Source organism: Simochromis diagramma, unplaced genomic scaffold (assembly GCF_900408965.1).
Source record: "Simochromis diagramma unplaced genomic scaffold, fSimDia1.1 OVJJ01000433.1, whole genome shotgun sequence".
Taxonomy (NCBI): Eukaryota; Metazoa; Chordata; class Actinopteri; order Cichliformes; family Cichlidae; genus Simochromis; species Simochromis diagramma.
Genome location: NW_024387031.1, coordinates 3,725,964 through 3,868,788, shown reverse-complemented (window position 1 = coordinate 3,868,788; position 142,825 = coordinate 3,725,964). Strand labels below are relative to the sequence as shown.

Below are 142,825 nucleotides of genomic sequence, written 5' to 3'. Positions count from 1 at the left end.
TAAAAGCATGATTTTCAAAAGCGATGCTCAACTATCACGTATGGGTCTAACATCCATGTGTCAGCCTTCTTTTGGCCCTGCAGCATATCTCAATTTGGACCAAATAGCTGGAACGGCCATTTTCTCCATCTTTTGGTGTAAAAATTTGAGCACTTTAAGGCTCCCAGTCTGTCCATATTAAATTCTGATGTCATTCTGGCCACTTGTGGGAAATCTCTGCCTCCAGACAGGAAGCAACTGATCCAAACTGAAGAGTCGAATCCAAATATTTTCCTAAAGCAGCCACGCAGACTGTTTCCTCCAACTGTTTTCTGCCATATGGGACCGACAAACCAGTTCAATAAATGAGAGAAGTTGGTCACCTAAATATGGTAATATGTAATATGTTGCTGAAGGTTTTGCTGCATTTGTAGTTTTGTTCTATTAATGTAAAACAAGGGGGGGGGGGGGGGGGTACGTTTGGGGTTTTCAAAATTGTTGCATACCTATTTAACCCTGAGAGCTTTGTTTTATTTCATTAGAGCTTCTCTCCCTCTGGTTACACTGCTGTATCACTGAGGCTTCAGACAACGTTCATGGTTTTACACACACACACAGCCAATTCTTCTTGATCATGTTGTTCCTCCCCAAGTGATTTTGAAGTGCCCATATGTACTCTTACAGTATATGAAGTATGGGAATAAACCTCTCTGAGTTTCTATATATAATATGCGCACAACTTATTCCAATATAGATAGATAGATAGATAGATAGATAGATAGATAGATAGATAGATAGATAGATAGATAGATAGATAGATATGTATCTGGCTCCTGGCTTCTGGTTGGTGTACAAGAGTATCATTGAAAGTTCATTATATCAGTTGCATCAGTTAACTAAAATAATAAATTAAATGTGAAAAGCAAAGATGTTTTGGGTTGGTGAGGCAGTTAGCCTGCTAACCAGATAGCAGCACATTTGACCTCTACATCGGCGCGATCCAACATGAAACAGTGGAGAAGCAGAGCACTCCAGATGTTGTATTATTCAGTTCTACCATCTTGTAAGTCGTGTTAAATACAAGCAGTTAATCAATGGAATGGCAATTAGCAATTAGCAATCGTGCTACGAACTGGAGGTCTCTACTCCACAGAAATCTGACCCAAGTCATGCACAGATGATATGCTGTACATAACTCTAACTTAGTCTTACCTCGACTTAAGAAAAATCAATAAAATACTTCAATCCTATCCTCCTGTCCTCTCCAAAAATATAAAATTTTTCAAAATAAAACCTAAACCATGTCAGTACTTGAAACAATCATTAACACTAAGAGAAGATCAAATTTACCATTTTCTAAGTGAATAAAACTGCAGCAATAAGGCTCTTCAAAGTTTGCTGGCTGCCAAAAAAAAGTGGTTCTTACCTCGTTAACACATGAATCTGCAGATGTTGCTTTAAGTACATTTTGGATTCAGTGAGCATAGACTGCAGTTCAGCATGTGCAGAGAGTTTCAAGGGTAGTCTGTTCGAGAGATGGCGAAAGCATCTGCCGGGTAAAGTTGAGCATGAGGGTCTGTGGCACCGAAGTGAGTGCATACAGCTGCAGTGAGCCCCAAGGGGGGAAAAGATTCAGTGAAAACACAAGCTGCTTAAAGCTAAATGTTGTCACATAAAGCTCAGGTGGGTTAGCAACACTATTTAAGGCTTTCATTTATGTAGCTGACAGCTCGGTGATATAAAAGCAAAGCAGGTAGAAGAAGGAGGAAGCTTTTCCATGACTGACTTTGTGTGAGTATGCACACCTGGACACCTGGTGTACCTGGACACAAATCAGTGCATGAGACCGGACAGATGAGGAATCATGTTAAGAAATGCTGAAAAACTGGAAGTGGATCCGTGTCTATAAATACAAATCAGAAGATTCAGGTTTTCTGAGCTGTCACAGTAACATAATGGAGCATGTCGAGTGTGAGGTGATGGGGTGGAGAGTGTTGTCTTTGACACCAGAGAATTTTTCTGACAACACCTCAGATAAAGATGTTACTCATCAACAGTTTGTTTTTTGTAACATTTCTATATCAGATCAGTTGAAAGCATTTCCAGATCATAAAGATATTCACAGCACCGATTAGTCAGGATTGGCATCTCGAGAGACGTTAGCACTGACGTGTGAATCTTATGTCATTCCCTCAGCTGCCTCAACCCAGCTACCGTAAACACACAAGTAATTTGCCAGGACGAACGTACGAAAGGCTGGAAAAAGACTGGCCACAAAATCCAAAAGCCGAAGGATGATCTAAAGGTCTTTTTTCAGAATTAGAACCACTACAGCTGACAGCACCCACAGCCAGTGTGTATCTGCCATAAATAATCAGGTATTAAATGTGTGTGAGGTATTAAAGTATCAGCCTTTATAGTTTTTCTACAGAGAATAATACAGAAAAAAAGTCTCTATTTAATTCATAAAGAATACTGTCCCATTGTCCAGCAGCTCTTCCTCTATTGTTTGCATGCAGCACAGCATGTATCAGTACACACACACACACTAACAGCATAAAAATATCAGTCAGTGCATGAACGCTGGAACTTTTTACTCCCTAGAAATCGTCATTAGCTGAAAAAGTCTAACAACACTCTAAGCTCAGTGTACGTACAGCATGAAAGCGAAGATTTAAGAGCGAAAAAGTTCTGTTTCAAATAAACACGGACGAATGAAAATAGACAATTCAAGGAGGGGAAGTGAGCAGAGGATCAGAGAGAGAGAGAGAAGTGAACCTGGAAGATAAACCTCCATCAGCAGCAGCAGCTTAGAGTCTAATAAATGTTTGGTGTGGAGTAAATTGCCTGCTGGCCGCTGGTGTTTGACCACAGTCTGCTCTGTCACAGAGCTTTACAGCCTCTGAACTCGCATCTAAAAAAACCCATATGGGGCTCTTACATACTCTCTCCACTGCTGAGGCCTGGAGAGCAAATAAACATTTATCTGCTCTGTGGACACGGGAATATAGGGAGGAAAAAAGAGCATGTTAATTCGACAAGCTAGACATGGTAGCCAGGATTTCATCATCTCCTCGTCCTCTCGCTCCTTCTGTGTTTAACTTGAGTTTTATTGTGTGTAATGCTTACATTCTTCTCATTTCTCTGACTCCATCTGGTTTATCTGCAGCTTTAGTTCTCTATTTGCAACCAGCAAAAAGACCACAACGGAGTCCCGAAGCAAGCGCTAAGCCAGCTTTTATGTCGGGAATACAACATATTTCAGATGAAGCTGGATTGGTTCCTCCTCTGATGCCGCATGTGTTTATCACTGAAATCATCTGGTGGAGGATTTGGCAGCAGTAAAAAACCTGTGTGTATGTTTTTGGCTCCATATGGCACATAAAAGCCCAGGAGGGTCTCTGCGATTTTGGTAATAAACGACACATTTTTAGCTCAGGGTTGTGTTCAGTGCCGAAGCTGTTTTTAGCTTATTATTATTTATTTATTTATTTATTTTGTGCTTGAACAAAACAAGTTGCTCTTATAAACAGCAACTGTTACACCGAGTTGGTAAACGATGGCAGCACTAGCAAAAAAACATCTCTATGAACATAAAGACACAATACTGGCACTGACAGCATGTGTAAAACATTTTTTCAGGTCAGATGACTATTTAAAGCTTTTGTTGCGAAAGAAACTGAAACATAAGCACTAAAACAAACAGCAACAATAACAGAACACTGTTATGGAAATCAGTAATAAAGATAAAAATGACAGCATGCTTCTGATAAATTTTTCTGATAAATACGCTCGTGCAAATTATTTAAACGTTTTACTCTCAAACTCTGTTGTTAGAGTTGGAGAAATGAGGCTCCACCCCTTCCCTACAATCAACAAGATTTACAGCCAAAGACGGAGAAAACCTTCAGTGCAAGAAATATCGGGAAACCAGAAATATCTCCATAATTAACTACTCTAATTACTCTGATTCAGCTCTAAAAACGATGGTCAAAATCCTGAAATGGCGTAAACGGACATGTAAGGAAGACCAGAATGGATGGTTAAGAAGATGGATGGAAGGCATGGAAGGCACCGTGACTGCCTCCAGCTGAAGGTACACTTACGTGCTCATCTCTGAGCAGCTGTTCAGATAAACAGAGAAGCTAACAGCAGATCTGTGGAGCGTAGCAGCCGTTAGCATTAGCGCTGTTCCAGGAACTGAATCGTTTGCATCTGTCCCTGCAGTTGGACATTCTCCTCAGCTCCATGTGCGTCTGGCTGTTTGTTTGTTTGCTGTGCGCTGTCCCTCAGCCACCTGTCAAACACGCTGATTTTACCTGGCAGTGAGCGTAACCGCTGGCCGAGCCAACTGACTCCGAGCCTTGTCCTTTTTCTCGCTGCGGAAGGTCATTTACTTTTTTCACTAATAACAACTCAGTGAAGTTTTGTCGTAAAATAATAGAACTACTTGTTTCACTTGTATTTTATAGTTTGTAATGAATTCCAGAATAAAAATCCAATGTAGACCAGGAGCCGCGTCACCATCTGGGACTCTGGCCCAGTGCCTGATGGTGTTCAAACAGGTGAGTCTCTCCCAGCTGATCACATTGGGATGCTTGTAAAGAACCCCTGGAATCACATTTAATGCAATGTTTAAGTGTCATTTTTGAACATCCAGCATTTTTCTACCACCGTTTGACCAAAACCACAAACTTTTGCTCTTCTTCTTCTTCTTTCAACTTGTTACTGTAGCGGATTGTCTGCCTCCATCTCCCTATCCTTACATCCTCTCCGTCACACCAACCATGTGCGTGTCCTCCTTTACTTCACTTCCTTATTCTTGTTTTTAAACATAACCAGACAGTTTCTAACACTTGAAATTAACAGGCAAACACTGTGACTAACACAAACACCTTTCCAACTTCCAAATGCAGATAATTCAGCTCCTTTATTAAATGATTTCCAATACTGTGGTGACCGGAGGGTCAAAGCTTCACATCCAAAGGACACCTGGTGTAGACCTCTGATACATTAGCACCGTCCAACAGAAGGGAAGCGTGTTAGTCGCTGGGATGAGAACACGCTGGAGGACGTGGGGAGTACTTTTGCTGCTTTAGCTGAGTCTGCTGTTCTGTAGCTGCTGAACTGATCCCGAGTTTCGAGGTAATTTCATGTTAATCTTTCCAAAAAGATCTTCAGACCTCACGCAGCAACAGAATTTCTTCCATTTCACAGTAATTCTGTCATATTGAATTTTTTATGTAACCTCTCCAGTGTTGTTGAGTCCTACACCTTTTGGACCGTGCAGTTTTAGGATATCGTCTTGCTCTGTGCGTTTTTTATCGCTCAGGTCCTGGAGCCGGTTAGTTTCTCCACCAGCTGGATACAAATATACAAACTTAAAATTTGGAGTTGTAGGTTAATGATGATGAAAACTTTGAAGGATTTCTTTTAATCCAATGTGTGCAGTGATACTACAGTGAAATGTTGAATCTCATAAGTGTGATTGTATTTTGTTTTAGGGATTACTGAGGCCTGTAAAGTTAGAGGATTGTTGTTGAGAAGCCACATGCATAGTGAGAACGTTCAGACAGTGAGAAACTCTCCTAAAAATGCAGCAGACATGTAAACTGTGACCAATTAATGTTAAAAAATACATTTTTTATGGATACTGGAAAATCCAAGCCAAACCGTGTGTTCGTGTCCAGGCTGGTTCCCATGGTAACAGCTGTAAACAGCCCTGCCCTGTTCAGGCCTCAGCAGGGAGCTGACAGTAACATCTGAGAGGATTCTGTTATTAAAATGCCACCTTTTTTAAAGACTTTGCTGACGGAGTGTGTAGCTGCTGCGTGTAGCTGGTGGTTTATGGTGACAGCTTTGCTGCGTTGACAGAAATACTCCACCCTGTTGTGTCTCTCCAATATGTTATGATATTTTTGGATGCATCTTTATTTTCTGGGTGATTGATTATTGAGCTGTCATGTGTAACTGGGGTCGTTCCCTCTGAAATCCTTCAGTCATTCTGGGAGAATCTGTACATTTTTCACCCGTCTCCTCCAGGTTTGTTCACTGCTGCTCATTCGCAGGCTGCTGCTGCCCTCCAGTGTTTCCTGTAGCCACTGCATCACACTGACCAGCATCTTCCTCCTCTCGCAACGTAGACAGTGTTTTTTTCACTGAACACACACACTCATAGGCTCTTACTGATGATAGCAGCTTGTCATAGGTGAGATGTGTTTCAGAGGGACAGGAAATATAAAAATCTGGTATTTTAAGACTAAATTGATAGATGACTCATTTACTAATACTCTTTGTTTTTAGCGTGTTAGAGTGTCCTTGTAATTCTGCCATCATTGTCACTCGAAGAAAAGGCCGCTAACCTCACAAGAATGAAATCATGTTTTGATCTATTTACATTTGTTTGCAGAATTCCCGTTGGGTTCTATGATGCTTTAAAAATATATATGTTTTTTTTGTCTTTAATGAAGATAAACAGCTATTATTGTAAACTTGGATAATATACTGTCAAACATTTCAAATGTGGCTGCCATTGGACCACATTACATTTTAGCAGTGTTGTGAGGATGTAAAGCTAAACTGCTTTTTGGGTAGAGTTTTGCACATTTGCACATAAAGTGTATGTTTTTAAAAAAAGATTCCTGATTCAAGCAAAGCTTTACCAGCATCTGTTTGGTTCTTCCTTAGATACAAGATCAAAAATGAGGCTGAGAAATTCTTTGGTCTGTACATAAAAATGAATTAACCTTACTGAACTGTAAACAACCGTTCACCAAACTTAAGATATAAAGTAAAAGGACTCATTAGTCATCCTGCCCTGTCTGAATAAAGAAATGAGAATCTGTAAAACAAAGCACCATAAATACCCTTTCCTGCAGCTCAAGGTTGTAAACTTAAGGTGAATTACAGCAAGTGAAGAGAACAGCCCAACAAAGGCTTTTTATCTTTTCTTTTTTACTCCACTTTTAGTCCGCTTGGCAGGAGTTTTTGCCAAAATAATCAATAACTCATGCCCAAGCTGCACACAAGTAACCAAGTTTTTTGGAAGACGTGAGCGTGAAGACAAAACAGCAAAAGACAGCTCAAAGCAGCTGCCTACGGCAAGCCTGGAGGCCAAAAGCCCCCGGCAGTTTTAACAGCGTGGAAGAGTTAGATAATACAAAATAGTTTCACTGTGTTATGTAGTATGTTTACAAAAAACGTGTCAGAGCAGCAGATGTTAACGTGTAGCAGAAATATTCATACTCGTAATCATATGCACATTTATAGAAGTATGCTACGCTAACAGCGCCACAGAGCAAAGCACTGCTTGGTTTTAGCGGTTAGAGGGTTGGGTGTGGTTGCTGATGACAAGTTGGTGATAGTTGAAGAGATGAACTTTTTTTTTGCCTGTTTTTACTTGTTATTATCAGTTCTGAACCAATGAGTCATAATAATAATATGACTCATTGGTAATAATTAATAAATCTATCACAGCATAAGATCAGGCAGTCACACTCAGCTCAGCTCAAACCCTTCAGCACATCCAACAGGCTGTAGGGCGTGCTGTTAATTCTTCATCCCGCCCACAGTTACTAATGCCCTGCTCTAGCCCAGCCCATGCTGTATCATCATCATGTCAGCTCTGTTCCTCGCCGCTTCCAATGGTCTGTGTGTGAACATGGCCAGGCACCAAGTTTGCAGGTTCTCCTGCAGGTTCCACAGCTGTCCAAAGACATCCATGTTGGGTTAATTGGTGTTTCCAAAATGACTGTAGGTGTAAATGTCTGCCCTTGTCACTGTTTTAATAAATAATAATTAAATTGGCAGCCCACCCTCAATAAGTGGGCAGTCAGTCCAAAGTGTAGCACACCTTTGGCAGCTGGGATAGGCCCCAGCCACACCACGACCCTGAAATGATGGTAAAACAAATGAATTGAATGAAGTCACGATTACGTCACTACCCCGTCTTGTGCATTGTCTTTGCCTGTCTTTATATTTACTTCTTACATCCACACAGCCCCTGTTGGACATTTTGTCCGAATTATATTAATATAAAATTCAATTCAGTTTTATTTATACATAAGCACCAAATGACAACAACAGTCATCTCAAGGCGCTTTATGTTGTAAGATAGACCCCACTACAATACATGCAGAGAAAAACCCAACAATCATATGACACCCTATGAGCAAGCACTGTGGTGACATTGGGAAGGAAAAACTCCTTTTTAACAGAAAGAACCAGGCCTAGGGAGGGGCGGCCATTAGCCGCGACGGGCTGGGGTGAGAGAAGGAAGACGGGAGGTCTATTAGCACATAGTGAGTGAGAAAGGTGACTGAAGAATAAAAGAGATTGCATGTTTTTTTTTGTTATTGTATTAGAAATGGATCTGATACTCATCGTGTTCACATGAGCTAGCCTCTCTGGCAGCAATAATTTGAAGTTGGTGTGAAGGTTTTTTTGAACAACAGCTTTTCAAAATTGGCTCACATACTGACCCTGACCTGGACTGAGACATATCAAGAGCCAGCTCAGACACAAATGAATAAAAGGGCTGCTTTCATACAGATATTTCCTGTTATTGACGAGTATGGTCACAGACAAAGGTTGAAGTGTTCTAATGGTTTCATTGTGAGCAATTTCAATGGAGAAATGAACCATCAGAGGCATGAACAGTAGTTGTGTCTTTTCTTCTGTCGATACTGAAACGTGCTGTTTTCATGGAAACATGAGCGGGAGAAGCAAAATGAACATTCAGAGTTTAGATTTAAAGCTCAGATGCTTCGTATTAGCACTTCATTGAAACCCAAGCTAAAAACAAAACCCGTCACACCTGTGAAATGCTGTAGTCTCACATGCTTAATAACAGACTTTTACCTTCCTCTGTAGCTACTCCCACAGCGGATTATCTTTCTCCATCTCCTCCTATCCCACCATCCTCCACTGTCACTCCAACCCTGTGCATGTCTCACTTTACTACATCCATATACTTTCTCTGAGATCTTCCTCTTTTCCTCCTTAATCGTTTATCCAGTATATCCCCCCTCCCTCCTCTGCACAGATCCAAACCATCTCTGACTCTGAGCTGTCCCTCTGATGGACTCACTATGAACATCTGAGCATCTTCAGCTTTGTGTCACAGCCACTGTCTCCAAATCAAACACCATAGCATAGATTCATTACCTCAGTGACACAAATCAAGACTGTGAAAAGATTTCTACTACCTGATTTCATCTGGAACTGCATGAGACTGAATCATCTGAAAATCAGATCTCTGGCTGTTGAGTTTTCTTCTTGCAGTAAAACAAATGTAGCCTTTACCATAAAATCGTCACATCAAAGCGAGGTTAGCTTTTCATTTTTGCTTATCTGCTCCCTCTGACACAGGGTATACAGTATAAGTTGTTTAGTGTTGGAACTGAAGCATGTAGAAAGTGCTCGTTATCTTACCCTTGAAGTGACGGCTGCCGCAACTCCTTCCTCGCCCTGACCGCACTCTTTACATCTTCCATTTACATGTATTCATTTGGCTTTTGTTCACAGTAAATTACAAATGAGATCCAATCAAAGCGACAGTAGCTGACAGAGAAGCCTTTGAAAATAAATGCCTCTACACCCAGCCTCCAAGATCAACCTGATACAAGTACCTCAAGGTTGCAAGCAACACGGGAAATTCCTTTTTTTCCTTTGAAAACACGACTTACCGTTAAAGACACCGTCGCATTCATACATTCAGTACAGCACCTGTTCAGCCACTCGGTGCTGTATGATGATCAGACACCATGCTGACTTCATAAATAAGATTCTAAACACCTAAAGTACCCACAACTTTTGTACAGTCGTTCGTGTATGGGAGTAAATAGCATATAAGGGGAGAAACTACTTTGTAGGAGATTCTGCTGACTGTGGAGAATCGGATTGAAACTTCCTGCCTCGCACTGACCTCAGGTCATTGTTCTTCTGCAGACTGTAGTGAAAGCTCATAAATCTGAATGAGGTAATTCAGGTAGATGGGTGCTGCGCTAGTGGCCACTTTGTAGGCAAACATTAGTGCCTTGAACTTGATGTGGACAGCTGCAGGGAGCCGGCGAGAGCAATAACAAGTTGAGTGACGAGAGCTGTTGCTGGCTAGTATTAAATTCCAGTTCTTTTCGATTCTTTAGGGCCAAGAAAGACACGGCTCAAAAGTGGTCTTTTTACTTTAAAAAATGATCTTTATTTTACATATCCGGGATATGGAGACCTGAAGACAAAACACACAACCCCAGGTCTGAAGCACAAACGGAAGCCTAGGTGTTTATATACTTGCTCTCTACGTCACACCACACTTTAAGTTTCGATCAAACAGCCTAGTTGGTTTCACTTTCTAGCTGCAAAAGCACGCTCTGCACGTTTTTGACCTTCAGTTGACCGAGTGACAACTCCTATGAGCACAGTTGCAATGTGTGTATAAAAAATCATATATATATATATATATATATATATATATATATATATAATCTTCAATTTTATTCATTTGGGTAAGCAACACGTTTAACAACCTTTAACCCCCTTTAAGAAACTCTCTTCTTCTCTTATCTGATCATCTCAAGCACGTCCTGTACTCAACTTACTTCCTGTTTTTATTCACACATACATTTACAAGCTCTACCACATTTGCCCTATATGGTTGTCTCAATCTCCAGATGTTTATCTCTTGACCTATTCAGACCAGGCCTATTTTCACACCTTCTGCATTACTTCTTGCTAAGCAAAGACAAAGCAAACTGTTTTTCACCTTTACCCCAGAAACCAATCTACGTCATGTCTGTGTCTGTAAGTCTGCATTAACCCTTTAAAGCCGGTCAGAGCGGGCACGCTCCGTTTTGCATAACTATTTTTAAATCCCTGTAGAACCGGAACCACTTAAGCTAGCACAATAATTTTTTTTGCGTATGAAACCGGAGCAGTTGTACTTACATCTTATGCCATCAGCTTGTCCTAGGCCACAGTTTTCTTGGTTCATGGTTTCCTTCCACATATGGCTTTGCAAATATTGCATAAAAAGCGCTTGCAGGAACAAAAACATAATATTCCAGAAACATGCTTTGCCGAGCTGATCAGCTGTTCGTAACATCAGAGCGAATGATCGCATGTCCGCCATTACCTGCCCGAAACTGGAAGTGACGTCATTTTTGCGGAAAATGTAGTTTTTTACTTGTAGGTATTAAAAGCCTATGCTGGTGTTTTTATAAGTCATGTTTGACTTTATGTTTTTCTGAATAGTTGCTGGGATGCTTAGAACTCAAATTGCACTGCTTAAAATAGTTTATTTTGATGCACATGCTGTTTTCTTTGCAAATTTGCATCATAGGATTGTTTTTCGTTTTTCCTGCAGTATATAAAAATTGGTGTATCTCAAAACTATGAACTACTATGAAAACTATGAAGACACTCAAAATAAATTTCCTGTGGTGGGAAGCTATTTTTTGCAACTTTTTTGTATTTAAAGTTTTGTGGGATAAACCTCTTAAATTTCTCCAAGTAGAAATAGATGTAAAAAAAAAAAACAACCCAAAAACGATGGACTTAATGCATACATATTATTAAAATATGGGCTATAACAGTTGTATTGATGTATAGCAACTTGAAATGCTCCCAAAAATGGCACTGTAGCATGTAAAAATATAAAGTAAGCTCTGGCGGCCTTGGTTCTATGGTAGGTCTTAAAGGGTTAAAAAAAACTCTTGCAAGTGCAAAAGTTTCCACGCAAAATGTGTCTTAACTCTCACCTACAAATGAACCTTCATGTTATCTATATCTAGAAGCATTTTGTTTTTACATTGACCCTCCACGTATTCTACTAAAAAATCAAAGGGAAAACAAAACAAGCATTTTCAATCAATTAAGTTTAAGCATAGAAGCAATTACTTATGAGTAAGTTTTATCATAGCTAAATTATCAAGCTCCCTTGATAAAGCCCCTTATTTCAAATTAAACCCAAAATCACCCCTTCTTGGCACATCTCATGTGTCAAATGCGCTAAAGCCAGCTACTAAAACTGAAAATACTGAAAATACTTCACCACCCCTTATAAAAATGACAGGAAAAGCTTAGTCACATCATTTCTCTAAAACTCTCAGCAATTCTCCTCTAGGGTATATTTGCCCCGGGCCTCCAAACCTGTAGGAATAAGATCAGTCTAATCATCATGTTAAACCTTTTACACCACTGGCTCCATTCAAACAACAACTGTGTGTTAACACTAACTTCATTTTAAAACTCACATTTCCTGTGTTATAACATGTTCTTGATACATCATATTTTGATTTCATTTTGCTCCTCTTAAAGTAACGGTACATTCTAATTATACTTTACCAGACTTAACCTAAATATATGTCCTTTCCTTACTTTGCTCCTGTTTTAAAGGAAAAAAACCTTGGTCACTTCGTCAAGTGTTTGTTATTCTATAACTGCATTTTATATCTCCTATGTGACTCATAAATATTACTTTTGTTTTAGTTATTTTCCTCTATAAACTTTAATTGACTTCTACATTTACCTATTTTGTTAGTGGCATGAGTTATATCAAAAAAGTTTCTCCCCTTTAGCATTTGGCATTTTCCCAACAATATAATCTAGTACCATAATCTAAACCCAGTCAATAAAACAGAATTTTCTTAAAGCAAACCTCAGCAACCCAAAATCAGCAGCCAAAACATTAAGTCTGCAAAGCATCCCCTTTCTCTCCCCAACCTAGTCAATTGTTTGTCCCCCTTTATTCATGCTCAACCTCATTCACTCATTCACACACATTCACTCAAAATAAAAACACTTTTCTATCATTTTTGGTCTGGATTGACACGCTGCAATCCTTTTAGACAGGAACTCCCAGGTTCCCACAGGCGGCCTTCTCCTCAGCCAGTTCTAATCTGGAAAAGGTCACCTTATATTTGCTCTCCCGAAAAAAATTTTCAGGGCTGTTAATTCAATCTTGCAGGCCTGCTTACAAAAAATGAGAAAAAAGAGAGCTGATTATTAGCTCATCAAAACACGACACATAATCACCTGACAGGTTTTCTCTAAGTGCACTGTTACAAAAATAATGGGCCCAATTCTAGACATGTCCATGTTTACTAAAACTCCCTCTGTTAAAATAAGAAAACAACCCAAACCTAACTGACTCAATCCACCCATCACTCAAACAACAACCCCAAAGATCTTAAACACAAAATTCTTTCTTATTTATCTATCAATATGTTATGGAGGTTAGAGCTTCAGGGCCACAAAAGTTTTGCCCTACTCTTGGTTTAACTAATACTTACATAGTCTGAAATCAGACTTAAACTCACTCCCTCTGTTCATTTTCTGACATAATTTCACCTGCTGAATTCACAGAAAATCTTGTTGAAAGCCACACAATTTGCACACAATAATGTTCCCCTTTAAGCACTTTAACATACTTAGATTTAGCATAACATATAAACCTGTTATAACAATGTGTCATCACTAAATTATAACTTTCTTGTCCAACTCTGCACCTCTGAACAGACCTGACCACCTTATTTAATTATCCTGGTACTTTACCATTATATATTTCACCAACTAATTCTTCTCAGTCTCTGCTATGTTTCCTCCATTCAAAGCCTCAGTCACACAGCCACACAGGAAGCTTCTTTCTCACCACTCATTTCAGCTAATTTGCATACTGAGTCATAGCACAAGAAGTTACCGTGACAAGAGGAAGACATATTTAAATCTTACAACATTATTAAATTATTTTATTTTCTTCCTAGAGTAATCACTTGTTTTGCTCAATCGACACAAGAGCACTTCCAATTCACTATTTTAAAAATACTTTAAGCTTTTAATCACTTTTTCATTTTCACCAACGTCACTCTCTTGTCATGAAACTTTCCCGAGTTATTCCTCAACTTCAGGGTTTAAGTGTGTTCACACTATTTTAACACTAATAAACAGACTCACATGCTCAACATGCTGTCTAATCTTCATGAGCTCTCTTGTATTTGTAAGGTTAATGCATTTTCTGTTTGTGTGTGTACTTTACCAGTTTCTTTTTGCAGTGTTTCAGACTCCTTCACAATTTTCCCATGGCACTGTAAACAACCAGGCCTGAATGTTTCCAGTGATGTTAACCTATAACTTTCCTCTGACCGCCGCATGTGGAAAATTGATCCAGGTCTGCTTTGGACCTAAAAATGACAAACTTAGACACTTTCATTATTATCATCAGTGCTTAAATGACCCACTTCTCTCTCTTTCCGGCCAAAAATACCAATTTATTTCATGTATTCACCTTGATAAATGTAAGCGTGTTCTTCCTTGCGTTCATGTTATGTGATCATGTTAATGGAGTGTAAGCTGCTTCTTCATTGCATATGTATTTTATAATCAGGTTTAACTCATGCCTCTTTGCACTGAGCTGTGGATTCAAACTATCTCAATTCTGCTTCTCCCCAAAAATAATTTCACATTTCTACCATTCTATATGTGTGTTTTCTACCTTTTTAACCTCATTGTTGTGATGTGGTGAAAAATTCTAAACCTGAATAAGTTCAGCCTTCAATCCAATTTTCCCATATGCATTCACTAATGTCCAGGTTCACCTCTCACTGTTCTCACAGTTTCCTGTGGGGCCTTGGAGATCAACACAGGCCCAAATCAGATGTTTCTTCTCTCCATTTCTTCTCTCTTGATCTTTTCAGTCTTTTCTTTTAAGGATTACTCCAAGCATGGCAAATATGAAACTCAGTGTTCAGTGGTTTCACACAGTTATTTATCCCACTGTTCTTACCAGCCTGTAATTCACCGTGCATGTTGCATCAAGTGTTTTCTTACATGCTGCTGCTGGAGTCGTCAGTATTATAGTTCAGTTGCACTGTCTTTTGCCTGCTGTTAATTCTTCAAGTACACGGTGTTCTGTCTGTCTTCATCAGGAGATTGACTGTCCTTTAAACTTCTTCTCAGGATAAGGAGACAATGAGAGGTGAAGCTGTCAAATTTTAAGCCAAAGCCTGGCCTGTTTTCATCCCAATTCTGTTAATCTATCATTTTGCCACTGTACTCACATTTTCAGGTTGAGAAGAGTCCACCTGTATTAACACAGTAAAACATTCAATTAATATAATTTTATCACTTGTTCTTAATACATCCATTAGCTTCATCTGCCTAGATTTTAACTCGTCTCTCTCTCTCTGGACAGTTCACACACCAGCCAGTTTCCTTTTATTTGCATGCAAAGTTCCTATCTCACACACTGCTTCCTGTCACACACACACAGCAACACAGACTCATATTTTTCTGTTTCTCTCTTTCCTGTTTCTACAGGCTAATCGAACTCTTGTTTTTTTTTTCTTTTTGTATTTACAGTCTATAAACCCTCTGTAATTCTGCTGAGTCTTGATCTAAAAACAATGCACCCTTATTTCACGCACACACACACACTTTTAAATATACTAAGCTCTTTGGTTTTGCAAGCATTCACGTCACAATCTTCAACGTGCTCAGCAAAGCTCTTTCAGACATCAGGACAATTAACAATTTTCCACACATATCACCATTCTTTCAGCTCAGTTTTGTAGCATCATTCACGCAATACTTTCATCAGCATTTTACACACTTCCCTGAACTTCGTCGTCTCACACACACTTTTTTCTCAAAACAATGTTCACCTTTAATCATTCATTCCAAATGACAATTTTACACTTCACTTATACATTCACACATTTATATATAACAAAAGACTCCCAGTAACTGCCAAGATAAATTATTTCCATTACCATATTCACATCTTCACTTCATCTTCCTCTAGTACTAGTCATCCTACCATTTCGACTAATTTAAAAGCATCTAAGCCCAGGTTCACCCACCTTGCTGGTCAATTGTAGCCGTTATCTGTCCGGGACAGCGGCCCGATTACTAAGTCCTATCTTAATCTATAAGAGCTTCACGCAGCTCGACAAGAAGCTCCACCTCATGAACGCCCAGCGTCGTGCTGGTGCCTGAAGCTTTATGTAAAGCTTACATGTGAGCCACGTTTAAAATGGTCACGCCCGGGGGCCCCGCCCCTGTCGGTCAAATGGTGCAAGAAAAGTGGTGCTTGACCACTAGCTATTAACGAGCGTCCCCAGTGCTCGCAGTTGCCAGCTGAATTAACCCTCTCGCCCAAGGACAGTGTTCCGCGTCCGGAACAGAGTGGAGGCATAACCCTCAGAACATTTTGCACCCCTAGGAAGTCCAAATTCCCTTCCTAAGTACTTTAAATAATTCTGGAAGCATCACTGTGGACTATAACCACCAGTTTATTATCTGATGCCCGGGTCCCACCCTATAATCAATGTGGGAATAAAATTCCCTGACCAAATGTCCTAATCTAATTTCTTTTCTTGGCTGACGTAACACACACATAAAACACCAACTTCAAACATACGTCACAACAACTTTCAACTTCACCCTAAAATTAATCACAATAAATTTGATCAAATATCCCCAAACTTTAACTGTATTTATTTCTAATTACCCAAAATTATCATGGACATGTCACCTGAAATCTACTTAACAGATTTTATAATTTAGTTTACTTCACCCGTTGCCTACTGGTGGTGGTCAGAGGGCCCGGTGGCGCCCGTGTCCGGCAGCCTCGCCTCTGTCAGTGCGCCCCAGGGTGGCTGTGGCTACAATGTAGCTTGCCATCACCAGTGTGTGAATGTGTGTGGATGACTGAACGTGTAAAGCGCTTTGGGGCCCTTAGGGACTAGTAATGCGCTATACAAATACAGGCCATTTACCATTTTTACCATATCTGACCAGCAAGCAGTGATGCTGAAACACTAGTTCATGCATGTTTTGGTTCTGCTGGACTTTGCAATGCATTATTATCAGCTTGTCCTAAAAACTCCTTCTTCAACTCTTCACTGGGTTAAAATCTTAGAGACCTCACAGCATCATTTTGTTCTAACAGAGTATGTCACTCTCATAGTTTCCAAAAGTCAAACTAGATTGAGAGTCTTCAGCTTTCAGGCTCTTCTTCTGTAGAATCAGCTGCCAGTTTAGATTCAGGAGACTGCATTTTTTTCTACTTTTATGACTTTAAATGTTACTTTTTGATCAATCTTAATCAATCAATTAATCTTGCTGTGGGTCAAAGAGGCAGAGAAATAAATGAACATGATTGGCAGATATCGGTGAACGATTACGTCCATCAGCGTGGAAATGAATCTCCTTTGTCCCCATTTCCCTTCAGCGCAAACAACAGTTCGTTTCTGTAGCTTTAAATGATATTCCGGCTCTTTCATCATCCGAGATGACTGCAGCAAAATTAAACACCTGTTGTTTTAATGCTGTTTCTGCCGCTGCTTTTATTTATCATTTCTTTATATATTTTCACAGAGGACCGGCTGGCTGTGTTTCATTCTGCAGCAGGTGAATCTACTCGTCGTCCTTTTGGGATTCACTCTGCTTCCAAACATGCTCGTATTTCTGCCAGAAATGAGTTTATACTCTGCTCGTATTATTGGAGCTTACAAATAAAGTGTTGTTGTAATCGAGTTTTTATTGGATTTTTGGTTTCTCTCGCATTCAGTAACTCACAGGTGGTACGCTTTAATAGCAAAGTGCGCATTAGCAGCTTCCAGATCTATTTCCTACCACAGGGCCACTGATCCTAATCCTGGTGGTTTGGGGGGAAACTGTTTGCTTTGCTGTTTTTGTTCTTGTTGTTCAGTAAATCTAAACTGGACCAGTTTGTCTTTTAAATTAATATTTCCTTTAAATTTAGATCACTATAAAAGCCTGGAGCGCAATAAAAGTCTCTCCTGAGCCCAGTGAGATTTTGAAGTGGCTACAGAACAAAATGCAGTTCTGCAGACTTTTGCTGACTGTGCGTTACAGCGACATCCAAATACTAAAGAAACTAGTGAACAGAAGTTACTGAGACAAATCAGTGAACACTTTTCAAAGTTTCATGATCATTCACAGAAAAATAGACAAAATGAACCACATTAAAATATCTAACATTTTTAATCTGAAACTTCTCCTAAAAAAAGAACCATTAGACAAATTTGAATTAAAGAAGAAATTTAAGACCTTTAAGTTTGCATCAAATGTCAGGAGGACACAGAGAACAATTCAGTAAAGACTAAACCATGATCATTGATCAATGATAATCATGATCATTAGAATTTATTTTTGTGTGTGTGTTTATTGAACATGTAAAGAACAGATAGAAATAATTTACATATTAATGTACATATATGTGTACATCCAGCATTTCTTTCTCTTTTTTTGCTGCTTATTTCTTAGAAATGGTTTCAGCAATTTATTTACTCTTTGGAGGAAGGCAAGAAATCACACTGATGACGTACAGAGCAAAATCTCCAGTGTTAAATTAACACTAGAGAGTGTCTATATGGATCCACACCTCTGAGTGTTAAATGCAACACTGTTGGCATGACTTTTGACAATGTTATATATTTAAAAGTAACCTAGTCAGTTTTGAAGATTAACAATAGCTAACACTGAGCAGTGCTGATTTTCTAACACTGGAAAATAACTCAAAATGTTAGAAATATTCCAGTGATAGAAAATCAGCACTGCTCAGTGTTAGCCATTGTTAATCTTCAAAACTGACTAGGTTACTTTTAAACATATAACACTGTCAAAAGTGTTAATTTAACACTCAACGGTGTTGTATTTAACACTCAGAGGTGTGGATCCATATAGACACTCTCTAGTGTTAATTTAACACTGGAGATTTTGCTGTGTAGAAGTCTCAAAAGCTCACAAAAATTCATATAGCAAATATAATATTTTAGCCATTAACAGGTTGCAGAAAAATCAAAAAACTGCTTCTTTGTCTTTTGCTGTCACTGTCTACATACAAAATATTCACACTTACAAATATTCTCACTGAAGTTGCACTCTCAGTTGGTCATCGAGCATCTGCATCTGCAGAAGGAAATAAACATATTTTTAGGAATAAAACTTACCTTCTGTGAGCTGGATGAAATGTCTACATCAGCAGGCCTGGGCTCAGACGTTCACAGGGTCCTTCTCCGTGAAGTCTGCATGTTTCCCTGTGCTTGTGTGGAACTTCCAGTTTATCCTGGTTTAATGCTGTCTTATGTTTCCTAATTGGACAACTGAACGTGTCCAAACTATCAGGTTTGGCTCCATCAGTGTAGGATGGTGTGTTCGTCATTCAACGGAAAGGCCGGGAACAACATCAGCACTGATGGTAACACAGATGCTTACCTACTATGAAAAGCAACAGACGTTCATAATCACTGATGTGTTGGGATATTTGGGGGGTTTGTTCAGTGATTATGCAAAGTTACACTGTTGACTTTGCTGTAGAGAACTTTAATAATATGAACGTTCAGAGGCATCATAAATATTCAATGTTTGCAAAATGCAGCAGCTGGCACACAGAGCTGTAAATCAGCAATAAGCTAATGAAATTAGCAGTGTATTTGCAAAACTACTAAAGGAAGAATCTGAACTGAGACACAGGAAATACTTTGAATGCTAAGTTGAATTCCTCATGGAGGTTTATGATTAAATCACTGGCACGAACAAGAACAAGTCAAACAGCTCCAAGCAGACTTTAAATCAGGGTTCTGCTGCTTGCTGTTCAGTTTGGGATCATTATTTATCTCTCACTGCATCAATGCTGTTTATTCTGTCAACAGATTCATCCATTTTAGTTTATGTTTTAAACTTTTTATTCTTTTGTGTTCTTCTGCGTGACAATGTACAGGCCTGTAACTGGCTGACGGTGAACTTTCAGTGTGTGAGTGTTACTTGGTGAAGCAGGACTGTGCTGAAGCATTAGTCTGTTTTGGTTGTTTTTTCACTGACCCTGCTGATCTCAGAACAGGTGCTTCCACCTGCGCCACTTTCTCACTAATTGCATCAGCTGATTCCTCCAGCCTCACCTGCAGCTGCTTCACTTTTTAGCTGCCCCATAAATATAAACTTTACACGTGACCTCGAGGTTGCACATATAGATCAGGATGAGTGTGTTGTTATAACTTTAATGTGTTAATATGCCTTTGTTTTGTATGATTTGGCACCCTCTTGTGGCCACAGTTGGTACTTGGGAAGTTTGTTATGCCCAGCTAATTTCCTACAAGTGCGCAGTGGAGGTGAAACTTTTGCCCACACATGCCTGTAAGCTTCCATTACGTATTATAACCAGGGCCGTGCAGAGAGGTTTAAAGGGGCGGGTGCTCAAAGTTAAAAAGGGGCACATTGAACCAGGCTGAATAACAACAACACACATTCATCAAGAATCTAATATGGGCAACAAGGCAAAGCAAACATCGCCAATGTTTTACCTGATGGGTACATGGTAAATGGCCTGCATTTGTATAGCGCTTTTCTAGTCCTTAAGGACCCCCAAAGCACTTTACACTACATTCAGTCATTCACCCACAGGCGATAGCAAGCTACATTGTAGCCACAGCCACCCTGGGGCGCACTGACAGAGGCGAGGCTGCCGGACACTGGCGCCATCGGGCCCTCTGACCACCACCAGTAGGCAAACATGGGGTTAGTATCTTGCCCAAGGATATTTGGCATGCAGCCAGGAGGCAGCCTGGGATCGAACCACCGACCTTCTGATTAGTGGCTGACCTGCTCTGCCACAAGACCTGAGCTACAGCCACAGTACAATGTTGCTGTTGAGGGGTTTCTGCTGCTCCTGCTGCTGATAGTGCTGGAGGGCAGGGCTGTGTTGATCTGAGACTGTAGACATTAAAAAGTCCATAGGAGAGATGGTAGCTGATTAAACAAGTGTCATGAGATAATAACAAAATGCAAAGATTGGTGACAGCGCTTGGAACCATAAGGCAACAAAAAACTGTGAGAAATAATTTAGGCTCTGCCTGTGAATCACTTTTTGCTTCTCTTCTTCCTTCCATCCCATCATTTCATATATCACTCTCCACTTGCTGTCTATCTGAGAACAAGGCACAACTTGCTATTGCAATAAACTATAATCTAATTATCCACACCTAACAACTCTTGCACTTAATCTAAAATAAAATGATGACAGAAAAATGTTATAGCACTGCCTTTAGTAGCCTCACACAGCTCCTACTGTTTCCTCCTCATGTCCTTACCAGCCATGTCTGGACAATGTTATATCATGAGTAATAATTTAAAAAAATCTATATACATAAAACACACACATGCACGCACACACAGTGACATTTTAGACCTTCTTCAGAATACTGTATATACTATGGGCATCACTGTGCTGATCCAGAATCCTTACATTATTATTCATTACTAGAGCTACAATAATAAAGCAATGAGGAGGGGGAAGTAATAAATATGAAATAATGTATTTATGATGATTCCATTTGTTTCACTATCCACTCTGTGCAGGGGCAAAGCTTATTACATTTTTAAACTGTAGAGATACAATCATTTTACTGCTGTAAAATCCAAATTTTGTCTTATTTAAAATATAAATCTAATATAATCTGCTTCTTAATGTATGTTCTTTAAAATACAGCGTGTGTTTTTTATACATTATAATTATAATAATGCATAATTATGTGGACATGCATATTAGATCGTTTTTTAGTGAAATATAATCCCTCCAGAAAGGCAGGAAAAGCCCGGAAACTTACTTTAAAACTAAATATGTTCCCTAAAACGGTGGACAGAGCAACAGACCCATGACAGCCTTACACAGGTAGCCAGCAGCTATGACCAGCACTACTTGTGCAGTTAATAAAAGGACAAGTAATGTTTGTCGCGCTGTTGCACACACAGCACGCTCATTTGTTTCAGTTCGTCAGTTGCAACAAGACAGCTTACCAACGTGTACGTAATAAGCTAATACTCCTGGGTGCTACACACTACAGTGTACGCTGTACACCTACTTACTGGTTTTGTCGCATCAGTCTGTGTCTCTGAGTTAACTTGTGTTTCTCCTACAGCTCCGGACCGCAAAAAATGCGCGTGCTCTTTGTGAGCTCGTTCCCGTCTCGTAACCAGCGCGTTCTGCCGTCAAGGGCGATCATTGGTTAAATGTGATCATGTGACTGATGCAAGCCAGATCCTTTTATTTAGCAAAACTGTGATTAATAGTTAAATATTATTGTTGAGGGGCACAGACAAGACTCCGCACGCACACACACATAAAAAAAATAATAATTTTTTTTAAAAAGTTGCCTTATCAAAAGGGCACTTTGGGCACCCATCAGGAAAGGGGCGGGTGCTCAAGCCCCTCTAGCCCCCCTCTGCACGTGCCTGATTATAACCTTAACTATCTGATCTGTGATGCATGTGTAATGTGAGTATATTGAGTTACTATTTGGCGAGCTCAGCTCACTCCCTGTGAGCCTGAGATCTGTGGACTCGGTGTTCTCTGTCACTCATCTTTTTAAACTTCCATTACTTTTTCTGCATTTCTTGCTTTGTCAGGACTAATCACAGCATAGAGTTTGATGCTGTCTCTGTACCAACACAACAGCCTCCTTGACCTTTCTGACATCACTGGTCTGGCCTTGAATTTATTTTTAATGCATGAACACTGTTTTGATCAGAAAATCATTTCTGTTGCTTTCTGCAGGAGGAGCTGGCATGACTTTTTTTTTTTTTTACCATTACGCAGTGTAACTGTTTCTTTGAGGCTGCAGAGGGCGCTCTGCACAAAGAAAACATCTGAGCAATCAAAGTCCACACAGACTGTTTGCGTGGTGGCTTTAGTGTGCACCGTTAATCATCATCGTCTTAAATAAAGAATGAAGACTAAGATGACAAGAAAATCTGCTTAATGGAAGCAGATGTTTGAACAGCTGGATGAGTGTAAACAATTGTGCAAAGGAACAACCTGAAAATATACAAAGAACAGTGAAGCTCTTAAGTGCACATAGAGGTTGTGTTCATAAAGATCCACAAGTTTAAATATGATGCACATTTTATTGAAAAAGTTCATATTACAAAAGTAAAACTATATACACAGTGCTGGCTGTTAAATGGATAAAATCTGCTACATAGTGAGACAACTTTCAGAAGCGTTTTAAGCCAGAGGTTAAAGGACTGAAGCGGTTTGCTGGCTTACTTTGAGGAGGAAGTTCAGTCTGACATTCAGCGTGATGTTTAGTTCATTCTTGAGAAAAAACAAAAGGACAAAGCGACATTTCCTCCCAGTCACTGGTTCGCCTTCTGCCAGCCAAACTCTGATCAACAACAGGGTTTATTAGGTCCTGACAGAAGGAGGTCATCAGGTTACTGCCTGTGTCCGAGTTAAGAACAATGGAGACGCTGCAGTCTTCAGGTCCACTTTGGCTGTGTTTTCCCTGCACGTATTTTAAAACCTGACATCACAACGCACGGGTGAATTTTTGGAAAAATCAGATACTGTAGCACCAGTTTAACAAAATCTGAGCTGATCTTCAGTCTGTGCATCTGTCTAAACCCTGACCCCAAGCATAACGTCTATATTTTATCTTAAAAACTGCACATCAGCATGATGTTGTGTCCAATAGTGCAGCCTGTAGAGGAAGAATGTGAAGTGGAAACTGGTGACTGGTGAACTGGTGAAAACATAAAGTCCTGAATCCACGTTCATTATAGGGACGAAAGGACTGAGGCGAAGCTGCACCTATATATGATTTCAAATGTTGGAGGCTATGTCTTCCGGCTCCTCTTGTCTGTAGTTTGTGGTTGTGTTTAGCATCAGAGAGGTAGTTTATTTCCTGAGTTACATTTCATTTCCTAGTATTGTTTTCTTTTAACATCCTGGCAGCTCATTATAGTTGTACTGTACAGAACTGGGAACTAGAATCATGGAGGTTGTCCCACCATATGATGATTTCATTAAAACAAAAAATGTAATATTTATTTCATGTAATTTCTCTGGTCTCTGGCAATGCTTTAAACATGCTTATAGGATAAATGTATTTTACTCTGATTAACGTGTTATCTTTGTGGTGCTGTCTTCAGTCTGGTTTGTAAAATAAATAAGCTCATTTCCAGCCAGTGGGAGATGGTTAAGTGCACAAACTAGTCAAGCAGAGGAAAGGGAAGAGTGCTGCTGGCTGAGGGGAGTGTGAGGGCCGAGTGTATGTTAATTAAATCCATCACAGATCCACTGTGGTGTTATTTACTGTTGCACATGCCTGAATTATGTTTCTGTGACTGAATGCCTCTAAAATCCTCCATAAAAACAGACACCTGAAAAACACTGTCTGTTGCACAGTTGTCAGTCTGTTCCAGTCTTCAGTGAACACATGCTACGGTTATTGACAAAGTCCTGAGGGTGCAGAAAGCCCAGATCTCGCAGAGTTTTTGGCTGCGTTGCCAGCGGCTCCACCGTCCAGGCCCAGAGAGCGACGGTACGCCGCCGACAGCCGGTACAGGACGTCAGGCCGAGGGCCGGGGTGGGCATCGGCCTTCTGCGTCATCAGCATCTCGAACAGCGTGCTCACCTCAGATAGCAGAGCTCCGCCCAGTGGGCCGTCCTTCTCTGGGGTTTTACCTGAGGAGAACACAAAGAGTCAGAAACTCCAGATTTCTGTTCGTCTTGTTATAAATCCCGCTTCTGGTTCAAGTGAACATGATCTTCAATAATAATCAGCTATTATCTTTTTATTTTCAGGATAATATTTCAACTTGGGGGGAAAAAAAAGAGTAAAATAAATTTAAATGCAAACTTTACCAAACGTGGAGAAGGATGAAGATTCCAGGCCATCCCGAGGAAGGGTCTCACTTTCGGGGGATGGAGGGCTGTTGGGGACAAACACGTTGTCATGGTAATCGCTGGTGAGTGGGAGGGAGAGTCTGGCCATCCAGGAAGGGTCACTGACCTCTGAGAAAACATCATCTGCAGAAAGAGAAGCGATAGTTTTGTCCTCAAACCATCTCAGGTTATTTATAGTGTAATATTATAATACATCTCACAGGTGAGGGCAGACATGAAGGATGCACAAGAAGAAGGAAATGACACAGTGGCTTTATCTGGCGGCTATAAACAAGTTTTTTTTTCCTTCTTCCATCAGTTGCATCCTGCATGCTTGGACCGTATGCCGACGATCACGTCCACGCTGACATAAAACTCCTCCCGGCCCTGCCGGCTGCCTGGCGGGCGAGTCGATGTCAGAGGCGTAAATGTCGGGTGTGTCTCGGAGCTCTAACCTTGGTTTGTGTGTTTTCACTCAAACATTCAACATGATTACATGTCTGACTTCATTTATTCATCTACTGTAAATACACTGTCTGCTGGACAGAGTGTAAGGGGAAAACACAGAGATATACTCCTCATCCTGTTCCTCACCCTGACAACATCCTGTTGATGTTGTGCGCTTCCTGCTTGTGTTTTTATCAGATGTTGTTGTAAAAACCTGATTTCACACCAGCACTAATAAAGTCTTTGTTGACCCTAATTTAACATAAAACATAAAAGATCTTTACAACACAAACCTGGATAAGCTCAAGTACGAGCAGGATTGTGGAAAACTTTGGCAGAGTGACGGGATGAGCAGAAACACCGGTTTATTTTCTCATTACCAGCATTTGTCATTGCACATCTGGAGACCTGCTATAGGAAGCTGCTCATTTGTCATATTCCTGATGTTGGATAATGTGCCAGTCAATTCTATAAGAACATACATGTACTGTATCTGCAGCCGTCGTGGACTAAAAAGCAGAAACTGTGAGAATCAGCCTGCGGACGAGCTTGGTCTCTTTCATCTAACCGCAACCAGATGGAGGATTAAATGTACCACCACAAACACACACTAGTGCTTACATGCAGAATGGTAAAGACCGCCCCCAAATCACCCACCCACCGTCCACCCCCTTTCCTCTCTTTGTTTTAGGAGTATTTCACCACAGAGCACCCAAACTCAAAATCTTCAAAATTACTAAAAATAAAATAAACACTATCCAAGTGTTCTGCCTGTAATTTGAATCCATCTTTATACTTTATTTAATCTGAACAAGTCTTTCAGGGTTTCTCCTCCAATAGGAAGCCTTAAACACTGAGCTCTCCTCGAAAAACAGCGAGGCCTTCTAAGCCTGTATCTTCTTTACCTGTGAAACAGGAGTCAGCAGTGGAAGTAACAGGTCTCATAGAGACTCGTTTGTGTCCACATACACAAAGAAAAAAAATTGTTTTCTCTGTTTAACAGGGTAAAAAAGGCCGCAGGGGTTGATCGTTGAGACCAGAGACGTGCATGACTCCGATTTTCACACTTCTTTTGTATTTTTTAAAATATGTTATGAATTAAATATCCATTACTTGGATAGACGTGCTGCAGCTGAAACTAGTTTTATAACCAAAGTTATTCTCCCCTACTGGCGCTGAATGCATTGCAAACACACAATATACTTCCTACTGTAATATATTACAATCTGTGCTGGATGTCATGAAGAATGTGCCAGTTTGCATCAGTGGACACAAAAAACTGCAAATCAAAAACTGCTTTTTACAACTGTTTTGTTTTTTGCTGTGAGCTCCATAAACTCACAACAATGCTGGCCAAGATGCAAAAGCAGAGCGTTGTAAAATCCATGAACTCATAAATACCAAATACAAAGAAACCAAAGACTCAGGGGGGAAAAGCAGCTGTTCTAACAGAGACAGAAAACAGAGTCAATTCACAAGAGAGGTGGGTGAAACATGAGAGACTCAAGGTGGAGAAACCAATCACCGGAGCAGGAAGCCAAGCAGTGCCTGGCTCATTAGTCATTATATCATTTTTTTTATAATAACCAGAAGGTGCTTTTAACCCCTAAACAGGAGAGCCTAAAGGAACCAAAGGAAGCCAGTGTTTCCTTTGAATGTGTTTTAATATTAACAGGAGGAAGAAGAAAATCTACCTGATTGAAACTTCAATGAGCTGTGGGCCACTGTTGGTACTGTCATCTCATTGGAGGGACACTTCAGTGTTCAAGCAGTACAACAACAAACAATTTTCAGAAATCTTTGTGGGTGTTTTCTTGTTTGTTTGTTTGTTTGTTTGTTTAATTTCAAATATTGTATAACAAGACAAAACTACAAACGTGAATGCAGATTTTAACTGACTGAAGCCTTTCATTGAACTACCAAATGAACACATTGGTCCTCTCTTTCTGTCCAAACACGTGGCAGCACTTCTGCTATCATTCTGTTCATATTTAACAAAATAAAAGTGCAGACATAAATGTACACATTAGTTTTTAAATGTCTCACTGAACTAACACAGCCAATCCCTCAGCATGTTTGTACTCTCTGCTCATGTTGCCTTCATATTCAATCATTTTGGGCTTTTTAAAGAACTTATTTTAACATTGCACTCAAGAACAAACAAATCCTTCCCAACAAAAAAGTCACTTCAAGGGACAAATTGCATTATATTTCTTCATGGCAATATACGGGCCGCATCTAGGGATGACGTGGACCGCAATTGGCCCCCGGGCCACGAGTTTGAGACCCCTGCTATGGATAAACAAACATAAATTCTGTTCATCATTAAATTATTTTACACTAAAAATGACAATAAGAGCTTTCCTTTTCATATATATTTTCCTCTCAAAGTTATTGTCAGTCCTCAGAGTGGAAACTTTGATAAAGATTCTTTAGTTAAAGCACAGAAGCAGTATGCTCATCTACCATGAGTGCAACCAGTAACTACAAAATACAAGACAAACCAACATAAACGCACAGCTTCTCTCCCCTCAGCAGCCATAACATCATCCTCAGGTATGAACAAAGGGACGTGCATTTATGTGTGTGATTCATAAAGGTGCAGGTCAGGAAAAAGAGGAATGTGCTGCCCTGAAGCTTTCTTCAGAGCTGAGCTGTCTGCAGCACAGTGTGACTTACACTGATGATGGAGCCTGCGGGCTGAAAGGTGAGTCAAGCGCATACATAACTCAACAAACTCCCACTCGCTCTTTTGTTTCCCTCCCGCGCTCTCGTCCTATCATAAAGTGACGCTCGTTCTTCCATCATCAGGCGGTAACCCCCTCTGCTCACCTCCAAGCTGTGACCACCACAATGCCAGGAAGAAACTTTTTAACACACCTACAGTACACACTCAGACACTGGATGAAGCGAGTGTTGACTTTCATACCGCTGAGGAATTCCCAAGATGTTAGATAGACTTTGGACAATCGACATTTCTTATCCCTCAATCATTACTGCGTTTTCCAAACACGAAGTAATGAAACCAGCTGTTTGTTTACGGGGGAAACAACTGTCTCCTTACGGCAGAAGAATGTAAAAAAAGAGTGTATCAGAGATTCAATCTCAAAACACAGCAAGACGTCCTGAGTGGAGTGTGTGTGGGTGGATGTGGATGTAACTTGCCACTGTGTTATTTCCTGCTTTCATCCTGTTTTCTACAGTCGTCTTTGACTGTCCATTGTGAGTGATCAGTCTGTGTGTGTGCTGCAGGGTTAAAGTTTGGCTGCTTTTGTCCGACAAATCAAAGAGCTTCACCGGGAGGTTCCAGCTAAATTCACCAGTTTAGTTTCAGTAGATCTTTAAATAGACTAACCATCAGTCAAACAAACCTGAACATCAAATAACCTTCACACAGAGTCAGGACACACTGTTTTATTTTATGGACCTCTATGGTGGGAGGATGCAAACAATGCTTACAGCTACTCATGCTAAACTAAAGAAATCAGCTAAAAAAGAAAAAGAATGAGCTTTTGTGGTCAAAAAACCTGGAACCTGAGTTCATTACTAAAAATATCTACAAGTGCTGAAGAGTTAAACATCATTATTTTACTGCAGTTGAGTTGGTGAGGGTTAGCTGGTTGCTTTTGCTTGAACGTCTGTTCATTTCCGTGCTACGTGGAAATCTGATTAAGAGTTCTGATGATCCTTTAACGTGTGCTTTCCCATTCAGTGGTGATGACGATATCATTGATTTAAGATAGGATTTCACTTCCAATTTCCAAGAATTATTGCTAACCTCGGGTGTCTGTCAGATGTTGTGTGCTTACCAGGATTGTTGAGGAGGTTGCTGAGTCCTTCCTCCAGCTGTGGGTCTATCGGTGAGTCTCTTCCTGGTTCCCAGTCCACATCTCCAGCCTCGCTCTCGCCATGTCCACTGTCTTTGGTGCTCTGCCAGTCAGAACAGTCCTGACCTCCATACCTGCAGACAAACGTGAACTTGACTCACAAACTCTCCGTTCATGTATCTGTTTAACTTTGGGCAGTGTGTCTGTTTAAGCTGATAGTTTGATGTCACAGAGTTCTTGTTTCAATGGAACTATTAAAGATATATATTTTTTAATCTAAAATTGCAATGGGAGCATTCACGTTATACAAAGTTAAACAAGTAGCTGGGTATGCAGTCCAAACTCATTTAAGAACAGAATCTGCCCAATTTACCTTTTCTCTGGTTTGGTTGTTTATTTTTAAAAATAAAACAATTCTTAATGCTTAATAAGAGCCAGAACATGAAATATAAACATATAAAATCTTTGGTGGTGAGTCTATAAATTAGGGATGATTAGAAGTCCCCAGCTCACAGTAACAGTGAGGCTCATGCTGAGTTGGCAGGAGCATGGCCATGCAAGGCTTAAAAACAAACATCCAATTCAATCCTCAAACTCAGTGAGAGGCATCGCAAACATAATGTGGTTAAAACACTTTAAAGCCGGCAGCACTGTTTTATATCAGTTACAGTCTGACTGCTTATTAAAGTCACATCCAAGCAGCACTGCTCTGCTTTGAGTCCACATGATGTTTGGATGCAAACTATAATGTGATATTTAGGATTCTCATGTCAGTATCATTTCCTAAATGTTGCCAAAAGTTCAGAGGTCAGTGTAACGTGATATTTAGAATTCCCATATATCATTCCTTATATGGCCATAGCTCTATATAGCATTACTATCAGTCTGACCTTCAGATCAATCTATGTGATAGAGAGGTCAGAGGTCAAATGTGACATTATAATATAAATCTGTACTTTCTATTTGTTGACGTCATGAATCATGGTTAAGTTCTAAGACATTCTTTTCCCACCAATAAATCATGAAGTTGAGCTTGAGGTGGATGGATGTCAAATTTTAATGATTGTTTAGGTGACCTCACTCTACAGCCCTACAGAGTTTATCAGAATTCACTCAAAACTTTTTCAACTATCGTGTTTACGATACGCTAACGCTACCAAACACAGAACCTGCTTAGTGGAGACAAGTTTGAAAATGTTGCTAGGCGTTAGAATGAGTTTTTGATATCCAGTTAAAAATATATATTCCTTAAAACACGGTGAGTCACAGGAGACAGAACTCCAGAGTACAGCTGAGGTCTGATGTTTTTAAGGGTTTTAAAAAGGTGATAAAATTCCTGAGGTTTCAGGTGACAAGTCCTTTGGTAAGCACATCTCATCAGAGCAGCAGGCTCGGGCAGGAACCAGCGCACAGATAAAGGTGAGCTCACACACAGGAGTTATGCACACTCAGGTGTGTTTTGTGAGTGCGATGAAACAGTGCACCGTGTGTATCAAGGTGATGTCAGATCTTATCTGAGCGCAACAGTGATGCTGAAGTCCTGCTTCCTGTCAGAGCCTCTGAATCACTCTGCTGCAGTCTGCTCTGGCGCACACGCTGCGGGGTTATGAGACACTCTTCCTGCGACACTGACTTTGTGTCCTGTTTTTCTGTTGCTGTTATTTCAGTCACAGCAGGTCAGTCGGTCAGAAACACCAGGGAAGACATTTGTCAGCTGCAGCTTTCACGACTTTAAGCAAAAGCAAAAGTTCCAGCTGAACAGTGTGGCGTTACTGTCACTGCTATGAAGGCACAGATGCTGGAATAATGCACTAACCACATTGAGTCAGGAGCTGCCCAAATTCCCAAGTGCATTTTATTTATATGAGGCCAGGAGCGTCCCTCACGGCAGACATTGAAACACTAAACTGAGGTGAAAAATCTTCTTTAGTCTAAATCAGGTTGAAGAGATGTATTTTCACTTTTCCATTAAAGAGAGTATTTGAACATAGACGATGCTTAATACGCATTTCATGGTGTTGAAGTAATTTTGTTAGGCTACCTACAAAGATCTGAATTCATTTTAAACTTTTCAAGTTAGATTTAGCTCAGGTGTTTGGTGCACAAAGTAGCGCAGCCATAAAATACTCAGCATGGTGATCTCTAACCCTCACCACTGGGTTTCACTTAATAAAACCACAGAACAACAACACGTGTTTGTACGTGGATCAGATTGATCATTATAACATATGCAGGTTCTTAAATTTGGTGGGACCCCCCCTCATATTTCTGCAATCAGAAGAAGACTGCATCAGAGCGCGCAACAGCAATCACAGTCTGAAGCCAGCAGCCATCTGGCTCTTAAACAAGCCTCTGATTAAAGGAAAAACAAGTTCTGGATCTACATCGGGATCTTTCCTTCAGGATATCAGTCTGTTTTTTTTAAGTCAGTGTGCAAGTGCAGTTCCTATCAGGGCAGCAGGAAGTGACTCGTGGTGACCCGTGTTAGTGTCCGGCCACATTTTTAGCTAGAACAACAAATATTGAAGCCTTAAAGGATGAAATAAAGACACTTTGAAGAAGACAGTGTGCCTGGCATATCCACTGTGCAGTCACTTCTACTAGAAAACATTACTCATGTTTGAATTTAAATCATGAGCTGAATAGACTACAAAGAGTTAAAACTAAAAACATGCTGGCATCTGATCAGAGTTAAAACTCTTCGGGAGGTGTGTGTTGGTTGGGGGGGGGCACTGAGTCTTATTTGCTTCTTTTTGATGATGATGACCAAATAAACATGAATACCTCATTCAGTCTGAGCACTCTGTGTCACCTTAAAGAGTGGATTCTTCACTAATCTTGTTTCCAGCTGATTGACCCTTTTTTTTTTTAATCACACTTCAGCACTTCAGTTCGTTCCCATTTTTAAGGCTCCAGAAGTTTAAAAGCAGTTTAAATTCATATAGATACAGAATGTGAATGTATTTCTATTTGGAGCAAATTTTGAGTATAACGTGGTTTTGTGCCAGATAGAAGCAGGTTTGTGACCTTGCTTTGATTTGCTGCGTCTGTACTCCAGAGGAGGATGGAGAGGAGAAGTCAGACTGACCTGCCATTGCGGTGAGAGTATTTGTTTCCACGGAAGTTCGGTCTGGGCTGCAGCTGACCCTGATGGAGGAGAGAGAGGAGCTGGGAGATCTGCTGTAAGGAGGAAAAGATGGAGGGAGAGGAGATGAAAGATGAAGGTGAGAAACAAGAGGAGAAAAAAAGGGTTAAACGCACATTTTCAGACATCACTGAAACATTTCAGTTTATCCAGCTTCACCTGAGGTTCACCTGACAGTAAACCAGAGTTACTCCTTCACAGTGAGTACTTCTACCAGAAGTCAGGCACTGGCCGCATAATATTTCAATACACACATGCTGCACACATATTTGTGCAGGGTCAGACATTATTATTATATATATATATCTCAGAAAGCTGGTGGGTTATTCATCGGGCCTGTTTGGAAGAGCGGGGTGTAATTTGGTTTCTACAGGTAGATGAAACATGTTTGGAGGTGTAGAACCTCAAAACCTCTAAATCAGCGGTCCCCAACCCCCGGGCCACGGACCGGTACCGGTACCAGTCCGTGAGTCATTTGGTACCGGGCCGCGAGAGTTGAGGCTCAGGTGTGAAATGTATGGTTTTCAAGGGTTTTATCGGTTTTCAGTGTTATTTTGTTATCGTTTTTATCGTTAACTCAGTTTTCCTGGGCCTTTTCACGTGTGTTATGAATAAATCTTCTTTTTTTCGGTACCAGTACTAGTTTTATTTAGTTGTATTTATCCGCGACACCTTAAAGGCTGGTCCGTGGCGCAAAAAAGGTTGGGGACTACTGCTCTAAATCACCACCCAAGCAAAGCAGTTTCATGGGCAGAAGTCAGCAGGCCAGTGCGGTTATTTTTAATTTATTTTAATTTGCTAAAAAGCCATTTCATTGATTTTTTTTTTTTTTTGGTCACACATGATGATCCCTCCCACTCTGCGTTTTCTTTATTTTCTTCCTGGTTTTGTGTAGGAGGTAGACAGAGTGGAGCCACTGAGCTGATTGCTACATAAGCTGGTTTTCATGCATTAAATCTCTTTCGGTCTGCTTTGGCTCACTCTGATTGATTTTTATTTTTTTTCAAACATTCGAGCTCATCTGCAGTCACAGCCACACACAGCAAGTTTGTGGTTTATGGCACTCTTGAAGCTGTTTTTTTGTTGCACATTTACTGACCACAGAGTTAAAAATCAGTGCCTAACGAGTGATAACAGACCCTGTTCACTGCAGGCATTTTGAACTGATTAACACTCAGAGACCCATGACAGTGAACAAGCATCCACAGAGGATCTCCTGAGCTTTTTTCCTGCTGAAGGTCCACTGAATAATCTCACTCCTAAAGTGAAAACATTTTGTTTGCAAATCAAATCGATATGATTCACAAATTTTCTACAGACTGTGATGATTCATGTCCAGCTTTTATATCCAGCTGGACAAAAGTTTCAAAGGTGAGTTGGTAACAGCTCTGTAACTGAGGGGAAAGGAACTTGTGCATGTGGGATTATTTAATAAGTCGCTGTATCTCCATCACATGCAGAACATCACTTTAAGTAAAAGGTTTTTCTTTTGCTTTCAGAGTTGCAGCAGCTCATGTTTAAAGGATTAAACTGAAGCTCCAGTGTTTTTACTCTTCATAGTTTATAAGTAAATGTATGAACAGCTGAACTTTGAAAGAAGTCAATAATAAATCAATGTAACTGCCTTGTTAAGGTGAGTGGGTTTCTCTGCTGGTTGAACAAAAAGTGCACGTGATACGAGCGACATAAGGAAATTAATTCGTGCTCTTTGTGATTTTTGTTTTAGTGTTGCAGTGTGAGAACCGAGCGGCCGAGTCCGTCTCACTGCTCTGAGCTTTCTGCTGACAACTCTGTTATACAGCGGATACACACTGCACACCAGGGAGGAAGCGCACACACACATGTACAAGGTGAATAATGTGTGTGTGTGTGCATGCATGCTAATTTATGACTTTGTTTTAGCCGTGACATTTGTGTGTTTTTTCACGTGCACTCTGCTACAGTGACAGGAAATGGTCTCTACGTAAAAGCCTATTCTTCTCTGGCTGGTTTCCTTCCAGGACGAACTCCAAAGTATGCACAGTGATGATCGTTTGTGTGTGTGTGTGTGTGTGTGTGTGCGCGCGCAAATGCGTGTGTGTGTGTGTGCGCATGCGTGTGTGTGTGCGTCTGTGTCTGTCTGTCTGTGTCTTTGTGTGGTGAGGTAGAGGTGAACAGTAAATCCCCCTCCTCCAAGGCGTCGAGCAGGCCTCTTCCTCTGTGACCTCGAGGTGGGAGAGAAATATCTGAAGTCCAAGGAGTGCCAACTGGGCCGGCTGGGAGGGTTAAGGAAAGGAACTGGGCAGAACCCAAAAAGGCCTCTTCCCGTTTCTAATGGGATTCACGTGAGGATGTCGGGCCCAGCCAAGGTCTTTGTTCTCTGTCTGCAGGGCGTTGGCAGCGACTTTTTCCCTCAATAATGCAGATCTGTTTTAACAGTGCAGCATTTCCACAGCTGAAAGTTAAATTCACCATGACTGTGACGCTTGTAAAGCATTTCTAAAATATAAACTGACTTTTCTTTTTATCACCATTAATTGGTGGCATCCTCTCTACAAAATCAAATGAGGACAAATTAAATGAAGCTTTCAAAATGTGCTTGTAACTCCAAATACTGAAGAATTTATCCCCTTGTGGTCACGTGAAGTGTTAAAATGAAACTCCACATTTCCTGAGTAACATTTTAAGCACATATAACTGATGTTTATTTGTAATTCCAATTATCATTGCTTGTCTATGTTCACTGATAGGTTCAAGGAACTGCTGAAAGTAAGCTGTAAAAATCCACTCTATGCTATTCACTCAGCACCAAACAACAGACATAACAGGAAACAAAGCTAGTGGCGTATTTAGGAGCCAAGGAACCAGATATTTCCTTTGGGAGATGGTGAAGAAGGAATCCTGAAACTACCTGCCATACAAAGTCAGTCATCAGGAGAAAGAGTGAACAGTCGGAACTATTTTTCACTGGTGAATTAATGTTCAGTTGGTTTCTGGATCACAACCTAGAACATCACGGCATGAGATATAATGTTTTTTTTTTTTAAATAAGAAAAACTATTGCATGAAATAAATCCTGTTTGTTGAGTTATTTTAGGCCTGTGCAGACAGGCTCTCTGTAAGTTTTTTTTTTTTTAAGCCATTTGAAAGTGACAAAGCAGCATGTCAGAGTAGTGTTAGCTTACACCCTCACACACTCCTCTTCTGGCCCACGTCCTACAGAGCATGGAGCGGCCCTTCCTCCAATATGAATCTGATATGTGAGATTTAGTTTAAAAGTCTGTCGGGGTTTCTCGTGGGGGATTTTTGGCTGTGACACATGAGCACATGAATAAATGTGCTACTTTTTGGTTTCAGAGTGATCCATCAGCGGGTTATTCTCCCCTACACTCACACGTCTCGGCTGACTCCAGCCTTCAGGCAGTCTGAGTAAGTCATCATACAGAAGGCTGAAAAAGCACAAAGACTGCTGGGAAACTGTAAGGGAAGCTGCTCTGTGTATGTGTGCTGCTGTGGTGGTGGTGGTGGAGGAGGAGGTGTGGGGTGCTTTTAATCTCTACTCTCTAATGGACTTCACTTCAGATTAATCTCCAAGCCTCAAAGGAGAACACTTAATTACTCCAACGCTAACTGTAAGCACATGTTGAAATAAATGTGATCACACATTTTCGACCTAAGTAAATGGCATTTAGATGAGAGCCAGCAGCAGCACATTATCCTTAATGTTTAAGCTATAGAAGAGAATGTAAATAAGAGCACATTAAAAAATCATCATGCAGATTTTGTGAAATCATTAACACCAGATAAATGGATAAATATGTCAATTCAACCTGCAGGAAAGTTGTTGTGTTTTGGAACGAACGTGGCTTGTTGTAATGAGTTTCATTCTTGCAGCAAATTTAAATAGTTTTAATGTTTGAAATCAGTCATGTGTGACTTCATTTTACTTAGAGATCTCTCCACAAATGAGACCTTAACTCGTCTTTTTATGCAGGTTTAGTTGTATATACCGGTGAGTAAAGGCTTTTTAAACACAAAACAGTTTACTTGATTAAAGACACCCAAACTTTTTTTATTTTAAAAGACTTGAATTAATAAATACATTCAAGTGGCCAAAATTGTAGATTAATGCCACTGATCATTACCTTAGAGATAAGAAACAAACAACAATAAGATTAAGTCTTGTTAAATATTATGGAATAAGTAAAAGAAGAAAACTCACCTGCACCTCTGGAGAAGCTGAAGAAAGCTCAATGGAGTCTCCAAAAGCAGCCATGGAAAGACGGACCAGGTTTCGAAGGATCTGCCGGTGAGCTGCATCACGTGCTCCATGTCCATCCGAGGTCTTTGGCCTCCTGAGAGTTGCCACAGATGCTGATGAATATTGTGAAACCGTTTCCTCTCCTTCAGAGTTCTTCGGCCTCTTTAAGGTGCTGGAATGTGAGACTGAGGAAGAGGATGAAGTGTTTCTGGATTTGTGAAGAGTCCGGTATGATGTTGCTGGAGATGAAGGTAAGGTTCCATCAAGTTCAATGTTTCCAGGTTTCCTAAGTGTTCTGCAGTGATGGGTGTTGGGGTGAGTGACATCCTCTTCTAGATAGCCTTGGGAATGGAAGCTTGCATTCATAACTGATGGCATTAAGCTATAGTGACTCTCAATCTGCTGATCATCTGAGGCTGGAGGTGGAGTTAGTGGCCGGGCTTCACCATCGTCCTCAGGGAGGTCTTCCTTTCTTTCTCGGATTACGGGAATTAACTGAATGTCAGATTTTCTGATGTTCTTCTGTGGGCGCCGAGGATGGCGGGTGTAGGTCGATTCAGCCTGTCTGCAGTTGTAGGCCCGGTTGTCCCTTTTCTCAGGGCGGCAAAATGTTGTCACCAAAGCGATGGCCAATAGAAGAAGCAGGCATGTAGCACCGAGGCAGATTGCCATCATCATAGTGAAGCTGAGCTGTCCACGGTTTCCAGGTGATGAGTTCTTTAGATGGTCCTTGAGGTTTATGAAAGTCACCTCCAGAGTTGCCTTAGTAGCCAACCTCGGAGTGCCCATGTCAGAAACAGTGATGTCCACCTTAAAGGTTTTCCCAATGAGCTCGGTAGCATTAGTGGTATTAACAAACAGCTGGCCTGAGGTGTTATTCAGCCAAAAGAGCTCAGACGGGTTTCCATCAGTAATGAGGTACTGGAGTTTCCCATTGAGTCCCGTGTCCTGGTCTTCTGCTTTGATTGTTGATGCGAGAAATCCAAGCCCCTCTCTGACTGAGTGATCAGTTGCCACATTGGTGGCTTCCTCTTTGATGGCATTCCCCAACTCTGTCACAATCTCACCTCTGTATGCATCAACAGGTACACTGAGAGATGCTACACCTTTTCTTGGTTTTGGCTCCTTGATGACCGGGAAGTTGTCATTTACATCTTCTATGTCAATATGTACTCTAGCTGTGCTTGTGAGTGGTGGATGTCCATGATCAACGGCTTCCACAATGAAAGAGTAGTTCTTGAATGCCTCGTAGTCTAAAGGTTGCTGGACACTTATGACACCAGTTTTGGGGTGAATTGAGAAAGTCTGCGTTTTAGTTTCCTCAACAATGGAGTAGGAGACTTTTCCGCTGAGCTCCAGGTCCTCATCATGGGCTTCGACTTTGAGAATGTGGTAGCCTGTCATGTTGTTCTCCTTGAACGAAGCTCTGTAGATGGGGGTCGAAAATACTGGGGCATTGTCATTCTCATCCAGAACATAGACAGGTAGATGTTCGACATAAGAAAGTAAGGGGTTTCCGCTATCCTGGGCAAAGAGCGTGATATTATACTGCATAACCTTCTCACGATCCAGGGAGCCGCTGGTGACAATCATGTAGTCGTTGCCGTGCATCTTTTTAAGTCGGAAAGGGCCTGAGCCTTGTTGAATCTGTGCAGTCACATTTCCATTTCTTCCTGAATCTGCATCAGAGACCGTCACCACAGCAAGGAGAGTATCCTCTGGAGCTCCTTCCAGCACAGTTATAACCTGCGAGCTGGCTGGGGTCCAGGTCAGGCGTATCCTCGGTGCATTATCGTTAATATCTATGAGTTTGACGTGCAATCTGCAGTAAGAGGGGATCGCATTTGGCCCACGATCGCTGGCCTGTACAATTACTTCGTAAGAAGACTGGGCCTCGTAATCCAATGGTGCCCTGATACTCACTTCTCCCGTTTGTGGGTCCACATAGAAGAGCCTTTGAACTTCTGGATGTGTGTGCTTACTAAATGAGTACTCAACCTCCCCATTGGCTCCCTCGTCTGGATCAGTGGCCTTGAGCTTGATTACAGTAGTCCCGAGTGCTGTGTCCTCTGGTAATGACACAGTTGGATTGCTGTCCTCAAATGTGGGGCTGTTATCATTTGAGTCCTGAATACTAACACGGACTAATGTGCTCCCAGATCTGGGTGGATTCCCTTTATCCCACGCCACAAGGGTAAGATCAAAGGAAGCCTGAATTTCCCTGTCTAATTCTTTGACAACCACCAGCTCTGCCTGTTTCGTCCCACCAGGACCAACTGTCACATCGAGATCAAAGTGCTGGTTGACAGACAGTGAGTAGGTCTGGAGGCTGTTGGAACCTGCATCAGGATCCACCGCCCAGTCCAATGGGATTCGCTTCCCAAGGCTAGCAGATTCTGAGATCTCCACTTCTTGCAAAGTATTGGGGAAGCTGGGACTGTGGTCATTTAAGTCCATTACTTTCACGTGAACCCGCAGGCACTTCACAGCACCTCGTTTCCTGTAGAGGACACTAAACGCCACCTCACACAGGTCAGTCCCTCGGCACAACTCCTCCCTGTCCAATCGGCCCTGGGTGGAGACAACCCCATCTCGAGTGGTGACAGAAAAAGGAAGGGCTTTTCCCTGTTCCACCACCTGGAAATCCTCCAGAGATCCGCCTTCGTCCCTCTGCCGCAGGTCATCTGCCAGACAGCCGACCCGGGTTCCCGCCGGCTGCTCCTCCGAAACCTGGTACTGAATAGTTGTTGATGAGCAATGTGAGGAGAGCGTCTTGGAGCAAAGACTCGCAACGAGAAGCAGAGCGAGCAGCATGATGATATAAAGCAATAGTTAGCTGCTGTCTAAAAAAAGGGTTTTTTTTCTGTGAAAGACTAATTAAACAGACATCTCTAAGAATCCATGCGCTGACCTGTAAAGAAACAAATAAGAGATATTTTAAAGTCTAAAGACTGTTAAGTGAAATTATTTTGTGACTCTCTCTGCTGTCAGATAAAATGATAAAATTCACATTTCTCCCAAACTAACCACCACGACCAAGTCAACAAAGTTAAGAAAAAACTGATGGTTTTCAAACACAAATACCTAGAAAAAAAAATCTCCAACGTGGTCAGGATACAATTATAGAAGCCTACAATTAAGATATCATCCTCTCTTTTCTTCCCTCACGTCTGCCTGCTGTTGTTACTCACACATACAGCTGCTGGCGTCCAGCCTCTCACTTCATCCTCCTTGACTCTGTAAAGTTTGGTTCCAACTGAGAAAGCTTGGAAGTGGGTTTCCACATGTTAGAAGGGCACCAGCCAATCCAAGAGCAGGAGGAGGGTCATATGTAAATGAGTCCAGACTGAACACAAAAGAGACGCTCTCCCCTGTACCGAGCAAACTCAGCTCAACTCTGGAGTGCCTTTAGAGAAATATGACACTGCCTCTCTGTCCCCCCCCCCCCCCCCCCCCCATTGGTCTGCATTTCATCACAACCTGCAGTGTGGGACCTTAAATCACTTGGAAATTTTGTTGTATCCCAGTGGGAAGATAACTGGCTGCAGGATATATACCCGAGCTTCATCACAGTGATCTATATCTGACACAAGAATACAAACACAGATAAACCATAACACACAGGCTTATTGTTCATGCTATTAAAAGTGTATTATTACTGCGCAGTCTGCCTGAACACAGTGATGACTTTCCCCCTCTTTGAACAGTAGTCTTTGTTTTATGTACTTGGAAATATGCAACATTGTTTTATTCCCTCCTGGAAAAGCAATCCTTGAAGAGTTCGCCAGCTATGAAGTAAATGCTCAAAATCCAGAAGCCTGTCCTTAATGTGACAAACCCACATTCCAGCCTTCTCCCAAATATAATTACAGTGAGTTTCATCTTCAACCACACTGCCACATGAGGTCAAAACATTTCCAGAAAGCCATGGCAAACACATTTCGCTCATTCCTTTGCACTTAAAGGTTTGTTTATCAGTGAGAGGAGTTGAATGCTTTGAAAAAAAAGGCAGTTCATGTCAATTTAGAATTGAATTTTATTTAGTTCAGAATTTAAAGTAAAAAGAGTAGAATAGTCTTGTAGTTTAATGTTTTTCCAGCATGTCCTCAGAATATCCTGCAGACACACAGAATTATGCCAAGGAAGGTTCAAGCATATCGCTTTCCTTTGGCTCAGACAGAGGGGGACTATTCGAAGCCTAAAGCCATCAGTGCTGTCACCTGCCAGTGAAAGACTGAGAGGAAGATGGATGACTGATGAAATCAAAGAAATGCAAGACGACAGAGCTGAGAGTCCCATTCAGAAACATATATCAGAGATAATTTATGGAACTCATAGTCACACATAGGATCCACAGATTAGTTTGCCCGAAATGAAAGCAAAGCACAAAGCAACTGCCTTTTTTTAATAAAGTTGTAACTAAAGTGTAAAAGCAAAACATGTAATTTGCTGAACAGCCAACAACATGAGTGATTTTAAAAAGCTGATGTGAAATCTCCAAACAACCGTCCAGTTCACTGACATCATAAGGAGATCGTTTCATTTCAGATTCAGTTCTGTTTAATTTATATAGTACCAAATCACAACAAGAGTTATCTCAGGGTGTTTTATTTTGAAAGGTAAAGAAGCTACAATAATTACAAATCATTAGATGCACTTTGGAAAAAAATAGTTCTGTGGTTTAGAGTGTTTACTCAAAGGATCAGATTACTTTCTCCATCAGTTCTTATTGGGGTTAAGAACTCAGGTGAAACTGAATGAAGTGATAGCAGAAACTACGGGCTCACTTTGAAATGTAAGTATCCTATGGTCCTTGCTGCAAAATTAAATTAAAAGGCACAAAACTGACTTCAAAATGTGATTTAAAGAAATCATTAGCGATAGTGAAAGGGACACAAACATCAGGTTCCAGAATGGCAAGACAGTACTGGAGAACAAAATATCTGAATTATGCCTAAATATTAAAAAAACAGAATAAATCCTAAATAAAACATTTAAGTGTAATTTAACCCTCAGTGATGGAGGTCGTCTGAGCAGGAGTTCAGCCAGGCAGGGCAGAGGTCAGCTGGTCAGATGTGGTTATCTCCTAAACAAACAGCATCACCCGCCTGTCTGCTATGTGTGTGTGTGAGAGTGAGAGAGAGAGCAAGACCACATTCCCTCTTGAAGCTGCAGACGAGAATGTTTTCGCAGACACACACAGGCATATGTCTGCTTCCAATTAATCTACCACCTGTATGGAAGAATATTTATGTGTGTGTGTGTGTGAGGAGGGGGTTAAGTAGTTCTATACCATCAGTCTTCCTGTGTATACTCAGTTTTGTACTCGTAGTTGAAGTTGGTTCTTATTAGTGTTTTTCTTTTGGTGTTCCTACGTTCACTTTCATTCATTTTTGATGTTGAAGATGTAGATAAAAATGTTGCTCTTGGGTCGGGTTGAAAATAAAAAAACAAAACCCCAGACCCTCCACTCTAAAGTTTAATGATTGACATTATTTTTAGTCCCAAAGATGAAGCTTGGGGTCCTGAGGATGGCAAAATGAGTTAACAACAAACTAAACTTCAAGAAAGAGGTGCACATCAATGATAGTGTGAGGGTGCTCTCTGAGAAGAGAGACAAAATGAACACAAACAGATTAAAATACATGCAACAGACAGAACAGCTGCTGAGACAAGCAAGAGGGACTTAAAGGTCCATAAATGAGCAAAAAGAGAAGCAAAGCTAGAAGCAGATGCAGGACACACTAAAACAGATGCAAAAGAAAAAAAAAACAATTGTAATGATAAGACCAGAACTCATGTAAATCCAAACAGACAGAGGGAAACCAGACAAAAAGATACAAAATTAACAAAATTAGATGCAGAAACAGTGGAAACTGAGGAGAAACGACTGATAAGGCACACCATGAATAGCACTGCAAATAACATGTACGGTTAACATTTACACAAAAACGATCCAGAACTAAGATCAGATAGGCTGATGGAGGTCATTCTGTTTTCTTCACTGTTAATCCGGTGCACTGTTGGGTGGGGCTGCCGGAGCCTGGAAAGGTGTGGCAAACCTGGACAGGTCCTCCTGTCCATCACAGACTGAAACGGACTAAAATGAAATGCAAAATGCAAAATGCTCTTCAGTGGGGCAGACAGACACACAATGAACAAAATTTACAGTACAACCACAAAAAAACCAACTGAAACATTCTGTCTTCAGGTAAATTAATTTATTAAGTTTGTTCTTTGAGTAAATTGGAAGAAAATAAACAGAAAACAGAATTTTGTAAGAAGCAAAAATGATCACAAAGGCTCAAAAACAGCATTCAAGTCTCCAAGTGCAAACCAGCAAATAGATGCAAAATATCCACAGAGAGACTCCAACTGTGCAGAATCCACAAGCAGAACTGATTCTGCTGCAAAAGCTTTGTGGCTGGAAACTGGACAGAATTGGTCCCCAAACGATGTGTAAAGGTAAAAGGCAGAAGGTGAGAGGAAACTCAAGCTCATTGTTGGTTGTCATTAAGTGTTAGAAGCGTCACCTGACTCTGTGTGTGTGTGTGTGTGTGTGTATTTATTTGTGACCCCATTAACTCCCATTAGTGAGGTCCCCTGTAAATTCACCTTTTGTTTGGCTTAAAGCCTCACTGAAAGCAGCTCAAAAACCCCTCCATAAACAGTGTGTGTGTGTGTGTGTGTGTGTGTGTGTGTGTGTGTGTGTGTGTGTGTGTGTGTGTGTGTGTGTGTGTGTGTGTGTGTTTGAAAGCAGGATGTAACTGATCTGCTGACCTGCATGTTGCTAGATAAGGATCGGAGTGGAGGAAGACAAATACCAAACACTCTGGTGAGGACAAACTGTGTGTGTGTGTGTGTGTGTGTGTGTGTGTGTGTGTGTGTGTGTGTGTGTGTGTGTGTGTGTGTGTGTGTGTGTGTGTGTGTGTGTGTGTGTATTAAATAAACATTCTTACCAAATTTAATTTACAGCCAAACACAGAAACTATTGTCTGCAGCTGCTGCAACTTCAAGAACATTAAAGTGTTTTTTGTTCTGCTGTCGAATCAGATTCTCTGATTGTGCTAACGACAGCTGCGTGTTTGTCTGCATCACATCGATGTGAAGCATCTAAAATTATGAGACAGTTTCAACATGTAAGAGAAAAATCCTTCTCACTCCCAGTTTATCACATACTGGCTCTCGTTTAGTGAACTGGGTTCTCCTCCGCATCAGCAGGCAGGTGGGATGGCGCTGGCGTAGACCACAGGACAAGTTTGGTCTTTGGCTGTTGGTTTACTTTCGTGAAGAGGTTGTCCTCAGTGATCCTTCTGTGATATTTTTGTGTAGCTCAATCTCCGCCACTCTTTGCGCGCGAGGGGGTTGGTGCACTGAAACAAACCAAAGAAAAACTTTTAAAGTTTAAAAAGCCACCATGGTCACACCAAATTTGGGTTTTACTTTATATTTTTAACCTTTAAGTCTCAGGTGGAGTGGTTAAGCTGCTCCTATTGTCCTATCCTTTTGTTTGTGTCCTGTGGAGGACGAACTAATCATTTCAAGGCTGATGGGAGCCACAGTTCAGACTCTCTATGTGTTGCCTTTGTCTTTATTAGTCCCATAACTCTGTTCACCTTCATGTTCTTTTCTTGGAACCTGTCCTGGAAACCAGCCTGCTTGAATGTGGCCATGCCTCCGTAAGCGCCATCAGCCACTCTCTCCTGCCTTGGTCAGCTTCTCTGTTCTCTGCAGAGGAAACGGCTCAGCTGCTTCCCACTCTCCACCTGTGAACTTCTATTCACCTTGGGGGTTTTTTTGCCAGGCCAGTACTCCTCCTAGACTCCAATCCTCACTCCTGGCAAGTAAGACTTTTGCCTTTGATCACAAACAACATGCAATAAACCAACCAACCCCTTCGTGACCATTTGGAAGCTTTTACTCCAGCAGTGCTCCTGGTCCAGCAACTTTGGAGAACTGGTTTTATACAAAGACTTTTGAGTTTCAAACATTTCAAACTGCCGACAGTCTGTTATCTGAGTCTGTGTTTAGCCTAATTATGAAAATTGTAATACAAGCTGAAATATCCTCACCTAAAGATGATTAGTGTTATTGAACTGCTTTGGTCAGAGTTCCTTATTCTGTCTTTCCATTGAAACCATGTTCAGATGACACTTTAATCAGAGGCTTATCCTAAATCAATCTGCAGCCATTGTTCACCTGTTACACTCATGCCCGTGCCTCAGTAACAGAACATTGCTGACTAAGCAGTCCTGCAATTGTGGCAAACGTGGCATCAGACCAACACGACAGAGTCAGGAGTCAGACTGTTATTCTAATCACAGAGAGGGTTTCTCAGAGTCAGATCGTGGCTATACTTATAGCAGAAATCAGAGAAGAGAACTGAGGGATAGGAAAGGAACTTCATCCTAATAACACAGTCTGCTAAAGAAAGGAGCAAAGACTGACTGTTTGCTAGCTGAAGCCGCTTTAAGGTGAAGAGGATGTCTTTATTGAAAAAGCATCATCATGAGTTGATTTTGAAACAAAATCAAATCAAATCAAAGAAAAAAATCTTTTAAAAATATGGTTCATGTTCTAGAAACCAGTCTGAGCTTTGAGACACGGAGCTTTGTTATTCTACTGAAGACACTGCACTGAGGTCATAAAAGATGGGCGTGGTCAGCAGCAGCACTCGGGCAGGCTGTGGAGCAGCAGCCTGTACACTGACACAGGCATGATGGCTCCATGTTTTAAACTCCGAGCTGACCATCTGAGACTTATTAGACCAGAAAACGTTTTTGTGAGTCTGTGTGAGCTGTAGCCTCCATTTCCTGTTCTTAGCTGACAGCAGTGGCACCCGGTGTGGTCTTCTGCTACTGTTGTCATCAGCTTGAGGGTTCAGAGATGCTCTTCTACAGACCTCGGTTGTAACAAGTGCTATTTGAGTTTCTGTTGCCTTCCTATCAACTTGACGCAGTTGGACCTCTGCCATCTACAAAGCATTTGTACTCTGATATTTGTATTAACGAGAAGCCGAACAGGTGTACCTAATGAAGTGGCCATTAAATGCAAACCGTATGACCTCTGATGCCTGGTGTCCACATGCTGTGGTCGGTGTTTAAGTGAAGCCACGTTACCTTCTCTGGTTAAAATGCTGCTGCCAAAGTAAAACACTTCCTGTCTGAGATTAGCCCAGAAACAAGTGGTCTGCAGCTGCATCTCACACACACACTTTTTTTGAAGGTGGTGTGACACTCGACTGCACTCTAAAACATAGATCCTGCTGTGTGTGGCCAACGCGTCAGACTGCAGAGGAAGGCGAGAAGAAACCTCGCTGAGCTTTTTATTCTGTGCTGATCATCTTTCTGATCTGATCTGAACCCTGTGTCTCCTTCATCACTGCTGAAACCACAAAAGAAGAACTTCATGAACATTTTCCAGACCATGGAGGCTGATTTTCATCGGTAGCTCACCAGCTTCAAAGACCCAGATGCAGCAGGCAGGCAGGAAACACATGTGGAGACTTCTCTTTTAACCTGTTCTTGCACAGTCTCATGAATCTTTCATTCCATTGGGTTTTTTCTGGATGTAAACTCAGTGGTGCTGGTCCACTCTATGCTGGGCTGTTTGCTTCGTGTGTAATTCCTCACTTTCCTCCTTTTGTTTCCAGTATTCTTTGGCGTTTCCTGTTAACATTCACTGCTGCCGTGACTTCAACACTAAGTGGGTTTGTTTGGGTCAAAATAAAGAAAGTGGGTAATTTCTATTGTTCTGCGTTCTTGAATGTGAGTTACACATTTAGTTTCCTGCAGTGAGAAGCAGATTAAAAATGCCCAAAGCTGACTCTTGGTCTTGACAGTTAAATCAGCAAAATTCAGTCTCAGCAAAAATAACTATGAAGCATTTTTATCATCATCTGTTACTGCTGCAGGTCTACATGTGACTCTTTAATGTGAACGCTCAGCAAATGTTTGGATGTGATATGCTGCCATCTTGTGGGAAAACACAAAAGCACACATAAAAGCTGCAGTGCCCCGTGTTCAGAGATGATCACATGTCCAAAGCGAGTCCCAAAGAGCTTCTGAACCGGTCAACAACGGTTGACCTGGTGACCCGTAAATGTTTGGTGTGGCAGAGTTCACGAGGTTAGAGGAAGCCCAATGACAGTCAGCGCGTGCTGTTCATCTAATAGATCTTTGCCACTTTGAGGTGTGTCTCCTGCTGCAGTCTTAATTCTTCTCCACAATGATGCAAAGCAGAGGCCGAATGGCGGCCAGTGTCTCCTTCATCTGGGAGGAGCCAATTCACTGTAGAGGACCAACTCCTGTAGCAACCTTACCTCTACCTAACAGAAACATCCTCTGAACTTTGTTTTAGTCATTGTGAACTAGGGCTGTGCGATATGACCAAAATCTCATATCCCAATATAAAACATCTATCGTCCGATAATGATATAAAAATCACAAAAATTTAACATTATCTGTAAATTCTGTGAATCTCGGGCAGCTGAAGTGTTTCCAGCTGGGCGTCGGGTGTCTGGTGTCGAGTGTTTTACCGATGCATGAAACTACACATTTTTAGACATAAAGTTGTAACGGCCGCCGTTTTCTTTGCGAGTATTTATTACACGGCGTGGAAAAGCCTGTTCTAAAGTTTGAGTCTAAGGTTTATTTTTTAGCACCTGACGGCTCTTTTTTGCTTCTCATCGGTAAATACTCTGCATACTCTTTCACGTGATTCAGTTTATTTTGAAAAGTCTCAACAGGATCTTGAGCTTTATTGTGAAAGGTTTATGTGGAAAATAAACAAGCGGACACGTGATGGTGTTACCATCTTGTTGCTAACAACAATGCATAAAAACAAGTGCTTGTCCATCCATAGTCTGGTTATATTAAATATAAGAGAAAGAGAGAACTTTAAGAAATTAATATAGCCACTACAGTGACCATCAAAACGATGAAAAAAAAAAATATTGCTATAAACAGTTTATTTTGCAACACCACAAAACAAACGATAGCGTTAAATGAAACGTTAGTCGTTTTTATATCATCATCCGATATATATCGTTATATCGAACAGCCCTATCGTGAACCTTTTTTTCCTGAGGTAATTGATTTTACTGCACCAGAAAAGCATGAATAACTTATGTGATAAAGTTTATTCAAAACTGTGTTGAATCAGTCAAATGTATAACAGCAACATTTTTCTGTGATCATCACACAAGAAAAATCTGAACTCTGATTTACATGAATCAAAGAAAGAATGAATCAGGCACTTAGCAACAAAGAGTTTTTAAAAAAAAAACAAAAAACATAGTGATAACAACAATAATAATAAGGTCATTCACAATAACTGAACAGTCAAAACTGGCTCCCAGTTAAAATAAGACATGTGACATTATCCAAAAAAAAAAAAAAAAAAAAAAAAAAGCACAGAATGTTTAAAAATAAGAAATAAATTAGACAAATGTTAGCAGGTTTTTAGACAGTAGCACTAAAATTCAGTGAGCTGCAACATCATTTTGTTCCAAGTTTTGTCATGAGGACCGCTGACGGCTGAATTATGAAGAAATCATAAACAGACAGCCATCCCCTCCATCTTACAGTCTTTATTATTACAGGAGCAAGAGCTCCAGTGGTTATTCTTTATGTTAATGCTGACAGGTTTAGTTCCTCAGGAAACATGAAACCAGTCAGACCTTTGGGGACTGACTGAGGTGCAGGACTGTTTGAATAACTGAAGGTTGAGATTTGGACTCAAGTGGAGCTTAAAGCAAAACTAAAGAGATTGGTTTCTATTATTTCATTAAGAGTATTCATGTGATTTATTTCAGCATATTTATGCATCTCTGTCATCCATGTTTAAATCTATTTTCCTTCATGTGAGCAGATCATTTCATACCTGTGATAATAATAACGTCATATTTCGACATAAAGGCTTCGCTTTTTGCTAATTAGTTTTTCTGTTACTGCAGGAGATGAAAACTATAAAAAGTTGATGAACAACAGGAACTTCAGTAGCTTTTCCAGCAATTAAAAGTAGTTTTAATAAAATTTCAGCTCCTGTAAAATCGTTCTCAATGGTTAAAAAGCACGATAAGAGGTCCAGCAGATACAGTGACGCAGTTTGTGTTCATACAGAGTGAAAGAAGAGCAGCTTGGATGCATCTTAACGTGGAGAAAACCTGTAATTTCACTAAAGAGAATGTTTCAGTGCATCACTGCGCCTGGTTTCGTACATTGCTGCAGAAGCTCATGTTCTGTGTGTTTCATCCCATAAAACCTGTTTTTGTTGTCTTTTCTTCTGATTATTATCCCACATCTCCCCTCCCTCATTGGTGAAAACTTTTTTCATTTCCCAGTTTTAAAACCATGAGGCTCCGGCTGATGGCTCAGTCTGAGTGGATGGAGAGCGTGACTTTGAGGCAGCCCAGCTCTTTGCCCTGACTGCCGAGGACCCCCTGAACCCGGTAGTCCCCGTTAGTCAGCCAGTAGGGCAGATCGATGTTGGGCAGGTAGAAGATTGACTGTGGCAACATGTATGAACCCTGAGAACAGAGGGAGAGTCATGCTGTTTCATCATGTTTAAAGGTCACAGAGCTCAGGGCTCATGTTTCATCCCTAAATGGTTTTCTACATGTTTCAATCCCAGCTACTGAGAAGTGATCTGATTTGAAATCAAAGACTTACAGCTTTGAAGGGGCAGTGGCAGGGTAGGCCGTAGGTGTGCAGCGGTTCGGGACAGTCCTGGCCGGGCGGGATCAGCTGGCTCAGGATATCGCAGGCGTCCTTATAGTGACAACTGCCCACCTCATCCAGACAGGGCACCTTCACCCAGAAACCTGCCACCTCCTTCTCCAGAGTTACATTTAGCTAAAGATTGAGAGGAGACAGAGAAACAGCAGCACATGTGTTAAAAATGCTGCAGCGTCACCAGCGCCGTGCCGCAAACTTAACCCTGTTGAGAGGAAACTGTGATACCCGACATACTTCCATATGCCTTTATCATAGCTAACGTGCAAGTGCTGGGTATTTGGTTTTTAATTTAAATCTACAAATCTGCAGGAAGCTTCAGTTTATTGCCTCAGTGTGTGCAGAGTTTTGAAACTCCAGTTTCCTCAGCTCTCCACATAGCAGGTTCCTTCATCAGCGTGAACAAGACGCAACAACAGCCACATAAACATGTCAGAATTATTTTCAATTTTACAAAAGTATCATAAAAATAAGATAAAATAAAGAAAAACATCAGCAGGTTGAAGCAAACGTAAAAACTAAAAGCAGCCAAACATGATGCAGTGACCTTTGATTTGGTGAAGGTAGAATAGAACTCATCACCACAATCGCCTCAGGTTAATTACTCACTGCAGTAAATCCAAGAACTGTAAAAGAAATTTGAGGAGACCTTGAAGAGGATCATAATCAGAGTTTTGCAGTTCACGCTTATCACTGCACATGTGACAAAGAACAAGTTCTGCTGAGTGATAAAGTTTCTTTTCCCGTTGCAGACGCATGACTGCCGCTTTACAGCTGAAACCCCCCCCCAAAAAAAAAAAAAAAAAAAAAAAAAAAAAAAAACCTCCAAGTGCCTCTCACATCCTTAAACACACCATCACCATCACTACTACATCATGTTACACTACTCATTACATTACCTTCTAGCTGCTCTGTAATAAACTGTGACATAATCACCAAAAAGCAATAAAAACCTTTGGCCCCACACGACACAAATTCCCATCCTAATAAGGACACACACCATCTTAGTTTTCAAATATGAACACGGAGCAAAGATGAAAAACAGCAGGCTTCAAAGCAATCGTCATGGCGATTCTACTTTAGAAACAGACTGCTCACACTGTAACAGGATCACTGTTATCTGCTGAAGATCAGGTGTAGCTGTGGGCTGTCTTTGTGTTAGAACGGTGTGTGTCTGCATCAGCAGAATAATCCAGATAATTCACAGTTTGAATTTTACCGTCACGCTCGTCCTTTCATGTGATAAAAATAAAAGTAATGTCCACCATCGTCGTCCTCCCTGCACACAAACTGAAATCAGCTGATCGTAGCCACGTATGCATGAAGAAAACAACGTGGTTGGTGGTGTTTTGTCTCTCTCTTGGTTCGCAGTGCAGGTAAAGAACTTTGGTCACACAAGTAACCACATAATTGTAACTGTGTGATGTGATTACTGACTTTAGTCCAATAGCTCATTATATTACTGTGATCCTGAAGAATGTAATGTGTCACTGTGTATCAATCGTACACTGCAGTTTTTAATATTGCTGTTAAACATTAGAATATGGCTGTGTCTAGTTTGCAGAATGATTTAAATTTAAAAATCTTAAACCTGTAAAAATAAATGACAGCCCTAATCCGGGGGGTGTCCATGTGTAGGCCTCACAGGAGGCAACTGGTTGTCTATTTAGTTATTTATTTGGTTAATATGTGTACAAATAAACCGACTGAGGAATGAAAGAAAAGAAAACTGAATAAAATCCAATAAAACCTGACTGCTCTGTGCCATCAGGTGTTTCTTCTAAATGCTTTATATATCTTGGCAAACCGGACAGTATTTTTATTCCTCTGTATCAAACACAGATTGGAAACAGGAAGTGGTTTTCATGCGTGCTTCTAAGTAAAGTTGAAATATATAAAGTAATAATACCTTTCTAATATTTCTCTCTCCTCATTCTGATGACATTAGCTCATTCATCTCTCTTCTGGACCATTTCCAGTTCTTTATTTGGAGCATGTGACCATGCTTCACAGACAAGCTTCTGTTTTCAGTGTACCATGTAACCCAAACAACATTCTTAGTTTAATTTCATTTTCCAAGATTAAAGACTAATCAACTGCTTCAAGTCTACACCACAAGTTGCACACACATTCTGTAGATATAGATATATACATGAAAACTTGATGTTTTTTAATTTTGTTTAAAAGTTTTTCTTATTTCTCTTGTTATTTTTGAATGTTCAAAATAAATTCTATCTATCTATCTATCTCACAAGTAGGGATGGGTATCATTTAGGTTTTATCCGATACCAGTACCAAACCGGTACTTTTGAAACTGTGCCGGTGCTTAAACGGTGCTCGAACCGGTGCTTAAAGAATGAAGAACACAAACGTTGTCCAAAAACCTCTCATGTTTAGCTGTTTTTTTGTAAAAAGATAACAATGTTAGCCTTTTCTGCAGCTATAGGGGATTTATGGTATCACTCTTGGCTGGAAGCAGTGCTTAATCAATGGAAAAAACACCAACTTTGTCCAAAAACCTCTCATGTTTAGCAGTTTCCACTTTTTCTTTGGTCATTTTAGCCTTTTTGGCCAGGATGAAGGGAGTATCTGCCACCAAACAAGAAGACAGCCGCATGTAACTACGACAGTGTTTGCTAGTTCACCTTACGTGCATTAAGTTAATAACATGGTTAGCCTACTCAACGTAAATTACACACGAACAACATTAAGCTACTGACCCAGAGAAGAACGGCTGCTGCTGCCGTCATCATCCGTCATCATTTCTGCTACACTGGCAGGGCTAGGGGCCAGGACTCTAATCTTCCGGTTTTTGGGGGATGTTGCTAACTCCGGGTCCGATAACAGGCACCACACCCACAGTAGATGTGCTCGATGTGAGCTCTTGCAGCAAGCTATCAAATACGGTGCATTTCTCGACTTTAAAAAAAAACAAAAAACAAAAACGCTATGCGTCGCCAGGTGTTTCATCAGATTCGAGGTGTTACCTCCTTTGCACAGTATCACCTTAAAGCACTTGTTGCAGGCTGCTGAGTTTGCATCTTTTGCTATGAAGTACAGCCAGACTTTGACCGCTTCGCCTTGGGCGTTTTTAATCTGTAGCTCTGCTCTAAAAGAACGTACGTACCTGGGCCCGCCTACTATCCTCGGAAAGGTAAAATGACTGGCTGGAATCCGAAGTGTATGACATCTCAGGGAAAAAAAGCACCGAAATGTGCGCTGCTTTTCGGTCTGGTTACTACCATTTATGTCAGAACCGGTGCCCATCCCTACTCACAAGTGACTAAAACCAAGACCCTTTCACTCCACATAAACTTTAACTGTCAAAGTGAAAGTACACGTGGGCAATGAAACAATAAAATGAGGAGCTGTTTCCTCAGGGCCGAGGTCTAACTAAACTCAATAACTGTTCAAAAAAAATACTCAATAACTGTACTCGATTTAGGGATAGGCACACTTCATTGGGACTTTGTAGGATTCTGACAGACAGTTTGGAACATCTAAACCTGAAAGCTGCTTTTTAGCTCGCATGAAGCTCATGAGGATCAGCGGCAGATCCAGACAAGACGACTTTTTGCTTTGCCAAATAATAAGAATATTATACCAGACAGTTAAACCACTGTTGAGTAACCTTGTGCCTGTTACTTAAGTTAACCCTGTGGAGGATGACACTGCTATAAACTAGTCAGGTTTTTCCTAACATTTCAATACTTAACTAAAGGAATAAAGAGAAAGAATCTTGTCCGTTCCATCATCTCTAAGTTATTCAACCCACTCATTAATTAAAATCCATCAAGTTATTCATCTCAGTCAAGCATCAACAAAATATCCTCTATTTTGCCTACAAAATACAAAGAGTTATAAATAGAACTGGGCAATAGAACGATAACGATATGTATTGCGAAATAACTTTTTCTCGATAGAAAAATTAAACTATTGCGATAGACCTCACCGCTCTTGTCCTCTTAAAAAAAAAAAAGAAAAGGAAGAACAGCCAATCCAAATTAAGTAGCGCAGAGCCGAACCAATCACAGCCGCAGCGTCACGTCACGTGACTTGTTACGTACAGCCCAAGTGCCAAGCCGCACATGTGTATTTGTTTGGAAGCAGCCAGTCGCTGTGCCACCCGGTAATGGAGGAAATGAGTGTGCCGACTAGAGAAAAATCAACCGAGAGCGTGACCGAAGGTTACCAAAGAGAAAACAGATGATGGTTCCAATGCCGGAGAGATTGTCGAACGGAAGAGCCATAGAAGTTCCGTAGTGTGAAGGTATTTCGCCTATTTCAAGTCTGACAAAAAAACAGAGTAGTGCGCACTGTAAATTGTGCCGAAAGAAAGTCTGGAAATACAATAAACCGGTGCATGCTCAATCTCTGACTGGAAGCGCTAATTCGTCATTCGGCTTTTGTCAGACTAAAGTAACTGTTAAAACTGTTTGAAAAGCTAAACTATACAACAAGGAGAGATTGAGAATTTCCTTTTAGTTCTCAGTTTATTTGATATTGACAAAAGTTAGTCAATTTTGTCTGTTCTTCTGTAAAACAAACTAAGATTTATTTTTAGAATTAATATTTTGTTTCTAAGTGGAATTGACAATTTAGTAGTCTGTTTTGTTTGTTCTGTTTTGAAACTTAAACGCTTTAGCGGCTGCCTTTTGTGTAGTTTGCAATATTTGCCTTTATTTATCTGAAAAAGTCTCGTGTTCCTTAAGTACATCTACCCTGTTGAACTTATTATGGGAAATAAATATTTAAATCAAAACAAGCTGTTGATTATTTCACATTTTACTTGTGAGCAACGGCACATTTAAATCTTACAAATATAGTTATTTGGCTTATATCGTGATATATATCGTTATCGCCTGAAATGAAAAAAAACATATTGTGATATGAAAAAATCTTATATCGCCCAGCTCTAGTTATAAGCAATATTAGGCACAGTTTTCTGATGAGTAGGAGACTCACAGTGCACATTTTAACCTTGAGATACTCGTTTGTGTTTGACCACCTGCCCAGGGTGTAGCCCACCTCTTGCCTGATGACAGCTGACAAAGGCTCCATCTCAGCTCAACTGGTTGATCCGGTTAATTTGCCTGTGTGTGTTTGGAACTTGTGAGTATGTGAAGTGTTCTGAATGCAGCTCGCTCTAATGAAAAAATTAAACAAAAACCATTTCAAACTGGGAGACATTTAATCCCTTTGTTCACTGTGGCTGCGCTAAAAGGGAAGTGCTACATAGTGCTAAAACTAACAAAGTACCCTACTGCTTCCTTTAAAATCTGCTCCTTTTGATGTTAGTCATAAATGAAAAATTATTTGTGAAACTCGACTGAAAGCATCCTCATGTCACTGCCATCCATAGATAAGCGTACTCACAGACAGAGGAGCGCCGAGTTCAACGGCCGTGGACCCAGAAGCGGAGGCTGTCAGATCACCTGGGATGGAGATTGGATCTGGAGACATGGTGAGGGTCTTCAGCACAGCTGGAGCATCAGGCGGTCCGCAGTTCTTCCAGTCGAAACCCAAAACCTGCAAAATGCATAAAACTATGTTTAAACCTCAGATATTTCCCATCACGGTCAGAGCGTTCCCGCATTTCCGTACTCCAGGAAAATCAACTTGTTCAGACGTGAAAGCTGAGTGACGCAGTCCAAACACACAGCAATCAAGGAATCATTGGATTCACGACTTTCATGTTTGTTTCTTGGATACTGTAGTGTTTTTCCTTTTCGTTTTTTTTTTTATTTTTTTATCTCTAATGTTTCCATTGTGGATCCACTCTCTTCAGCTCAGTTTGTGTTTCCGGGTTTAGTTTAGAAGAGCTGTTACAGCTCGGTAGTCTCAACCCTGGACCTCGCCGAGCCCCCACACGCACGTGCAATTTTAAGGCTCTACGACGACTTCGGCAGGTTTCACGGATGAACCGTCCATATTGAGTACGTGAGGTCTCCTGAAACAGCACAGTGGGAGCTTCGGTGTGGATAAATAAAACCCGCACAGAGGCTTTGGTACCCGGCGGGATTTGGCTCACCCGTACGTTCCTGACCTTCTTCCACCCGAAGGAGCCGCAGCTCACCTGAGCTAAAGCGGCAGCTACGAGCACCGTTACCGCCACACGTTTGTCCATCCTCACGTTTGTGGCACAGTTCCACAGTGCCTTTAAACAGAGCGTCGACGGCTTATACCTTGCAGCACTTCCGTATTTACGATCGCGCTGACCGTAGTCACGTGACAAAACAGCACGTCTTCTTCTTTATATTGTTTATTGGCGGTTGCCAAACAGCAAAATGGTGCATTACCGCCACCAACTGGTGTGGAGTGTGGACAGAAATGGAAAAAAAAATACACAATTTAAATCCTTGCAAACAAATCAGTCTTCCTTAAAAATTAAATAAGGCCTGATAACTTTCACTTCTCGAGTTCTTACGAAATAAATCAAGCAAGTCCAGTTTCACTTTCATATCAGCAAGCTTTTCGATCAGTTGTCTTCTTTCAGCATCATATTTCTGACAGTGCACTGAAACATGCTTTATTATTTCTTCTTCTCTATTGCAGTCACACTTACTGTACGATGTTTTCCTATTAAAAACGACATGCTATTCAAACCAGCGTGCCCAAATCTGAGTCAGGATATAATCGTCTACTCTCTCCTGTTCCTTCCTGTGCTTCTCATTTCGCCTGTTTTCCTTTGGATTTTTCGCCTTTTCCTGTCTTCTTCCCATTGCTTTTGCCACCTTTCTTTCATTTTGTGCTGTATTTTGCTCTTAATCTCTGTCCTACTGCCCTTATCATTTCCCTTAATTCCATGATGCGGTGGTACCCATAAGACAGTGACCATAAACCCCACCATAGTAACTCTGTATAACTGTTTGGTGAATCTCCATCAGAACATCAGGTCTGCAATCTGAGTGACTGTCTAGCAAACTAGCCAATGATGAGCTAGGATCTAAGTGTATCACAGATCTCAGTGGTCTTGGATCTTCAATCCACTGGACAGCTAACAGTATTGAAACCATTCATCACATCCAACCTTTGTGGGGGGTTTAAACCAGGAATTAAACACTGCTGTGAAAATTCAATGGTGCTCAGATGTCAGAGTGAAATTTGGATAAAAAAAAATAAAAGTTGTGTTTGTTCTCTGTGCAGTGAAATACATCCAAATGAAAAAGTTGACTATTTTCTCAGTAAAGTAAGTATTTTTGACAAAGTCTGTTCAAAAGCAGCAGAAAAGATTTTTATTTTACATATAAAAACATCCGAACACAGAGAGACAATGCAGAAACAGGAGGGGAGAGCAGAGGTGGAGGGATGATCTGATATCCTCGTGTTGGTGTTGTTCCCAGACCATCATGAAAATGTTGTTCCAGGTTCAACATTGCAAGTGACCAATCACATTGTTGTGACGTTATTCTTTTGCGCGCCAAGCCATTCATGCATTTATGAAATTCCAATGTTGCAAGGACAATATCAATTCTGCTTACTGTTTATTAAAGGGTTAGGGTTAGGGTCAGGGTCCGTTGATCGGCGGACAGAGGCGGTTTCACGTAGCTTAAGTACAGTTTTTTGTTTTACGCCGGTTTTTCCCGAAGTTGCAAAAGTATGACGTCACAACATTCTGATTGGTCACTTGCAATGTTGATCCTGGAACAACATTTAGTATGATGATCTGGGAACAACACCAACACGAGGATATCAGATCGTGCGAGGTGGAGTCTCACACTCATGTACCTGACCTGGTCATGTGTGTCTCAGTTGATTGACTCTGAGCACAGTGTTTAAAGAACGTATTACCGTGGAAAATAAATAAATGATAATCAGCAGAATCTTTTTCAATGCAAAAACAAAAACACTACAATATTCTTTCTGTGGCAACAGCAAAATCATTTTTTCTACAGGATGGAACTAAATTACGTCCTGTATCTGCACCATAACGCCTGTAGATGTCGCTGTAGGACAGAATAGAAATTATCTAAAGATTTTTTTTCATTCAAACCTTTATTTAAACCTCAGTACAATACAAAATAGAATTAAACAGTACCGTATTAATGGTGTTGTACTTACAAAAAAATTGGATACCATAGACAACCAAATAAAAGAACAATTTTCAGAACCTACAATATAAATATGCTAGGAGGAAAGTAACCAATCAAGCCAAAGAATAAATTGATTGCAAGATCTTGATTTTTTTTTTTTTTTTTTTCCACAAACACCAATAGTTTTTATAGCTTCTGGGTTAGTGGAGTTCTTAATTGAATTAAGATACTGTACAAGTTCAAAGGAGAATACATAAAAAGAGGGATGTCTTCCTAAACATTTGGACTTGTGAATATGAAATTTAGCCATTAAAATTAACAAGTTAATCATATATCTGTTATCAAAGTTGAATTGTCTTTGGTTTTTGTGTAGACCAAATAAAACATATTTCCAAAACAGTGCAAATCCTTTAAATACATTTACTGAGATAAAAACATATAAACTCTGCCAAAAATCTTGCACAAGGTTACAAAACCAAAAAAGATGTATAGTAGATTGCTTGGAAGTTTTACAAAAGCTACAGCTTGTATCTGTTAGGATGCCTGGGTTGTTGACCCAGGGTTTTGAGTTTATATATTATTTATCATTCTATTCTTTGGTCTCTTTGTTATGTCTTATGGTTTGTCTCTGTGTAATCCTTAGTTGCTGTCTCCCCTGTCTGCTATTTCCCCGTGTCCAGTCAGTGTCTGTGTCTGTCCTGGTCCCACGTCTCTGTTCCCTCTGTTGCCGTGCCTGCGTGTGAGTCTGTGTCTTTAGTTCAGTCTGTGTTATGTTCAGTGTTGGGGAGTAACGGAATACATGTACCGCCGTTACGCATTTAAAATACAAAATTTGAGTAACTGTATTCCGTTACAGTTACCATTTAAAACGGTGGTATTTAGAATACAGTTACTTTGTTGAAATAAATGGATTACACGGCGGTACTTTCCTGTTTCATATTGTGGCGGGTCAGGACTGTTTGGGTTTGTTTGACAGCTATGTTCTGTTGTTACAGGCGGCAGCGTTACGGTTGCCATGGTTACATGGTGACGCTCTCGCTCTGCGTGTTTCCTGGGTGAGGGGGCGCTGTTGTGCCAAAGTAGTTACCCCCGTCAAAAATTGTTTCCCCATTCACGGGAGCGCGCAAAGTAGGAGGAGCCACTTGCCCAGCTCCGTTCTGTACGCTACTTGTCACTGATCTGCAGTCGACGCGATAAAGAGTAAAAGCTGTAAAACAGCAGACTCGATGAATTTAATATTAGTTTCGTGACATTGTAATGTGCCGTGTGGAAGACAGTTTACCTTATACTGTACACTGAAATAACCTGCTGGGAATACTTTGTCTAGAAAAAGACTTTGATACTATAATACTGTAAAACCAGATGCGATCATGGAAACACGTCGCTCTCCAGTGAATTTACACTCGGTTTACACTTTGTAGCGAAGCTATCACGAATGAGTTCATTTGCAAAATCAATCTCAGTATAACCAATAAGTACAGTAACTTTGGAGACCATGTCTTATTCACAGCAAAAGTTATGGAGGGATACAGATTTTATCAGGCTGTGTGGCATCAGCTGCCAAAATGTGTGCCCCCCCATCTGTAATCCATATTGCCTTTGCCATCACAAAGGGTATATTTGCCAAATAAGTCACAGTATAACCAATAAGTACAGTAACTTTGGAGAAGATGTCTTATTCACAGCAAAAGTTATGGAGGGATACAAAATTTATCAGGCTGTGTGGCATCGGCTGCCAAAATGTGTGTCCCCCCCATCAATAATGCACCTTGGCGTTGCCATCATGAAAGAGTTTATTTGCAAAATAAATAACAGTATAACTAATAACTACAGTAACTTTGGAGACCATTTGGTTTTTTTAGACTTCTTAATTTAACATCTACATCTATATATGTAGATATGTGTTCTCGACAATGTGTGCCATAAGAACACTAGCTGTGGACCTTTAGTGTCAACTATGTACAAGCGAAACAAATAAACACATCTTCTGGTGGTGGGCTTTTCACGCAGAGCTGGTGGAACCACCGCAAATACATCTCACACTGAATCTGTAAAAAAATAAATAATTACAAATCCCAATGTTAAAATTTCATTTATGGGAATTGATCATAACATTTAGCAGTCTTTCTTGATGTCATTACCCATTTGTTGTCAGTTTCATGCTCTTCTTCCCCACAGAAATGACAGATGTTTGTCAAGTCATCTGTTTTAAAAAGTGAAAAAATAGCACATAGAGTATACTACCTACTGCACTTATTACTTCATTCAAACAACTATATGGTTTGTTTCTACAGCCATCACGATGAAAATATTCATGATGTGAGAACATTGAATGGTGGAAAATGAGTTACCTGTCTCTAGGAGAAGAGTGGTGGCAATTTGCAGCCTGTGTGTGTTTATGGCCTTTTTTGTAGACGGAAAGTCTATTGACTCTTTTCGCAAGATCTTTTCAGCAAACTGAAAAAGAGATTCTAAGATGACTAAATAGGCTAATATCGTAAATGTTATTTTATAGTAATTTGTTTTCTGTGAATCAATTTCTTTCTTTTATTGTGTAATTATCTTATATTCCTTTTCCTGTCATTAACATTTATTACAACACAACATTTCCAATATTCTCGTATATATGTATGTATTACGGTTAAGACTCGTACTTTCAATGCAAAGACTCCACATGAGGTAGCGTCCACTTGTTTTGGGTGTTTGACTGTGTCACAAGTCCATCTTGAGATGTTGCATCCTTTTTTTCGCATGAATGCCCTGAAAGACAAGTACAATAAAAACAAATAACATGTTTTAAAATTTTGGTGACACAAGAAGGTGAACAGTATGGAGAGCTTAAGTGTCTGTTGAACATCAAGTTAAGAACTGACCACACTGTTTTGTTAAAATCATTACTTTTTAAAAGTCTACAATGCATTTCCATGGACAATTACTTGTGCTTTTTTTCCCGTTTCCGCCCATGATATAGAAATCAATCACTTACACAGTACACTTTGAAGAGATGTGGAGGAGGAGCAAAGATGAAATTCACACATGTATAACCTATGTGAAATTATTTTAGACATTTGTCTGATGTTTTAGTGCTAAACCTCCGCAACACTTTATGCAACTATTAAACATTATTCTCCCCGTGCTATATTTTCTAATGTAAAAACATCATCTCATACAGACATCAGGTCCTCAAATAAACATTGAAACATGGGGAGACTTCTCTTTAAAGGCAAAATTAACCCATAACACCACAATATCAGAAGGCCAACACAAAAATTCAAACCTGTTGCTGCTATTTTTTTAATTGTGAGTACCAATTTTTTTTAAAAAAAATTTTGATTGACATCATACTTATAATTTTCATAATAAACACAAAAATAACAACAGCAACAAAGAGTTTAATAAAGGGTCAAAATAAATTTCAACATTTATCCTTACCTTGTTGATTCCAAACAATTTTGGATACCTTGTTTAGTTTCTCCAAGTGGATCAAGATACAGTGACTTCTTTTCTTGTGGGTAAATGACCTACAGTAAAATTATGTGGAGAATTACATGTAATAATTCAAGACTTACGATTATCTGCATGCCATGCATTTGTCTTATAAAACTGATTTGACTGTAAATGCAATTATTTTTTTACCACTAATGTCCAGTGATGATGTTCATTTACAATTCCCAGAATGACTTCATGCTCCATGGGTTTGATCTTAAATTGAAACAAAACAATAAAAATATTCACTTCAGAAAGGAATGCAATAACATGTTGTTTAGAGTCCTTTTTTATTAAAGCAATTTATGATATATTATATATCATCCACTTATAAAGTACTCTGCGACAGCCATGATTCACCCCTCATTTCTTTAACCTGTGCAAGAAGCTGGACTATCTTATATTTTTTATAAGTGGTTTTGCACATTACTTCCTCCAAGACTAATAAAGGTCTTTCTAAGGATTTTTTTTGGACATGGAGTTCATTTTCAATCATTTTCAATGCGATCCTTTTACCATCTGCAGAATAATGTTTAATGCTTTCTTAAGCCTCTTTAACAGTGACGTATGAATCACTTGATAATAAAAAGGTACCTATTAAAGAGATGAAGCAGTGTTGATGATTTCAAAAGAGATATTAGCCCAAATGTTTGCAAATCTCAAATCAAGCATTGATTGGAGTGTGTACAAAAAGAGGAGGAAACCAGACAAGCAGAGAACAAAAGAGAACTGTCAAGTCTAATAAACTATCCACATCTATTAACCCCAGTCTCAATTTATTCTTTCTGCATAAGCTGTTATCCAATCTAAATCTGGATGTGGATATGATCAGAGGTACTTAAACAATACACACAAGATTCTTTCTAGAGATACCTACCTTGAGTCTTGGAGCTTTTCTCTTCCAAATGGCAGTCATTGAAAATGAATCAATGAATGCTGCTTTTGCTGAATTATGACGATTGCATTGTCTCACCATGATCGCAAGATATGCATTAATAGACTGCGAATACAAAATGTAAACATTTGTTAACTGTTGTCAAGGAATAAAACACTGATAGTTGCATTGTTGTCAGTAAAGATCACTGTACCTCACTTTCCAACTCCATGTCCGGACCAATTTGTTGGATATCCCAGTAGAATAATTTGTAAGCACCAATTCTGGAGAGTAGAATGTGAGGACTCTTTCCAGCCCAGGCATCCATTATATCTACAAAAAGTAATAAGAAAAAGAGATAAGTCAGCAGGACTAAATGTAAATCAAAATTTAAAATGCATAATTTCTTATGTAGTTGTCTGACAAAAGATGTGTTTCAGGGTAAATACTTTTAAGACGCTGATAAAATGGGCACATGGTTTAACATTGTATTTTGTTAAAAAAAAAAAAAGAGCACTTAAATTTGCTTTTATTTGGGGGTAAAGTTACACTTACAATGTTCTACAAAGAAATTTAAATAAATTCATATTAATAAAAGAAAAGAAATTTAAATACATAGCAATAGAAATGCTCTTGCCCCCTATCAAATCTTTTTTTCCTGCAGAAACACCTATTACAACAATTTTTTAAAATTATGTTTAGTTGAAGCTACATGACTATATTTTAAAATACTCAGGCTCAAGGCTTGCACCTGTGGCCTTTACTATTACATAACCGTTTCTGGAAAAATGTTATTTTCATCCTCCAAAACTAGTTTTATTATCTCTTGTTACGATTCGGTGTTGTCAGTGTTTTGTTTTAGGCGTGACTGTTATGTGTTTCCTGCTTTACTTTGAAAGTCTGTCTTATCTCAGTGTGTTCAGTTTACGCTTCCTTGTCTCGTCAGTTCTGATTTGCCCCAGCTTTGTTTCCCTCCTGTTGTCCATTCCCTGATTGCTCCCTCTATGTATTTAAGCCCTGTGTTTCAGTTTGTGATGGTTGTGATCTTCCCACTGGTTGTAAATAGTTTGGTGTTTTGATGTAAATAGCTGTCGATACTTTCGTTTTGGGATATTTTTGTGGAAAACCGTAGTAGTTGTTTTGTTTTTTTCCCCTTATTTTTATTTTTCCTATGTTGCACGCCGGTTGCCTAGGCTGGGGTGTAACATAATGGCGGCTTGTCCGGGATCCGCTGGAGGGTCCGAGGGACCGCTCCAGCCTTCCGTCTCCCCTGGAGGGTCCGAGGGGCCCGTCTGGCCTTCCGTCTGCTTCGCTGGAGGGTCCGAGGGACCGCTTCAGCCTTCCGTCTCCCCTGGAGGGTCCGAGGGGCCCGTCTGGCCTTCCGTCTGCTTCGCTGGAGGGTCCGAGGGACCGCTTCAGCCTTCGTCCGTCTTCACTGGAGGGTCCGAGGGAGGGACCGCTTCAGCCTTCCGTCCGTCTTCGCTGGAGGGTCCGAGGGACCGCTTCAGCCTTCCATCATCGCTGGAGGGTCCGAGGGGCCCGTCTGGCCTTCCGTCTGCTTCGCTGGAGGGTCCGAGGGACCGCTTCAGCCTTCCGTCCGTCTTCGCTGGAGGGTCCGAGGGACTGCTTCAGCATTCCATCATCGCTGTGGGGTCCGAGGGACCGCTTCAGCCTTCGTCCGTCTTCGCTGGAGGGTCCGAGGGAGGGACCGCTTCAGCCTTCCGTCCGTCTTCGCTGGAGGGTCCGAGGGACCGCTTCAGCATTCCATCATCGCTGTGGGGTCCGAGGGACCGCTCCAGCCTTCCGTTTCCACTGGAGGATCCAAGGGGCCCGTCCAGCCATCAGCGTCGCCTGCAGAACAGCAGCCGGTGCCGTATGCGCTGGGCATGAATCAAACATTTTCTTTGGGGTTACATGTTTTAAATGTTTGATTTTTGGGTGGGGGGAACTGTTACGATTCGGTGTTGTCAGTGTTTTGTTTTAGGCGTGACTGTTATGTGTTTCCTGCTTTACTTTGAAAGTCTGTCTTATCTCAGTGTGTTCAGGTTACGCTTCCTTGTCTCGTCAGTTCTGATTTGCCCCAGCTTTGTTTCCCTCCTGTTGTCCATTCCCTGATTGCTCCCTCTATGTATTTAAGCCCTGTGTTTCAGTTTGTGATGGTTGTGATCTTCCCCCCCGGTTGTAAATAGTTTGGTGTTTTGATGTAAATAGCTGTCGATACTTTCGTTTTGGGATATTTTTGTGGAAAACCGTAGTAGTTGTTTTGTTTTTTTCCCTTATTTTTATTTTTCCTATGTTGCACGCCGGTTGCCTAGGCCGGGGTGTAACACTCTAAAATAGAGTGTCAATTTTTGGGCTGTTAAAAGCAGCGTCTTAAAGAGTATTTGATCTTTCGAACTGTTGCTGGCAGGCAGTCATCATCACAACATTAATATACTTCTTGTAGTGGGCATTCTATGTCACTAGCATCATATATGACAGCAATCTTAGAAAAGAAGAAAATGAAGAACATACACTACTAGTCAAAATTTGGGACACACCTTCCCATTCAGTGTTTTTCTGTGTGTTCATGCTTTTCATGCAGTGACAATCATCTTAGGTGACTACCCCATGAAGCTCACTGACAGAATGCCTAGAGTGTGCAAAGCAGTGATCAAAGCAAAGGGTGGCTAATTTGAAGAATCTAACATATAAAAAATATTTTTGATTCTTTCATACTTTTTGGTTTACTACATCATTTGTGTTAGGGTTAGTGCTCCATATGTGTCCATTCATAGTTTTGATGCCTCGAGTTCTAATCAACAATGAATCTGCAAAATAGACAAGGAAATTAAGAAGCAACATTAAAATGAAGGTGTGTCCAAACTTTTCACTCTTAGTGTACATCAGATGTACAATATCAATCATGAACATTCTGGGTTACACAACAACAAAAGAAAGATTCACAGTTTTGAAGGACTCACTTTTTCATTTGTGTAATTTTACACATGTGGCTTACATCCTTTTACAAGTTTTCTATAATGTTTTGCCCCATGAATGTTTTGTTTTGTTTTGTTTTTAAAAGCATTAACATATTGTTAAATTTAAATATTCTGTTAGGAAATATACCTAACAAAATCTTTTTAAAGGTGTAAAATTTCCTATGCCATGATCTACAGAGTACTGAAACAAACACTGTCATAGGAACAAAAGTCCTTTTTTAAAAAAATATTATATTTATTTACATTTCTCTGCAACTGTTGGTTCTATGGTTTGTGATGTAGATTGCTGGGCTGTAATCTGTGGAGCTGAGGCTTGTGTGGTTGTAGCATTTGGAGCTGTGGTCTGTGAGGCTGGGTCTGCTGCTGTTGTGGTCTGTGAGGCTGGGTCTGCTGTTTTGGTTTGTAGAGCTGTAGCGTGTTCTGGTGCTGTAGCACTTGTGGCTGGTTCTGGTGGTTTGTTCTCTTTCTGTGCTGTTGCTCCTGACTCTGGTTCTGATACCGTTATTGGTATACCTTGTGGAACTGGAGATGGATGTTGTGTTTGAACTGGTAGTGATGCCATTGGTGCTGTAGCCTGTGTAGCTCTAGGAGGAGGTGCTGGTGCTACCGCCACTGGTGCTGCTGTAGCCTGTGACGCTAGAGCAGATGCTGGTGCTGCTGGACCTGGTTGTGCTGTTAGTAATGTGGCTGCTGTTTTCTTTAAACCCCGGTGTGGCACTCTTGGCATGCTGTCTTTGCTTAACTTTAGTTGGTCAATATTTACTTTTGGAATGATTGTCCCATTGGAATCCTGAAGATCTGCACTTTTACCTTGGATTGCTGTAATAATGTAAGGGCCTAAAAAGTTTGCTTCAAGTTTCCCCCCTTTCCTCTGCTGGCTTATGTTAGCTCTTAAAACTTTGTCACCAACTTTGAAGACGACATCTCTCTTCATCATTTTTATTTTGCCCTTTGTTTTTTCCTGAGCTTTGACCACGTTGTCCTTCACCAGTTCCAACAGTTTTTGATGCTTTTGAATGTCTTCCGACACCTCCTCCTGCCCCACAATGTCTTCCACACTCTCATCAACCTTTGAATCAAAAGACATGTCTATCATTACTATAATTTGTGTAAGATACACAGATAATACATAAAAGAACTGAGAAATACAGTGAAAATTTACATTAAGTGTCTTTGGTAAGGTTTTAAGACACAATGTATTTCTGGCAAAGCTTCAGTGTATCCTGGGATTGATTGGACATGAAGAAAACTGTTATTGAGGGGGTGGAACAATCCATAGAAATATTCAGTGGTGTAGTGCTTTTATGGCGGTGACATAGCATCCATTGAAACTGATCTGCCTGCGCCTCAAAAACTAAAAAAGTTTCGTTGTGTGGGATTTCCGTGTAGTTTGTCACAGACAGAAAGACATACCATGAACTCTTCTGGGATTTCGGAAGGATAGCGAGCCTCTCTGCCAAACATTAGGTAATAAGGCGAGTATTTGGTGGTCACGTGTGTTGTGTGTTTTTTTTTTTTTTTTTTTTTTTTTTTTTTTTTTTTTTTTTTTTTAGTTCTGAGTCCGAACATTACAGCATCCAGATACTCATCCCACATTTCTGGTTGGTCGCCAACGACTTTACACAGGGCTCTGACAATGAAAGCACATAGAAGACATTCATATGAAAGATCATTTACATTTTTTTTTAATAGTTTAATGTCATGCATTAATGTTTTGTTTGAAGGGAACCCCCATAAATGTATAACATGTACTCCAAGAATTTACCTCTGGATGGTGCCATTCATTTTCTCCACCAGCCCATTCGTTTGAGGGTGATAGGAGGAGCAGAGGCTTCTTTTAATTTTTAACAATCCGCAAACCCTTTTGTTGAGCTGCAAAAGAAAGTTATATACACTGGCTATAAGCACATTACAATAAGAATTTACATAAACAGCTGTCATACTAATATCTCAACAACAGATTTATAAAGACCAGAAAATTAACCATTTTCAAAAAATTATTCAAATATGAGTTCACATATTTTTGCCAAAGACTAAAGTACTTACAGAATTGACAAATTCTTTGCCTTGGTCAGTAAGAATCCTTTTCGGGGCTTCGAACTGGTGGACAAATTTTATGAGACAGTTTGTCACTTCCCCGGCTGATTTTGACTTTAAAGGGTATGCTTGTGGCCATTTTGTAAAATAATCAATAAAAACACATATGTATTGATGTCCATTGTTAGTTTCAGTAAGTTTTCCAATGAGGTCCATCCCAACCAGTTCAAATGGCTGAGAGACCTTAAAAAGAAAATCATAGTTAAGTTAATAATACTGAAATTACACAGAATGCTAGTCTACTGTTATAATTTTTTCAAGTATATAATCAGTAGGTTTCTAAGCAATGAAAACATTGTGTGATTATTTGCTATGGTCGATGACTAACCTTTATCGGAATGTATTCTGCTGGTTTTTTAATTGTTGCAGCACTTGCCTGGCAAAGTGCGCACTGGGAAACCTAATCAAAAATAAAAGCAATTCAATAACAAACACAAGAGTTGATGATCAAGGTTTACATAACTTATTTTGAGAGATACAGAAACATTGCTGTGTTCCTCTTAAAATAATTTAGCTGTAGTCGAATTACATAGAGTTTGTTTTGGAGTACCCACCCAATTATTGATGTCCACTGACATCCCTGGCCAGTAGAACCGCTTTGAAATGGCTTCTCTTGTTTTTGTTTGCCCGCAATGGGCCCCAGTACACTCAAAAAAATGAAACGTTGACTTTAATTAAAATTATTTTGTCAACAGGTTCCACGAAATTGAATTATGTTAGTTTAAAGCAAAAATCTTTAGTTCATCTAATTTAAAAAAACTACTTAAGATTAACAAGACATATTTAAGACTAACTAAATCAAGTTATGTTGTATGAACATAGATGATATATTTACAGGTTAGATAGTTTAGATTAGTTACTTCAACACATTTCTTATTTGTGGCAGTAAAATGTTAAATTTAAGTTAGATTAATTCAAATATTATATTTTCAGCCACCTTGTGCTTTATTAATTAGTTTTACATAAATCTATTTTGTCAACAGGTTCCACACAAATGAATTAAGTACATCCAACTTATTTTTTAAAATTTCTTTTATTGCCAACACATTCAGTGAGCATTTGTGTAAACCCAGTCCAAAGTAAAACACAACAGCTCATTAGGGTTAGTAATTAACAGTATGTAGACAGATGCAACATCAAGACTTTAAATTAAATGTCTGTATCTAACAGAAATAGAAGAAAAAAAAAAACAACCATTGAAGATCACATAACACATTGATAAGATGACACTTGAGTTATGCACATGTGATGCTAGTAAGGTCTGTGGAGTGTTTTTTCTTTTAGTGTCTAAAATGAATAGCAAAGTTGCTATTTGCAATGATTGCTTAGGGTCAGTCCAGTAACACAACGCCAATGAAGTGCTTTCCTTTAACAATGCAAAGTGAAGTGTCCACCTCAACAGCCACAATTAAAAAAAAATTAATGTAATGATAATAATAATAATAATAATAATAATCAGTCCACTGATATTAGTAATCAAAGAAAATTACATCACCATCCCAAATAAAACTTTAACAAAACATGCCAACATTATGGTCTAACAATAAAACAGCTTGTCAGCGTTCAGTTTTTTTGCAACAGCACAGCAGTAACCATTTAACACTTGCCACTGTCAACATTTATTTTACCAGTGTTTGGGCAAAAAACTTCAGTTGTAAACATTTTAACATGGAAACAATTGTTCGTCTTTAAAAGTCCGCAAAATATACATTCATCCTGCATTCCTAACTTACCCTTATTCTTAGTATGTATTGCAATTACCTTTACAATGCACACAATGTAACACAAACTGAATATGAACATATTTCCACCTCATAACAATATGCCTTGAACGCTAATATACACACCACCCTTCAACATTTCTGGTGCAGTATCATCTCTCAATTAAATCCTTTAAATTTCAATACTTTTGATGGTCTCTTACTAGCCCCCCCACAAGAGTAAAATCTCTCAAATTGTAGTAGTTTACAAACTTTTCAAAATGTTCTAAATTTCTCTTAAATGTAATTTTCCCTTTATCTGTCATTTACAAATTACCATTTTATTCCCATTCAGCCTCCGAAAAACTTCTGTCCATCTGACAGAACATTCATCATCCAAATTAAGGGTTGGCTTATTCATTCAGTTTATTCTTGAGCAACTGTACCTTGGTCAAGAGTCTGCTGACATACAGATGAAGGAAGAGCTTCTGAAGTACTTCAAAGAAAGCTTTCAGTCTCGAGGTTAACTGAGATTCAGTGCATATATCCCATCCATTAAGAGTGCACATGCAGAGGCCAGGTCTTCCAGGTCATGCAGGACACACTAGATGGTTATACCCACATCGGCTGGAGGAGTGCTGGCATCAGCTCTTCTGATGGTAAAGATAGCAAGGGTAATTTGTTCCAGCTCCCTCTGAACAGCTGTAGCTTAGACACAAAAACATAGAAAAATGGCATCCAGTTTTAAAAAAAGAAAGAAAAAGGGCCAAAGCTACCCTTTAATGAAGTAAACACAATATTAGGAACATGCACCCCAGTGCGCCACTATTTTAGACTACAGATTCAACGATGAATATAAATAGTTTGGGTATACAAGAAGATTTCCCAAAACATTTAAACAGGTTCCATGCAAATTACAACAACAACATTACAACATGCAACAACATTAGTTATTCAAAATTTGGTTTAATACAGATAAAAAACTAAACTAAAATTACCAACCAATTATTCTTTGAAGAGGATGCTTGGGTCTTCATTCAGGTAAAAAGGTAGTGCCCTGAGGACACACTCCCTCCCCTTTTCAATAGTTTCCTTCTGTAGAGAGTGGCAGAGATACAGGAAGAGAAAACAGAAATACTTTAGGATGACACAAACTCACATTATACGTAAAATGAATGACATATCCACTGCACATATAGACATGAACACAAGACCAACTAATCATCACATGGACATGAATAGTTAACCTGTTGGGCAGGGTTTCCACCACATTATATATGTCCATAATGGAGGTAAAGACAAACTAATACATCATCTTTTTTGCATTCAAAACATAACATAAAAACATTCACTTCTGGTTTAACCTAAATCGAGGGATCAGATTTTACATATATGTTTAGGTAATTTAAGTTTTCCAACGTTTTGAGTACCAAACTTTGTCTTGCTTAATATAAATGTAAGTGCACTGTGCAGCTACCATACACTAGCTGTTTAAACTTGAAAATGATCTTATTAGCCATAATATTTTGCTACCAACAGAATAACTCACCTGTGTGGCAGGGGCCAAAGTTTGTCTAATTTTCTTCCCTGCAACGCCTCCTTTTTTCTTGAAGACTTTTATGAGCTGGTCAGTGTATTGGTCAAGTTGTGCAAAAAGCCTTGGAACAAGTGGAGCAGTAGTAATCCTCACAAATTCTGCTTCCACCTGAAAACATGTCAACAAACACAACATACTGTACTGTAAATATACATACTATATGTACACATATACATACTTTATAACTAAAACTAATGTAGAAAGACCTCATTAAAGCTATAATTTTAACACAAACATTTACACAAAATGCTAAAGGAGCCATTACAGCTTTTATTGTTATTTATCAAGTTCCAAAAAATATTGATCACAGCTGATCTGAAAATAATTTCATGCCTCAGGCCCTTGAACTGCAACCTTTACAATGGTTCAGATCTGGAGAAGAAATAACAGGGGCATGGGATGGGTCACTGAAGAAAACTTAACTTATAAAACAGTTTTGTTTTTAAAAGTATAACAGTTCACATACCACATACAAGCTCAGCAGTACCACATACACCACATCAGTATAGGAGGGAGCAGGTAAAGGCAGGATCTGAAATTTATAAAGTAAAACAAGAAATTCATTATTAATTTCAAGAAGCAAATTATTGTTTGAATTACAACTTAATAAAATACTACTCAGAAGAAAAGCAAGAGATTGACACTGCCATGTGCTAACTTTCTATAGAAGCAATTATCACCAGGTCTGTCGACCTCCATTGTCTGTCCACTCATATGTCTTGAATAATTTTATTTAAAAATTTAAGTGTGTACTTTCACAAACTGTAATTTATAACTATGTTGATATGTATAACTCCGCTAGGAAACATGCTGTATTTACAGACCATTTTTACATAATACCGATTACTGATAGAGCAGAACAATGGTGTCACAGTGGCTTTCGCCCTTGACTTTTTGGATTTTAAATGTCACTTTATGCTATCCTTGCTATCCTATTCGATATTTCCGACTCTCGGATTACAGAAAAGGAATCCCAAGAAAGCAAATGGAAAAATAACCCCTTGAAAAAATAACCCCATGAATCCCTGTAGCTAATCCCTTAATAAAACAAAAAACAATAAAAATGTTTCTTACACAGTCTACAAAATAAGCATGTCCAGGACCCAGTAAAACTAATGTAGAACAAGCGCACGCAAACGATATAACATGTCTTGTAAGACAAACGCAAAATATAACTATGCTCAACATGTAGATACTACACAACATAGTCAAAGAAAAAAGGGGTCTTACCTCTCAAAGAAACAGCAACTTGGCGCCAAAACAGCGTTTTTCAATTAAATTTGAAGTCTTGCGCATGAGCAGGCCCAAGCCGTGAAACCTTCTTGTTCTTCGCGGTTTCATTACAACTGTTTTTGCATTACTGCCACCTTGTGGATATACAAGGTATATCGATCCTAATTGACTTAACTTAAATGTTATGCCATCAAGTAACACATTAGTATTATGTACGTTGAATAATAGACACAATTACGTAGACTTGATTAGAAAAACATATGTTAACTTAACAAAAACATATATTTTAAGTAAAATGAAAATAAATAATTAATATACACTGAACAATCCACCTCATTCATTTTTTTGAGTGTAGGACTGGCATGAAAATCTGAAAAAATTGTGTTTGCCTCATCAGCCCCACAGACTACCGTTGTCTTTATGGTTTTGTCTGTGCCTTTGTAGCGCCAGTAAAACAGCTGCTCCCCTAAACATAAACAAGAAAATAGAAAAGTTTATTATAGCTGTTTAAACCACGACAGGTCTATATGTGGTAAAAGTCATGACAATACATCTTGAATGTAATGAATCAATTATGTATGTGATATAATTTGGGGGTGACTATTGGACTGGTTCTCTATATTTATGACAGTATGACTACTTCAGAAACCAAAAAGATTATGCCACACACAAGACTGTATTACTGATACTAAAAAAAGTGATGGGTGTGTAAAGTCATTATGACTAATGGCCTTCAGATATCATGGATTTATTTTTAATACAAATATCAATTCAAAGTAGTTTAATTCCAAATTTCCTGCTGTCAGTAATTTTCCACATATGTAATTTAAAGACATAAAGACATAACAGTGGGTACACCTGCGTAAAAGGGTGTGGCACATACCACTCCAAAAGTAATTACGACGTAATATATTGTAGTTAAGCTATAAAAGGACAAAAACAGTTCTTAACGCTGTCTACTTAATAGCAAACCTTAAAACTTTTACTTTAATAAACGCACATGTGCCTATTAACGGGGGTTAACTAGGTCAAAGAAAGGTCAAGCTAATTAAATCGGTTAGTGCAAATTAAGACTACACATTATGCCATTTTATATGTGTTAATATATATGTATTGATGACATTTATAAACGCTACAAAGTTGCAGTTATTACCTTCAATGTCGTAAATAGCAGCTTTTCTTCGGAGAAGAAATTTATCTTTCTTCGTAAAAAGCGCTGGATACTCGCCTTTCAGTTTATATGCAACCAAAATCTTGTACTCGTCTGGTTCCATCCTCTTGTGGTGTTTGTTATTTTCGAAAAAAAAATTGTAAAAAAAATCTTCTAGTTAGCTCAGAGGCACTCTGGTTTTCGGTTCGTGCACACAATGTGAGCTAATTTGCATAACTGATTAGGAAAACCCACGTGACCGGAGATTTTGGAAAAATTTGACAATGTCGGAGTCGAGTAGGCCTACGAAAGGTTGGCCAAAACTAACTTGCCAAATTTTGAAAAGCCCTGTTACTTACAAAGACGATAAATATATATATTTAAATGTTGTTTTAAATTTTATTTATTTACAAAGAAAAACTCTGCCAATGTGCATCATCATAGATTGGGGGGGCACACATTTTGGCAGCTGATGCCATACAGCCTGATAAAATTTGTATCCCTCCATAACTTTTGCTGTGAATAAGACATGGTCTCCAAAGTTACTGTACTTATTGGTTATACTGTGACTTATTTGGCAAATATACCCTTTGTGATGGCAAAGGCAATATGGATTACAGATGGGGGGGGGGCACACATTTTGGCAGCCGATGCCACACAGCCTGATAAAATCTGTATCCCTCCATAACTTTTGCTGTGAATAAGACATGGTCTCCAAAGTTACTGTACTTATTGGTTATACTGAGATTGATTTTGCAAATGAACTCATTCGTGATAGCTTCGCTACAAAGTGTAAACAGAGTGTAAATTCACTGGAGAGCGACGTGTTTCCATGATCGCATCTGGTTTTACAGTATTATAGTATCAAAGTCTTTTTCTAGACAAAGTATTCCCAGCAGGTTATTTCAGTGTACAGTTTAAGGTAAACTGTCTTCCACACGGCACATTACAATGTCACGAAACTAATATTAAATTCATCGAGTCTGCTGTTTTACAGCTTTTACTCTTTATCGCGTCAACTGCAGATCAGTGACAAGTAGCGTACAGAACGGAGCTGGGCAAGTGGCTCCTCCTACTTTGCGCGCTCCTGTGAATGGGGAAACAATTTTTGACGGGGGTAACTACTTTGGCACAACAGCGCCTTTTTGTTGTTGTTGTGCTAAGCTGAATGCAAAATGTAGCTTCATGGGCAGTGTAGTCCGTGCTGCAGGGAGAATGGACTGCCATACCCGTTATGTGTCTGTGAGCGCGAGGTGGGAGAAAAAGGAGAGTCAAAAAGTACGAGTTGTCATCGAGCAAAAACGGGAGCTGGAAGCATGTAAATGTGATAATAACCACTGCAGCCAAGAAGAGTGCCTGGCGAGCCCAGTTGTAAGTAAGCTATTAAAACTCGACTGTATGCTTTGTTCGTGTTTTCCTCCGAAACAATAAATTCCGTTGGAGCAGCCGTTCAACGCCTCTCTCTGTCTCTCGCAAGCAGAGTTGACACAGACAACAAAGTAAAGCTATTTTTCGGCTACGAGCCCGACACGGAACCCGTATTAGTCAGAAGTCCCTTTATTACGTGAACCGTAGTAAAGGGACGTAGTTCACGTAGTTGTAAAAGCATGATAATATGTTAAATAATCCAAAGTATTCAGAATACATTACTCTCATTGAGTAACGGAATATGTTACAGAATACATGCCCCAAAATGTATTCTGTAATCTGTAATGGAATACATTTTAAAAGTAACCTTCCCAACACTGGATATTGACAGCGTCCTACTACAGTACAAGGGTGTGTCATTTGGATCTAGAGTGTGGAACAAGACTAACCGATATTTGTTATTATGTATTTAACGTGTTTGTTAATGTTGAAGCTAAATTCACTCGAAGTTGGTCTTTATTTTGAAATGAGGTTTCCACGTCTCTTGCTGTGATACTCAGACTTGGAGAAGGGCTCATGAGCTTGGACAAAGGAATGTGGAGTAGAGCCACTGCTTCTTCGTGTCAAAAGGGAAAAGTTAAAGTGTTTCAGGCATCTTTTTGTAGGTTTTCCAGGTGCATCCAACTGTGAGGAAATTCAGGGGAAGAACCAGAAATCTGTGAAGAGATTATTTCTTGGCAGACCAGGGAGCACCTTGGAACAGGAGGTGGAGGAACAATGCTTGGGAAAAGAACGTGTGGTACACTGTGCTTAATCTTCTGGCACTTTGGACAAGCAGATGAAAATGGGTGGATTGATTTATGTGTGGTGCTGGAAACATTTTACCAACTTATGAACTTATAAGTCTAAAACAAACAAGTTCATGCCGTGATTGCTGAAATTCCCTATCACCTGAGGCTCATGTGACTCAGTTATCTTGGGTCAGATGTTCTCAGATGTTCGTGTTTCTGCACAGAGCTGAAAGGAGTTAGACAACTTTTCCACCTTCATTCGGTTGGTTTCCTGTGCGTGCTCCGTGTGGTGCCCTGCTGTGAGCAGCAGCTGTCCTGCATTACCTGCTGCTGTCACTAATTAAATAAAAGGCTGGTAATTTAATGAAGTCAGACAGGAAGAGCATGTTTGTAGAAGAGCTCATCCTCACCATTTCCAAAGTTTCAGGTGAACTGAAGCTGATAAAAGTTAAACTAATGATATTGGTGACTTATTACTGACTTGATTTAGACTCACTATGAGTTTGCTTTGTGCTTAGGTCTGAAATTTGATTTTGATGGGAAACACTCATTGAACAGCTTGTGGCTGATGTTGATGCTCAGTCATGAAAAAAGATAATTTTAACAGCATGTTCTGGTGTCTGAGAGACAACCACCCACAAACCAGACCTGGGCCATGTGGAAATGAGCAGAAACACAAACGCCTCACATCCTGTTTCTGACAGAGCGGGATCAACAAGGGCAAAGAGACAGGGTCCAATAGAAGCCAAACAAGAGCCAGCAGCGTACAAGGGGACAAACAATAACCAGCAAGGGCTAACATGTGGTTCATGTTTGGCAACAAGGCTAAAGTCACTCAATACAGGCCAAATGTGCACCAACTCATTATGCATACGCGTGAGAGATTTAAAAAGGTTTTGAAAGTAGACATGGTTGCAACAGGCAGCTTGTTCCAAAGAACAAGACCACAGTAACTGAAAGCACCCTCAGCAGGCTGAGATCTGATTCTGAGAACTGTTAAAAAATCTGCATCTGATTACTTGAGAGGTCTGACTGGGTTAGAGAATCAGCAAGTCAGAGATGGCCCAACACCCGAGCCTCGAGGAACCCCTGACTTTTTTTTTTCTTTTTTTTTTTTTAACTACTAATCATAGTTTGGGTCTCTGACCTGAACCACTGAAATCATAAAGGCTTTGAATTAAATGTCATGATCAACAGTGTCAAAGCCAATATTGAGATCAAGCAGAACCAAGAGAATGCAAACAAGGACCAACAGCAAGCAGAGGGTGCACAACATAAAGCAATCATCTGAAATAGTGACATGGTATGACTAATGATCTGCCTAGTCTACCCAGCAATTGGTGATGCTGACTGTTCAACTCCAAACAATCATGGGAAAATAAGCATTTATTGTGTTTCATTTCTTACTTCAGTAAAGTTCTGTGTGTATGTTTCAAGTTGAAGTTAATAAATAAAAGGTTTTCAAGAGATGTGAAAACCAGCATCTCGTTAGGTGATGGAAGCGGTTTAATTCCTCTTGGCAGCAGCAAACGGAGGCAGCAGCTCCATCAGAAGTTGATTCTTTAGCAGCAGCTTCCTGTTCTCCCACAACTAATCACATAAAACAAAACCACATACAGGAGCAACATCTGCTGTAAACAGCCTCTGGATCCAACAGAGAACCATCCACACTCAATTCAGCCAAACAGCTGAACAGTTGGCTGCTCTGCATTCAGAATATTTAACTTGTTTCAGGTCCAATTAAACAGTCTCACAGGTGTATTTTGATACATGATGAAACATGATGCTTTTTTACCCTGTGAATTCCAAGTGCTCCTAACCACATCTGTACAGTTGTAGAATTTGTGGGGGGTTTTTGTTTTTTTTAATCTGTTCAATAGCCCTAACAGAGAGTTATGATTAGTAACCACAACTGAGTCGAGACACAAGCAATCTGAAAAGTGTCTCTAACAAACTGTGGAACAAACCACCAAGTAAAGAAATGTCAGTTCTTACTTTTCTGCAGACAAACACTGAGTTTGAGGCCTCCCAGCGTCTCCAACTCCTGGCCATGGTATAGAGACTTGGATGAGAGCTGCTCCTTCAAGGTGTGATTTTTTTTCATTAATTTTTCTCATGCTGGGAGTCACTGTCACAAGAAAACACTGGCTCTTCATACCCACTTCTGATTATCCCTACAGGATGGCAGGAAAGGCCTTTTTTGGGGGACACACGTTAGGCTTTGTTCAGAGAAGAAAGCATGGTCAGAGCCTCAGACCCGGTCAGGTGGGGGGTTAGACCGGCTTCAACAAACATTCTGGTCGCAGTGGAAACAGATGAACTTACAGCCAGCTCCAGGAGAGTTTTAGCTCCAAGAGACAAAGAAATACTAATACTATCTCTGGTACAACTAATAATCTTTCTAGGTAGTAACACTACCTCTGTGGCTTTGACAGAGATTCTCTGGAGTCTGGGTAGAGTAGGAAGATCTCCCCCAGATCACCTGAGATATCAGAATGCATCACAAAATGCATATTTATTTATTTATTTATTAACCTTTATTTAACCAGGAAGATCCCATTGAGATTAAAAACCTCTTTTTCAAGGGAGACCTGGCCAAGATAGGCAGCAGCAGATGTCTCACAGTTACAGAAATTACTCAAACACAGGCAGCAACAACACACATGCAACAATAAGTGAAAGAATACAAATAAAATAAAAAATAAAATTCAAATAAAAATAAAAAAGTCAGTTAAAATGACAATCAATCTAATTGAAACAGTTACATGTTATGGACTTGGCCTCAAGGATTCGTAGTTTAGATTTAAAAGCACTTAATAAGAGTTTAAGAGCACTTAAACTCAATATCCTCTCGTCTGAGCAAAACATCACCAATTGGCTGAATAATCACCAGGGTCATTTAAGTAAGCAAAAATAAGTAAGTAAATTTTTATTTGTATAGCACCTTTCAAGACAAAAATCACAAAGTGCTTCACAAAGAAGCTAAAAACATAAAAATAAACCAAAAGCAAGTTTAAAAAGATGAGTTTTTAGCTGTTTTTAAAAGAGACCCCAGAGTCGGCAGATCTCGAGCTCAAAGGGAGAGAGTTCCACAGTCTGGGGGCCACAGTTACTAAAGCTCTGTCGCCTTCCGTTTTCAGCTTCGTATGATGGACAACCAACAAGTCCTGATCACATGACCTCAGGGACCTGCTGGGGATGTATGGGTGTAAAAGATCACTCATTTATGTTGGTGTTTGTCCATGCAGAGCCCTGAATGTCAGTCATAATCTTAAAGTGGACTCTGAATTTAATAGGGAGCCAGTGCAGCTGGATCAGCAGGGGTGTGGCGTGGGAGTACTTAGAAGACTTTGGCAGGTTTATATTGTTGATTGTCATTTATGCTTAGAAATATTTACTCATATATGCTTAGAATTGTATAATCAATGTCATGTTGGTAGAGGGTTGATCCTTAGTAGTCTGCAAAGACTTTGTGCATTCCGGAGTGTTCTGGCATGCACACTCACAATCTTAGGGTCATGGGAAGAGGTCCTATCTTTTCTTGCTGATATATGGTATAGCAAACACATCTATATCTGTTTTACTCGAAGTGCCTTTTGTTTAGATGAAGTGCTGGACTTCCAGACCAGCAGGTTTAGGGAAGTCGTTTATGGGGTCACACTCTGACTTATGCTACAAACCCATCAACTTGGTCAGGAGCTTTGCAGCAGCATTCTGAACAACTTGCAGACGCTCCAAAGAGGCTTCACATAAACAAGTGAGCAAAGAACAACAATAATACAAACAAGATGAAACAAATGCATGTACGACAATTTCCAATTGTGAACAAAACACAATGGGACTGAGCTTAGCAATATTTCTCAAGTGATGAAAACAGGAGCAAAGCAGAGATTTAGCATGCACGTCCAAAGTCAGAGCTGAGTCAAAAGTTACACCAAGGTTCCTGATAGGTTTGGCAAATGTAGCATGTGGACCTAAGTTTTCCATAACCCTGGCTGTATCCCAATTCAGGGTCTGCAGCCTTAAAGTACGCAGCCTTAACGGTCCACAAGGGCCGCGTACTCAAAGACCGCTAAGGCCGGAAGTGCGAGGCTTGTGAAATGGGAAGGTCTAGCCGCTGCCAAGGTTGCCTAGCAACCATGATACTAACAGCTGGAAACGTTTCATACAGCATTGTTTGACAGAAATGAAGGAGAAAATCTTTTGTTCATTTGTTTGTTTGTTTCTACATGAGCTTTGATCATTCTCTGTAAGATTAAGGTCAGCTATTGAACGGCGTATATTTTAAAGTAAAGGCTTTAAAACCAAATTAGTACAAACGTCACTAATGTCACATAACTTTGCCGACATGTGGCCAACAGTAATGTTTTAATGTTCTTCGTTATTAAACATTTGCACATAAATAAGTGACATAATATTTAGTACTTACTTAAAGTTTACTCTTTGGGCGCCCCTCATCCGCCGTTTTTTTTCGGCAAAATTATCCACACCCAACGCCGCGCTATGCATTCTAGGATATGTTGGGCCACGAAGTCTACACCGCCACATCCTTAAAATTCAGGGAAATGAAGGACGCATCTGAGGGCCGCATTTCGAGCAGCCTTCGAATTGGGACAGCCTTCGTCGCGTCGCTGTGACGTAATCGGCCTTAAAATGCGGCCTTTAAGGCTGCAGACCCTGAATTGGGATACAGCCCCTAGGTACAAAATCTTTAGGAGTGCAAACAAGGACTTCAGTTTTTACCTCATTAAGTTGAAGAAAGTTATCAGCAATCCAACCTCTAAACATCCAAACATCCTCTAAAAATCCACCTATGCAAAACCTTGGAAACATCTTAGGGCTTAAAAAGGAGATATATAACTGAATATCATCTTAATAGCAGTGATAAGAAATGTCGTTAAAAGTGCTCAATAAGAGCTGAAGAAGGAGTATATAGAATAGAAACAATAAAGCCCCCAAAACAGAACCTTGTGGCACACCATGGGCAAAAAAAAAAAGTAGAAGAGGACCTATACTTAGAAGTAGCCACAGAAAAGAATTGTTCACGCAAGTTAGATGCGAACCAGTCCAAAGCAGGCCCTGATATACCCACCCAGTGTCTCAGCCTATCTAGCAGAATATGATGGTCAACAGTATCACAGTATCAAAGTCAGGTCCAACATCAGCAAAACAAAGCTTTCTCCTGGATGTTACTGGAGACTCATAAGAAGTGCAGTTTCAATAGAGTGAGCTCTACGAAAGCCAGATTGAGTCTCTGAGTCTCAGCTAATGAGACTCAGAGATTGGTCCTGCGGTGGTTTCACATTGATTACAAATTGCTCTGGTCTATGTTCATGTTATCATGACAGCTAAACCGGATTCCTGTGCCAGAGTTACAGGCCAGCAATAGTATGTGTTCATTCACCCTGTTGCTGTAGTGTTGTATATGGATGGGGGCATCCTGGTACATGGAGAAGTTGGATCTGTTCTTCAGCTTCTCTGAGGTTAACCGGCGATTCACCATGTGGTAATAAAGAGCATTCAACAGATCTCCAGGAGAGTGACAACAAACACACAATCGCTCATGGCTCCTCACATAAGGAGCATGAAGTTGCAGTGAGTGGGTCATTTTATTTTATATGCTGGAAAAGTGCAGAAAATAGATTTCTTCAAGTCACAGATTGTGGCATATAATTTCATTTTTGCTTGATGCAATGTGCCTACAATTAAAAGATTAAAACTAAAAAAATATTTTTGAAAAGAGACTTTCTCCATTTGATTATGATTCCTATGATTCCATAGAAATGCTTTATTTATGCACATCTGTACCTAATCAAATGACTTGTCTTTAAATGAAACTAAATAATTTAAGATTGTCGACTTTTTTGTAACATTATGTTTAATTTTAAAAAAGACTTGATTAATTTAACAGATGTACCATCGATGTGTGACACCATGAGCATCTGCGCCTGGGTTAGCCCCTCCTGGAGATTGTAAAAGTGGATGGTGCTTTCAAAGGTTAGGAAGCCCACATGAGTCCCCAGGCAACCTGCAGCAGAAAACATTCTGTCAACCTGGTTTCTGCCTGTGACACCTGTTAATAATCAGCTTGATTAACTGACAAACTCATGAAGCCGCAACATCAGGACTCACCAATCCCGGTTCTTAAGAAGTGATTCAGAGAAGTACTTCAGGTATCCCACTTCCACAGCATTGTGAGACACATCAAGCACAAACAGGTGGACCACCAGCTGAGGAGGTTGCAACTGAAAAAGATCAACAAAACCAAGAGGAGTTGTGATCATAGATCCCTGAAGGTTTAAAAAAAATAAATAAATCCAAATCTTTCTTTATATGAACTTTGCAAGTGTTACTTAAGGGATTACACATGAGCTCACCTATTACTGAAGAATTTAAAAAGGCATACAACATTAAGGCCGCAAAACATGATACAACAGTTAAGAGACTGCAGGGAAAATAAACAACAGTGACTGGACTTGTACCATCATTGGCCCGGTAACACAGGTTGCTCTTCCACCTGCACTGGTCCAGAAAAGTGATGAACGGATTGATGTAGGTGTGGCAGGAGCGACAGCACACGATCGTGTTTCATGTGATCACTGGTGACTGCTGCAGAGAGGCAAAAGGGGAAAAAAGCTCAGAGAAAGCTGGACTAACTTCCAAGAAAAAAAAGACGTGTTTATGAACTCAAACGTTTCATGTGTCATGCCTCCCTTTTTTGGCCACCACTTTCTTTACTTCCATATCAGGATCCATCCAGAGATGCTCAAACCATCCCCTTTCCTCCCACTGCCTCTAGGTGGTGCTTTTCAAAAAAGGTAACGTTAACTCTGTGTTTTGACTTTACAGTTTTTGCCCGTTGCTTGAACACATTTTGCAAAATGTCGCTCATTGTGCCAAAACTCTAAACACAAGTAAACACGACACAACACTGGGAAATATACCATACACATCTGTGCCAAAATGAAACTCCACTCCCAAAACCTAAACTCTGCTGTCAAAACCTAACATTCCTCTGTCAAAATGTAACTCTGTTGACAAAATGACACATACTTGCATCATATGCAAACACTTACAGATCAGGGGGAACACACTAGTCTTCTTTACATAAAACACTGCAGTCCTTGAATTCCATTGTGTATTCAGAAGGCATATTTACAGGAGACACATTGCCAAACAACCAAAAACGCAAATAGACCTACTCAATAGTGTACATTGCAGTACCATGAATTCAGATGAAGCAAAAAAAAAAAAAAAAAAAAAAAAAAAAAAAACACACAACACAATAATACTGCAATAGAAAAAACACTATACTGTAAACACAAAAAACCATGACAAGTGTGCATAAGTGGGCTCATGGATCCCGCCGTCTGTTGGGGTCTGGCCACAGGACCTCATCAACATCGCAAGCTATGTCCTCTCCCGCTAGGCACCGGGGAAAATACCCTCTTGCATGCCGAAACCATCCATGGATCGCTGTCACCTCAATGTCGCCGCAGGCCTGTTCCATTGCCTGCAGAAGAGGCATGCGGGCATGTGGTTGGCGGTCATATACTCGCCATCTCCAAGCCGAAAAAAAATTCCTCAATAGGGTTTAAAAATGATGAGTAAGGGGGCAAGTATACCACTTCAAATTGATTGTGGTCGGTGAACCAGGCCTGGACCAGAGCAGCCCGATGGAAACTGACATTATCCCATATCACCACAAACCTGGGCTGATCTGCTCTGTTCTGTACAACTATGTTATGGAGAGCATCTAGAAATGTGAGTATGTGTTGGCTATTGTATGGACCTAGTATTGCATGATGGTGCAGAAGTCCTCGAAGGCATATGGCGGCACATAATGTGATGTTTCCCCCGCGCTGCCCTGGGACGTGCACAATTGCCCTTTGGCCAATTACATTACGACCCCGTCGTCTTGTTTTGCTCAGGTCGAATCCAGCTTCATCAATGAAAATGTATTCATGAGGCTGTGCAGCTCCATCCATGGCCAAGATTCTCTGAAAAAAAAAAGGGGAACATATCACTGTACTACAGTGCTACACATACAGCACCCTCACCCCATCACACAGGTACCTGTGTAGCTCTCAGAATAGATCCATGTGGTACTGATATGGTACATATTCAGCTGCTACTGGACTTCACCAATACTCTATTGTAAATGTAAGGGACAGTTACACGTACCCGTACATATTCAGCTCGAAGTCCTTTGACCCCGTCACTGTTCCTCTCAAATGGGACTCTGTAGAGCTGCTTCATGGTGATGCTGTGTTTACCCAAGATGCGTCTGATGGTGGTGATGCTCACATGGTCTATGTTGCTGAACACTCGCCTGTCTGCAAGTATTTTCCGTCGTAGCTGGTGGAGACGGATGGCATTGTCTGCCCTCACTAGGTCCACAACGGCAAGTTCCTGCTGTTGTGTGAACAGGCGTTGCCGTCCACCCCCAGAAGGTCTCCGGGTCATTCTGGAGGAATACAACCACATATTGTCATCGGTTTGCTTATTTTTCATACAGTACTTTACTGTATGTACTGTGTCATCCACTGTACAACACTGTACTTCAATATAAGGAATCAGCCACTTTGGCTGCAAAAGGAGCATTAGCACCCCGTACACTTGATATGGTAATGTGATATACTGTAGAACAGTGCTATGGAACCATCTGAGTAGAGCAGAAGGTATGGAGGTGACGACAGACCTGTTTTCTAGTCAGAATGTTCGTATTACAGATGCCACTGTGAAGCGGCTTAGATGTGGGTGGACTCTCTGCCCAGCTTCCCTCATAGTCAGGCCATGGTTGATGACATGGTCCACCAAAGTTGCTCTTATTTCATCAGAAATATGGGTCCGTGCATGGCCTCTTCGGCCTCCTCCTCCTCCTCCTCCTCCTCCTCCTCCTCCTCCTCTACCTCTTCCTCTTCCTCTTCCTCTTGCTCTCCCTCCATCCATGCTTGCGAAGTTCTTGAAATGGCTACGCTGAGGGCTTTTTGTAGTTGGCTAATTGGTGTTCGGTTTTGCAAGTAAGTGCCTTCAGGTGTGTATTTGCGTGGTTGCAATTACCCCATGTGTTTTGTATTTTGGATACATGTGTTTTCCGAATGGCACCCTGACATTTCATTTTGTGAGCGAAGTGTCTTATGTATGAAATAGAGTGTAGCATGCAGGACCATGTGTGTTGCATAAAGGAGTAGGAGTGTTGCATAATTGGTACTGGGGTGCAAAGCAGCGCTTTTGTTTAAGGTATGGGTACATGTGTTTGAGGTATGGTAACAACAGCTTCACGTTGTGTTACTTTAGTCTGAGCATGGGTTTATAGTGTTCAAGCAACGGGCAAAAACTGTAACATTACCACAAAGTTTAGTTCCTCTGGATGTTTCCATGGAAAATTGTTTTATCAGGTACTCATCCAAGTGCTTTCTACAGTGTCACAGATGAGTGATGAATGTATCTCCCACTGAAAATCATTGTGTCCAGTTGAAATCAATCAACTTTTTTAAGGAGAGTGTTAGATGCTGTGCTCATGAGGACAATGGGTTTTAACTTGCAGCACAGCACAAAGATGCCATATTTGATCAGTGATCAAAACACTTAATTGAGCAGAATTAAGTGAAAATGGAATCAGCAATCCTCAGCTTGGAGGTTAGGAAAAGTGGAACCAGAAGATATTCAAATACATCTCTTCACAGCTGCTGATGAATTCTACAAAAAACAAAGTTTGTTAAAAGCACTTGCAGGTGAATCACCACTGATTTATCAGTGATATCCATTTACTCAAAAATTACTGATAAGTGGATGACTGGAATATATAGTTTATAATTTTAACAATGTTCTGTACAAAATGGGATTATATATATGCCAGATGTGGTATGATGCTTGTGTGATTTTTAACATGACCCTACAAAACTTTACAGTACTCATGCTACTTTACCAAACTTTTGATTACTAGGTGTGCATTTCCTGCTTTAAATGCATTCACTCTTTAGATTCAGAAATCTAAGTGATAAGAGGCCAGAAATGTTTGCACTCGCTTATGAACCCCAATCAATCAAAGTCTTGATGCATGCTCAATCATCTAGGTAAGGAAATCTTAAAAAGCTGATTCTGTTTATCTGGATGTATCTTTTTTTGTGGGAGAAACATTTCATCGCTCATCCAAAAAAGGTACATCCAGATGTACAGAATCAATGTTTTGGGGTTAAATAAACAGTGTCACTGCCCTCTGCTAAGGCTGGAGATAATATAATGAGAGAGAATGAATGAGATAACTGACAGCTATCATTTTAATCAGCCTGTCTCAGTTGTTTTAACTCTAAGTGTCATACAATAATGTGGTAACATCTGGACTGACGTATTTACTGTCAGCATTTTAATCGCTAGTTTAAAGGCTGTTAGTTGCAGCCTGTGGAATTATTTTATGTCTACAATATATTCTGCATCATTAACCCTTTAAGACCTACCATAGAACCAAGTCCGCCAGAGCTTATATTATATTTTTACATACTGTAGTGCCATTTTTGGGAGCATTTCAAGTTGATATACATCAATACAACCAATATAGCCCAAATTTTAATAATATGTATGCATTAAGTGTATAGTAATTACATAAATTGCAAAAAAGTGCAATAAAAGGCCAAAAAATTGAAAATCGATTTTTTTTTAAACATATATTTCTAATTAGAGAAATTTAAGAGGCGTATCCCTCGAAACTGTAAATACATAAAAGTTGCATAAAATAGTTTCCCACCACAGGAAATTTATTTTGAGTGTCTTCATATTTTTATTTTTTAAATACACCAATTTTTATATACTGCAGGAAAAACGAAAATAAATATTATAACGCGAATTTGCAAAAAAAAAACACCATATGCATCAAAATAAACTATTCCCAGCAGTGCAATTTGAGTCCTAAGCATCCCAGAAACGACACAGAAAGTCATAAAGTCAAACATAACTACATTTCGTACATTACGTCACTTCCTGTTTCGGGTAGGTCATGGCGGAAATGCGATAGTTCGCGCTGATGGACGTAGGAAGTGTTACAAACAGCTGATCGGATCGGCAAAGTGTGTTTCTGGAATATTATGTTTTTGTTGCTGCAAGTGCTTTTTATGCAATTTTTGCAAAGCCATATGTGGAAGGAAACTGTGGCCTAGGGCAAGCTGATGACATAAGATGTAAGTACAACTCCTCCAGTTTGATATGCAAAAAAAATTATTGTGCTAGCTTATGTGGTTGCAGTGCTATCTGGATTTTAAAATAGTTACACAAAACGGAGTGTGCCCGCTCCGACCGGCTTTAAAGGGTTAATGATATAATCTATAGTATTGATACTGCATTAAGATGTTTATTAAAACCTGCTGACTTTACATTAACCTTTTTATTACAGGTACAGCTAAGATCATTTTATACCCATTGCATTTTGTGCTCAGTAAAGAGTTAAAGCTCAGTCAATTAAAGGTCTCAAGCTTTGTTTGGCGCGAATGTCCAGGCAATCTATTGTGTAGGTGACTTGGAGCAACAGAAGGTTAAAACTGCATACACGCTTACAAAACACATATAGTACATATAATCTAGAAACAGGCTTGAGTGAAGGCCTGAATGTATTCAGCTTCTTGTTGCAACCTGTGGCATTTGAGTTTACTTAGTAACAGGTGACAGAAGATGGGTCAACAGGAGGACAAGTCCACGGGTATCTCCAGGGCCTGAAATCATCGCCATATTTGGGAAAAGATGTTAGAAAGAGGAACTTCTGTGTCTGACCTTAGCTCTAAAAATTGTCTCATTGTCTGTACAAGATGCAAATGATGTTCTTAGAAATACAAAAATATGTTATAGAACGCAAGAGGGGGTGTCAAACCCTGATGATATATAAACCATTCTCTGTGTATTTTTGGCAGAAGAAGTCCGCAGATGTGATGCTGTGTACTTCTTCCCACACGTGTGTTCTTAATAAACTCTTCATCTGATTGCACTCAACTGGGGCCTCCATTGGTTTGTTTTTGTGCCACTTGTCGAATTCGGGACAAGCCATTGCTCAAACACTGTGACAGGTGAGACCTGAGTTTGGTAACCGTGCCTGGTAGGTGGAGCTGGTTTTTGTGCCTTTTATAAGCTCAGGTATAGGCAAATAGGTATTCTTTGGAGCAAACCCGAAGCTGTGAGTGCTTGGTCCAAGCCGTGCAAGTTGGCACTTAACTTTTTTTAATGAAAGCTTGATGCGGGCCCCCTAGCCTTCTGTTAGAACGGTAGGTCATAGAAAATGTATCACTTGAGTTCTGGCTGTTTAGCAGAGATTTAAAGTTATTTGCACCCTTGTAGGTGGGAAATATTGCGTTACTCCGGCAGAGAAACGTGTAGTGGACTCCACCGCACCTGACCAATATTTATTAGGGTGTGACGCGAACTTGTGGACAGGTAACTAAACAATACCATTGAAGTCAGGTGGGAGGGATACTCCTGCTGCGTTTTACTGTCCAGTGTAAGTCATCTCCTGCTTTCATTTACAGAGTACCCAGCTGCCGCTTTGCCAAGTGGATTTTTGGCTGCGGGCCGAGGACCCGATACATCATTGTATTTTAATTTGTTTTAACCTGGTGTAATTTGACATATTGTGACGGCGGCCGATTTTGTTTGGTTTACTAGTTTTATTTTTCTGTATCAGTAGGCACTGCAGATATAGACTTTACAGTAGGGCTGGGTATCGTCACTGATTTCTAGAATCAATTCAATTCCGATTCACAAGGTCCCGAATCGATTCGATCCACGATTCGATTTAATTCGATTGGATTCGATTCAATTCGATTTGAATCTGGGAAATTTTGACAGTCAGAAATATTATAATTCAGATCATTACATTTACATATTTTTGTATCTATAAAAAGGAAGCTGACACATGCAAGACTTTATCAAAGGTGTGTGCATCACAGCAGATGCCTTTGTGTCAAAGTAGCTGAAGATAAAACACAGAAAAACATGAAGGTGATTTTCCTGGCCTGGGATTTTATAAAAATATTCTGCAGTACATCAAAAACAAAAGAAAACCATTAATCAATATATGAACTTACCTCTGAAGTTACAGCGGTTTTATTAGAGACACGGCGTTTTGCGTTTTGCATAATTTTAAAAAGTTTAAATTAGGTTTTCTTTTCGGAAGTATATAAAACAAAAAAAAAAAACGTCGGCCGACAGCGCTGTAAACAACGGTAGACTTGTGCATAACAAGCAAGCGAATAATGAAGAAAACAGATTTTTAGACGGGAAACTGTTCTTGAAGCACAGAGAGAGAGAGAGGGAGAGAGAGAGCTGCGCATAGTGGTGGAAGCAAAACAGTAAAAGTAAGAGTGAATACATGACGATGTTTATGTGAAGCGTAGTTTGGATCTTCTTTTGCTGCTGGTTCGGTCAATATTGTTTGGAGAGAGATAAAACTAACAGCTTTATGATCAGCGCAAAAAGGGCGTGAACACAAAGTGTGGACCTGCCGACAGATCAGAATCAGCGAGCTGTCGGCTTTCAGCCCCGACTGTGAGAAAGGCGACATCTAACTGATTCTGATCCGCGGGTTGCGCTGTGTGTTTAAGTCTTTGTGCAGAATCCGTGTTCCTGCTCTCATTTACTGTCTTAGCTGTTTGGTGGTTGTTGAAATTTTGTGCGATTTCACCTGAAATTCTGGCATTTCGGGCAAAATAAATTTATATTAAAAAATCTTCAGATTCAGGATTTTAATGAATTGATTTTACGTTATCCAAGCCAGAATCGATTTTAATCGATAAATCGATTATAAAAACCCACCCCTACTTTACAGGGAGTGCAGAATTATTAGGCAAGTTGTATTTATGAGGAATAATTTTATTATTGAACAACAACCATGTTCTCAGTGAACCCAAAAAACTCATTAATATCAAAGCTGAATGTTTTTGGAAGTAGTTTTTAGTTTGTTTTTTAATTTTAGCTATTTTAGGGGGATATCTGTGTGTGCAGGTGACTATTACTGTGCATAATTATTAGGCAACTTAACAAAAAACAAATATATACCCATTTCAATTATTTATTTTTACCAGTGAAACCAATATAACATCTCCAAATTCACAAATATACATTTCTGACATTCAAAAACAAAACAAGAACAAATCAGTGACCAATATAGCCACCTTTCTTTGCAAGGACACTCAAAAGCCTGCCATCCATGGATTCTGTCAGTGTTTTGATCTGTTCACCATCAACATTGCGTGCAGCAGCAACCACAGCCTCCCAGACACTGTTCAGAGAGGTGTACTGTTTTTCCTCCTTGTAAAGCTCACATTTGATGATGGACCACAGGTTCTCAATGGTGTTCAGATCAGGTGAACAAGGTGGCCATGTCATTAGTTTTTCTTCTTTTATACCCTTTCTTGCCAGCCACGCTGTGGAGTACTTGGATGCGTGTGATGGAGCATTGTCCTGCATGAAAATCATGTTTTTCTTGAAGGATGCAGACTTCTTCCTGTACCACTGCTTGAAGAAGGTGTCTTCCAGAAACTGGCAGTAGGACTGGGAGTTGAGCTTGACTCCATCCTCAACCCGAAAAGGCCCCACAAGCTCATCTTTGATGATACTAGCCCAAACCAGTACTCCACCTCCACCTTGCTGGCGTCTGAGTTGGACTGGAGCTCTCTGCCCTTTACCAATCCAGCCACGGGCCCATCCATCTGGCCCATCAAGACTCACTCTCATTTCATCAGTCCATAAAACCTTAGAAAAACCAGTCTTGAGATATTTCTTGGCCCAGTCTTGACGTTTCAGCTTGTGTGTCTTGTTCAGTGGTGGTCATCTTTCAGCCTTTCTTACCTTGGCCATGTCTCTGAGTATTGCACACCTTGTGCTTTTGGGCACTCCAGTGATGTTGCAGCTCTGAAATGTGGCCAAACTGGTGGCAAGTGGCATCTTGGCAGCTGCACGCTTGACTTTTCTCAGTTCATGGGCAGTTATTTTGCGCCTTGGTTTTTCCACACGCTTCTTGCGACCCTGTTGACTATTTTGAATGAAACGCTTGATTGTTCGATGATCACGCTTCAGAAGCTTTGCAATTTTGAGACTGCTGCATCCCTCTGCAAGATATCTCACTATTTTTGACTTTTCTGAGCCTGTCAAGTCCTTCTTTTGACCCATTTTGCCAAAGGAAAGGACGTTGCCTAATAATTATGCACACCTGATATAGGGTGTTGATGTCATTAGACCACACCCCTTCTCATTACAGAGATGCACATCACCTAATATGCTTAATTGGTAGTAGGCTTTCGAGCCTATACAGCTTGGAGTAAGACAACATGCATGAAGAGGATGATGTGGACAAAATACTCATTTGCCTAATAATTCTGCACTCCCTGTATATGTATATATAGTAGTGAGCTCAGACAAGGAGGAGACAGAGGTATCATTTGGTCTTGCTTCCCGCGAGCTAGTAAGGGAGCACAGCCGTTTATTATCGTCCCCGACAACCCCATTACCCAACACAAAGTCCCGCAAATGTCCAGGTGCCCTCTTTCGTCGCACAGGCCAATTTCGACCAGCAGGGGAAGAGTCACTCGGATCAGAACGGGTGCCACCAGCATCCCCTGCCCCGGCGCCTGCTGGAGCGGGCGGTCAATACGGTGAGAGTCTGTCCTGGTGCAACACCAGCATGCGCCCCAGGCCCGGCATGCGGATCCGGTACACCACTTCTGTTAGCCGCTCCATGACCTCCGCCAGCCCTTGCCAGACACTCCTCTCTTGCGAACCGGGCAGTACACCCAAACCTTGTCGCCAGGCACGAAAGCTCCCCCTCGGCACCTGGTGTCGCCGGCTCTTCTCTGTTGTACTCCAGCGCTGGCCTGGGCCTGGCGGGTGTAGTCATGAACCACCCGCAGCCACTCCCTCAGCCTCCTGCAGCAGTCCATGGCCACCAACACGTGCCGGTTGCCTGACTCGGTAACGGGGAAAGGCCCTAGGACCTCCACTCCCACTCTCTCCATCGGGCCCCCCACCAGATACTGCTGCAGGGGGGCAGTGGAGCATTAAGTGGGGCCCTTCCGTGCTGTGCAGGTGTCACAGCAGTGCACATGAAGTTCCACATCCCGTCGACAACCAGGCCAGTAGAACCGTCCCCTGAGACAGCGGAGAGTTTTGGCATTCCCATAGTGGCCGGCCCCCACCGAGCCATGGACAAGCCCGAGCACCTGCGACCGCAGCGACCGAGGCACCAACAGCTGCAGGAGATCCTTGCCCTGGCTGGGGGCCCACCATCTCCTGTATAGGAGGCCGTTATGAGTCTCCAGATTGTTGTACTGGGAGTAGTAGCCATTCACAAGGCCCAACACCCACGTCCAGTCTGGGCGTAGCGCCGCTTCCAGCCAGGCCCCCACCTGAACCAATGTCCCGTCAGCCTCCTGTTCCCAATTCAGCTGCTGCGTGGTCAATGGGAGCCATCCCCCTCCGCTGGCTGCAGCCTGAGCAGCAGCGACGCCCAGTGCCTCCTGGCCCCGCTACTCCTGTCGTTTCGAGAGGAGCAGCCGGTGTGGATGGGATGGATGGGATGAGCAGAGCCGGTGTTGATGGTGTACTGAACCAGCTGCGTCTGCCTGCAGTCTTCGTCACAAGCGGCAATGATGTCCACATTCTCGTCCAGGAAGCACTTCAACCGCTGGCGCTGGGCAACGGTGAGGCCTATGCTGCTGCGCTGCCACAGGTCATCAACAGCTTGGGTTGTCTCAGTCGAGGGAGGTTTGTTGGGCCTAGAGGCTGGGGCTGAGGCGAGTAGAGTTGGGGCGAGTAGAGATGGTCCAGAGCCACCGGAGTCCGAAGTCTGTTGAGCGGCAGCTGCCTGAAGCCCGGCTTATCTGTCTCTGGTCCCCTCCGTTCCCTGCCTTTGACCACACTGGAAGGCCAGAGTCTCTGTACCAAGAGTGATAGCCAGCTTCGCGGTGTCAACGCAGGCCCCCCAGCGGGTCAGCAGATCAAGGCCAATGCACTGGTCTTGGATGTCAGCAAGCCAGAAGTCGTGTACCAGCTTCAGATCCTTCACTCGGATCCGCAACGGTCTCTTCCCCCGCATGTCAGTTCTCTCCCCATCACCAGCTGGGTGTCGGTGGGCGACCAACCCATCACAAGCGGCCCGGACGTTCCAGGTCGTATCAGGGAAATGGTAGACCCCGTGTCCACCAGGGCCCGGCAGGGCTGGTCCTCAACACAGCAGCTCAGGTAGAGTCCCTTGAGGTGCCCGACTAGGCCCACCACCGTGCATCGTTCTTGGAGGGGGGCTGGAAGCTGGAGCGGTGGTTCCCTGGCTACACCGCTCCCCCTCTCGTTTCCCTAAGGCCACATAGTCTGGTCTTTGGGGCGGGCGCCAGGCAGTCGCACGCCACGTGGCCAAGCTTATCACACCGGGAGAAGTGGTCGGTCGGTTGACGGGGACGCCTCCAGGGCACCAAGGGCTGCAGCTGGCATATCTCCGTGAACTCCCCCTCCCTGTCGCAGTCTGCGGCTCTGATTTGGGGGTAGTTTGGTGGGGTTACCTGCTGGTTAGGTCGTGAGGCGAGCACCAGCTCGGCCCTTTCAGCCACAAGGAGCGCCTCACGGAGAGTTCATAGCATGGCCAGCCAGACGTGTTGGCGCAGTCGCTCTGGAAAGAGTCCTAGCAGAAAACCAAGCTCCTCACGGGCTCCTCACGGGCTGCTGCTGGGAACTCTGGGTAGCCACAACGAGCATATAGCAACACATCAGCTGCAAAGGTGCCCAGGCTTTCCCCTGCCCAACGGCTCCGGTTGGTCAGCTGCTCCCTGCTCTCATCAGTGGAGTGCCGCTGCCCAAATCGCCTCTCGAGTGCCATGGTGAGGGCCTGGAGCTCATGCTGCTCTGCCGGGGCTAGGTCAAGCAGTACCTGCAGTGCATCTCTTTCCAATGCTAGCGCTAGGTGCGTAGCAGCCTCTTCGTCGCTCCAGCCACTATGCCTGACTTGTGAGAGGTAGGGCTCTAGCGGGGTTAGCCTGTTGTATTTCGGTACCTTAGCTGGTGTTGTAGGCATCACTGCTCGCTGTCGGGGGCTCAGCATGTCGGTCGACAGAGGCAGCCCACGAAGCATTGTCCTAGCGTCTGTCACGAAGGGCCACTACCACGGTGCGCTCGTGCCATCGGGACCCATCGGAGGACTTACTTGGCCGGTTGCTTCCTCTCTCTTCAATCGTCAGCTCCCCAAGCAGCGAATGCTCTCCTCGACGGCTTGCTCCAGCCTCTGAGTGTCTCTCTCCATTCCGGCGAGGGTAAGCTATCCCACTTCTGACACCAATGTGGCGAGCTCAGACAAGGAGACAGAGGTATCGTTTGGCCTTGCTTCCCACGAGCTAGCGAGGGAGCACAGCCGTTTATTATCATTCAACAGCAAAAAACAACAACAGCAAAAAATGGCGCTCTCTCCACCCAGAAACACTCAGTCACAGAGAACACGTCACCTGTAACCATGGCAACGTAACGCTGCCGCCTGGAACAACCGAACATAGCTGTCAAACCCCAAACAGCCCTGACCCGCTACTATATATATATATATATATATATATATATATATACATATATACATATATAACGATACACAAAATTCACGGTTCGGTTCGATACTTTGGTGTCACGGTTCGATATTTTTTTGATACAAAAAAAAAATGTTCATGCCTTTTTAATTTGTCATTTATTAAATTTTCACGGCACATTCCGCACCACATCTCTGTGCGTTCATCATTTGTTTGAAGCCAGCTCACCTCCTGCAACTACTTTTCCGAGAATACATGCTTCTTTTGTGGTTCGGACTCCTGACATTTCTTTGGAGGTGGAGGAACATCACAGTAATTGCTTAAAGGAGCTTGCTTCTTCGACATCTTTAAGAGTTCTAAACAAATGTCTGTCTTCCTCCTGAAAATCTTATGTACGCAAACACGCGTTGCAACTTCTTATCTTGTGCGCGTTTCTTATTTTGACAGGAATGCGCACCTGCGGACCACTTATGTGCACCCCTGGTTATATAGCTTGTCATATTGCAGCCACAGAAATTCTTTTGTCCATGAAACCATAAAGCTGCACTTTCTTTTTGCCTTATAGTCTGATTTGTCATAACTTTTCCGTTTTGTGGTAAGCTTTTCTTTGGCTGTCACTTCTTCACCCTGACCTGTCTTATTTGGCTCAGCAGAACTAAAATATATATCCTGCTGCTTTTACACACGGATTCACATAACGCTCAGCAATTTTCTGCGCGATCAACCTCTCACATGTTTAAGCTTGCTGCGGGAGATTTCACTTGTCATGTTTGCATAGTAAGCTAACGATTGATAAGACGATGTCAGAGGAATTGGTGCGCAAATTATCATCACTCACCAATCAGTACTGTCGCTCTCTATACACAGTTCGCGCAATTGCAAAGTGAAAGCAAAAAACAAGCGCAAATTCAAACGCGATTTCAATATGTCACATATTGACAGTGGCTCACCGATGCCAATGACATAATTACCCAGCTACATTTCCGAAAGAATGCAAAAGCATTGACATATATTTTTCCTTCCTACGATAGGCCGACGGGCATGGCAGAGATAGATTTTGGTAGCCCGACTGGAAAAATCGCTAGCCCCGGGACGTCGGGCTAGCGATTTTGCGAGCCCTGTATCTGATTGAGGAATCACTCATCTTTGGAAAAGAGAGTTTATTACAGAGAAATGGCTCTTTCCAAAATAAAAGCTATACTGTACGCTTCTTCTGGGCTATATTCTCAGCAGCATATTAAACATATCAGGTCCCCATAAGGAGAATCATGTGCTAACGGCTGTCTAAATGACTCGGGTAAAGTTTATAGCATGCGTGCTTGTTGTTTTTGTCTGCTTCCACTTGTCTTTGCACTAGGATAATAATAATAATAATGGATTGGATTTATATAGCGCTTATATAGGATGATGTCGGCGTAAATGTGCAGTCATATTCGTTGTGTTCCCACTAGTGCTGTCAGCGTAAATCTTGTTGAAATGACGTTAACGCCACAACACGGCAAATCTCCGTTAACGAGCTACCGCGGATCGCCCCGTGCATGGGGCTGGACGGCCAACACGTTAACGAGCTAACTGCGCTAACACACTAGCTCTCACCCATGTAATTGAGCATTGCGTGGCACATCCAACATACTGTTTTACTTTAGTCCATGACGCGCTTACCTTCAGGGTCATACGTCACATGAAAACCAAAATAGTTCCAAACGCCAGATCTGAATGAGGGTGGGGGAGGTTTAATTTGCCATGTTGCAAGGAGAGCTTAACTTCTGTCTCGCTAGCTTGCCCTGCGCTCAGTGAATCTGCGTTCGACTACTCCGCCTAGGCTGCACTGTCGAGCGCAGATCCACTGAGCGCTCAACACAGATCCACTGAGCGCTCAACACAGACAGCATCGTCAGAGGGAAAGTTGATAAAATAAATTAAAAATTTTGTATTGTTCGATACATATGCGTACCGAACCGAAAGCACTGTATCAAACGGTTCAATATCGATACGAGTATCGTTGCACCCCTAATATATATATATATATATATATATATATATATATATATATATATATATATATATATATATATATATATATATATATATATATATATATAGGAACTTGTGAGTCAACACGTTCTCACTCCCAAAGCGTAACATTTTACGCTAGGTGACAAATCGTCAACATATTACGTTTTCGGCTACCCACCACGTTCCTAAATGACGATCTCGGGAAAAAAGAGGAAATATGAGAACCGTCTGGACTCCATCTACACATGTTCGCTCTTTTTCTTCAAATCGCTTAGAAACACGCTATTTAACATCATTATAGTCCTGGTTAAGATCAGGAATAAGGTTATGGTTAGGGCTAGGGATAAGGTTAGGTTTAGGGCTGGAATACAGGGCTGGAACGTCTATTACCGCGGGAGCGTCATTGCACTGGATTCCAGCCATAACCCGCCGCATACCATAAGAACGCCGAAGGTCTCCTTTCGCGTTCCTCAGGAACGCCGCGGGACGTGACAAAACGTCGACATGTTACGCCTCGGGAGTGAGAACGGGCTGTGTGAGTTGTGTACGTCTACTCAGGCATCCTTCATACTTACTCTGTAGGCAGTTCCTGTCAGAAGGAGGAGGCACAGCAGGAGCGTGGGGGAGGGGGAGACAATGCCTCAGTGCCTCTTTCCTTCTGAGATTATGAAAAAAAAAAACTAACAAATGGATAATTATTTATATAGTTATATGTAGGTAATGTCCTATGTCTTCAAGTTCTTGATAACCACTTTTTGCTCTCTCTGTTTGTTTCTTGTCTGTTGTTGTGTGTATTGTTTTGTCTCTTTCCAAGAGCTGCTGGTCCTCACCTCTGCAGTGCTGCCCTCTCGTTTTATCCCTGCATGGTTCTATGCTACGTTTTCGTTCTTGTTTCTGTTGTTCTTATAGTTTTTGTCCTCAGATGAGGTTTGAAGTGTCTGTGTTGTGCAGCCGGTCTGGTCCGTCTCTAGACAGTCCAGGCTGCACCCACCAGTAAATGGTGGAGGCTCACCAGGACATACTCAACACACAAGAGTCTGGCTTTCTGAACTCCTCTGCACGAAGGTTTCTCCAACGAGGGGAGGGCAGTGAGGCACAGCCCCCCATTCCCCGGTGACCCTGCTAGGCCCACTTTCCTAGGGAAACCCTCTGCAGAGGAGCCGAGAGAGCCAGGGACTTGTGAGTTGTGTACGTCCACAGCAGTGGATCCATTTTCTTCCGCTTATCCGGGACCAGGTCGCGGGGGCAGCAGCCCAAGCAGAGAAGCCCAGACCTCCCTTTCCCCCGCCACCTCCTCCAGCTTATCTAGGGGAACCCCAAGGCGTTCCCAGCCCAGCCGAGAGATATAATCTCTCCAGCATTTCCTGGGTCTGCCCCGGGGCCTCCTCCTGGTGGGACATGCCCGAAAAACCTCGCACAGGAGGCGCCCAAGGGGCATCCTGGTCAGATGCCCGAACCACCTCAACTGGCTCCTTTCGATGTGGAGGAGCAGCGGCTCTACTCTGAGCCCCTCCCGAATGGCCGAACTTCTCACCCTATCTCTAAGGAAGAGGCCGGCCACCCTTCAGAGGAAACCCATTTCCGCCGCTTGTATTCGCGATCTTGTTCTTTCGGTCACTACCCACAGCTCGTGACCATAGGTGAGGGTAGGGGCGTAGATCGACCGGTAAATTGAGAGCTTCGCTTTTACACTCAGCTCTCTCTTTCCCACAACAGACCAGTACAGCGTCCGCATCACTGCAGCCGCTGCACCAATCCGTCTGTCGATCTCCTGCTCCCTTCTCTCTTCACTCGTGAACAAGACCTCAAGATACTTAAACTCCTCCACTTGGGGCAGAGTCTCATCCCTGACCCGCAGTGTGCCCGTAGTGGGCACTCCACCCTTTTCCGGCTGAGGACCATGGCCTCAGATTTGGAGGTGCCGATTCATACTCGGATGTGAACTGTTCCAAGGCGAGCTGGAGGCCATCACCTGATGAAGCCAACAGGACCACATCATCTGTGAAATGTCAAAAGGAGTGCCTCTCTCCTTCTGACATTGTGAAAAAAAAAACCCTCTTATTTATATACTTATATGTAGGTACTGTCCTGAAGTTCTTGATAACCACTCTTTCTCTCTCTTAGGGAAATCCTTTGCAGAGGAGTTGTGAGAGCTATGAACCTATTAGTATTTTGGCCTCAGCATCATATTTATATAAAACTAAATTTTCAGCGAACATTTGAACCCTACTCGGTCGTGACAGATGGCCATCCCTTTCTGAGCCTGGTTCTGCCGGAGGTTTCTCCCTGTTAAAAGGGAGTTTTTCCTCCCCACTATCACCAACTGCTTGCTCATAGGGGATTTTGGGGCTTTGTTCAAACAACCGCTGATAAGTTCAGTGGCATCAAATTTAGGATATGTAAATGGATGATTCATCATTATGTGAGGACTCATCCATTTGAAAACATATTCGCGAGTCATACTTAGTTGTGTATAGAGCTGGGCGATAGAACGATAACGATATGTATTGTGAAATAACTTTTTCTCGATAGAAAAGTTAAACTATTGCGATAGGCCTCACCGCTCTTGTCCTCTTAAAAAGAAAAAGAAAAAGAAGAACAGCCAATCCAAATTAAGTAGCGCAGAGCCGAACCAATCACAGCCGCAGCGTCACGTCACGTGACTTGTTACGTACAGCACAAGTGCCAAGCCGCACATGTGTATTTGTTTGGGAAGCAGCCAGTCGCCGTGCCGCCCGGATAATGGAGGAAATGAGTGTTGCAACTAGAGAAAAATCAACCGAGAGCGTGACCAAAGGTTACCGAAGAGAAAACAGATGATGGTTCCAATGCCGGAGAGATTGTCGAACGGAAGAGCCATAGAAGTTCCGTAGTGTGAAGGTATTTCGGCTATTTCAAGTCTGACAAAAAACAGAGTAGCGCGCAGTGTAAATTGTGCCAAAAGCAAGTCTGGAAATACAATAAACCGGTGCATGCTCAATCTCTGACTGGAAGCGCTAATTCGTCATTCGGCTTTTGTCAGACTAAAGTAACTGTTAAAACTGTTTGAAAAGCTAAGCTATACAACAAGGAGAGATTGAGAATTTCCTTTTAGTTCTCAGTTTATTTGATATTGACAAAAGTTAATCAATTTTTTCTGTTCTTCTGTAAAACAAACTAAGATTTATTTGAGAAGTAATATTTTGTTTCTAAGTGGAATTGACAATTTAGTAGTCTGTTTTGTTTGTTCTGTTTTGAAACTTAAACGCTTTAGCGGCTGCCTTTTGTGTAGTTTGCAATATTTGCCTTTATTTATCTGAAAAAGTCTCATGTTCCTTAAGTACATCTACCCTGTTGAACTTATTATGGGAAATAAATATTTAAATCAAAACAAGCTGTTGATTATTTCACATTTTACTTGTGAGCAGCGGCACATTTAAATCTGACAAATATAGTTATTTGGCTTATATCGTGATATATATCGTTATTGCCTGAAATGAAAAAAACTTAAAAAAATCTTATATCGCCCAGCTCTAGTTGTGTATAAATATGATTTCTGGGACAAGGCCAAACACAGACTAATTTGTACAATTGGGGGGGAAAAAAATTTGGAAGAAATAGATGTGTCATTGTTTCATGTAGATTTCAAATAGCACACCATTTGATGTCAACATATTTTTTTTTTTTACATTTTCAGTTCTGGTGTTATTATCTTGTGATTTTGTTCATTTGATGAGTATATCTTTCTGCCTTGCTTCACATATTTAGTGCTCCTTGGCTAGCTTTAGTCATGTTAGCATCAACACAGGTAGAAACCAGTTAGAAAACATGAACGATGCGGCAGTTCCTCAAAAATGAAGCCAAAACATCTCTATCGCCCCCTGGTGTCTAGCTGCAGTATAGTTCAGTAACCCCACCTCCTCCATTTAGCGGATGGGACTGGGGTCAGACTAAAATAACCACAGTTATCAGCAGTGGTAGTCCTATTGGCGCCCTGGGCGAGCACTCCCTCCGCCCCCCACACACACACACACACACAGACAAAACATATTAAGGATTGTACATTAACATAAAGCTGTTGTACACACACACACATATGAAAAGAGAGTATGCATAGTATGCAAACGGCTCCCAAACAGCCATCATAATTCGTCATACAATGAGAACAGGACAAATCAACAATTGACAATGACTAATTAATATTAAAATCTGTAACATAATGTATTGTTTGGAGTTTAGTCTGTTACTGTTGCTATTTTTTTTTACCATTTCTTCTTGGAGCAACTGTAACGCACATAATTTCCTTAGGGATTAATAAAGTATTCTGATTCTGATTGTTTCAGGATACATGCCATTATCCAATGACACATTTGCTTACCTGTATCTTTTGCTCGTTTCTCTTCCTCTTCTTTTCTCTTTTTTCTAAACTGAGGACCTGATGGCTTTGAACTTTTCTTGTCTATCTTCCATTGGTTTTAATTTTGCACTCCAGTATGAACACCCATCCCTGAACCCAAGGATCACCACAACATGATCTAACACACCTACACCTTAGTTCTAGGGTGCATTTCTGAGATTTCACACAACCCAGGATTCAAATCATGAATACATAATGGACTTGGATTTACACCATTATAAATGAAATGTGCTCTATTTGGAAGCAGCAGGGCCCCCTCTCCTTTCGACGGGTTGTGTGTGAGACTTTAAATAATCAAACCGTAAATTTTAAATTGTTATTGATCCCTTTATCCCTAGTCCTAAAGTGTATATTTATTTTCTTACTCTTCTTATATATATTGTTTGTTTACTTGCACTGCTGTAACTGGAGCCTCGTCGTCTCGTCTCTCTATATACTGGACTGTATGTAGCGGAGATGACAATAAAGTTTACTTTGACTTCAGCAGCAAGCAGGCGCACCGAGGGCTCTTGCGCTCACTTTATAGAATTTCAAAAAACCATCGGTGCAAATTATAAGTCTGTATTATAATGTCTGGTGTTTTCGTGTTTGTTTTTATTTTGTTTTATTTTGCGAGTTGGTTATTAGATGCTGCTCCAGCCGGTCAGAGAATCCCCCGCCGCCCCGCCCTCTCCTATCTGCGCCGCAAGCAGCAGGCGCACCTCGCCAACGAAGGCCGCCCTTACTCCCAGCAAATGGGCGATAGAAAACCGATCGGTGCCTATGCCATTCCCAATATGCGTTGGGGCAGCATGAGTACAAGCATTTTTATTTTTTATTTTTTTTGCCGATGCCCGTGATGCCGCCCCCCACCACGATGCCACCCCGGGCAACCGCCCGTGTCGCCCGTATCTAAAACCACTACTGGTTATCAGTTCTCATCACGCTGATTTATGTCCAAGGGGTCTCCTTTCCCATAAGTTTGATTCTAATTCCTACCACGGTGATGTTAAATTGGGGTCATCATAACAGCTTTGACTGGCAGCTGCAGTCATGGAGAAACTTGCGTATCTCTGTCCGGGAATAGCAGATAGAGCGTAGGCTCTGAGAGGACGGCCAGCGTTTACGTTACGAAAACACAACAGACTGTTTTTTCACCTGACGGCCTGAGGTGTTCTTCAGTAAACTGGACTACCCAGGAGAAGGACCCGAGGCTAGTGATGGGCAGATGAAGCTTCATGAAGCACTGAAGCTTTCCATCCAATTGGTTCACCCCAGCGCAAAGCGTCTTGAAGCTTCATTTGCTCTAGTAGGACATCTACTGGACGTAAAAATATTAGTTGGCATGAATTTGAAGAGTGTGGCATTTTGCACACAGCCTATAAATGTCAACAACAAAAGGAGTGTGTAAAACATCTATATTGTAGTGATGGCAGTATACTCTGTATATTTATACTGGCAGTATGGAAAATGATTATTTGGAAATGCTTAAAATGGAAATGATCATTTACTGTGAGGTGTGGTTGGGGTGTGGACAGTGGTTGTGCTTTTGTAATGTTGAGGTATGGACAGCTACACACTGAGGCTTTGAGCCTCAGTCCTGCCTGTTCACATTTTATTCTGTAAAAACTAAATTTTCACTGCTTTTAGGACCTTTTTAGTGGGGAGAACATAGCTAGGATTTAATGATTTAACAAATCTTTTAAATCCTTTGTCCTCCACAATGCTAAATGGCTGGGAGTCCTCAATCACCATGCTAACCAGGTCTTCATCTATTTGAGATTGTTCTCCTGAGGAAAGACAATAAAAACAAAGCACAAATATAAATATCACACACGTAACTTATTACAGTTGTATAATATTGTTATATCATTTAGTAATATTACGGCATGCTATATTATCATGGCATTTGATGGCTCACCTGGCCTTGCTCCACAATCGGTGTTCCCCTTATTCTCATGCAAAGCTCTGTAGTGCCTAAGCATGGATGAGGTGTTGTTGTTATATCCCAGCTCCCTGGCACATAGCAAACACTTCACCTTGTACAAAAGTAAAGACAGCTTAACGCAAATTGTATTGCACCATCAGTATTATGAAAATACATCTTCTGTAGAAATTTACATACCTTGTTGGGAGGAATAAGATCAAAATGTTCCCACACAGGGGAGGACATCCTCCTCTTCTTAGCTGGTTCCATTCTCTCCTCACTCTCCTCACTCTCCTAAACCTCCAAACTCTCTCCAAACTCTCTCCAAACTCTTACTAACCGCAACTCTCCATCAAACACCCACATTTTGAATGAAGTCTGAGGGGTTTATATCGCTGTCATAGCTCGCGGCAAAGTTCGAACCACTTCCTGAACCAGTCACGTGGTACAGCCGGGCAGCGAGGCTTCGGACGTCATCATTTTCAGCTCCTCCCATAAATGAAGCAAGCCTCGTTGCGCGCATCGCGGAAACGCCCCCTCCATTACTCGACACAAGCTTTGAAGCCTCGATACAGAACGTCACATCATCACTACCCGAGGCTCCGAAGCACTTTTTTGGTAAATTAAACGTGTTTGTAAGCTAATCTGTAACTACCGTCCTTAGCTAGGTCCTGAGACCTAGCTAGCTAAGATGAGCACTCGGCTGTCGGGGGAACTTGATTTGTAAAGTTTGTTTAGCTAACCCGTGCAGGTGAATAAATTTACCCTGACTAAAGAAATCAAGAGAAACGCCCCAGGCTGCTCAGTCAGTAATTACCTTTACTGTACTTTTAGTACAAGTATTATTCTGTAAAAGCAACAGGCTGCACTCTGCTTCAGCTCCTGTGCAGAACTGATTATTAAATATCTTCAAACAACAGCATGTTTTCAGTCTCTTGCAACATCTACAAGACAGTAATACCTTTTTTTTTTTTAAAAAAGAAAAAAAAAAAGCTTGTACTTCAGTAACTCCTCATTAATCATTAACTATGGATTAAACTCTTGAACTGAAAAAATGTAAGAGAAGGACTTCAGATTCTGGGTGTGTGAGGACAGAGAAGGATCAGCTCTATTTCAGATTTGAGAAATAAACTTTATATTTCAGTTTGTGATGGTTCTGTTCTCTTTGTGATTACAGGAGCTGTGCTCACATACCCAGGATCTGAAGCAGACAGATCATCCAACATGTTAACTGCAAAATTAACTGATGAAAACAGTACAAAGGTTAAAGTACCACATATGCTGTCAGTGAAAGCTGCAACTGTTTTATTGATAAAGTTAAAGACAAAAACTCAAAAGGATTAATCACCCCTGTAACTGCATCACTATATATCAGCATTAACAGGACCTCAGTTTGGTGTTTCAGAAAACTGCTGATCTCAGACCTGCACGGCTTCCATTTTAAACACTTGATGTACTCAGCTGCATGAAGAGCACATTTGATTTTCTCTGACACAATTAAATAAAACCTGATGAAGGTCAAAGGTCGTCACTTGTATGTCGAACTACAAACTGGTGATCTCGAATTCTTTCACAGTTTTTTGCAGATAGTGTGTTATTTACTATAAAACAATTCTTTTTTTTTTTTTTTTTTTTTTTTTTTTTTTTGTGTCCCGTTTGGATCTATAGCCATCAGAATTGTTGTCTTAAGGCCAAGAAAGATGCCGAGCGGATTTATTTTACCAAGTGGATCATCATGGCCTTGCCATATTGGTCCATTTGATTGACCTTTATTATAATTATGAATTTATTTTATTTTCAGTTGCTACAAACGGGACAGACATGACTGGGGGATAGGACAGGGAGAAAGAATGAAAGAAAGAGAGGGAGAGAAAGAAAACCAAAGGGGAGAAGAGACGGTGAGAAGGGGGGGAAGAAAGAAAAAAAAAAACACCAACAAAAAAAAACAAAAACACCTGGGTCACCTGTATGGAGAAAAAAAACAGAAGAGAAAGCAAACAACAAAGAACAACATAATAAAAAAAACATCACCATCACAATAAACTAGCTAGCAGTAGATATCAGTAAATACTAAATAATAAACGATATTGTGCAGCACGCAAGATAGACAGCGCACAATGTGCTTTGAGGCAGCAGCCAAGAAAGCTGTAGTCTGCGTCTGTGAATACCCGTGTGTACACCTGTGTGCATACCTGTGTGGATCAGCATGCTTGCATTCCAAAGGTTTCTCCATGTAACGATCTGCTAGGGAGTGTGGGGAGCCACAGCCCCGTCCTCCAGGGTATGAAGCAGGTATGGAGGAGATCAAAACTCCAGACATCCAGAGGCCCCCAGAACACAAGAGACCAAGGAAGACCAACAGAGGGGCAGCCGTGCCACTGTCCCAGTAAGAACTGAGGAGAGTCCCAGATGAGGGCTCACTCAGCAGCCGCGGAGCAGAAGCCAGGGGGAGTTGCAGTGACGCGCCCGTGAGCTCCGCCGGCAGCCAGCTGTGCCTGAGTGACCGAGCCCCAGGCCGAGAGGCCGGGGGCACCCCACTTCCGAAGTGGCCCGAACGAGCCCCAGGCTCCAGGCCCCGATAAGCGGCCGCCAAGGAGTGAGCCGGTGTGTACCCGGACGCCCACCCCCAGACACAAAGAACCACCAACGCACCGACACCTGAGGGAGTCCGCCACCGGCAGGGGAAGTGGTGGTGGGTGGAGATAGGCCTCCAAACCTTGGAGGGCCTGAGATGTCCCCAGAGGGGTGGCGCCTGACACCCAACCTGACATATAGACACAGACATACAGGCACACACAGACACAAACATCCATTCCCACCCTCATGCTCTCATATGCACTTACTCCACACTCAACCAACGTGGAGACAAACATGAAGAGATGCTGTACACACAATCACACTCCCCAAGCGTACTCTACGAACCGGGTCTAGGTACCCTTGCCCCTGGAGGGGGAACTGCACCCAGACCCAGGTGATGTTACCCTTTTCCCTGCGGTGGGGAGAGGCAGACCACCCCGACTCCACAGCAGCAGGGAGGCCCCACACTCCAGACCGCAGTCGGACGGCCAACTCCTCCTAGCCCCCCCGCTCCAGCAGGTCGCAGAGAACGGGGGTGAGAGAAGACTCCAAACCTCCCTCCACCTGCTCATTGTAGTGTTGATGCATGTGTGTTCTAAGGTGCATTTAAAACCCAGGAGGGCATGGAGCTACCTGCCAGAGAGCAGCAGGTAAGCGCATAGTCCCTCCTGCTAGCCCTCAATGTCTACGTGTATTCAAAATTGAGAGGTGGGCAACGACGCCAGGGGTGAGATGTACTCCCTGATGGTAATTTGGACTCCGTGTATCGTGCCCACCCCCAAGATCCTATATGTATGCGTAATGAGAGTGTGAGTAATGTAAATGTCTAAGTTGTGGGATAAAATTGAGGCAGAGGCAGCCAGAAGGGGACAGAGGGGGGGGGGGGGGGGGGGGGTAGCCTCCTCTGCACCCTGGTTACATGATAAAGTTAAAGACAAAAACTCAAAAGGATTAATCACCCCTGTAACTGCGTCACTATATATCAGCATTAACAGGACCTCAGTTTGGTGTTTCAGAAAACTGCTGATCTCAGACCTGCACGGCTTCCATTTTAAACACTTGATGTACTCAGCTGCATGAAGAGCACATTTGATTTTCTCTGACACAATTAAATAAAACCTGATGAAGGTCAAAGGTCGTCACTTGTATGTCGAACTACAAACTGGTGATCTCGAATTCTTTCACAGTTTTTTGCAGATAGTGTGTTATTTACTATAAAACAATTCAGAGTTATTGATACCAGAGTAACCAGAGAGGATAATATATTTTTTAAATATATAACTTTCTACAGGACTGAATATAATATCTTTATGTAAAAGTCCGGAGCCTCTGGGGAGTATCCGAATATTTATAACATTACACAAACCAAAGGTCTCATCACAGTGTTCATGAAATGCTGGGTTTATCCATCTTCTGGGGCGGGCCTACAGTGGAGGTCTGAAGATTTCCCTGTGAGGGAGCTGCTGGTGAAGATCATGAGTCCTGCTTGATCAATGCAATGATCTTCAGTCTTCCTGTTGTTTCTTAAATGATGCCTCTCTCAGTGGGTCAACAGAACTTCTGGCACAGGACAGCTGTGATGAAAGAAAGGGAAGAAGTTTCTCCAAACCTCTGGACCCAGGAAACCCAGCTTGGTCTTGATGGTCTCCCTCACTAGTTTCTCCCCAGGCTGAATGTAGCTGTTGATATAATATGGACTCTATTATTAAATGAAAAGAACAAATTAGACTACACTACTGAAACCTTCTGCTACTCTTTTTAAAGTTTCCATGATACCAGGCTGTAGAGGGCTCTGAAGATTTAAACAGTTTTAGATCCATTACATTCACAGTCTTAAGTGTCAAAATCTCAAAGGACAGCATTACATTTTTGATATTAAGAGTAACTCTGGGCCTCTGTGGAGTGTGCAGCTGATCTTATCGCTTTCTAAAAATGAATAACAAAACCTAAGGAGTCCTGAATCATTCAATAACACAGATTATTATAGTAACAGGTGTGTCAATCGCATCGCTAACTAGCTAGCAACATGCCCCCAACACATTATGTATGCTAGCGGCTAATCTTGCAAACAAATTAAAAACAGTGATTTTAGATGTTGTAGCTTAATTAAACGAGTCGTCAGTTACGGTAAACCCATCAGCAAATAAACTGGAGCAGCCAGGCTACGTAAAAAGTATAGGGGGGCATGTTTGCGGTCATGTCCAGCGGGTGTGTGGGCGGGAGCATTACACAGTCGCTCCACCTCAAGTCACTACTGCTTAGACTCTGGCTCCAAAATTGCAAGATGGCAGCCTCCACAAGCGGGATATTTTGGCTTGATTTTTGCACAGTGGGAGGAGGCGCTGTCGCGTTTGTGTGTGTCGTGTCTTCCATGTTTTCTAGTCATTGATTGTGATGCTAATTTGCATTGCAGCAGTATTTTTAAAATTAAATTGCTAATCCAAACAAACATTAATCCGTGAGCAAACAGGAAAGGGAAATGGATTTTAAAATGAAGAGTGGAATCGCTATTTTAAATTGTGTTTTAAAAAACCTTTTGAAAATCAGGTTAATTTATTGTGTTTATTGGTGGATTAGTAATTCATTTTGAAAAATGTCTTTAAAAATACTGTTTAGATTAAGTGATTTAAAAATCAATTCGAAAATGAATTTACAAGTGCAGAAATCATTTTATAAATTATTATTTAAGCACAGAATTCTTTATTTCGATGTGTGGCTCTTGTGGTCCTCCATAGCAGGAGGCGATCAGGGGAGCAGGATGACGCTGTCAGTGAAGGGAGGAGGAAGAGGAGGAGGGTCCTGCCCGCCGGCAGCAGCATCGTACTGAGCCTCTCTCCATCCCATGTGCTGCAAAGGGAAGAAAATGGGCTCACGTTCAGACATGTGCTCCTAGAATTTCAGCTCTGTTCGGCTTTCCTGTTTTTAAAAAAATATAGCTGGTGATAAGAATACATCAGCAGCCTGGAAGATAATTTGTCAATCAAAATGCTTCCCTGCTCACCATCCGCGCAGATGGAGGGATGCGAGGAGGAAGAGGAGAAGGACGCACACATGCAAACAGAGGTAAAATGACACAAACGTCTCCTGTGCTGACTTCCGACACTCCAAATCAGCGTGTGAGAGGCGAGCATGCATGCGGGAGCCCGAGCGGCTCTGTTGCCCCTGTGGGACATTTCGCCGCCCGGCTTATGCTAGTGGAGCTCAGACATCAAAGAGCCGGACCCCTCCCTAAATCATGCTCTTCACGCCATTTAAGCGAACTGAACCAGTCAGTGAGGAGACATGATACGAATAGCACAGCTACATCTCCCTTCACGGGGAAGTTTCTGGGTTTAAAACACGCTGTGTGTCTTTTTGTGTAAAAATGTGCGGAGTGAATGAGGCTGCCGGTTTATTCTGGACCGTGTGTCTTACTGCGTGCTCCCTTACAATAGACAGAATGAAAAACGCCTTAAATCATGTTCTCACACCACCAGGGCTTGGCTATGACCCCAAACACCTGCATGGTAGGGGTGGGCACAGAGGAAGTGAACCCCAGACCCCATTTCAGTGGTGATGCCTTGCTCTCGGAATTTAGTTGCCCCACCCTTTGACCTCCAAGAGCGAAAAATATGCTTAAAGTTGAGGTGGGAACAAAACCATCAACCTTTAGTGCTTATTCACCTGCTTCTTGCCCCCTTTTGATGGCTTTATGCCCACTTACTTACTGGGAATCGGACCCTCAAACCAAAGTGTGTCAGTGCCTTGCTCTGATGTTCAAAGGTAGTAATGGATTACTAAGCTTTATGCTCGATCAGCGTCAGGGTTTCATCAGAAAATTCTGTTTTAGCACCATCTTCTGCAGAAAAATGTATTTGTAGCTGTTTTGTGGGTGAAGAAGAATAGAAAAGAGTCAGAGTCTTACTCACATTCTAATTTAACCTGCTAATATTAAACTAGTTTGCTTTAGTTTCTTCTTGAACTTTGTAAAGAATTAAGTTATAATCCAAGAACAAGTGCAGAGTCTTAGGATCGTATTGCAGTTTTTATAGGTTTCAGCTAAATTTCCTGGTCTTCATTTGGCTCAGGCACTCTCCCAGACACCCACCTCAACCATGATCATACAGTTAAAGATCCACACTTTAGCCGTACTCTGGTAATTACTGTATTGGCTTATCAAGGCCCAGCTGTGAAGCCTCGAGCTGGATTTTTAAATGCATGAGCGAGGTGTGGATCCAAGAAACACTGCATGATCACTGCAAAGAAAAAAAAGCATCCACATTTTAGCTAAATCTACCTACCGTTTACAAGGATTCAGCCAAAAGAAAAAAGCTTAACCTTCCAGGTATTATCATATGTGGACCATGTTTTAATACTGTAATTGTCTCGGTGCAAAGAAAATGAAAAAATATTCATAATAACAGTTTGTTTCCATTAAAATTAAAAGGAAACGAGAATCAAATAGCTTGGGACTGCTGCTCTGATAGGTGGGTGGGGAATAGGTTTTTTGTCGTGGTCGGTGGGAAGTGCAGGAGATCGAACCGCTCAACCAGGCAACCTTCCTGTGTGCCGATGAACCGGCTGCCCTCACTGTGCTCCTGAGGGAAATCTAAGCTGACAGTGTGTGAGGCTGCAGGTAGAGCCGGGCAAAAGTGGGACAAGTGCTTCCTGCTGCTGGAGGAAAGAGAGAGAGAGCACGAGCGAGCGAGCTGGATGCTGAATGTCCTTTTCGTGCTTTTTTATCTGAGGAATGTCCGTTTTGTCGCAATTCCGCCCTTTAATGGCCTCGAACTTTGACCACTGATATGAGATCAAGCACCGTTTTCCTGTCAGCATCAGAACACCATGAACACATCTGTGTCACTGACACAAAATAGATCCAATCAGACTCTGTTCATCTGTTTGTAGAGCTTTTTAAGTCACATCTGTGAAATCTAATGTAAGGGGAGCTGAGGATGGTGAAGCATCAGTTTAGGGCTACACCCCAAGAACAGTTTAGGTTCTTAGAGCTCAAACCAGGAAGTGCTGGTGTCTGTCGGTCCTAGATTTTAATGGAATAACATTTAACGGGTTTAAGAATTCCAGAAATTAGCCCAGTTCTCCAAGTAGATGAAGTTACACCTCTGACATCAGTGTGTGCAGGTGAAATGTGTGCAAATAGGTCTTACATTACAAATCACAAGACGAGCGAGCACCAATTGTAAGGAAAAAAAGACATCCCAGAATTTATATCCATATGTGGGATTTTGCAGTGTTGTTACTTCTCTGTTTTGTCAAGTGTTGGTACGTCATCCACAAAATGTCCTCCATCACTGTCAGAAACACCAAGTAGCTTTAGGATCTTCAGTGGAAAATGTGGTCAAATGTGTTTAGTGATCTAAATGACCAAATAGCTATCTGTCTTGGTGGTCATTCATGATCTAGTCTGCCTGCGACTATAATACTAGGTCATTATGGCCACACAGAGTGAAACTAATGGTGCTCTGTGAAACTCATCAAAGTCAGAAGCTGGTTCATCAGCTGCAAGTTGCTCTGTAATGGCAGATTAAGTCAAATAACTAACATTTGTTGGAACAACCACAGAGTAAATAAAAAGTAAGGGGGGAAGCCACCAACATTAAGTCACCCAGCGGTTTGTAGAGTGTTACGAAGCTTCAGGTTTGGCCTTTTATCCGTCACCATCTTTGTTTCATTTAACCTGCATCATGAGGTGGAGGTGACTGAAAAAGTCTAATCCACCTTTCCAATCCCAAAGCAGCCACACCCTGATGCAAGCACAGCTTCATCTCCTGTGGATCAGAAGTAGAAAGAATAGAGGCTTAAGATGCCTTTGAGCCCTGTGCACACTCTGTGGAAACAGCCAGTGTGTGTTTGCATCACACCCAGCTGCTGCATCAGTCAGATGCTTCTCCTGTATTTACCAGTGACTGATGACCACCTGAACACAAACCCCTGATGAGTACAGTATGGTCACCGTGGGATTTGTCCAGGCTTTACAAGCAGACAGTAACTGCCTGAATGCATCTTTAAATTGCTGATGGGCAAGCGAGGATGGATACTAAAAGCCACAAAGGAGACATCATCTTCTATTTCTGAGAACTATAAAAATCGAACGTCTGTAAGTCCAAATGTTCGAATCATCAGTCCTTGAAGGAGCCTGTATTTCGGCCACCAGGAAAATTCACTTCACCTTGACTGACTATAAAACTCGTCCCCAGCTTCTGCCTTTTGGCTCATCTTATGTCAGTCCATCTGAAGTAGTTACCTCCAATGACTGTGCTAATGACATGCTGCATGTGGACATACCATTTGGCCTAAAAGTTCATCGTTTTAACCTTGTATTTGGCATTTCCTTATGATGCGCCTTGTCACGTGTGACATCACTGCAGTGGTCCGATGGAGCGTGTAAAAGGTAAATCTTTTTAACGATGCACTCCCTGCAGAGGGTCTGATTCTGATGACTCTTCAAGGTTTGGCTGTTGCCAGTTTGCATCAGTCATATGTTAACCATTATGTTTGTTTCACTACATTGCTCCAGAAAATGAGCTTGAAGCTAATCAGTGTTCTCCTGTATGCAGAGAGTGATGTTTCATGCAGTGCGTTTGTACTCTGGAGGTTGTTTAAACCCACAGGGAGACGTTTCTTTGCCTGTGTACTTTTGTTTTTTGCTTTGCAGGAGGTCACTGAAAGCTTTACGAGTTTCAATTACCATTTTAAATTAATTGTGTGCAGAGCACGGCAGCACTGCAGATACTCTGTTGGCGGCTGTAGTCACTCAGGAAGGCACTGTACTTCTGTCCTGTAACAGGGAGGAGATATGAATGATGGGATGATAATCCAACAGTTACTTTTCTGCTCAGTGTGCAAGCACAGACACATATCTGAGAGACGGCTGACTAGAAAGAAACCGTCATCATCCCAAAGCTTCTTGGGGCTGCTCTTTTATTTACACGATGCCACCACACACCTGGCTTCACCTGTTTGATTTAGCAACATGAATCCTTTCATATGTCAGGCAACTCTGTCAATGTTAGTAATACGGGGAGATTCTAACCAGCTGTGCGTGTTTTTCTCAGTCAGACTAGAAATACATGTTTGGGTGTGGTGGAAAAGTTGATTTGTCTTTGAGTGTGCATGTTGAGTTTCTGTTAATCTGTGACGTTTGCAGCTGCTTTCATTTTTCCAACATTCAAACGCGACGTCTCCTCAGCTGCTTGTCCGAAACACAGCACAAGAAGAGACAATGCATGCGAAAATAAGCAGTTATGGCCTTTTTGGCTTTTCAAGTCAGCAGGAGCAGAGTGAGTCAGTCTGTTATCAGAGGTGATGGGCTGTCAGTGTTATTACAGAAAGCCAGGCAGCATTTTAAGACGATGGAAGAGGGCAGCGCAGCCTTCAGCACAGAGGGGCATCAGGCAAAATGAACGTTTATCTGGAGGACGTGGTAGGAAGGAAGTGCTTGTGATGCTTGTGTTAGCTGCTAACACTGTCGCTGCAGTGTTCTAAGCATTACTTCACATTAGCCACATTCAGAAAATATTAATATTATTGTTGGATTTTAAACGTTGGTGTCACCAAGTAAAGTAATGCCAGTGAATCTTAGCAATCACAGCTTGAGAATCACCAGATGCATGCAGCTAATACTGCAGAAATATTCTACAGTGGCAGCAAGGTCATGGTTCGTACCCGCCTAACGTCTGGGTGAGTGTTTCTGTGAGGGGTCTTCGTGTTCTCCCTGTGCCTGTGTTGGTTCTCTCCAGTTTCTCCAGCTTCCCCAAAGGTGTGCGTGTTAGGTTAACTGGTGACTCTCAATTTGATGTAGGTTCTGAATGATTGTTTGTCTGATGCACCAGCTTCCAGGTACTGCTCGTTGTTGGCCTGCTGAAAGTGTTTCAGGATAAAATCGCTGCTTTGTCACAGCTGAGTGTGTAAACTGTTGTGCGCGTGTGGGTGTAACTTCACTCTGCTGATATCAGTGACCTGTACGTTCAGCCTGTTGTGGAACACGATCTGATGGGTTGACCCTGCTGTCTGCTCCAGCAGTGCAACAGACTGACGGAGGAGAGAGACGAGGCAGAGAGACAACTCAAACACATCAAGAGAGGTGAGTCCAGCTTGTTTACACCTTCTCAAACTCTCAAACGCACAAAAAAATGTGTTTTGAAGTAGGAAATGAAATTAAAGAACCTTTGCTAAACAACAAAGTTAACCTTCAGCAGCTATAACAACCAATAATGGAGTGACAGACATTTATTCTGCAGACATTAGTGCTCTATAGAGGATGAATAATACCAAGTCTTGTGATCTTCTTAGTTTTAAAAGCAGTCAACTCTGAAAAACCTTTACACATATCCCATCAGAATCAGTTGATTGTTTTTTTGTGCAACAACTTGTATATCCAATTTTTTTTTACCTTCATACTATGAATATTTTCCCAGTTACAGGTCCTAAAAGTACATGGGTGTGGCTTCGAATTTTTATCAATGGTTTTTAAGCCTTATAACTTTATAAAACAGAAGATATCTATACCAAATTTCCTGGTCCTAAAAACAAGCTTTGTACCGTGGATGTTTGATCTGTACCCTGAAGATCCAGCTACTCCTGGCATTTCCTGTCTGCTCACTTTGACCTTGGGATAAACTGGTTTAGAGTTTCTGGATCAGCCCATATTCATTAATAGTTTCTAACTTATTGCTCATTTTTCTTCACCTGTCAGATTTCCATTTAGTAAAGTCCTCATCCTCCTAGAGGTTGCAGAAAACTATAATTATCATTTAAAAGTAAAAAAAAAAAAAATTGGTGCCATTAATCCTTCAGTGCACACAGACAAATACTTATGTCCAGATATCAAATACCATGGAGCAGCCTGACACCTCATCCCAGCGAGCCTTCACTTCCTCCCTCCCTCTTCGCGTTATTCATCTGTGCCTCTGCTGGTATGACATCACCAACACCTTGTCCTCTGAACAGGTGTGTTTAAGAGGGTGTCACCCGTTTCCATGGTGACTGTCAGTTTAGTCAGCCAGTTGTAGGGGAGCACTTTTGTTCTGAGGAGTTTAACTCATGATTCTAAAACTGAGGAAACTGCAGCACTTACCTACGGCTCCCATGCCTTCCATGATTATTCACAGAGGTAAGAGAATGTTTATTGATGTTTATCTATTGTAGAAGCATGTAGGAGTCAAGTGTTTGCATAGCTACCTGATTATGTGTGGGATGGATAAATTAGTGGTGCTAAATGTCTGTTTAGGATGCTAAAATTCAGACTACCAACTTTTTCATATTCAAAAGGCTTATATTCGATATTCTTGTAGATTTAGCCATATTAACGAACACACAAGCCAACATTTGTCTTCCAAAAAGATTACATTTTAATTATCCTTTTGTGTCTTAGAGAAGCGGGTCAGTGATGTCAGTCGGTTCAGTCAGCTATGTGTATGTGGGCGAGCTGTTATTGTCCAAAGGTAACAGGAGAACCAGGCGTTCTCCGTCTGTGGCTTGTCCTCAGGTGACGTTTCAGTAAAACAGGCCGATTCAGAGTCATCGCCTACCTCCCCTAACTACAGCAGTTCTTCCTAAATCTAACGGTGTCGTGTCAATGTCTGATTTAAGGATATTTTTGTTTTACTGAGCTCCTTTGTTGATTTAATTTAAGTGGAGGCATTCAGATGATCTTACCAAAGTTAGTGTCCCCTGAGGATGAACTCTAATGATGCTGTCAGTGCTCATACTCTACATCTGGTGTCACCACAGGGCATGACACTGTATTTTTTAACCTTCTATGAACATAAGTTAACAGCTGTTGGAGAGATTACTGAGAATTTTGATAAACTCCATCTTGGCCCCCAGAGGATAAATCCTAATTCAGCTGACATTTCCCTGCCTGCCATCAGGTCAAACATTTTATTTGACCTTTTAATTTGCACAACGTGGTCATCTACATTCGTGATCCTGCAGTGAGACTGACCTTTTGCATTTTTAAGCATTTAATGCATTGGCATTAAATTTGGCACACAAGCATGATCCCAGCAGCATTATGTTAATCACACTGGTGATTTTTACTGCCTGGCATCATAAAGTTATAATTAGCGTTACCAGTTATTGGGTTTATGACCAGTCAACAGCCTTTTCTTTCCTTAGTGTTCTGTGAGAATGATTAAAGTGACACGCTACAAGCTAAACTAAGATTGCAATCATTGCAGAGATCATTATACTTAAGCATCAGCTTTAACCCTGATTCACCGTTTGTGTTATATAATTAAGAGCACAGAGCTGCCGTTGTGTCTGCAGACTGTCAGTCGGTTGTAATTTTGTCTAACTGAGCCAAGCACGAGCAGCTGTTGTTGGGGCGGGGCCTATGGCTAATGGGGATGAAATAAATGAATAAATTAACGAATATTTGTTGGTTTAACTGGCGTTTAAAGAAACATGAGCTGAGTTATCCAGCTGGTGTTTTGTTGAGGTCTTCAGTGACTGTCAGATATCGCAGTCCTCTCCTAGAACTCAATAATATTCATATTAAATGGTAATGATGTGGCAGTTTAAAGTGCACGGCATGCTCCTAATGGAAGGAAATGATTGTCTTTCATATTTTGCAGTTTAAAGTAGAGTCAGTATACGATACAACGATCGGCAAAAGCGTATCATTACACACACAACAAAGAGGCCTTCCTGTTTGCAGTCCTTATGTTTAACAGGTGCAAATTAAAATCTGGGTGTTTAAATTTTTTATCAGAAAGGCTTCTGTTCATTTGGGGATTTTTCTCAGAACATTTCATGGGAACCTGTGAGAAAAACATATTCTAGTCTTTTAATCCGACTCAAGAATCAAACTGCCAGGAAAGTGTCACAAACTTGTCGTCAGCAGCAAAACTGGACCAAAGATCCTCAGCAGTGTCAGCAGAATGCTGATCCTCCTTTTCACCATGGGTCTCATCACTTCACACACCCAGTCTATCGTTCATTCACTCATTTATTCATTCACCGCCTTCCCCCAGAGAAGACAGCAGTCGCTCTTGTCATGTTATTCTCATGAATTATTAAAACCTCCTGACATGAATAATTCAGCAGCAGAAAACTGGGGACGGACGAGGGTGTGTGTGGGAGGGGGGTGGGCTCATCTTGCCTGACTCTTTATCCACTGTGGTCCTTGAAAGGCCCTTTCTACCTGTTCCTCAATAATTGATGGCCGTGCTCTAATGGCTTTAATGAGGGAGACTTGGCTGCCTGGCAGGTACTTGATTTTGAGCTCTTTTGGAACTCAAAGGCCAGTCTGAGATTAAGTGAGCATAAAACAGTGAAAACATGACCCGAACCGGAGTCTCTGTGAGATAATAAACTGGCCTCAGTGACGGAGGATCCTATTCACATTGAGAGCAAACATAACTAACTGACTTTATTACAATCCTGTGAGTAAGTAACAGGATACGTACATGATTATGAAACTCACTCAACATTTCACATTTTTGTATTTTTGTTTATATAAGTTTAATTTAAGCATATTTCTGTTATTTCTGTTATAGTTTGAGACCAACTATATATTATAGTTGGTCTCAAAAATGATTGTGGTTAAAAAGTCCACCTCGGCATCACTCTGTTTGCTTCTACTGCTGTTACATTTCTTCTGTGAGTGCAGTTCTTATAAGGTATTTTTAAGGTTTTAACTTTATCTTCATTTATTGATTCCCATTGTCATTGTTTAGCATAAAAATATATCAGTTAAATATTTGTTCCTTTTCACAAAATCAGTCTCTGAGTATTTAATGTTTGTTGCTTATAAAAGTTGCAAAAAGCACAGAGAAGAGCAACAGCGTGGAAGATCATGGGTTTGATGAGAATGCTACTAATACACATAAATGTGTGTGCAGGTAATTATAACGAGGCTTACTTTGTGTAGAACTGTCCCTCTAGTTGGTCTGTGAGATATCCACATTCTAATTTGGAGTGGATTTTAATGTGTTGAGAATTAATTGTTCCAAAAATCTAAATATATTTCTGTTGTTTTCCCGTGACTGGACCAAAGATAGTCCAGGCATAGCTGCCCTGTCTCGTCTGGTGCAGCGTTGTGTCATATTCCATGGCAGAAATTGTGAGTTTAGTCCAAGATTACTTCTATAAATATGTTTGCAAGCTGACAAACCCTAAAGTATAACTAATAACTAAACAGATTGCAAAGGTCCTAACATGTTTCCTGCAGCAGCGAGCACTGAGGAGCATCATTTAGGAGGAGGTGATCTGTCAGAAGGATTCTTTCCCTTTATTTGGCTTTTCTTGAACCTTATATTTTCTCTGTTAAAATGGAAGCTGCCCGGCGCCCTCAGCTCTTTTCCTGAACCTTTCAGCCAGTAGGAAGCAGGCGGAACTGATGTCTCACAGTCTGCAATTTATTCTCTATTAAACCAGTGCAGCAGAGCAAGTAAAAGAGCACAGGAGCAGAGTGACAAACCCGCCTTCCTGGGAGGGATTTTGGCAGCAGCCAAAATTTGTTTGAGCTCAGTTAAAACCAAAGAACAATGAAAAACTCCACAGAACAGAAGACAAAAGAATATGTGAAATGCAATGAACACATCAGCAAATAAACTTTAGAAAAGAGACAAAAATATATTTCTATGTTCTTCTTCCACCAGTGCTTTGCATCACCTACTGTAATGCTGCATGTAGCTGGAGGCCAACTGTGCAGCACTCAGCTTCACAGCTGATTGCCTGCAGTGTTATTATCATGTGCAGCCTAGTTATCCAGTCTACTGTACTTAGATAAAAGCCTGTGGCTGCACTTTCCATGCATTCGAGTACTGCAGGAAGTACTGTAATTACATGCTCAGAGTCCACAGAGGACCTGTGACCATGTGACTCTGGTAGAAACTTTCAAACTACATGAAATCAGGACCCGGGCATAAATACGATGAGCACAAAGGATCCGACACTCAAAAACAGTACAGAAAATAACAATGGCATCAGATTTAATCACAGATTGTGCCCTAAAGCATTGAAGCTGTTGATCATGTTCACAATGAACTTCTAAAGTTAAAACATAATTACACAATTAGACATTCAGTTATCTACAGCTTAGCTTAGTGTTGGAGCTTAAACTCCACAGCTCTCTGTCCTCTCCAGCATTTTAACCCTGTTTTAACACTCTGCGCTGGGATTTTGCTGTTACGCACAGATGAATGTCCAAACCGTTGGCTAATCCTCCAAATCTTCTGCCGATAACACGGACCGCCACTAAAGCGGCTTTACCAGCTGCAGTTTGTCGATGAAAAACAAAAGCCTGCCTCTGTTTTAGCTTCAATTGTCACAGGTTTTAACAGCACGTCATTTATCTCATGAGGCCCTGAGCTCGGAGGAATTACTGACCCAGAACAGCTTCTGCAGGACAAAGTGTGTCTGTGAGAGGACAGCCACATGTTTTATTTCAAACTGTTCCTGTGATGCTTTCAAAAAAGATGAATCGTCTGCTCTTCAATCCTTCAATCCTTATCTGACAAATGATGCATCATTTTTCATCATTTGTCATGATCTCAGTCAGCATGAGTACGCCATTTCAACTCTTTGGGGTTCCCGTTTATATTTAGTTAATAAATAACATCTTTAAACTCCTAATAATTCATATTGGTAGCTTACAATTTGTCACCAAAAGGTTGATTCTGCTCATCTGGACGTAGCGTTTTCAGTGGGAGAAACGTTTCGTCACTCATCACTTATTTAAGCTACTATCGTCAGTGTACGCACACACGAGAAAAATGAAGGAGACACAACAAGCAGGGTTGGTGTGTCGCATTCTGCTGGATAAAATGCTGAGCATGTGGCACAACTATATTACATTAAATATGGATTATAAAATCTACACATATCCACATATGTAAAGACATCCTCGCAGACATGTGGAGATAGAAATAAATGAATTATGCATGATTTAACTTTAAAACAACGTAAACATTAATGGTTTTTCAATAGAGGAAAAAAATAAAAGAAAGAAGAGGAAGAAGCTTAACATTTCTCACTGCACATTATTAGGTGTGGGATTACCGGGAGATCCAGAGACTGCACCAGCTGAGGGTTTCTCCTGTAAAGTAACATTTGAAAGCTATAAATAGCTGAGAATGAACTGTTTGCTGCGTCTGACCCGCAGAGCTGCAGCTGAGCTGCAGTGAAGTCAAGTGGAGGACGATCCGCGGTGGCATGTGGGCTGAAGCAGTGTTTAAAGGGACCAAAAGAATCCCTGAGAGATCTCTGAGGGTTTAAATGAGTCTCTGGATTGGAGGGAATCACACACCCAAAGCCCATCCACGAGCATTAAACATTGAATGAGGGATTAAAAAAAGATCCGGAAGCCTTCCCTGTCTCCCTTCTCTCTCACGTCATCCTCACTGCTGCTTCCTCACCCATACCCAGAAACTTATGTAAGCATGGCCGACACTCTGGGTCAACATCTTCTGTAGCTGAAGCTTTTCTGTTTGCAGCTCTTGGCTGCTCAGAAATGTGTGGATGGATTTTATTTGGTCAGAGCTCTAATCAGCACTTTTCTTTATTCATTTATTACTTTCATCTTATGATAGGTTTAGAAACAGTTAAATGATGATGTTAACCTAGCTTTATTTGTTTTTGAAAAATATGTACTTAATAGTTAAGTGGTTAACCAACAAATACCATCCATCCATTTTCTGCTGCTTTCTTGGGGCGTGGGGATATAAGACACAGCGCTCACTGGTCCTCTCTCAGCTTCCCAGGACAACCAAGGATGCAATGTCTCCTTCCCATATGAAGGAGTTGCTTTGGGACTCCAGGGTATATGATCTATTGTTACGGGCCTAGAATTTCAAGGCACGGCCAATTGGAGGATCAGACAAAGCGCCTCTTCTTTTTGCTGATGATGTGGTTCTGTTAGCTCCATCAAGCTGTGACCTGCAGCCTGCACCGGGGTAGTTTGTAGCCGAGGGTGAAGTAGCTTGAATGAAGATTGCACCTCGGGTCAGTTGGTGCCCATATCACAGGCCTGCTTCATTTTTAGAATAATTTATAATAATAAATCAAACTCAAAAAACCCGGACCTAAACATTTACATGATGAGGTACATGAGGAAACTATTTTGTTTGGGTCGGTTTATTTATTTGCCCCAACAATTTTGCTGTGATTTTGTGCCTTAAAAATAAAATTACTCTACTTTAGAGATCATTCTCATGTTAGTGCAAAGCACAAGCCCTCCTGTCCATGTATATAGGACAGAGGCGGATGTGTTAGAGCTTTGTTTTGGGTCTCCTCAGGAAACGGTTCCTTCCCCTGCTCCTCAGCCTCCTCCTGAGGATGTAGTTCAGCTTTATTTCCTGGTGAAGACGATCATTTAAAACAGAGCCCAACAGGATTGATGTCATCATTTCTTTTAGCAAAAAATATTTTTGATTCAGATCTACACAGATTAAAAAGCATGATTATTTGTGGTTTTGTAACATACAGTAGTTCTATAGTTGTTGTAGTATCTCCTCCAGTGCTCTGTTACTATTCTGGATCAGTTTCCCTAACAAATGTGTTGCTTTGCTTTAAGGAAGTCATTTTTCGGTGGTCTTTAGATTAGATCAGTGTCTAAGCCGAGTGACTGATCCACAGCTGGAGCGCGACGTCCCGCAGGCCCTTTAAATCCAGCTGTTTTTGTTTACGCAGAGCTGTTGGTATGTGCCCAGAATGCATCATCAGGCAGAGAAGCATTAGTCATGTTTCCTGCAGGTCTCACCTGACTCTAAAATGTAATAAGCTCAGGTGACCTGAAGGCATCAGCGACACAGAGACAGGTTCAGCTTGTGGTCACTGTCATCATCGAGGGATTTCTATTTTCTTCTCATTGTCTGCTATTACTCTGACATTTTTTACATATGCAGATTTTTTTCATGCAGCAAAACCTTTAAACGTCACTGCTGATTATGTATTTGTGAAAATGGGACACGAAGGAAAGGCTTTGAAGGACATGCATGGATTGGTGAAATTAGAAGTTAGACTTTACTTTTTGTTACAAATTAAGGAGAAAATATTGTGTATAAGTGTTATTAGATGATATTTCTGATCACTGTCTGGTCTGAGCACGCCGGCTGAGCTAACATCTTTTAAAGATGATGTTCAGGATAAGCTGACGATGTATGTTTCTGCATGCCAGCAGACGCGAAGGTTTCACTTACAGCAGCCTAACAACCAGTCTGGCAAATGATGGAGCAGCAGCCTGTCATTAACTGCTCCGCTCATGTGCTGTGTTATGAAGTCTGCATTCAGCTGGTGATGGAAAGTGTTACCCTGCACACGCTGAGTGCTCAAATACAGGTTATTGAGATTCCTGCTAGGAAACAGTGAACGGGATTCTTCTGTCATACTGCATGTGACAACCACAAAGCAGCATCTATTGTGCAGCTAGCTTCTGTTAGGTTTCTGTCAAGTTTGTTTCCTGAGTTTTGTATTAATGAAACTTTATGGTGTTTGTTTGAGACGCTGCTGGTGTAAGCTGGTTCATAAGATATAATACAGATGCATCATAGATACGCTGTCTGTGCCTCTAAAGTGAGAGAGTTTGGTTGTAATTTGACAAAAAATTAAATTCACAGGGCATTAAAAAAAAAACATTTTCTATGACTTTACATACAAAAAGATGTCAATTCAACTTTTAGTTTTTTTATTTAGCACAAAGAGCAGGTCATTTTGTGTGATCCAGGCTGTGTAAATGATTCAGGGAGTAACTGTGTAAGACTCATTTAAACTTTAGATTCTTTAAACTGAGTACTCTGCAAACCCTGAACGCTGATCTAGTTGAATTGACCCTGCATGCTCCCTGTGCTGTTTACGTGCATTTAACTACACATTTCAGCTCTGCAGACCTCAACTGTGATTGGTCTGTGAGTGAGTGGCTGTAGCTTCAGAGACAGAGCAGGTCATCTATTAGTTAAAAGGTTGGTAGTTTGATCCCCGGCTGCTCCAGTCTGCATGCCAAATATTCTTGGGCAAGATAGTAACCCTGAGCTGCTCTGATGCAGTCGCCGGAGTGTGAATGTTACACAGAAAGCACAACCATAGGAAAAAGGCATGCTGTGTAAAGCACTTAACTAGAGTAGAAATAGAAGAACCAGAATGTATTCAGCTTGCTCAGTATGCCAGTCTGTGTATATTTCTCTCCATCCTTTATTCCTGTAAAAGTAAGTTCTGTTCTTTCATATTTTAGCGCCAACATGAACTTTTGAGCTTCAGCAGAGGGATGCAGGCTCACCAGCAAGTACAAATACAAAAAATACTGAATGCTGCCCACTACAGCAGCTGTTCACTGCAAAGGTGTGGGTTACTCTGGAGTCTGACCGAAGTGTGCCGGTTTCATCTGTTTATGCCACTTCTCTGTTTCTCACCACAGACAAATATGCCCATAAATATTTTGACCAATGCTAAATGCTACTGCAACAACAACAAAGAAAGAGGACAGTACATCAGAGTTATTACAGAGTCTCTGTGGCAGACGAGGAGGAGGAGGGCAGGAACACATTTCCTCCTTCCTTCAGCTGAAGGAGTGAAGAGTATAATTAGATTTGGAGCTTGTATATTGATCAGGAAGGACTGTGTTAATGGAGCCGGGATGTTAGCAGCAGCTTCCTGTTGGCTCTAATACAATCCAGCGCCAGCTGCTGAGAGAGCCCAGGACTGACTGTGTCGCAATACTAAAACTTGTCATGTATTTCAGTTGTATTTGAAATACAGACTTTAGATTTAAACTCTGGGGATTAATCATCAGAGCTCTCTAACCAGTTACACCCAGAATGCAGCAGAGATGACAGCACAGTGAGACGAGTTGAGCTTTATTTTGACACGATAGCAAAGCTACTTCTCTCCTCTCACTCTCCATTTTTTTCACCAAGTCTCCAGATCTGGGTCATTTTAAAATAACCCAGGAGTCGCAAAGGCTCGGTGACACGTTCGACAGCTGTGAGCGTCTAACAACCTCAAGCCTGCTTCTTTCAGCTGTTTGTGTTAGCAGATACTCTCTGAGCAAAACGACACTCTGCAGGTGCACGATGCTCTGCATGCTTCTTCTCTTCTCTGCATCAAGGAGACAGATACTCACTCAAAGGACCTTTCAATGACTCACTTTACATGTTTAAATATCTGTCTTTCTGATTGGTCAAAAGCTGCAACTCTTCTGCTCACTGTGGACATGTTACAGTTTTTCTCAAATGTTAAAACACAAAAGCCAATCCTGTAACCCAAATGACCAGTAGTCTAAACACATTTACTAAATGTAGCCACCATATTCCAGTACCATAAACACATGTCACATGAAGACACAATTCACAAAACACAACCCTCTGTACTCATAAATCTAAACACATTCTCCCTTGCTAAAACACATGTTGCAAAACAACTCTGCTCATATTCTCAAATGAAAGCCCATGTGATGCAAAATGCTTGCCACAGTCACCAATCTTTGAACACAGGGAACACACCTGGCGTCATTCACTACACACAATGACTCAAAATTGAAGACACTTGTTGCTAATGCTGTACCCACATGTAAAAGCAAGTTCAGAGTGCACAGTATGCTGAAGATTCCAAACAAACACAATGGATGAAGGCAGAGTCAGGGGAAGAGGAATTTGATGCAGAGGAGGGAGAAGAGCTGGCCCTGGAAGAAGAGGAGCAGGCCAATGAGGAAGAGGAGTTGAAATGAGAGGAGGAAGAGGAGCGACCAACATGGGAGAGGAGAAGGTCCAGGAGGGAGAGCAAGACAACCTCGCACCATCATTACGGACGAGATGCGAGCAACAGCTCAGCGACATGATGCCGCACAGTGATTGTCGTGTGTGTGTGGTGTGAATAACGTAAATAAAAAAACTTCACACCCTGTTCATGTTTTCAAGATTACTGTTGTGTGCAATAGATTCTGTTTTTGCATTGAGTTGTGTTACAGTAGTGTACGTACATGCAGGATTTTCTATAGATTTATACTACTCATATGAAACTCACAAATCTAAATGCCTAATCCTCTGCAGAGATCTACGACGATCCGTTACTGTATAGTTTCTAAAATATGCATTGGCAGTTATGAAACAAAGAACCTTCTCACAAATTGAGCATTGTGTTTTCAATTGTTTTGCTGTAGTGTGTAATGCTGTGTATAGTGTTTACAGTTTTGACAGCTTCGAGCTGCTCTCTTGGTGTGGGAGTTTGAGTTTTGCAGTGGGAAGGTGTGGTTGTGTTTATGTAGCTTTAGAGAAGGGTGTTGTGTTTGGACATTGGGAAACATGGTGGTAACGTTTGTGACATGTGTTTTAGCATTTGAGAAAAACTGTAATAGAAGAGCCATTGTCCGCTTAAGGTTCAATAAAGGTTACGATCTGTACTGGAAACCTGATTTTTGTTATGTTCAAAGGTCGAGTAGCTTCAACTGCATCTGTGTGCGTCTAAATAACAGTCGCTTGCAGCTAAAGTGAAAATTTGCTGAGCACTGATTTTATTCACAAATCTCGAGGTTTGATGCTTTTTTTTGAAATGATGTTTTAATATTGGCTTCAGACATTAAAAAATGGTGATCTCTGTCAAAGTCAATTAATTCTGTGAATATTGTGGAAAACAGTAACAATAAAACCATATTTATGTACTTGCATTACTTATGCTGTGTTATTACTCAATATTTAGAGTATGAAAGCAAAACTGACACTCTGTGTGTGTGTGTGTGTGTGTGTGTGTGTGTGTGTGTGTGTGTGTGTGTGTGTGTACTCCCTCAGTGTCTCAGATGGTGATTGAGGAGGTGAGTGTTCTGCAGACTCAGCTAGAGATCGAGAAGTCGTGTCGGGAGAATGCAGAGGCCCTGGCCACAAAGGTTGCACGCAAACACGCACACACGCACACACACACACACACACACACACACATACGCTGCTCAATAATCAATGCTAAGATTAGAATTATCAGGGCTCAGATGGCAGTATCAGGAGGAGTGAGTCAGGATGACTGTGCACAGAGACGATTTGACTACATTATCTGTGTGCATTAATGCCTCCACTGCAACAGCTGTGTGGTTACATTAATGATGTAGTAATATGTCTAAAATACTTAGAACAGGTACAGGGATGATGGTGAACAATTATACAGTTTAAAGGTACGGAACAGATTTTCATGTTGATAAAAGTACTTTCTATCATTTCTTCCACAAACTGTTTGTCTCTCGTCTCCTGTTGCCGATTGAGTTTCTGAATAAATGAACTGATCGTTTGTCCAGTGTGACGCCTGACATACATGATGCTTGCCCAGATTATTATTATTGACTAAAAATAAGTTCTAAAAGACAAAAAAACAACAACAAATCATCATCACAGAGCATTAGAAACATCTCAACTCATAAAATAAAAGCAACGTAACCTGTCAGACCAACTAATGCTGTAAATGAAAAGAAAATAATCCAGACCAGAGCAAAGATTATTATTAAAATCTATTAAAATCTAAATGCAGTAAACAGGAAATGTGTGCTTCAGGATTGATCCCGGTAGTTTGTGATCTATGATTTCTGTGGCTTTAATCTCACTGAGCTGCTCTTACTGTCGACCCCTGTAACCTCTGACCTGCAGCTGAACTGTGAGAACAGGAAGCTGAAGTACCCGAGTCTGACGTCACGGCCGTGTTTGGACGAGCTGCTCCCCAGCATCTCTGACTGCATCGCGCTGGAGGCCGACGCAGACGCAGCAGACACGGGAGACTGCAGCCCCGACGTCTTCACGCAGTACCATCAGCAGGTTAAAGGTACAGCTCACCAAATGAGGTTCACCTTCCACAAACAGCAGGAACGTGTTCTGGAACAACGTTTTTGTCACGGATTCATTTTTACTCATTCATTCTTGCTAATAATATATTTTTAAATCACTGCACTTGATGAGTTTTCCAATACACTCCATAATTCAGCTGCTAATCTGAATAAATGAATATACTTCACTGTGTTTGCTCAGAGCTGAGGGAGACGGTGAACAGCTTGTTGGAGGAGAAGAAGAATTTTGTCTGTCAGATTCATGACCAGCAGCAAAGGATAGAAGAGCTGATTACACAGGTGAATACTGCACAGCACAAACATTACTGTTTGTGACATCATGGGTCACGTAATTAGTTTGTTTCTGGAAACATTTTTTCAGTCCAAATCTTTCTCTTATCATACAAGCTTAAATTGTGAGTCAGTGTCTCGATAGTCATTAAGATTTCATAAATAAAAATAGAAAGAGAAATAAAGTTTCTGTTTTTAAGACATTTTCTGTGTGTTTGCTCTTCCACTGCGAGCAGTCAGAGAAAGATCAGACCGAGATGAAGCAGCTTCGTGAAACAGTCGAGCAGCAAAGCAAAACCATCAAGAGATTTAACAGAGGTGAGTCGAAATAAACTGCAGGCAAAGAGCAACTTAATGCAAAGCAGAGAGCTGGAGTAAAAGCACAAGTAGCCTCATTCAGCATCACATTTATGCTGCTATGCTAATAACTCCAAACCCTTAGCGTAACATCAGTGCCTTTCTAAACATGCCCCCCCCCCCCCCGTCTCTGCAGTCTCCATGATGGCAGCTCAGGAGTACGAGGGAATGAAGGAGCAGCTCAACTTGGAGCAGAGCCTCCGAGTCAAAGCTGAAACTTATGCACACGAGGTAAAGAGCGAGTCACAGAAATGCGGCTGTACAGTCAAACACCTAAAGAAGCTTAAAATCTGCCTTTTCCTGTTTGTCTTGGCAGAGCAGAAATTTGAAATATGATTCATGGTGGAATCAAACACTGCTTCCAGTTTTCCAGCTGGCAAACACAATGACTAATCTTTCACTACGTTAATACATAAAAGCCATGCTTGCTGCTGCGGCTGCTGTCTCACCACAGCTGCAGAACTTAATCTTCATATTTTGCATAATCGGCATTTGAGAGTTTCTCCTCTTCGTCCAGAGCACTTTGTGACTCCCACAGTTTTCTAAAGTCATTCATTCTGATAATCCAAGCTGAGCTTTGCTGCTGCTAGCTTCAGTGATAAACAGTGAGCTGTGTTTCTGTGCTTTTAACTGATGTGTGTGTTAATATTGGTGAAATGTCCTGAATCTGGTGTTTACTGATCTGAAAAGTGAACAGTCTGTGGGATTAAAGCAGATTCTGTGATGGTTTGTTTAGAGTAAAGATTCACAGACGGGTATTTCCTTCTCTCTTTCTAAAACTTCCTTTGTTCCCATCATCCTCATCATCGTCCTCGGTTTTCTGCAGATGCTGGTGAAGCAGAAGGAGGCCAACAGGCAAAGCATGCTGCTGCTGCAGAGTGCTGAGCCCAGCGTTCAGCTGCTCAAAGCCCTTGAAGACGTTGCTGCCGTCACCAAAACCCTGGAGGAGGAGCGACTGCAGCATCAGCAGAAGGTAAAATATGAAGCCTCTTCTTCTGCAGCCTTAATTTCACTGCCAAGAAGGCGGAGTTTCTACTGCTGGAGCTGTGTGAATATATCCTGAAACAAGCAAATATGATCATCGTGCATGGTTAAGGATAATAGCAGAGGTGTGATTTTGTTGTGTTTACCTGTGAAATCATGTAGAGCAGTTAAATAATACTCTCAGTCAAAGCGGTGAGTGAGAGCTGTGCCTGTGCTGAAATATTTCAGCTGTGCTGAAAGAGTTTAAATATCTAAATTAAAATTTTATATTATTTTTCTTGTGTGTCTTGTTGTGGTTTCACTTCCAGGCTTTGCATTTTGTCTCTAGTTCCTTTTCTGATCATCTCCACCCTCATTGGCTCCATCTGTTCTCAGTTCCTTCTGTAGTCCTGCCTCGGTGCTTCCTGGAGATTCTGCTTTTCTGGACATTTTGGAATTTTTGTTTTGATTTTTAAATGAGTTAAATCAGTTTAGCACTGAAGCTTGCTCTTTGCTAATACTCTTCTTTGGTTTGCATGTTGATCAGACAGTCAATAATATACCAATAAACAGAAAATACGCACATAGTCTGAAATGACACAGTCTACAGTACTACATATTTCTTGTAACATATTTCACACCGGTCCCATCATGACCTTGACTGAAAGAAAAATAAATACTGAAGGAGGACATGCAGAGGGTTGGTGTGACAGAGGAGGATGTTGGGATAGGGTGTGATGGAGGAAGCTGTGGCGACCCCTAAAGGGAGCAGCTGGAAGAAGAAGAAGGTTGTTAAAGGTTGAGTTTTAAAACAGCCGACTTGTGCTGGGAGGTGAATAAAACCCTCAGTAATCCAAAGCAAGAGTACATGTAGTATAATAACTCAGGTAATTAGATTTTTAGTTTTGCTTCAACAGTTGGTGACATTCTGTAGGTATCATAGGTGAAGCTGGTCCTTTACTTTTTAGTTATTCCTTGATGAGATGCGGTGGTCATGTGATTTAATGGGTCTGATGGCCTTTCATCCAGTGCTGCATGCTTGGAAAGCCTTCAGTCTGGTAACGGTGCTTCTGTGTAGCTTGTTCTGAATCATGTGCTACGCCTGTGTGTAGGTGCAGAACCTGGAGGAACAGCTGGAGCAGAACCGTGTGAAGACACAGCTAGAGGCTCTGCAGAGGCAGCTGGAGCTGCTGGAGGTGGACAAGAAGGAGGCGGAGGGACGACTGGAGCAGGCACTGAAGAAGAACGAGGAGCTGGAGGAAAAAGGTGGGTGGAGGTGGAGACGCACACACATTAAGAGTGTCCCATAGAGAATATATACAGGAGGTGCACTTCACCAAGTCCTCAGGTGAGCATTAAAATAGAAGTTTAACATTAAAAGGAGACAGGAGACACACAGCATAGCAACAGAAAAAAACTATCTGTGATTGGCTGGCAAGAGTCTGCCTAAACAAACTGAGTGTAACACAGTGAAGTAGATTGTTGCTTTTGTAGGAAGACGTGATGAAGCTAAAGATAGAACAAACACTTCCTCTCAGACCTGTGGGCGCGTCTCTTCTTTCAAAGGACAGAATAATATTTCAGCTGCATGAAAACTGGAGTCCTGTTAAAACTGGGATCAGTGAAGCCTCATGCTGCTACATGTTATTTATGCACCAATACTTTTCCAGCCAATGTGGCACGTGTCAATTGACCCAGTTTTAGTGCTCAGATCAAGCTGCACCAGAATCAGACCGCTTCAACCTTCTGTTTTCCATTTTTGTTCCTAATAAAATGGACGTGCTGATGAATATGCAGAGGATTAGCAGGGGTGGACTCAATAACTCTGCACACCCACAGATTCCTCATTTTGTCAGCTGACCTTATGTGTTGATTAAAACTTTAATATCATTGCGTGCCTAGTATAGAACACTGGAGGTGAAGGGAGGCTGTATTTACTGAATTGTGCCCACTGTGATCTTCTGGAATGAAAGTTTTCCACATTATAGATGAAAAAATTTGTTAAAATAGGAAAAGGGAATAACATACAGCAGCAGGCAGGCTGAATGGTAATCTGAGGCACCGATCAGGTCCCACACTCTGACATACAGAGAAAGACCCCACAGCTTTTAAACACAGAAGCAGGTGCCATGAGATGAGGTTCAGATAATTCTTGTATTCAAGTAAAATGTCACAAACTCACTGAAGCTGAATATGAGAGACAATAATACAAATATTAACTGTTTAAGTCTGGTTTAACTCATGTTTTTGTCTGACCTGCTCCCTGATTGGCTTTTATATTCATCCTCCATCTTTCCTTTGGATCACCGGGCAGCTTGTCTGTGTCTGTGTAGAGAAGCAGGTGGATGCTGCTGAAAGAGACGGACAGTCTGTGGGTGAGAGTCCTGCCTGCTGAGAGGATCCTGGGAGTTAATCAGCTCATTCCTGCTCTTTATGATATCACTGTTCAAGCTCACAGCAGGTCAACATGGCTGTGAGTCCACCGAGGGTTAGGTTAACTGCTCGGTCCCTAATGCAGTTAGCAAAGTAATCAATAATTTCTATGTTAGCTTTGAGTCTCTTTCAAGCACTTTTTCCTGAATCTTCTAAAGACGAGGAGCAAGTAAACGAACTGCAGCAGACTGATTAATGAGAAATAATCTACATTTATAATTTACATTAAGCAAAACTAAGTAAAAATAAAATATCCATGGTACAGTCAATGTTTTACGGTTTTTAGTGATTTTCTATTGTAGTATAATGTGAGGAGGAAACAGCTGACCCGACGGCTGATTAAATAAGGGGGTTACAGGTCTCGGTGCTTCGTGGCTCCTGTGTTTATTCCTCTGCTGATGCAGAAAGAAACAGGATGACTCCAGCCTCACAACACTGTCTGATACTCGTAAATGGGTCACATGATGTCAGGGCTAAAACCAGCAACCAATGACAACGGTTAAAAACAGGATCCTGCTCTCTGAGTTTAGGAAGGAGCTTCAATGAAAGAAAATCATCATTCCAGCAGCTGAGAGGATTTTTAACCGCTCACGTTTTCTCCTCTCCAGTTCACGAGCTCCAGGAGGCCCAGAAAAAAATCGCCATGACGACCAGCACAGACCCTCCTCCTCCTGCACCTGGGGTCGCGCCGCCTCCCGCCCCTCCTCCACAGCCACCGCCACCCCCTCCTCCTCCCCCTCCCCCTCCACCTCCGCCTCCCCCCTCCAGATGTAACCCCCTCAGGTGAGAGACCAGCGTTTGTCTCGGCCAATCAGAAAGCCTGGCTGCCAGTGAGGGCAAACACATGAATAAATAAATAAATATTAAGAGAAGAACTTAAAATCACGTATTTATTTTCCCGTATCTGATACTGAGAGTAACAACAATCTGATAAAAAGCTGATATGGATTTTCTTTCATATGTGAGATAAACGTGTCGCTGAAGCTGTAATAGGAAGTAAATTTGACTATTTGCACATAAGTCTGACCTCATGATTTTTCTTTTGTTTCTTGGTTTTTCATTTTGAATCATTTTGCCTGTTTCTTCAGCTCTCTGATAGCCATCATGAGGAAATCTTCCAAAGGTTCCAAAGCCTCCGTGAAGGCTGAGCAGCCTCCTGGTGGGTTTCACCACACTGTTTTATATTCATGTATTGATAGACAGAATGTTGTTGTTATTATTTATCATGATTGTTATGGTCAACAGCGTGTTCTCAGCCAAAGCCAGCCTCAGCAATAAATGATAACGCTACGTTAATCCAGTAGGTGTAATTTGGGTTTGTCTCCCTCTGGCTGTCCAGCTGCTGCTGAAGGTGTGGATGACGTGAAAGTGAAGGCGGTGAACGAGATGATGGAGCGGATCAAACATGGCGTCGTCCTGCGGCCCGTCAAGAGTCAGGATACCAAGGTGAGACGGAGCACTGCACGCTGAGAGGCGTAACCCTAACCCTTTTTTTTCACAGCTAAATTTGAAAAACAAGGACACGACTGGAGTTACGAGTGCAGATGTGAACTCCAGTTTAAACCAGTAAATGTGCTGAGCTGCATTTCCAGCATGACGAGGCACAGACATGCGTCACCTGTCAGGAATAACAGGCGTTTGTGTGTCTTTGCGGTCGACCTGCCTCCGTTTCAGTCACTTGTTTTCTTCTCTTTGTTGTTGTTTTGTGTCCTTTGTGTGTCTCTTCTTTAGTCTTATATGAAGCCAACGACGAAGCTTGGGTCATTGTTGTTGGGGCTTTTGTCTCTGTGGGTATTTTTAGAAACACTGACACACCTCCATTGATTCCCAAATATATAAATGGATGTACAAACACCTGAGCTTGATCTATCAGCTGGTAAAGGCTGTGAGGTGAAGTCTCTGACAGGAACCACATAAAATCTGATCCAAGAATAAGAAAAAACAGAAAACCTCGTTCATTTTTTTTTTTATCATTACCTGCTCACTTTAATATGTAAAGAAAAAAGATCACAGTATTTACTATAGTGTATTTTAATGCTCCAGAATGTGAGTGAAGCATACACTCTATAAGAAGACGCATTTGCTCATCACCATTTTAAACTAATTGTCAAACGGGTTCTTTTGTTGTCAGCTTCCATTGATTTTTTTACCTTCAACAAGAGTAAGAGATTAAATGTCACAAATATGAGCTGTAAAACATCAATCTGCACTTCCTGATTCATCCTTCCTGTTTTATCTCAGCTCTGTTGTTCATGTGAAAATGAATCCGGGTGTCTGTTAATACTTTCAGGGCTGTTTTTTCTCGTGCAGTCTGAAAGCACTCTGCCTGATTGCTGTCCTCTCTTTCCTCTCCATGTTTCTTCTTCTTTGTGCTGCTGCAGAGGATAGCAGTAAAAGTGAGTCAAGTCACAGTTGCTCTCTGGGCTTTCCAGAGAGACTAACACACACACACACACACTGCAGGTCCTCTTCCAGTCACTAAAACATGTCACTTTAACGTCCATTGTTAAGCACTTCATGGCCCGGACACCATGTGCCTGCTCATTTACTAGAAGCTTCTTCCCCTTTTCCATGATTCTCTGCTAGTGATGCTGCACAGATCTGTCGGTGGAACATGAAGGTCATGAAGGTCAAGTGTGATGTTTCTGTTTTTGCTCCAGCAGCCTCCAGCCTGTGAGGAGAAACAGCAGGAGAGCGCCATGGAGGAACTGAAAGGCATCCTGGTAAAACGGGCTTATGTTGGCTTTACTGCAGCGTGTTAAATGTTGTTAAATGTGAAAAGAGAATATTCAGACAAACTGCATGGATCTTCCTGTGTACACTGGAGATGTCAAGAGGAGAAATAAGTGCATTGCCCCCTGGTGGGCGGTGCGCATCGTAAGCTCTGACCCCACGAATACGCCAGGCTTAAGATGGTGCTTGTTTCCATCAGACCTGCTGCAGGGTGTTTGAGGATTGATCTGGACGTGGTTTTCTGCGAACAGTGCCGGGTTTCTGTTTCGCTGAACCAAGTTGCTCAGAGCAGACAAAGAGCAGAGGAGGCCAGACACGGAAACAACGCAAAACATCAGGTTAACTGTGAAAATACGAGAAACTGCATGAAGGATAATTCAAAACTCCCCCAGAGACAGACCTCATGTCATTCAATACATTCAGCCCTCCCACTCGAGTGGGAGGGACACTAAACAGCCCACCAAGGAGGTTGTAGCTCTGAGCAGTTGCGTGATCCACTCTGACTCAATGTCTCAGCCTCGTGTTTCCAGCCTCACGACACGTTTGGGTGCGTCGAGACTGGAGCATCTTCCCCCACCACCTGATCGTGCCGGGTGCACTTATGAACACTCTGGTGTTCAAACAAAGTGTTTGTTAAAGGCAACCTGTGACTAGCACAGAGGTCTCAGGTTCAGCTGACTGACACTGTAACAATGTCTAAATGTGAAAACATAAAAATTTATGTTTTCTGGACCTGACAGTTAGGATTGTACAGTAGGATCAGTTGTAGCATCGCTGGTTGGAAACAATTTGTTTTCAGATTAAAAAACTGTACTTCCTGCAGTAATGTGTGTACTCCTCCAGGAGACGGTGAAGAGGAGCCCCAGCCGAGGCTCGCAGGAGTCGGGACCGTCACCTCCCGGAAAGAAGGACAGCGAGCTGGAGGTCATCCTGAGACGCCGACGCAACAAGGCGGGCGAGGCCGGCTCAGGAGGTAGCAACCTGTCACCAAGCAGCTCATCAGCGTTGTGAAACATTTAGTCTTTAGAAATATTGAAAATCATTATCAAAAGTGCCAACAAGGACCTCAAAGAGCCGCCTAGTGTTGGTCAGGATACTGTCACTAAAAGTTCTATATTATTTTGTACTATTGTTGTTTTTTACTGAAGTAAAAGTATTTAAGTATAATCAGGATAATATGAATATAAGATCTTAATAAGAGCTTAATGAACAAAAGTCTTTCCAAACTGCTGTGTCAGTTTGTGTCCAGCAGAGGGCGCACTGCGCACACAGGACAAACACTTCTCCTCTGCTTTCCTCGCATTGATTGACTTGTTTGGCAAAAAGAGCCACGACCTTCTGATTTTAAGTGTGCAGAATATTTGAGCTGGATAAATATTCATCTACACAATTTCTAATTTCTAAAAAAAAAAAAACAATGACACAAAGAAGAGCGAGCAGTAAGCTGTAGGATGTAGTTTGAGTAGGAGAAAAAGTTCAAGGAAGACAAAAGCAGTGTTAAAAAGCAAATAAAAATAAAATAAAGATGAGTAGAAATTCAATACATGCAGTCAGAGAATATAAAGCCACAGATGAAACTAACATCTACCCTCTATTATCAGACATCTGACATTCTTTCTTCTAAATAAAAGTTCTGTACCATTTTTTTAAGTCAGACTCGTGTAAAAACCTGCTTTTTGGTTTTTGTCTGTCTCTTTGATAACCAGATGAGGGCCATATGAGCCACGTCTCATCTTCTGACAGCCTGAATGGAAGGCGAACCAGCAGCGACTCCGGCAAAGATCCAGAAGGGCCCGGCGGGCTGAGTGCCCCGTCTGACCCAGCAGGGCCCAGGCTTAGCCCAGAGAGACGGGGGTCGGGCTCGGGGCCGGTCGTAGCCCGGAGGAAGAGCTCGGACACGGCCAAGGAGAGGAGGTCCTGCAGCTCTCTATCTGAGAAAGAAACAGCCGAGTCTCCAGTCAGCAACGGCTGCATCAACAGGTGGAGCGACACTCATCACAAGCATGCCCTCCATCCCGTCCTTATACTTTCTGACCCGGGTGGAGACACCATCAGTATCCCTGGAAGTTCATGTATCTAATCTAAAAACCTTTGCATGTGTAAAACAAACACAGAAAAGAATATTTGAAGTCATGCAGTCAAGAAGGAGGCTATGTAGTTAGCTGCAGTTTTAGAGTCCAGGTTCCAGCACAAGGTTGATGCTGACCTGGTCTCCACAGATTACAGTGATCGCTGCGTCTCGGCTGTTCTCGGTCTCTGACATGTTGCTTGCTGTCTGTGCTCCACAGTGTCGAGGAGGATCAAATCAAGTCAAACGGAGTCGACCGTACAGTGCCCGGTGATGATGCAGACGCCGCCCTCTGCGCCGGCTCAATCAACGGCAGCGCAGACGCAGAGTGCTAGGATGGACTCTGAGTATCTTCGGTTTGTGCGTTTATTGACAAAAGAGTGATGAGATCAGATGATTTGCAGAGTGTTTGCCTTTTGTTTACTGTGTCAGATCAAAAATGGAAACGTTGACTTTGTTGTACTTTTGTATTTATGTTTTTTTGGATTTACACTAACCGACTAACAACTCGCTCGGATGAAGATGCACAGGTAACAGAGCAGTAAGAGCTAATGCACTGGTGACTTTATGAAAAAAGCAGGGCTCAGATAAGGGGAGGTGATCAGCCATTGTAGAAACTCCAGCTGCACAAAGACCGACAGTATCTGCTGCTCCATACATACCACATGAGGCTAACGTGCTCACATTCAATAAAACTGACACTCGGATTTTTGTAGCTGCTTCTAAAAACACCAAAAAGTCTCAAAGGAGCCAAAAGAACAGCGTTAGTGCACTGTTGGCTTTTCTACAACGGCTTTTATCGGCCGCTTGCTTCTCTGATGATTTTTGAACATAAACCTGTGGATCCAGGAGGAAGGATGGGCTGCACTGTACAAGGGAAGCTGCACTATTTTTGCACAGATACTCAGTTTTCTTCAGACACTTTGACTTGTATAAAGACTGCAAAGCTTTAGGTTGATCTTTTTCTATTTGATGCACAAAGATTCTGCTCAGCGTCACTTTGTGTCATCAGCAGGAATGCGCTGTACTGTTATAGAGCCCAATTTTCTGGCTTCTCCTGCCTTGCCTCCACGTCCTGTAATTTTTCTCCTGGTTAAGTTAGACCTGTGCTGCAGCTGGCATCCTCAGCGGCACGAGCATAACTGGTTTTTCTCTGTTTATGACCTGCAGTTGCAAATAGTGGAGAAACGCTCTTCTTCTGCTGCTTTCAAACAAACGAAACACTTTGTCATGGGTTGCTTTTGAGATGTGCACCACAGATTCTGCTGTGTTCTCCGGCAAACCAAGCAATACCAAATGTACCAACAGACAGATGATTGCAGTTTTAAAAGCGTGTTTTTTGGTAATGTGGGGATGTTAAAATCGAAGCTTCTTTTCAGACATGTTCTAGTCAATGATGAAAGCATTGGATGTTTCAGAAAGTTCCAGATGAAGTAAATGAACAGTTTAGTTTTGTTGTGCTGCTTTCAGCTTCCTGCAGCTGCCTGCAGCTCCACCTGTCCAGGCGTGTACCTGAGTATGAGCTCGGGCTGATGAAAACACCTGGGAGTCATTTTTATAGACAGGGTTTAAAAAAACAAACGCTTCCTGCCTTCTCACACCTTTCAGTCCAGGTGTGTCGTCATAAGTCATGCAAGGTGAGAAGGAGGGAAACACAGAAGTGACATGTGACTGATATTTCAGGTTTAGAGGAACACGACACAAGCTTTTTAACGATACATGTCACAGAAATGTTCTCAGGGTCCATGGGTCAGACCTTCATCAAACCTACTTTAGGGGCCTCAGTGAGAAAACGATGAGGAAAAACACAGACCGTTTTTTTGTTTTTCTGGTTAAGCTAAGAATAGAAGTGCTTTGGAGGAATTAGGGTGCTTGTGTACTTTTTCTACCTCTCCATACACCTGCATCTAAACCTCAACATCCTGAGTTATAGTCTGTGGCGTGAAAACTCATGAGATCGTGTCATAGTCCACCAGAGACAAGATGTCTTCCTCCACTGAATCAGCACTGAGTCCAGAGACCTGTGTGCACGTGTCCTGAAACACCGCCCTCGTTCCTCACCACAACAGTTGACTTTTATTTTGTAGGGCTTGCTGTCTTTACATCGCTTTCCTGGCACGTGCCCGCAACATTAAAACATTTTTTTACAAGTATGCAAAGACGCAAGGCACATTTATGTGACGCTTTCACTGCTTGTCATCTTTTCTTAAAACACAGAATCACATTTAAAAAGTGCATTTTGTTCCGTCCATTCGGTGTGTTTTACTCTAGTGCAAAAGGACCACACACTCAACATCAGAAGCTGCCTCAGGCCTGAATATTATGCATATTGAGGCCTTGCACAGGCCTCCGGATGGCAGGGGAGTCCCCCTGCAGGTGGTGCAGGTTTTGGGTCCTCGCATCGATTGCTTAGTTGGTAACCAAGTGGCTTCTTAACCGAGGGATATACCATATTTGACAGAGATGGGGTGACTAGATATTGTGTGTGTTTGAGATATAAATGGAGTGTTGGTTTTTTTTTAAACATCACTTTAAATAAATTGGAATTCAAATAAAACGAGAGATTTCTGTCTTTATTTCAACAATGAATTTGGAAACCTGCATTGGTTACATCATTGAAAGATATAATCAATGTGTGCCGAGTCAAAGATCACATGTGTGGTAATATGAACATATAGCAATACTTTGAGTGACAGCGTTGCTGCCACTGAATCTTAAAGTCATAGACCAACATGTGATATATGTCAGAGAAGATGATGTAAAGTTCAAAGGGCATAAAAATCTCCCCCTGCACAATCAGTGGATTTATTTTTGTACTCAAACCTATCACGCTGTTGATGTTCACGTAGGCCTATGTGCAAAGAACTGCTGTATTTTCTTTAGAAAATGAGAGATAGTAAAGCATTTTTTCTGCATGAATTTACAAAAGGAAGGAAAAAATTGAAGAAAATAAAAGAAAAATATTTCACAATGATTTACCTAAAAGCAGATTGTGCCACTTCTTTCCAGTTCTTCCACAAATAGTCACAAAAAAACTTTGATGTATAGATTAACCCACTTTAAACTGTATGATAAAACTCTATCAGCTGTAGCACATTAAATGCACATAGGCTGCAAACCAGACAGCTATTAAACATGCAGTGTGTTGTGCATGGGTTGTGTCGTGTTATGCATTCCACATTATTAATAATGATAGAAACAATACAATGAAGCTGAAGTAATTTTTGTTTTCTGGGATTTAAACTGAAGATCACTGACTGAGCTCTGAACTGTTTCATATTTTACTGTCATACAGAAACGAGGATCTGACAGTTTGTAAATGATGGATGATGCTCATTCTAAATTTCTTAAATAGCCCATTTCCCCAAAGCTCAATGAAACCTGTTTAAATTCATTCATAAGGTTTATGCAGCTGAAGTTTCTTCAAGGTGAAGTCTGGCTTTATGTTTTTCTTGTGTTGGTTTTAGTTATTAGAAAATGCATATCAATTCAAATAAATGATGTCACAGTTTGAGATTTCTTATATATTCTTTTAAATGGATAACTTTAACTTTTCTGTTTCTAATTTGACTGATTAATCATTCTTATGAGCAATATCCTGCAATAATAAGGCCTTTTTATTTGGTATTTAGAACGATTTAAATATTTTATTCCTTGCATTAAAAAATACAGATAAGATGGATTTACACATACTTCTTTTCTACTGTTGTTTTCTGAATGTATTTATGTTAAAGGACGGTTACAGGACCTTTTATAAAGTTAACCGTCTGAGCAAAGTAAACAAGTGTCGGTCCCCTCCGAACCACCAGATGGCGCGCAGGCTCTCTTAAACCCACCTACAGTCGGCGGCCACTGTTGTTACGTAGGAATCCAAAATGGCGTCGCAGTATTTCCAAGAGATGCAGGAGAGCTTTAAAAATAACAACAAAAGCCGCGAATTCCCCGCTCATACGGCTAAAGTTCACTCGGTGGCGTGGAGCTGTGATGGCAGGAGGCTGGCCTCCGGGTCCTTTGATAAAACAGCGAGCGTCTTCGTGCTGGAAAAGGACCGTTTGGTGAGTCACATAGCGGCATGTTGCTAGTATGCTAGCGTTAGCCTGGTTAGCTCGCTACCGTGAATGAATGAATGTTGGACGTTAGAGAGCCGACTGTCACAAAAAACACGGCCCCCCTGGATAATCCCTATCACTCAATAACTGCCACTAACTGAACAGCCTTGTAGTTATTTAGGAATTTACGTCATTAAGCAGAACCCTATAAGCTCCGTCTGCAGCCCAGCTTTCTACTTCATTTTTTATTCATTTTAATTACGTATATATTTACTGATTAGTATTTTTATCACTGAAATGCCCAAATTGATAAACTTTCATATTTATGTAAAGAGACATGATCAAATCAGAAAGTTAAAGTCACAGCCCTCAAGTTTAAATTATAACTTGCATAGCTGGATGCTAATTTTTTTTCCTTTCCACAAAGTGTGGTATGCAAGATAATCTGAGTCATATTTCTAAGAGAAAACTTTACAGGTGATCGTCTTGCTGGGCTGCTTGTGGATGTGCTCTGTAAAGTGGCACACGATGGATGCCTGATACATGTGATGTTTGTCTGCAGGTGAAAGAGAACAACTACAGAGGTCACAGTGACAGCGTGGATCAGCTCTGCTGGCATCCCACCAACCCGGATCTGTTTGTCACGGCGTCCGGAGACAAAACCATCCGCATCTGGGATGTACGCACCACCAAATGCATCGCCACCGTCAACACGAAGGGTAGGCTCTTGGTTTTTGTGGCGAACAGAGTCAGCAGCTAGTACTGACCTTAGGTTGCTGCTGTTTGCCTGCATTTTCTCTTTGGGAGTTATTGTAGCTGATAGAAGCTGACTGATTCAGGTAACTGACTGGGATCCTTTATGACCCCATCTGTATATTTATGTCAGTTTGTTAACATTGTAGGCTCTGATTTGATTGTAATTGGGCATTTACTATTGACAGTTGAAGATTTTAGATTAAGATTAAAAGTAATCCTAAGTATTTTTGAGTGCTTATGCTCAAAGGCTTTGAAAGATTCCACTTCTTTAAACCGGATGTTCGTTCAGCATGAAACAAAATCATGAAAATAGCAAACAGTCCGAGTATGATGACATCATCCAAATTTGTTAATCAGAATGTTACAGAGTCACCTGTTCATGGTGAATTCATGAGTCCGTACCTGCTGATTCATTTTTCCCAGGTGGTTTCTCCCGGGAAGCTTCTGTAATTTGAACATCCTTCAAATCTCATTAAAAATAATTGTCATACAGACTTCTGTAAGGCTTGTTTGTCTGATGTTATCCTCTAAACACACAGCTTGCATTAATGCTGAATGAGCTACCTGCGCTCTTAGCTGCAGCGCTGCTTACTGTGACTAGATGGTGAAGAGACTCTTGAAAAGACACTGACATAAACCATTGTGAGTTATAGACTTCAGTAAAGTGGCAAAGATGTTTAGTGAGTCGAGCTTCCCAGATTATGAAGTCATAAGTAAAGCATAGTAAAATACAATTATTCCTTCATTCATGGTTACATTAGACAGCGAGTTGTAACCAGTTCTTTGAACAAACAACGTCTCTGTGCAGCTGGTCAGCCCCCAAAAATTTAAATGAATAAAAAAACCCTTCTGGTTATTCAAAGATACAATAGTCTCTGAGGAAAGTCTGCTGGGATGATAGCGGGCACTTTTGTATCGGTCATTCAAAATGCCCACCCGTACAGGAGTCATGACCCTTCTTTAAACCTCGCTCATCACTGTGTCATCAAAACTGAATCTTTGTCTAAAGGTGAAAACATCAACATCTGCTGGAGCCCGGATGGTCAAACCATCGCCGTGGGGAACAAAGATGACGTGGTGACTTTCATCGATGCCAAGACGCACCGCTCCAAGGCAGAAGAGCAGTTCAAGTTTGAGGTGAATGAGATCTCGTGGAACAACGACAACGACATGTTTTTCCTCACCAACGGAAACGGCTGCATCAATATTCTGAGGTACGGAGCAGATTTCTGCTCACGTTCATTCCTGACATGCATGTTCATGAAAAGCTGAGCGTCATGTTCTCAGTCGCTTCTCACACACCAACACAGGCTAGCTGCTGAGTGAAAGTGTACAACTAAAGGTTGGGGAGTTTGATTTTTCTTTTTTCAAATCAAGGTGAGAAAATGTCTACAAGCTGATCCCAGAGCTGGCTGGAATGGTCGCCACTTCATTGTGGTTTGGCTTTAAAATTTGTTTTTGCATTATTAGAAAAACAGAGGAAGTTTTCTATCTGCTCCTAATTCTGTCTTTGAAAATGAACACGCAAACACTGCAGGTCAACAATAACTAAAGATCTGAAGGTATTTTACACTGACTCACGTTTTTATTCACCTGTGCACGAGCCACGTGGACTCCTCTGAAACACCTGGTGTCAAAGTCGTGTCAGAGTATTCTGATTATCTCCGTCATATAAATGACGATCTGCACTCATGAAATAAACGGTGGGTTTGTTCGCAGTTATCCGGAGCTGAAGCCCATCCAGTCCATCAATGCCCACCCGTCCAACTGCATCTGCATCAAGTTTGACCCCACAGGGAAGTACTTTGCCACAGGAAGTGCTGATGCGTTGGTCAGCCTGTGGGACGTGGAGGAGCTGGTGTGTGTCCGCTGCTTCTCCAGGTCAGAGACTGTTTATTTTCAGAGTTTTAGGTTTCATGAGATAATTACAGTAATGGTCTTTTTTAAAAAATAAATAAAAACACATCATGGATCACATCTTTATCGTGGAATAGAAATGTGCCGTTATGACTCTAAAGTTATTCTGGATCTCAGAGAGTTTCTTTCTTTTATCGCTCTGACGGTGCAGACTGGACTGGCCAGTGAGGACTCTGAGCTTCAGCCACGATGGCAAGATGCTAGCCTCGGCCTCCGAGGATCACTTCATAGACATCGCTGAGGTGGAAACGGGTCAGTGAGACAGTTTGGAGCTGTAAATTTGAAATGTATATATTTTTTTTACTAAGCATTAAACACATTCTCCGTCTTCTCCTCGTGTTGTAGGAGAGAAGCTTTGGGAAGTTCAGTGTGACTCTCCAACCTTCACAGTCGCCTGGCACCCAAAGAGGCCCCTGCTGGCCTACGCCTGTGATGACAAGGAGGGCAAGTACGACAACAACCGGGAGGCGGGCACCGTCAAACTGTTTGGCCTCCCCAACGACTCCTGAGGTCATTTCTGCGTTCAGACTTGTTTAGCTTGAACTCTGTGAGCGAAACCTGCCAAGGATGGAAGTAGAGAGTCTTCTCCAGCGCCAAGCGCGATCCTAAAGCAGCAGTAGCCTTCTCCCACCAGCAGATGGTGCTGCTTTCCTAGCGCTTCCTTTACAAACTCTAACTCCATTCCTCATTTGTGTACATGAATAAAAATGTGCTGTAAGATACTGTTTGTATGTAAAATAAAGTGTTTTGATATTAAAGCTGCTCTCTGTCTATAAGTCTTTTGTTTTGAGCTCTGATAGCTGAACTGGTGATTATAGTTCAAATATGAAAATGATGAAAGCCTCGGAGGTGTGCGTTAGTTTATTAAACTTCATTATTTTTATTTGACTTTAGACACTGGATGTTGACTCATCATATCCTTCCTGCAGCCTGTAGGTATACACCAGGTAGGTGTACCAGATAAGAGGAGCTGCACCTGTACCCTGTATAAGTACACACACACACACTCAAGCCAAGAAAATCCATTCGCTTTTGCCTTCAAGTCAAAGACTGATTCACTGCTTTTATTACATGTCCACTATTCCTAAATAGTTCGTTTTTATTTCTACATTACGAGACCTTTTATTTTTTAATTAGGCCATCGTTATAAGGTATAACACTGCCGAGTGTAAAACAGACATCAGCTGACAGCAGAAGTGTCTTCCTGTCTTTTCCTCCTGTGACTGCTTTATCTTCGTCCACCCTGACATACGTTCACTGCATGAGCAAAAATTTAAGGCCCTCAGCCCAGGCTGGTGGCAGCTGGTCACTCCCGGTCCCCAGAGCCTGAGAGCAGCAGGCTGCAGGTTGTTTTCCCCTCGCAGCTTCCTGTCATCTTGGCGGGGATGTCAACGGGAACCCTGCTGTCTTGCTTTGATTTCTTTTAATTTGGTTCAACCCCACATGAGAAATGTGCCCAAAAACCTTCCTGTGGAGTGGCTGCCCTCTGCTGCCTCGCCTGTGCTGGCATTAAATTAACCTTTTATTTTATATTCAGAAATATTTGCTGGAAAATGTTTTAATGCTTCATTCACTAAAGTCTTTTAGAAACCTTTAAGGTTTCTGTGCAAAGAAGACAATGTGGTGAATAGGGCTGGGCCATATTATACCGTTCACGGTAATACCGGTATAATGTTATGGGAGTAAAACGCGCATGCGCAGTGCCTTTGTTTTCACACGCACATGGCCGATTGTTGAGTGAAACAGATGAACCAGAATTGGTTTGTAAAAATGGTGCAACTTCCGTGATGTGGAACTGGTTTGGTGTTTGTCCGTCAGATACACAACAAAGCACATTTTTTTGCAGAACATGCAAGCGGCCGTTGTTATTGTCATATTTGTCGGACTAAGATGCTCTTAAATCTGGGAGTAATCTGGGTCCTAAACTCTGTATGCTTCAGGTCAAACGAACACTGCAGCATCACTGAGAGTTAAAAACTGTCTAAATTATTTCATCTTTAATAAAACGATCAGCATTGCTGCTTTACCAGGTGTAACTATAAAGTTTAACTTCCAGGCATCCATGAAAACAAAAGTTATTACATTTAACGGAGTTAGCAGGAAGCTAGCGGAAGTTAGCTCGCTAGTTTTGCTAGTTACCTAAGCATGATATTGCATGTTCTGACTGAGAGATTTCTGAAAAAATTCAAACGTACAGCTCTGCTATCACTTCCAACATAAATGAAGACAGGAAACTAAACAGCAGTGACATTTGTAGGGTTACTGAAGTTGGGCTAGCTGGTATATAATGATGTGCTACGTGATCGCTAGCGACACAGCTATGTTAGCATAACATAAACAGTGAAGCTGGAGGACGAACACTAACACTTTTCCACTTATAAAAGTTAACGTGAAGGTTCCTCATGGTTAGAGACAAATGCAATCGCATGGCAGGATGCTGTAAACGGACCAAACTTCAGTCAGAACAACTGAGATAATCCATCCACAATACGAGGTTAGTCATTAATATACTGCAACAACATGGGAATAGAGCAGCTGCCAGAGAATTCAACATTAATTAATTAACAGAAGTGGAGGAAGCAAGAAGAATGACTTTAATAAAGTTTGATTTATCTGACTGCTTTGTTTCGCTTAATGTGCCTTATAATCCCGTGCACCTTATGGTCCGAAAAATGCGTACTGCACACTGCAGTTTAATGTTGCAAAGCACCTCTTTTTAACTTCAGTGGATA

At 41.4% G+C, this 142,825-nt stretch overlaps 6 protein-coding genes and 5 long non-coding RNA genes across 26 annotated transcripts; 2 read left to right on the top strand and 9 right to left on the bottom strand.

The window, feature by feature from the left end:
* Positions 1–22,876: 22,876 nt before the first annotated feature.
* On the bottom strand, positions 22,877–39,594 carry pcdh12 (protocadherin 12). 5 transcript variants are annotated; one of them, XM_040043148.1, is made up of 6 exons: positions 39,509–39,594; positions 36,279–39,228; positions 32,021–32,112; positions 28,915–29,066; positions 24,638–24,802; positions 22,877–24,457 (listed from the first exon to the last, which is right to left on the bottom strand). In XM_040043148.1, exons 2-6 carry the CDS (start codon positions 39,129–39,131, stop codon positions 24,219–24,221), a joined length of 3,501 nt encoding a protein of 1,166 aa, XP_039899082.1. In that variant the 5' UTR covers positions 39,132–39,228; positions 39,509–39,594; the 3' UTR covers positions 22,877–24,218. The 5 variants fall into 5 exon arrangements, with proteins under 5 accessions (XP_039899082.1, XP_039899085.1, XP_039899087.1 ...); XM_040043151.1 differs by having other exon boundaries at positions 32,021–32,109; XM_040043153.1 differs by having other exon boundaries at positions 36,285–39,228.
* A 7,848-nt stretch (positions 39,595–47,442) lies between these two features.
* On the bottom strand, positions 47,443–55,290 carry gm2a (GM2 ganglioside activator). Its single transcript, XM_040043169.1, has 4 exons — positions 55,083–55,290; positions 54,428–54,580; positions 48,989–49,171; positions 47,443–48,846 (listed from the first exon to the last, which is right to left on the bottom strand). Exons 1-4 carry the CDS (start codon positions 55,176–55,178, stop codon positions 48,691–48,693), a joined length of 588 nt encoding a protein of 195 aa, XP_039899103.1. The 5' UTR covers positions 55,179–55,290; the 3' UTR covers positions 47,443–48,690.
* Positions 55,291–59,234: 3,944 nt separating this feature from the next.
* Positions 59,235–59,816, bottom strand: LOC120740731. The gene is made up of 3 exons (XR_005697475.1): positions 59,739–59,816; positions 59,436–59,541; positions 59,235–59,287 (listed from the first exon to the last, which is right to left on the bottom strand). It is a non-coding gene; the product is annotated as an uncharacterized LOC120740731 (long non-coding RNA).
* Positions 59,817–64,660: 4,844 nt separating this feature from the next.
* LOC120740571 (transcription initiation factor TFIID subunit 4-like) lies at positions 64,661–65,916 on the bottom strand. The gene is made up of 2 exons (XM_040043019.1): positions 65,839–65,916; positions 64,661–65,494 (listed from the first exon to the last, which is right to left on the bottom strand). Exons 1-2 carry the CDS (start codon positions 65,887–65,889, stop codon positions 64,661–64,663), a joined length of 885 nt encoding a protein of 294 aa, XP_039898953.1. The 5' UTR covers positions 65,890–65,916.
* A 6-nt stretch (positions 65,917–65,922) lies between these two features.
* Positions 65,923–66,579, bottom strand: LOC120740730. The gene is made up of 3 exons (XR_005697474.1): positions 66,472–66,579; positions 66,191–66,297; positions 65,923–66,055 (listed from the first exon to the last, which is right to left on the bottom strand). It is a non-coding gene; the product is annotated as an uncharacterized LOC120740730 (long non-coding RNA).
* LOC120740729 lies at positions 66,574–67,167 on the bottom strand. The gene is made up of 3 exons (XR_005697473.1): positions 67,077–67,167; positions 66,851–66,922; positions 66,574–66,705 (listed from the first exon to the last, which is right to left on the bottom strand). It is a non-coding gene; the product is annotated as an uncharacterized LOC120740729 (long non-coding RNA).
* A 1,096-nt stretch (positions 67,168–68,263) lies between these two features.
* Positions 68,264–71,404, bottom strand: LOC120740719. 2 transcript variants are annotated; one of them, XR_005697466.1, is made up of 5 exons: positions 71,050–71,404; positions 70,286–70,351; positions 69,772–69,927; positions 69,225–69,317; positions 68,264–68,930 (listed from the first exon to the last, which is right to left on the bottom strand). It is a non-coding gene; the product is annotated as an uncharacterized LOC120740719 (long non-coding RNA). The 2 variants fall into 2 exon arrangements; XR_005697465.1 differs by lacking the exon at positions 71,050–71,404 and having other exon boundaries at positions 69,772–70,993.
* A 5,127-nt stretch (positions 71,405–76,531) lies between these two features.
* LOC120740725 lies at positions 76,532–87,197 on the bottom strand. The gene is made up of 3 exons (XR_005697471.1): positions 87,188–87,197; positions 85,719–85,721; positions 76,532–76,709 (listed from the first exon to the last, which is right to left on the bottom strand). It is a non-coding gene; the product is annotated as an uncharacterized LOC120740725 (long non-coding RNA).
* Positions 81,644–83,702, bottom strand: LOC120740724. 2 transcript variants are annotated; one of them, XR_005697470.1, is made up of 2 exons: positions 82,438–82,450; positions 81,644–82,361 (listed from the first exon to the last, which is right to left on the bottom strand). XR_005697470.1 is itself a non-coding variant. In XM_040043205.1 (2 exons), the coding sequence occupies exons 1-2, from the start codon at positions 82,963–82,965 to the stop codon at positions 81,909–81,911; spliced, it is 873 nt and encodes a 290-aa protein (XP_039899139.1). In that variant the 5' UTR covers positions 82,966–83,702; the 3' UTR covers positions 81,644–81,908. The 2 variants fall into 2 exon arrangements, 1 of the variants encoding a protein (XP_039899139.1); XM_040043205.1 differs by lacking the exon at positions 82,438–82,450 and adding an exon at positions 82,546–83,702.
* A 19,300-nt stretch (positions 87,198–106,497) lies between the features above and the next one.
* shtn3 (shootin 3) lies at positions 106,498–135,020 on the top strand. Of its 10 annotated transcripts, none has more exons than XM_040043114.1 (17): positions 106,498–106,855; positions 111,815–111,875; positions 123,514–123,608; positions 124,354–124,525; positions 124,729–124,826; positions 125,054–125,135; positions 125,311–125,405; positions 126,001–126,147; positions 127,250–127,403; positions 129,179–129,353; positions 129,659–129,729; positions 129,910–130,016; positions 130,952–130,966; positions 131,231–131,293; positions 132,147–132,276; positions 133,010–133,283; positions 133,592–135,020. In XM_040043114.1, exons 1-17 carry the CDS (start codon positions 106,778–106,780, stop codon positions 133,704–133,706), a joined length of 1,932 nt encoding a protein of 643 aa, XP_039899048.1. In that variant the 5' UTR covers positions 106,498–106,777; the 3' UTR covers positions 133,707–135,020. The 10 variants fall into 10 exon arrangements, with proteins under 10 accessions (XP_039899048.1, XP_039899050.1, XP_039899047.1 ...); XM_040043116.1 differs by having other exon boundaries at positions 111,812–111,875; positions 131,234–131,293; positions 132,150–132,276; XM_040043113.1 differs by having other exon boundaries at positions 111,812–111,875; positions 131,234–131,293.
* A 2,186-nt stretch (positions 135,021–137,206) lies between these two features.
* On the top strand, positions 137,207–140,856 carry thoc3 (THO complex 3). Its single transcript, XM_040043122.1, has 6 exons — positions 137,207–137,426; positions 137,983–138,139; positions 139,186–139,390; positions 139,896–140,057; positions 140,245–140,345; positions 140,439–140,856. Exons 1-6 carry the CDS (start codon positions 137,247–137,249, stop codon positions 140,600–140,602), a joined length of 969 nt encoding a protein of 322 aa, XP_039899056.1. The 5' UTR covers positions 137,207–137,246; the 3' UTR covers positions 140,603–140,856.
* Positions 140,857–142,825: the final 1,969 nt, after the last annotated feature.

Excerpts from the sequence above, each read along its gene's own strand:
- pcdh12 (XM_040043148.1), bottom strand. The coding sequence starts at position 39,131 with ATGCTGCTCGCTCTGCTTCTCGTTGCGAGTCTTTGCTCCAAGACGCTC. Across the intron at positions 32,113-36,278 it reads CAGCTTCTCCAGAGGTGCAG|CAGATCTCCCAGCTCCTCTC; the intron begins GTGAGTTTTCTT and ends TCCTCCTTACAG. Across the intron at positions 24,803-28,914 it reads CAACCTCCTCAACAATCCTG|ATGATGTTTTCTCAGAGGTC; the intron begins GTAAGCACACAA and ends CTCTTTCTGCAG.
- gm2a (XM_040043169.1), bottom strand. The coding sequence starts at position 55,178 with ATGGACAAACGTGTGGCGGTAACGGTGCTCGTAGCTGCCGCTTTAGCT. Across the intron at positions 49,172-54,427 it reads AACTCGGCGCTCCTCTGTCT|CTAAATGTAACTCTGGAGAA; the intron begins GTGAGTACGCTT and ends CTCAATCTTTAG. Across the intron at positions 48,847-48,988 it reads GCCACTGCCCCTTCAAAGCT|GGTTCATACATGTTGCCACA; the intron begins GTAAGTCTTTGA and ends CTCTGTTCTCAG.
- LOC120740571 (XM_040043019.1), bottom strand. The coding sequence starts at position 65,889 with ATGTTTGGCAGAGAGGCTCGCTATCCTTCCGAAATCCCAGAAGAGTTC. Across the intron at positions 65,495-65,838 it reads AAATCCCAGAAGAGTTCATG|GTTGATGAGAGTGTGGAAGA; the intron begins GTATGTCTTTCT and ends TTTGATTCAAAG.
- LOC120740724 (XM_040043205.1), bottom strand. The coding sequence starts at position 82,965 with ATGCTCCTTTTGCAGCCAAAGTGGCTGATTCCTTATATTGAAGTACAG. Across the intron at positions 82,362-82,545 it reads TTCGAGCTGAATATGTACGG|AGAATCTTGGCCATGGATGG; the intron begins GTACGTGTAACT and ends TTTTTTTTTCAG.
- shtn3 (XM_040043112.1), top strand. The coding sequence starts at position 106,778 with ATGCTTCCCTGCTCACCATCCGCGCAGATGGAGGGATGCGAGGAGGAA. Across the intron at positions 124,526-124,728 it reads GTACCATCAGCAGGTTAAAG|AGCTGAGGGAGACGGTGAAC; the intron begins GTACAGCTCACC and ends GTGTTTGCTCAG. Across the intron at positions 133,284-133,591 it reads AGCAACGGCTGCATCAACAG|TGTCGAGGAGGATCAAATCA; the intron begins GTGGAGCGACAC and ends TGTGCTCCACAG.
- thoc3 (XM_040043122.1), top strand. The coding sequence starts at position 137,247 with ATGGCGTCGCAGTATTTCCAAGAGATGCAGGAGAGCTTTAAAAATAAC. Across the intron at positions 138,140-139,185 it reads CGCCACCGTCAACACGAAGG|GTGAAAACATCAACATCTGC; the intron begins GTAGGCTCTTGG and ends CTTTGTCTAAAG. Across the intron at positions 139,391-139,895 it reads GGCTGCATCAATATTCTGAG|TTATCCGGAGCTGAAGCCCA; the intron begins GTACGGAGCAGA and ends GTTTGTTCGCAG.